The following is a 144179-nucleotide window of genomic DNA, read 5'->3' on the forward strand; positions in this document are numbered from 1 at the left end:
AAAAAAGATGAAAAAACAAAATGGTTAAAAATACTGTTTTATTGCTATTCAAACATGTATTGTAATATATGTTAAACACCACAAATGTGGTCAAAAAAATTCTTGTAGATACAAATTAACTGTACAAACTTGTACATTCCGTTTTCTTCTAAATTGAAGATTATTACAGGCTAAATTGATAAACTAGCAGCATTGTAACCTGTCTTGCAGGATAATTACAAAACAATTTGCAGTAGATTTGTATAACATGTATGAAAACAAATTCCAGTACACAGTGACAGCTGGTTTTTGAGGTCATTACTGACAAAAAAAATGTAGTTTTACCTTGAAAGCACAAAAAGTTAAATACAGAAAAGCTAATGATTCCTTTGCAAGTACATGAATGGCGACATTCCGAATATTTTGTCTAGCAAACACATTTTTGCACTTTAGTACTAAAGTAATGTTTGTTACAGATAAAATAAACAGTTTTCAAAGCAAACTGAACCTTTGGCAAACCAAGTTTTGCAATGCTCTCTAGTTATCCATTATAACTCTTTGGCTTAAGGTGTCCATACACTAGAAGGGAATTTCTGGCTGTTGTGCATGCCTTTATGGCGGCCTCACAATCATGGAAATGTGTTTTGATAGAAGTCAAATTCTGGCCTTTTTTTTTCTTTTTCAGTTTTGAATACCTTTGCATAGGATATTTTAAACTCCACCACAACAATGAAATAAAAGTCCAGTTGATGTCACAGCAATGGATGTGCCTGGTAGACATTTTACTATCATTCTTTATTTAATAGTCTCACTTCCACACATTTGCTGCATTATACACAGGCATCAAAACATATATTACATAATATTTTTAATATCATAGTATTTAACTGATTAATGTAATTAAATTAGGTATTTATTGCCATAATATAAATTTCTCCTTGTGTTCAGTTAGTTTATAAGTCAGGTCTATAAAATATTCCATGATTAAAGGATTCGTTTTATGGTTATTGTTGAGTTTATGGGTTAGTATGCGGTTACCGCTTCTGTGTAACCTAATCTGATGCTGCAGAGAATTCCTCACTTTTTGTTGTGTTTTAATGGACAGGAAGAGCAGAGAATTCTTCCCAAGGGGAAACAAGAACATAAAAGATGCATTTACCAACTCATGATCATTACTTGGGGGAGATCACCATTGGATCTTTTGCAAGTCACCATTCCTGGCCAGCTTTACAGCTCATATGACCCCAAGACGGAAAGCTAGGGGTCCATTTCATCCGGGGAGCGGGGACACAGGAGGGGTGTGTACCACGTAACGGAGTGGAAGTTTGAAGCACTACTGAACTTTATAAGTATTGAAGCACTTAAAGCTTAAAGAAGCCGAACGTGCAGAGCTGTGAGTCGGCTCTATACGGCCGTATAGAGCCGACTCACAGCTCTGCACGTTTGGCTTCTTTCGGAAACGAAAAAAACTTGTGCGCGCCTACGCAATACGGGGAGCGGGGCCTTATCTGTCGGGGGGAACGGACGTCAATCATCTGGGCGACCTCCCAGATGACATTCCCCCTCGGCAGAGAAACGCCTACTCCCGCGGGGAGAACTACCCGGAAGCCGGGTTGCAAAGATAGATTACAAGGTACGTACAGCCTAAAAAAAAAAACTGCGGACTGTACTTGTTACAAGTATAAGGAAGTTGGTCAGATATAAATGTTATTAGGGTGAACCTCTGCTTTAAGCACCTTTATTTGGGACGTTTTGCAATATTTCAACATGATTATTTGATTGATGGTTTAAATTTGCATTGTTACTATTGGAAGTTTTTTCAATGGAATGATCCATGCACTTTTGCGAGCGCTGTAATTATTTTATTATATAGTATGTGGTTATTGATTTTTGGATGTGATAAGTGTAAAATAATGAAAAAAAAGGACTATTGTGGCAAAATTTTGCACAGCAGTAGCAGCTGAGCCTGGACAAGGACACTTTATAAGTAAAAATAAAGAGAGTAAATGGTGAAAAAATGTATATTTAAAATGAAAAGGTAAGCTACGGCAAAAAATTTATAGGATAGCATGCATAGCATAAATATTCTTTGTAAGATGTCGTGATAACTCAAATAAAGTGAACCATAGATATAGATGTGCAACTAGTGATTATCATAAATAACAAAAAAAGTTAATACATTTCATAATCAAATAACATAAGAAGTGAAAAGTTCATATATCATATAGAATAAATAAATATAAAGTTTGTGCAAACCAAGGAGGTCAAACACCAAATGGGATAATTCGGGATTAATTCTGGGAAACAGCAACATATTTATTGATAGACATGCGCATTCGTTTTTGTCCGAATGCATTTCCGTCCGTATTTCAGGGATTTTCATGCTTGTTTTAACAAATGATAACGAATGTGCAGAATCTGAAATCCGAAAGATCCGATATAAAAAATTCTTTATTTACATTTTGTTGCGACAACAGTTCAATATAGATAGGTTAGGCATGAAGGTGACAATAGCAATCTGTGTCTATCGAACCTAGGGTTGAATGTGCCTAACCTAACGCAATTAGTCTAAGATTGTTCAACACAGAGAAAAGATTCGATATTAAAGAGACATGAAGATTTGACGAAGCAGCTAAAAACATACGATCACCGCGAGCGAGCTATAGAAGAATTCTAATATTGGTTGACTAGTAATAATAATTAATAAATATATTTATTACTAGTCATACAACATTAGAATACTACTATAGCTTGTCGGTGGAGCATTCGACCGGAAATGTACGATTGCGGCGTCATACAGTTTAGCTGCTTCCTCGAATCTTGGAACATTCAACAGACACCATAAGCCTTCAATTGACAGATTTGACCTTAATTAATTCGGATTTTGGACGAATGCATTTTTTAGCAAAATAAATAAAAACACATTTCTGGAGTAACTAAATAAATTTATTTTTCGGACAAAACCTAAATTCCAAAACTAAATATTTCAGTGTGCACATGTCTATTCATTGATGGATCCCAACTCTGCAATCCAAAGATAGGAAAAACACCACGTGTCCTTCAAATCCACATGCGAATATGCTTATGAAAGCCAATGTGACTCTGCAGAGAAGTCGGGAAATGCTTGTGTGAGTAAGCCCTCACTATTCTAGCCAGGATCCTCCGATCAGTCTCCACGGACAGATGTTCCTCCGTTTCAAAAGCTGGGTGCCATCAGCCACCCTGTGTGAAGTTGGAGGGCTCCTCTTCCCTGGCCGGTCAGAACTGTGTGTTTACAAGTATCTCCTTTAGCCTAGGTTCACATTGGAGCGATTTGTCATGCGATTTGAGAGATCAAATCGCATGACAAGTCACAGTCTATTGACGGCAATAGCACCGTTCCAATCGGTGCGACACCGATTTTGCAGCGCGGCACCGATTTGCAAAAGTAGTTCCTGCACTACTTTTGCCGATTTCAAGTGCGATTTCAATAGACATCTGTGTATGAAGCCACACAAATGTCTATCAAGTAGCACCTGAAATCACGCTGACCTTGCTACTTTGAAATCGCGCTACTTCAAGTAAAGTAGCACGATTTCAAAGTAGCTTCAATGTGAACCAGGGCTAATTCTGATGTGTCAGCACAGTTTCCTGTCTTCTCTGCACAGAGTCACATTGGCTTTGGTAAGCACATTCACATGTGGATTTGAAGGACACGTGGTGTTTTTCCTACCTTTTGGTAGTTTGGTGTTGAACTTCCTTGTTTGCAATTTCCAAAAACTTTAAATGTATTTATTCTATATGATATATGAACTTTTCACTTGTTATGTTATATGATTATAAATTATTTTCACTTTTTTGTTATTTATGATAATCACTAGTTGCACATCTATATCTAATGATACACTGGATCACTGTTTTTTCGCAATGAGATGGTTTAGGGTTGGTGATTTTAGGTTAAGGATTAGGATTAATGTTAGTTTTTATTTTTCCCCATGTTCAGTGATGGGTTAGGTGGGATTCAATTGCAAGGTTAAATGTTAGGGTTAAGTGTTTATAGTTCATTTTAAAGGTTGGTGTTTTATTACCGGTACATGGAAGCCAGGCAAAGCAGGAAGCAACAAAAATTTAACTATTTACCCCAGCCTGCTTAAAAGGAACAACTAGCTTAAAATTTTACAGTACCCTTTTGTAGAGTACATGAGAGGCAGCACTAGATATTGTTGGTGATGAGTAGGCTGTGGCAGCTTAAGGCCTCGTACACACGGCCGAGGAACTCGACGTGCCAAACACATCGAGTTCCTCGGCCAGTTCAGCACTGAAGCCGCCGAGGAGCTCGGCGGGACGAGAGCTCCCATAGAACAACGAGGAAATAGAGAACATGTTCTCTATTTCCTCGCCGAGCTCCTCGTCGGCTTCCTCGGCCGAAAGTGTACACACGGCCGGGTTTCTCGGCAGAATTCAGCCAGAAACTCGGTCGGAAGCTGAATTCTGCCGAGGAAACTGGTCGTGTGTACGGGGCCTAACTCATTGAGGATCCTCAAAGTGAGTTCCTTCAAGCATGTAAACATTGTAGAAGAAGGTTAGTAGCACCATGCATGAATAGAAAGTGTTGGAAACTTCAGATGGTTGAAGAACACTGATCAATTTATAAGTGTATGACAATATAGCCAATTCATTACCGGAAATTGGGTTTCCCCATCTTCAGGGTTTGGACGTGTTGTTGGATCTGTTGGTTGTGGGCACTGCAGTCTGTGTCCTGTGGTAATATGTGCTCCAGAGTATCTGCTGTGCCTGCACTCATCACCCACCTCCACAACAGTACCTTGGCAGGTAAAACGAGAAATCCACTGGATATTTCTATATTGCATGTTTTGAATGGGCTCCCAGAGTGGTTATTATCCAATAGGAGTTGGAAAGACTATTTGCTGTTTCTACGTTGGCATATTAGTTGGCCAATCTAACAAAAGCACTGCTTTTTATACCTACATTGTGATCCTATGGACAATGGCATCCAAGATGATTATAGTGGAAGATGCTTCTTGGTAAAACATGTTCTTAGAATTGGTCTTACTGTGTCTATGTGTTACTATTAAGGCAGAGATGAGAGATGTCGAGCTTTGTTGGGGACATGTACAGATACTGTATGAGGCATTTCAATTACTCTATATAGTGTGAGAATTTGTTAATATATGTGAATGTAATTTAATAAACATTATAGTGACACCCAGAGAAAATGAAGCCATTGGCTGGACATACAATCCTGTTGCTAAATACATTATTATTATTTATTTTTTTGGGGGGGGGGGGTTGATTATGCACGTGTGTGTTAAAGAGTAACTCCACTCTTGTTGAGAAAAAAACAATCCGCTCTATATACATTGCAAGAATTTGCAATTTGTTTGTCAATGTGCAGAGTGAATCTGAATTGGAGAGAGATTTTCGGAATTAGCTGAGGCATTTTCAGTGTTCTAAAAGGAACAGCTGCTTCCCTTTAGAACAGGGGTCTCAAACTGGTGGCCCTCCAGCTGTTGCGAAACTACAAGTCCCATTAAGGCATTGCAAGGCTGACAGTCATGATGGGACTTGTAGTTTTTTGCTTTGAAGTAACTAACTATTTGGGGGTATCTCACCAAAATGAAAATTAAAGTCTGACTGGTATCTTGGTATCTTGGGGCCAGATTCACAGAGGAAATACGCCGGAGTATCTGCTGATACTCCGGCGTATTTTCAAATTTGCCGCGTCGTATCTTTATTTGTAATTCACAAAAAAAATACGGCTTTTGGCTAAGATCTGACAGGCGTACGGCTTCGTACGCCTTCGGATCCTAGGTGTAATTTTCCAGCGGCCGCTGGGTGGAGTTCGCATCGTTTTCCAGCGTCGGGTATGCAAATTAGCTAATTACGGCGATCCACGAAGATACGCGCATTCGTCGCAATCTCTTACATCGTCGCTAGTCGGTTTTTCCCGTCGCAAACTTAGGCCTGCTTTCTAATGGCTTATATTTAGAACAGCCATGTTAAAGTATGGCCGTCGTTCCCGCGTCGAATCTCAATATTTTTTTTTTGCGTAAGACATCCGGGAATACGAAACGACGTAACGCACATCGCCATTCAAAAAATAAGTCAGGGCGCCGTAATTTTGCGCAAAGCACGTCGGGAAATTTTCACACGGAGTATGCGCAGAACGTTCGGCGCGGGAACGCTCCTAATTTAAATGGTACACGCCCAATTTGAATTAGGCGTGCTTGCGCCGGACGGCTTTACGTTACATCGCCGTAAGTAAATCGCTGCTTGGTAAATCAGGCACTTGCGCTGAAAACTTGCGGCGGTGTAACGTAAAGGGGATACGTTATGCCGCCGCAGATATCTGTGAATCTGGCCCTTGGTGCCTAGTGTTACTTCTGGGAAAATCAGTGAGCCAATCACACAAGCAGGAAATTATGGGGAAGTTTTGTAAACTTATTTACGCACTTTGGGTACAGAAGGCCTCTAGATGCCATATTGCATTAACTTTTATAGAAAAGTACAGAGCTGCAGATTGAAAAGGGAAGGTGATTTTTTATTAAAACTCAATTACAATATGGCTTGTGTAGCAATTGTAAATGGTATGTTATTATTTATATTTGCTTTTTTCCCCAGAAAAGTTAAATATATTGATACATATTACAGAACAACTCCTGGCACAGCATTGAGTGAGATTGTTTACAAGTCAACCGAATGCCAATGACTACTGTAATACCCAGTGTCGGCTATCATTGCAAATGAATGAAAGAACACCATTTTTCAGAAGCTACACTCTGTCTAAAGTTTTCTGCGTCTGTTCTGATTATGAGTACATATTTAATTTTGCCTTCTTATTGCAGAGGTTTAGTTTACAATGCAGGCACACCCAAAAATTTACCTTTAAAAAAAAAAACAATGCAGGCACACCTACTCCTAATCTATCCAACTGCTATATATGTGCTCCAGTTTGGGAGACTCTCAAAATTATAAAGCTAGGACTGCAGTAAACTGGGGAGCCTTGATGTGGTCACTGTGGCTTAAACATATTGCAAATGTGTGTGATTAAACCCCTTGTTTTCAATGGGAACCCTTAAGCCCTGAACACACAATCGAATATCTGATGGAATCTGATCCGATGGATTTTTTTGTCGGATATCCGATGAAGCTGGCTTTCATCAGTCTTACTTACACACCATCAGTCAAAAATCCGACCGTGCCAAAACGCGGTGACGTACAACACTACAAAAAGCCGAAAAAAATGAAGTTCAATGCTTCCGAGCATGCATCGACTTGATTCTGAGCATGCATGGATTTTTTTTCCGATTGGAGTTCCACACAGATGATCAAATTTTTCTATCGTTTTTTTATCCATAGGAAAAATTTAAAACATGTTCTATTTTTTAACACCGATGGGAAAAAAAACAATGGGGCCCACACACTATCGGTTTGTCCGATGAAAACAGTCCATCGGTCTGTTTTCATCGGACAAAGCGATCGTGTGTACGCAGCTTTAGGGTCAATTTGTTTTTTTTGCAGGCTAGATGGTAAGTGAGCTGGGAATTATAGTTTGTTTTCAATGTGCGTTGCCCTTCCATGTGCTCCTTGCCGTAGAGGCTAGTTACATGTTGAGGTGGTTGCCATTTGTTTGCACAGTTTTTGGATTGCTGCGTTTACGCACAGGATACCTTAAGCTGCCATTGTGCTCTTGCTGGGTGTCCCATGCGTCCCTATACCTTTTAAGGAGGGTTCAGTTCCCTCCAGACACACCTGCCCTTAAACTATCCAACTGCTCTATACGCGCTCCAATTTGGGAGATTCTCAAAATTTGAGTTAGAACCACAGTAAACTGGGGTGCTTTGACATGGTCACTGCAGCTTACACATATGTTTGCAAATGTGTGCTACTAAATCCCTTGTTTTTAACGTGAATAGTTAGACAATGTCAATTTGGTTTTGTTGCAGTCTGGCTGGTAAGTGAGCAGGGAATTTTTATTTGTTTTTGAATGTTAGTTTGCAATGCACTCCAGTCATTTATTCCATGGAGAAATTAGCATTTTGTATAAAACACAAGACCAGTTAATCGACTTTGCTATTAGACTATACTCTGCAATTCCTCAGAATTCTTTAATGTTAAGGGTGTGCCCACCCATTATAGTTGCAATTAATTCCTGCTTTCATTTCCTGGTGCCAGCTCTGTAAATTCCTGTGCTAGTGTCATTAAAACGGAAATGATTTTAAGTTTGCTGTTATCCAAATGGAGAAAAAAATAAATAATTTTTCAGCTCGCTGAAAAGGAATTGTGAAGTAGATAAAGTGTTAGGTTTTGGCTTGAAGTTATTCACTTCACTTGTATTCATTTCTATTTTCAGCCAATTCAATCAACTGTACATAACAACAATATGGAATTCCTGAATGAGAATGGTCCTATTAGTTCCTATAGCATTGGTTAAAAGACCAGCTCCTTTGGCACTTCCCATGGAAAATCTTCTCTGCCAAAATGACCATAACATGCAGTCTTTTGATATATAGGCTTTTTCAGGTCTAGATCCCTGAAAAAATAAGAACAAAAAACAAATATAGGAACTTAATAATATAATGTACATGCAATGTAAGCATACAGGTTTTTCTAAAAGGGGACATGTGTAAGGTCAAAGTCACAGGATGCTCGGAATTTTTAATTTATTATTTTTTTATTGATTATTCTGCAGCATCTTATTGTGTACTGTACTTAGATCCATTCATATCAGTTTTTTCCCGGAAGGCTTCGTACACACGACCAAGCAACTCGTCGTAAATTAAACATCGTTTTCCTAGACGAGTTCCTTGTTAGGCTTGTCGAGAATCTTGACAAGCTTTCTTTGCGTACACACTGTCAAGACAAAATCTTGTTGTTCTCAAACGCGGTGACGTACAACACATACAACGGCACTATAAAGTGGAAGTTTGATTCCACTGACACCACCCTTGGGGTTGCTTTTGCTAATCTCATGTTACTGCATGTTAAGTAAAAGTTTGGTAAGAGACGATTCGCGCTTTTCAGTCTGTTACAGCGTGACGAATGTGCTATCTCCATTACAAACCCTACTTTTACCAAAGGCACGCTCCCATCTCATACTTGATTCTGAGCATGCGCTTGTTTCTAAGCAGACACACGAACGTGTTTCTCGTCGTAAACCAGCCTGACGAGAAACACGACGAGGAAATTGAAACTCCCGACGAGGAAAAAGAGAACTTGTTCTCTTTTTTTCTCGTCGAGTTCCACAACAGTTTTCTCGACAAAAAACATACACACTACCATTTTCCTCGGCATTTTACCTTAGAAATGCATTAAGGTAAAAAAATATTTAAAATTTAGAACCACTTTGCAATTACCTACTGGTTTCTATTGATATCGTAGAGAAGTCTTGAAGTGACATTACTTCAAATAGTTTAAAATCACATAAAATGTTCTTGTGGGTTATAATTATTCATTATCAAATATTTCACTGCCTTGTGTCAACAGTCTTCTATAAACATGGCTATATGAAGTGAAACCTGCTTTAAAGCGGGAATATCTAAATGCAGGCAAAGTTATCTGGTATGCACAAAAGTTGTTTATAGCTTATACTTCTCAGATCACTTCACTTGCATTTAAAAAAGATAAATGCAGAGGGACCAATGTAAATGAGGCATAAAAGTTTTTGGAAGTGTACTGCACTTTTAGCTGATAACTGTGGAAGGAATTTGCACATTTTCATTGCTCTGCTTCTGACAGTACCCCTTCCAAACTTTAGGATTAAAACCCCTCTTGTTTTAACTCTGTTGTGGCCATGTGTCTTCAGAGTCCATTAAATAGTTTGTTCCTAATACTGTAGTCACCATTTAAAAAATGTATATACAGTATTTCAACCCTATCCACTCCAAAGTGCCTTTTCTTCAAGGAGAATAAATGTAATCTCTGTAATCTTTTCTAAAAAAAATAGGTCCTTCGCCTCTCTTACTAATTTTGTTGCAGGTCTCCGAACTCTCTATAGTTCAATGACATATTTCCTTAGGATCGATGACCAAAACTGAACTGCATATTCAAAATGAGACTGAACCAGTGTTTAATAAAGTAGTACAATTATAGCTTTATCTCTTAAGTAATTTTTTACTGCAGGATAGTAGTCTGCTGCCTTTGCTGGCTGCAGTCTGGAATTGCATGTTACTACTAAGTCTACAAGGACCCACAAATCTTTTTTCATCCCTGATTTCACCAGTGGAGCACCTCATAATGAGTAGCTTCCATGCATAAGTGCATAACTTTATATTTTTCAGTAATAAACCTCATCTGTCATGTAGCTGCCCGCCCATCAAGGTCTTCTTGCAACGCTGTATCCTGGCCTAGGCCAACAAGGCCCAGGCCTAGGGCAGCACTTTGCAGGGGGGGCAGCACGGAATGAGTCCCCGCTGGCTTGTGCTACACAGTTAGTGTAGTGCCAGTCTTATGGGGCGGACTGGGCTGAGAGGCAAATTAGTCTAGTCTAGTGGTTAGTCTAGTGGTTATATCTTCTTAGTCCTCTCCATAAAATTATCAGAAAATTTGTGCTTAAAGAACTATAGGCAACACTTTTTTTTTCATTTTGGATAGAGTAAGGGAGGGTTATAGCCCCTGTCAGTTTATTTTTTACCATCCCTGTCTCATTGCAGATATTTCCCTTCACCTCCTGCCCCATAGCCAAACAGGAAGTGAGATGCAAATTAAAGTAATTCATTGCCCCCAGGCCCTAGTGTCCCCAGTCAAAATTTTCAGAGCGGGCCTTAAACAGCAAGGGGTGGGTCATATTTAAATTAGGGGGTGCACAAGTTTAGTCAGGCCTAGGGCAGAAAAAAACCTTAATACACTACTGTCTTCTTGTAGAGATTCAATATTCCTGGTATGAAAGTATTGGATTATATACTGTAGTTTTGTATCATCTGCAAACTCTAAGGCCCTGTACACACGACTGAACATGTCTGCTGAAACTGGTCCGCGGACCAGTACAGACCTACCGTACATGTCTGAGCGGCCGCCATCCCTCGCATGCGTCAAATGACTTTGACGGATGCATGGAAGCATTGACCTTTCAGCGTCGCGCACGTCGCCGCGTCATCGTCGCGGCGACGGCGCGAACACGTCACCGCGCTGTCTGTCCGCGCGGATTGTCTCTCATTTCTGTATGATGGTGTGTACAGCCATCATACAGAAATCTCCAGGCGGGCATGTCCGCTGAAAACGGTACGGCGGACCGTTTTCAGCGGACATGTTTGCCCGTGTGTACAAGGCCTTAGACTGAGTTATGTATTCCAACCTCTGTATCATTTATAGATAAAGAACCAAACCCTGGAGCACTCTCCTCACAACCTTAGACCATCTGGAAAATAGGTAATTTATCATTATTGTGTTCCTGTAATCAGTTTTCTACCCAGGTGAATACAAATCCCTCAATGTCAATAGACTTAAACTGTTACTAAACCCATGCCTCTACATTCACTATATCTGGCCTCCCACAGTACACAGAACATGGAAATGCAATAGTTTTAGTAAATATAAACTGCTCAGTACCTTTTCTCATCAGCAGTTAGGGCAGTGTTGTGTCTTTTTAAAGCTTGTAGAATGAGTTTTCATTCTTCCTGATTCTCTGTCTGAACAGTGCTCATTGGCCCTGTGCTGATCACATACACTCTCCCAAGAAGAAAAAAAACCTTCTCTAGCAGTACACACCAAACTGAGCATGAGCAGCTTGCCCCCAAAAGCTCTGTTCTATAAGGAGATGGTTTGGGGACTGTGGAAGAAGGGGAGGAATTGCATATACAGTACATATTGATTTTACTGTTGTGGGTTTAGTAACACTTTACCTTGTAACTTTTGTGGGCCTTCCTCTACCGAAATGACTGCTCAATTCCTTATACAGGAATTCTACCTAAATTACTGCTCACTTCCTTATACAGGATGTAACGGGAGGGCCTGTGGAACCCAGAAGCTCTTGAAAAGTATGAGATATCCTTGTTTCAGCTTCCCCGATGCCTCTTATGTCTAAAATCATCCTATGTCCACTAGGGGCATAGGATGACTGAGAAATGATATCTTGGACTACCTGAGATGGGGCAGTAATGATTATCCACAATATATTCCAGGATATCTTTAAAGAACGAATTACTGTTTGTTGATTCTGAACTCAACAGGTTAATTGAAAGATGTTAATGTCATCACCTTCAGCTACCTGGCTGCCTGTGTAATGTAAATTTAATCCAGACTAACTTCTAAAGATCTTCTCCTTGTGGATTGGGCTAATTGACCCTGCAATTGTGTGAAGGTGTATTGATGATAATGTGTATTGTAAGTTAACAGACAACCAGACTGGGAAGCCTAAAGGTCAGGTGTCTGAGTCATCAGCTGTAGTTAATTAGCTCATGTAAATTAGGTCAGGTCCTGGAGACAGGGTGTCTGCTAAGAGATGTATTAAGGATTATGTGTATTGGGGGGCTTGTTAGGTAACCACTGTGTGATGTTGTGGGTGGATCCGGGCCATATCTCCTGTGGTTACTGCAGTATCCTAAATTATATATAAGAGCATGTATTTCTCAATAAAGTCATTCCTTGTTTGGAACCTCATACAGAGCGTTGTCTCGTATCTGTGGAAGAATTATTTGTATGGGTCTCGTTCGCCTGACTGTGGAGTGTCGTAGCTGCCTTGTGTTCGGAAAGGGAATATCCTAAACGGCGTTAACCCCTTTCCCATTTGGGGTGCCGTTACACAGGCAAAACCCTCTTTACGGATACTCACTTTACGTACACTCGCGAGTACGGACATATCTGCGAGTGTACGTAAAGTGACTCAGGCCCCGTACACACGTCCGAGAAACTTGACGGGCAAAACACATCGTTTTTCTCGTCGAGTTTCTCGTTCGGCTGTCAAAAACTCGTCGAGCCAAATTTCCCCATTGCCTAACGAGGAAATAGAGAACATTCTCTCTATTTGGCTCGACGAGTTTCCCGACGGGTTTCTCTGTGAAAAGTGTACACACGACCGGTTTTCTCGGCAGAATACGTCTCCCATCGAGTTTCTTGCTGGATTCTGTCGTGTGTACGGGGCCTTACAAGTACAAACATTCCTGCACTGTGCAGCCGCAGTAGAAGGAACTGAAGCTCTAAGCACTTAGCCTCCAGTGTTCCAGTAAATTTTGGTTTTACATTCATGCTCTGGTCCCATTGTGTACTTAAAAGTGGGGTATGCCTGTAGAATGTTAATAGTTTGGTCTGACAAGAGCAGTGCTTCATAAATCCATGGCAGCTGTTACTCATTCAACCATTTTAACAGGCAAATTATTGAGTATAAAAACAAACAAAAAGCTGCGCCAAGCTAATAAAAATGATAAAACCTCTCCTTAGAACGGAGATTAGCAGAAAGTCCAAAAAAAGTCCTTATGCACATAGGCAGAAGCTACTGATGTAATATTCAAAGACAATAATTCCATAGGAAGTGGCTATTGCTGAAATAATGGATCTTTCAATCACCCGGTGACATGTATACAAATCGTGAGATCCCTCCACCGAGAATAATAAGCCTCTTACCAGATGGCAAGTAACCAGAGCAGTTGGCTATAGCCCAGCCACGGCCTTTGGGTTCTCCAGGGATCACAGGACAACAACCAACAGCGTCACGACCATTATTGATTCAATCGCTCCAATGCAGGGATTATATAAAAGAAAGGACGCATATAGCGTAATGTAAAAAGTGAAGATAGCGCTAATATCAACTAGTGCTGATTTAGTACAATATAGTGAGTGATAATCATATTCAATTCAGTGAATGGTGTAAACATAAATTAGAAAACAACAACACTTATGAATGAATAATGATGAAAAAGCAGTGAGTTCATAATGGGTTAACCGACTAATCCCATATGCAGCACTCAGGCCACTCAGCTGATGTCTCCTTCAGACTGCTTTTCATTAGACAAACGACCCTATGCAGCAATTCAGTCAGAAACACTCCGATCGGAATATGAAAAAGAAAAAAGAGAGAGGACAAGCCTCATAGCACAATACTGTGATGACTAGAGGGATGTACAAGATATTACATCGACGGTGTACCAACTCACACATCCGCCGATACACACAGGCTCAGAGTTAGGAAAAAAGCTGCCGCTCAGTGCGATGGTCTCCTCACAAGGATGTATTCCCGTCACATAGGCTCCTCCCCCACGCGTTACGCCACTCGTCACGTGGCTTAGTCATGGGTCTCCATGTGACTGTGAGAACAGCTGAGCTTTTAACAGAGCCGCTGCGTGTCAATTTCACAGGAAGTGAAACCAAGAAGGGAGCTGACATCAACATCATTGCTGGCAAACAACTCAGGCACTGTGCAAAACACAACTTTAACATGCCCATTTCATATACAATCATATACAGAACCATCGTTTAATATAAAAAGATTAAAAAGGTATATGATACGGTTGCCCATATTAACTGTATGCCTAATTTGATTAGATCATATGGGCGAACATATACATCTAAAAACATGTTTAAAAACCATATTTTTACAAACATTTCATTTTAAAACCGAGAAAGAACCTATTAACAATATAGCCATTACTTTTTAATTTACATCGCCCTTTTCATGTAGCTCAAAGTACTGCATTAACATATAATGTATTGTTCAGATACATCTTGAAGGGGCAATAGCTATATGGTAACAATGGACCAATGTGGAATATAAAATATATATATAACCACACCGCTGAAAACTAAAATATGTAAATATAACAAATATAATAATGATAAAACCATTCATATGATTGTATATATACAAAATCTACATGCTCATATATGGGCATAGAAAAATATATATTAAATATATAACCCATTCAAGATGTGATAGAAAAAAAAACATAAATAAATAAAAGAAAGGGGACTGGATCCATCATTTCATCTTTAGAATTTGATTTAAAAATTAAAAATTAAAAATCTGAAATAAAACAATTCAAATCAAATTCTACATTAAGCCCGTTGGGCACTAAGGAACCCATTTCAAATATCCACCTGGATTCACTTTTACTAAGTTCACGAACTTTGTGGCTACCTCTCCAATGAGGATTATACTTCTCAATAGCCCAGAATTTTAAATCCTTAGGGTTTTGATTGTGACACAATGCAAAATGACGTGAAACATTGTGGTCAGGATACCCCTTTTGAATGTTTTGAACGTGTTCTCTTATGCGTTTCCACATTGGTCTTTTAGTGCGTCCTATATACTGCAGTGAACAAGAACACTGCAATACATAGACCACACCCTCTGTGCGACATGTAATGAGATCCTTGATCTCGTATTCTTTTTGAGTTACATTCGACACAAACTTGGAACACTTTTGGCCATTAAGGTTCGTATTCTTGCAAGCGTAGCAACGCTTGCATGGAAAAAATCCTTTTGCCTGATAAAAGGTTAATTGGTTTTGTTTTGTTGGGGGGTCCGGAACATTTTTTGCTATTATGTCCCTTAAAGTGGGAGCTCTCCTATATACTATCTTCGGGATGCTCGGCAGGATCCCTTGTAGTTGCCTATCGGCTTGTAGTATCGGCCAGTGCGTTCTAAATATCTTTTCCAACTTTTTGTGCTGGACACTATAATTTAAGATAATGGGTAGCTCCATTCCTACCCCTTTATTTTTGATCTTATCTTGTATCAAGGATTCCCTCGGTGTATCATATACTTTTGTGATTTGGGTTTGTATAAAGTCTTCATCATACCCCTTATTCACAAATCGCTTACCCAGCATGTTGGCTTGTTCTACAAAGACATTCACATCAGAGCAATTTCTCCGGATTCTTATCATTTGCCCTTTGGGGATATTAATCAACCAAGGGTCATGATGACAGCTGTCTGTAGGTATATAGCTGTTTCTTTCTACCGGTTTGAAGTATGTTTTAGTAGTTATTTTTTGAAGTTCCACATTAATTTCCAAATCCAGAAATTTGATCGATTTGTCGCTAATTTCATACGTGAGTTTGATATTCTTCTGGTTCACGTTCAATTTATCCAGGAATTGTGTAAGGGTGGACTCATCACCTTTCCAGATGATGATACAATCATCAATGTACCTTCTGTACAAAACTAGGTGATGCGGCATATTTGCATAGATAGCCGTCTCCTCCCATTCGGACATATATACATTTGCGACACTTGGTGCGTACTTGGCGCCCATCCCTATTCCATTTAATTGTCGGTAATAGTCTGACTTATACCAGAAATAATTATGCTGGAGGCCATAGGCCAAGCATCTCAAAACAAACCGTTTCTGTTTCGAAATTAAAGTACCATACTTATTTAGTGCCCATTTGGTTGCCCCAATTGCTTCTTCATGATTAATTATAGTGTAGAGTGATGCCACGTCAGCTGTGGCTAACAAATACTTCTCTTCTTCATTTATCACTATATTATCAAGAATTTGAATAAGGTGCTTCGTGTCTCTTAAATAAGCCCTTGTTTGAGGAACTAAAGGCTGGATGAACTTGTCCACATACTCTCCCAGTCGGGAATTTATAGACTGTATCCCATTTATAATGGGTCTACCCGGTGGTCTGGTGGGATCCTTGTGGATCTTTGGTATCGTGTATATGATCGGGACCCTACAAATTTCTGGAATGAGGTATTTTTCTTCTTTTTTATTTAGAATACCTCTTTCTCTTCCTCGATAAATAAGTTCCCAGTCCCAGTCCCAGTCTGAAGGAGACATCAGCTGAGTGGCCTGAGTGCTGCATATGGGATTAGTCGGTTAACCCATTATGAACTCACTGCTTTTTCATCATTATTCATTCATAAGTGTTGTTGTTTTCTAATTTATGTTTACACCATTCACTGAATTGAATATGATTATCACTCACTATATTGTACTAAATCAGCACTAGTTGATATTAGCGCTATCTTCACTTTTTACATATTCATTAATTGGTTTTGTTCACCTTTTTGATACGCAGCTTTTATTATTTAATTATTTTTGTTGATTATTTTTCCTTTATATTAGTTTATTTGGTAGCGCAGTAGTACCACCCTTTTGCATATAGCGTAATACCGCTGGGTAACAAGTTTTATTAAAAAGTAATGTACTTACAGCAAGTAGGGATAAAAACAGCGTGTGTTTAAAATGTAAATGCCGGCCGGCATGCAGGAGCCCTCCTCCCGAGCGTGGTGACGTCACTGGCGTGCAGGAGCCCTCCTCCCGAGCGTGGTGACGTCACCACGCTCGGGAGGAGGGCTCCTGCATGCCGGCCGGCATTTACATTTTAAACACACGCTGTTTTTATCCCTACTTGCTGTAAGTACATTACTTTTTAATAAAACTTGTTACCCAGCGGTATTACGCTATATGCGTCCTTTCTTTTATATAATCCCTGCATTGGAGCGATTGAATCAATAATGGTCGTGACGCTGTTGGTTGTTGTCCTGTGATCCCTGGGGAACCCAAAGGCCGTGGCTGGGCTATAGCCAACTGCTCTGGTTACTTGCCATCTGGTAAGAGGCTTATTATTCTCGGTGGAGGGATCTCACGATTTGTATACATGTCACCGGGTGATTGAAAGATCCATTATTTCAGCAATAGCCACTTCCTATGGAATTATTGTCTTTGAATATTACATCAGTAGCTTCTGCCTATGTGCATAAGGACTTTTTTTGGACTTTCTGCTAATCTCCGTTCTAAGTAGAGGTTTTATCATTTTTATTAGCTTGGCGCAGCTTTTTGTTTGTTTTTATGTTTATTGTGTACTTCGCACGATTGCTGCTGCCTTGAGAACATTGTGTTGCAGCGCAGTTTTCTTGTGTTTTTTAAATTATTGAGTATAATCTCTGGACTCTTACCATTCATTCCCATATCTTGCATACTATTGATGTAAGGCTGACTGGTCTGTAATTACCTGGTATACTTCTTGACCCTTTTTTGAATCTCGGTACCACATTTGCTTTTTGTCAATCAGTGGTTACCATTCCAGTTAGTAAGGTGGCTCTTCAAATTTGGAACAATGGCCTGACTTTGCTAGGCTCTTTGAGGACTTATGGATGTAAGCCATCTGTCTCCAAAGATCTGTTATGATTCTCTAGCTTTTTGCACCTGTATTTCTATCCAGCCACAGAGGCATTTTATCTAGTCATGGTTTATTCATTTTTACCTGACAATGACTCCAGGTCTCAGATCAAAGTTCTTATTGACAACGTCCAGTAGCTCCTTCTCATGTTTTTCAGAGGTCCCATAGGTGAACAGAGAAACGGATAATGGTTGGGCCACACCAATTGCATAAGACACCTTATAAATCAATACGAATAGTTATAAGATTTATTCTGCCACCATAAAGAAGGCACCATAATATTCATAATATCACTTACTCTGGTATATATAATGAGGAGCACCAGAAAGCCATACTGTATCATATATTTAATTATTCTAACTAGGATGAACTTTTGAATAGTTAACTATGGTTGCTTTTTATTACAGTACTTTTCACTTCATCACTACCTTGCACTGATCTCCTAAATAAGCCCAGGGGACAATAATAAAGTGGTGTTTCGCTCCAACAAAAACAAAACTATTTAAAGCCAGCAGCTACACATACTTCAGCTGCTGGCTTTTAATAATAGGACACTTACCTGCCCTGGAGTCCAGTGATGTCGGCACCCGCAGCTGATGTTTCCATCAGCTGTCGGGTGCTGCCGCTGCCATTGCGGGTAAGGGAACCTGGCAGTGTAGCCTTTCGGCTTCTTGCCGGGAACCCTACTGTGCATGGGCGAGGCCTGCTCCTCTCTCCTACAGGCCCGGCGGCCGGGGAAGGAGGAGGGAGCCCCGCGGTGATGTCACGACTCGCGGCCCATACTCCCGGAAGTGGGAAAGGATACTTGTCAAGGACAGGTATCCTGTCCCCCCTTCCCCTCAAAAGGTGACAATTGTGGCAACGGGGGGGATCAGATGAGCAGAAGTTCCACTTTTGTAACACATTAATGAGGCAACCTATGTCTAAAATGTGGTTTTCTGTAACACTAATAGGAAAAGTAATATCTGTTGAATATAATGTGATGATGGGGTTTTTACATAATAAATACCCTTATTATTAGTCAAGTTTATAAATCCCTCTAAGGGATTAATTTCTGCATAGTCAACATAAGCTGTGGAAGAGGACATTAGGGCTGCCGGGATTTGACATACAGCCTCCCATGTATCATGTTGCTGACAGTAACACACTCATGTATTTAATACAAGGTTAACCACTGCTGACTGTTAGTACTGTCCTACTTAGTTCTAATTGGTTCTGCCCCTGCATTTTTGTTGCAGGTATGAATTAATAGGCATTTAAAGCTAATCTGCTCTGGCTGTACACCTAGAGCAAAATTGCTAATAGGTCAGTCTACCCTAGACTTTTAGTCACCTGCTGTTGTGTCCTGAAAACAAGCTAATGTTTTTTAAACTGCTCTTACCCCAACCTACAAATACTCCAAAGGTATGATACTTAGAATCACCAGGTTAAGAGGTGGGTTTGCATTAGACCAGGGGCAGGTGACCTTGGCCTTCCAGCTGTGGTGAAATGACTGCCTCCAGGAGTTATGCCTTTGATTTCAGGGTCTTGCAATGTATGATGGGACTTGTAGTTTCAAAACTGCTGGAGGCCAAGGTTGCCTACCCCTGCATTAGACAGTAGGCAAAAAGCAGGAAGCGTAAATACGACTGTAAAAAGAGACATACATACCTGAACAAGGACACGATGACAGAGCTTAGCATGTACCAAGGATTTAGCCACCCAACGAGCAGCATAGGCAGCAGAACGATCCACTTTAGTATAGTCTTTCCCTGAAAATGCTCCACCACCATGTGCACCCCATCCTCCATATGTGTCAACTATAATCTTCCGACCAGTGACTCCAGCATCGCCCTGAAATGACACATATTGTACCAATGAGAACAATATCAGTTATAGCAAGTTTATTTACATTAATGGGTATTGACATTTCATGTTTAATTTTATTGCATTGCTAAAAAAGATAGTAAATACGTATAAATTTGGGCAAACTAATGGAAATTAATTGCTTCAACTTGCAGATTGGTAGGAGAGTCGTATTTTGGGCAAAAAAAAGCAATATGACTGGGTGACATCCATGTGTCATACCAAAGTGAAGGTTGACTTCATATAAAGTAGAATATCTATATTCCAGAATGAAAATTGAATATACACTATGGCCCGAATTCAGAAAGGACTTACGCCGACGTATCTTCTGATACGCCACATAAGTCTACGGATGCGCCGTCTTATCTATGTGCCTTATTCAGCAAACAAGATACGCCTGAATTTTGGCTTCATACGACCGACGTAAATGTCTCCTACGCCGTCGTATCTTGGGCGCATATTTACGCTGGCCACAAGGGGCGCTTCCATTGATTTACGTGTTGAATATGTAAATGACCTAGATACGCCGATTCACGAATGTACTTACGCCCGGAGTAGTCCACGCCGTTTAGGTAAGGCATACGTCCGGCGTAAAGTTATCCCACATAAAGCAGGGGTGAGTCATGTTAGGGTATGGACGTCGGAACAGCCGTCGTATTTTACGTCGTTTACGTAAGTCGTACGTGAATGGGACTGGGCTTAGGTTACGGTCACGTCGTACGCATTGAGCCGTCGTATCTTAGGGAGTATATGCGACGTGATTCTGAGAATGCGCGCGCATTCGCCGTTCGTTCGGCCCTTCATTTACATGGGGTCACAGTTAATTTAAAATGTATTACGCCCAACACCTTCCTACTTTGAAATATTAATTTACGTTACGCCGGCACAACGTTGAGGGCGAGTGCTTTGTGAATACTGGTCTTGCCTCTCTATGTTATGTCGGCGTAGTGCATATGAGATGTGCTACGCCCGCACAAAGATACGCCGCTCTACGTGAACCTGGGCCTAAATTACCAAATGTATTGGTACGCCTGCCTTCACACGCACATGAACTTTAATGGCATCCCAGTCTTGGTCTAGAGGGTTCAATATTGAGTTGGCCCACCCTTTGCAGCTATAACAGCTTCAAATCTTCTGGTAAGGCTATCCACAAGGTTTAGGAGTGTGTCTATGGGAATGTTTGACCATTCTTCCAGAAGGGCATTTGTGAGGTTAGGTAATGATGTTGGAGAGAAGGCCTGGCTCGCAGTCTCCGCTTTAATTCATCAGCTCATAATATTTTTTGCAGTATCAACAGTTTTTTTTAATTCACTTATCAAGCAGATATTACAAAAAAAGCTTATATTGGTATGTTTCACAGACCAAAAAGAAGTACAGTAAATGATACAGTAGAAGTTCAATGCAAGGATCTATGTACACTTTAAGGAATGCTGCAAAGGGAAAAGGAGGCATTTATCAGCTGAGTGGTTACTTGACCTTAGGATCTGGAACAAAAGAAGATAGGAGTTATCTAAAGGATGTATTACATCAGGTCAGGTAGTGAGGGGTGGCTTGGGGAGTTGGAGGGGAATGGGGTGTGGGGAGTAGGGATTAGGTAGAGAAGCTTGGTAACCCTTAGATTATATATAGGAGGTAGATTGGGAAAAGTAGTTGTACTTCGAAGAGGGATGGCTTCACATTTCTACAGGTCTCTAGCCTCCTTTTTGGAGGGAGGAAATATGATATATATGGTTGTAGAGATTTTCAGGGGGTACATTTTTATACAGTATGTTTGTATTTGTATTTTTTCATTGTGTTGTCTTTGAAACCCTTATGCTTTTCTATTGTTCTTCCTTTTGATTATTTTTTGAATGGTGTCTTGGTTTTAAATTGTGTTGTCTTGTCATTGTTACTCTTTAATTGATTGAATAAAAATAATTTAAACACAAAAGGTCATATCACCTGAGGGCCACCAATAACAAAACGTCCACTGGGCTGTAGGTGGTATATAGTCTTCTCATCAAGGTACTTGGCAGGGACCACCACCTTTATAACTTTCTCCTTTAAGGCCTCCCTCATTTCATTTAGAGAGATGGTTTCATCGTGTTGTACGGATACTACAATGGTGTGTACACGGATAGGGATAACAGCTCCATTCTTCTGGATATACTTTACTGTCACCTAGAACACAAACATAATTTTAGGAATGACTAGTGAATATATATATATATATATATATATATATACATATATACATATATATATATATATACACATATATATATATATATATATATATATATATATATATATATATATACACATATACATATATATATATATATATATATATATATATATATATATATATACACATACATATATATATATATATATATATATATATATATATATATATATATATATATATATATATATATATATAGTGTAATAAAATATAAGCAGCACTGTAAACAATGAAGATGAAATATCCGTTTTCACAGGTATTCCCTGCCCAGGGGCCCCAGCTGCATGGGGGGCCCCTGCACTTTCCTCAAAAGCAGCTGGTCCTTGAGCCCACACTGCCCTGAAATTGGGGGCCCCATGATGGCACGGAGAGTGATAGATGCAAAAGGGAGGCAGTCTGCCTCCTACCTACTTAATGTCTGTTTACCTGCACTGTCATCATTATAGGGGCCCCAGAGCATTACTTTGCCCAGGGGCCCATGATGCTATTAAGATGGCCCTGGTATCAAGGCCAATCAAGGAAGCAGAGATCCAGGAAGGAACAGCGGGGAGGTGGTGAGCGATCAGTTGACACCTTGGGTCTGATGTGACCAATATACTCGGTTTTTGGTTCATCTCTGAGCCTAGGTTCACACTGCTGCGAATTCAAAATCGCTGTAAAATGCGCGATTTTACAGCGATTTCGCGGCCGCGATTTTGCCGCGATTTGCCGCGATTTCGGCCGCAATTTAATGTAAATCGTGGCCCGAAATCGCAAAAAGTAGTACAGGAACTACTTTTTGAAATCGCAGATGCGGCGTCGCACTGATTAGGACAGTGCCATTGCCGACAATTGCCGCCGATTTGAGATGCGATTTGACATGTCAAATCGCATCTCAAATCGTTCCAAATCGTACCCAGTGTGAACCAGGGCTGAACGAGTGTTTGCTGTGAAGTGTATTGCTCTATTTTTTTAGATTCATGTGAGTGCTATATTTGAAGATTTAAGTGTGTTATTAAACTGATTTTACGGTATCACGCTATTTTGTGCACTTCTTTTATTAACATGCGGAGCTTTCTGGCAGTGAATTAGTTGGAACTGGGATTATCTGCTATACCTACCAGTGAGGTCTTTTTGTACACGTTTACACGCCAAACACAAGAGTGTAAGGCAATTTGAGTTGGTGAGTTTTGCATCTGACTGAGCATTTGCGCGAGTACTTGTACTCGCGCAAATGCTCCCGATGGTTCACCCGATACTTTTTTTTTCTACAGAGCGGGTGGAGAGGGGGCAGAGAGGGGCAGAGAGGGGGCGGAGAGTGGAGCAGAGCAGTCCTGAAAGAGAAAGCCAAGCCCTCCTCCCGTTGCCTAATTGATCAGCGCGGGGAACATTACAGCTTTCATTTGAATAGCTGTGTGTTCCCCGCCACGCCTCGTCATATATAGCCCCTCCCCCTTGTCTGGGCACTTTGATTGGATGGGTGATCTGTCTATCAAAGTGCCCGGACAAGGGGGGGGGGCTATATATGACGAGGTGCGGCGGGGAACACACAGCTATTCAAATGAAAGCTGTAATGTTCCCTGTGCTGATCAACTAGGCGACGGCGGCAGGGGAGGAGGGCTTGGCTTGGCTTTTTCTGTGGGGACACATGGCTGCATATGTGGGGACATGGCTGCATTTCTAGGGACACATGGCTGCATTTCTGGGGACACATGGCTGCATTTCTGGGGACACATGGCTGCATTTCTGGGGACATGGCTGCATTTCTGGGGAGACATGGCTGCATTTATGGGGACACATGGCTGCATTTCTGGGGAGACATGGCTGCATTTATGGGGACACATGGCTGCATTTGTGAGGAGACATGGCTGCATTTGTGGGGACATGGCTGCATTTGTGGGGACACATTTAAAAAAAGTATCCGTAATCGGTATCGGCGAGTACATGAAAAAAAGTATCGGTACTTGTACTCGGTCCTAAAAAAGTGGTATCGGGACAACTCTAATCACAACCATTGCAAAAATAAAGTAGATCATGCAAGAAATAAATAACCCAAATGTCTATACAGTCAATATTCATACAGTGCTTCAAAAATGTGGTACAGACTGAAAAGCAGCCAATATAGAGAACATAATCAAACCTATTAAAACTCTTATTTTATCACTAGCTTGTGAAATGGAGAGGTAGTGCCAAAATACATGTGGAGCTTACCCCAAACCCCTCCACAATTGAGTAACTCAAAAAAGAATGCATGATAACCAGGCAGCTAGCATTTTCAGACAGGGAAGTTAAAAAAAGTAGCCTTCATATTTTTCTCAATGCAGGTTTCCTTTGAACAGCCACTGAATTAAAGCATTCTCTTTGCTTTGCATGTTTTAAGATGGAAATGCAAAAGTACAATTTCCTTACAAAAGCATAAACAATCAGGATCAGGGCCGGCCCTACCATGGGACCCGATGGTACCATTGTACCAGGCAGCACTTTCAGGGGGGCAGCAAATTGCCGCCCGCACGCCATCCCATTCTGCCAGCTCCGCTCTCCACTCCACTGTGGGGCTAATTGCCACCCGACCGCTCCTCCCGTTTCGCTCTCTGCTCCACTGTGGGGTTAATTGCATGAATAGAGCCATAACAGGTCCTTTTTATACTCCTATATAAATGTATAGAGCCATGATAGGTCCAATTCAGTTATCATGATATAAAATAATGGATGTGGGGGCATTTTGGTGGGCATAATTTTTTTTTTGGGGGGGGCAGCATTTCATTCTTGGTACCAGACAGCACAATGTCTTGGGCCGGCACTGATCAGGATGTGCAAAGATCTGCAAACCCTGGCAAACAAATATCATTGTACTGAAATGAGTTTACAAAGCCATAAATAGGTTCATTGTTCTACACTTTGCACATTGTTCTGTGCTTCACTGGACAAGTTCTTTCATTTGGAAGGTATGATTTAAAGCATTGCAGATATTATTGAAGAACACGTTTCACTATCTTGAACACGTCATGCCAAGTTGGATGAGTTCCACAGTGCCATACTGCATTTAGTCATGCCTGAAGTTATGTGGAACAGCTGAATGGTGTATGCTTACTGTTCAAGAAAACAAACATATTCACTGCAGTAACAGATGTATGTAGTGTACAGACAGAGCACACACTGCTCGTGGCAGCTATAGCTGTCACATCTCATAGGGAATTTACACATAACCATTACTGCAGATAAACTGACACTCACAGATGGTGGTAGTAATGTGTGGGTTTTGGATAACCAAACAATATAAACCACTAAATCTATGAAAAGTTGAACAAGGATGCACACTAAAAACATGCATTATATACATTTATGGAATCTGCATCTAAAAGATGAAACAATACTGAGAACATTGATGTCAATTTTCTAAAGCATGTAGTATGTAAAATTGTTATCACTTTTTGTTACTTTTAATAACATATTCAATTCACAAAAACTGTAATTCCATGCATGAATTTACAATGGGTGTAAAATATCACACATTTCTGACATATTGGGGGTCATTTACTAAGAGTCCTGGGAAGTACTGGGCGCTCTATATGTAATAGCTCCTATTTCAGGCAATTAAGAGCTATTAGCGCTTACCATGCCTTAGGAATCAGCGCTAATCGGTGATTCCGTGGATCTGCAAGTGCCCATTGCTACCAAGTTATTATATAGCACTGCACTGCAACCATGATCCATAAATGTGAATAAAACATTTTTATGTGAGATGTGCTCTACCTCGTGTGCATATATTTATGTATATTCAAATTAGTATTCTTAGTTGGTTTTATTCTTTTGCTAACAAATGCTGTTATGAATGAGTATTGCAGAGTAATTTCTGCTATTCTGTAAAGTTGTATTAAACATTTAAGTTACATATCTGTTGTATGTTTTTTTATTTTATTTAGGTGACTATAAAGCAGTAATTATTTATGTTCATTCTTTAATAATATTACACTATTATGCAGGTCTCAGAGTATTTAGCACAATGGCTTAGTGGTCTGCTCAGACGTCTCCAAATCACTCAAGTTATGAGTTAAAATCTCAGCCAATCTACCACCTATCTAAGAGAGCTGTGTTTATTTCTTTTAGTGCACAAGCGAATTATAAAATAAATTATAATTATATAATTATAAATTATAATTAGAATAAACTGCCTGTTAACTTGTGTGTGATGTTTGGAACTCCACACCATAATATTAAATCCTTACATACCATTGCATGCATTTGAAGAGTTAATAGAATCAACCAAAACTAAAGTGCATCAGCTAATTGGCCTTTGTCTATTTTCAGCACACCGTATTTGCGCAGCGGTCTTATAAGCGCACTGTTTTTGTAAAAAAAATACTTTTTTGAATTAAAAAATAAGACAACAGTAACGTTAGCCCAATTGTGTTTTATATTGTGAAAGATAATGTTACGCCGAGTAAATTGATACCCAACATGTCACGCTTCAAAATTGCATCCGCTCGTGAAATGGCGTCAAACTTTTACCCTTAAAAATCTCCATAGACGACATTTAAAAAATTCTACAGGTTACATATTTTGAGTTACAGAGAAGGTCTAGGGCATGGCACAATGGTATTGTTTGTGGTTTGTAAAGACACCTGTGTGAGTGATGGACAGCAACAAGTGAGAGAGGCAGAAAAACATATATTTTACCAAAACATGAAAACATTCCACATTCTAGCATTCTAAAAAACAAAATAGATGAAGAAGAAGCAACGCTGTTGCAAGGACAATTTATTTGGGGAGGTTACAATTGTACCATTATAATTAATGGCTGAAACTTGCATCGGGCTACATAACTAATTTTCACTCTCAAAAACGCTTTTTAACCCAGTGCTAATTTTGGAATTTACTATAACTCTTGGTAAAAAAGCCAAAAATTTGAGTAGTTTGCATGTTTGAGCATGCTCAGTTGGGGGAATGTATCTCTTCTCAGACTTTAAAAGATATTTCAGTGTATATATCACTGTTTAAAGCAGATTCTCTTTAAACAATATACCACATATTTCCATACCATTTAGGCAATCATATCATGCTCTAAACATTATTTCCATGTGCATTACTTCAGGTTCTAGCAGAGTACCGTATATACTTGAGTATAAGCCGACCTGAATATAAGCTGAGGCACCTAATTTTACCACAAAAAAATGTGAAAACGTATTGACTCGCATATAAGCCTAAGGTGACCATCTGCATGCTTCACTGTGCCTCACTTTGCCTCCCTGTGTCCATGTGCCAGCCTCACTGTGCCCATGCCTCGCTGTGCCTATGCCTCACTGTGCTCCCCGGCCATAGGTCCCCCAGACAGCAAACTTGGGTCCCCAAAGTTACTGGAGAAATTACCATTTAACATGGGAGTCTATGGAAGGGGTGCCCAAATTTGAAAAATCGGTGCTCCCCGGCCGTAGGTCTCCCGGACAAAAAACGTTGCACACATATAGTCGGGCTATATGTGTGCAAGTTTGGGGTCCAGGGGACCTATAGCCAGCCTTTCCTGGGTCCCCAAATCCGGGAGATCAGGCGCAAAAAGGTGACTCAAGCATTTTCAGCACAAAAAAATGTGCTTGCCTTATACTCGAGTATATACGGTAAGTGTTTGGGCACTATCTGTTGTCTAGGAGCTATATTAAATTCAATTTTGGGAGTATTCTTTCACCAGCGCTATAGCAAATTCTGTTTGGGCACTAATTAGTGCAATAGCGCTAGTTTGGGAGTATTTAGCTGCACTATTGCATATTAGCGCTATAGTAAATGACCCCCATTGTATCTATAAAAGTAAATCCACAAAAAATGTCATACATGTTTTGTATTAAATAAAAAATTCTTAGATCTATACTGGGGTTCTAACCTTGTCAGACATGGCAATCTAAGTTGGCTTCAGGAAATGAGGAATCACACTAATTTGGATTTTATATTATTTTTCTGCCTTCTCTCATTTCTGATTGGTAGTCATAATAACTATTCATTATCCAAAATGTGCAGTCCAGTGCCAATCTAAATAATCTAAGCTGTACCAAAGAATATTAAAATTGTTGTGATGAGGCAGGACGGAAGGCAATGTCATGGAGAATTGTAGATTTCCCACCAATTTCATTCTGCATGACAGTTGCCTCCAGGACACAGAGGGAGAAAACTTCCCGAACAGGGGCATAGACAACAAGGAAAAACCAGTATAGTTGTTGCAAATATATTGTATATTTTTCCTGACAATTTGTGGAAAATTGTATCCCCCCCCCCCCCCCCCCCGTTTTCTACTCTGAGGTATATCAAAACACAGCTATTATTGGTAATAATTCCACCCACTCAGCTATGCAGGAAGGCAAAAACATATGCCGAAGTGCAATATATTCCACTCCAATTGGCCCAGCACAAAAATGGTGAGCAGGGTTTTATGGTTTTGGGGTTCTTCCTTCCAGGCTATATCGAGGAGGAGGCAATAATGAAGCCTGGACACATGTCATTTTAAACATTAGTTTAACTCTTCTAGTATTAAAAGGTCAATCCAGCAAACATGGATATTTTATAGTCATTGATTGATAATGTAGAACTAATCCACCTAGCAGTTTACTATGTACAGTATCTCAAGGACTTAGGCAACAAGTTCATCGTACTTGTGTTATCAGGTATGCACACTTGACACATGGCATAGTCAGGTTGAAAAAACTACAAGTTCACCAAGTCCATCCAATAGAAAAAAACTATCGTGTGACTCCTAATGAATGGATCCCAATCTTCCTATTGAGTCCTCAAGTTTATCTTATGGAGAATGGTAACTACAACAAGACGATCTTGTTAATCTAAATTAGAATACAGCAGGTGATTTGATGCACCATATTTAATACAATATTCGTTTTGGATGGACTAACACTTTCTTTTTAAGTTATGACATACAGTGGACCTCTTATGTAAAATTGGATAAAAAATGGATTGTCATATTAAATGTATTCAATAGGAACAGTGGGGATCAAAAGTTTGGGCACCCCAGGTAAAAATTTGTATTAATGTGCATAACGAAGCCAAAGAAAGATGGAAAAATCTCCAAAAGGCATCAAATTACAGATTAGACATTCTTATAATATGTCAAAAAAAGTTAGATTTTATTTCCATCATTTACACAAAATTACAGAAAACAAAAAAACAAAAAAATGTCGTCTGCAAAAGTTTGGGCACCCTGCAGAGTTAATATCTTGTACTGCCCCCTTTGGCAAGTATCACAGCTTGTAAACGCTTTTTGTAGCCAGCCAAGAGTCTTTCAATTCTTGTTTGAGGTATCTTTGCCCATTCCTCCTTACAAAAGTCTTCCAGTTCTTTGAGATTTCTGGGCTGTCTGTCACGCACTGCTCTTTTAAGGTCTAGCCATAGATTTTCAATTATGTTGAGGTCAGGAGATTGTGAAGGCCATGGAAAAACCTTCAGTTTACGCCTCTTGATGTAATCGCCCGTGGATTTTGAGGTGTGTTTAGGATCATTATCCATTTGTAGAAGCCATCCTCTCTTTAACTTCCGCTTTTTCACAGATGACATCAAGTTACCATCCAAAATTTGCTGAAATTTTATTGAAGCCATTTTCCTTCTACTCGTGAAATGTTCCCTGTGCCACTGGCTGCAATACAACCCCAAAGCATGATTGATCCACCCCCATGCTTAACAGTGGGACAGAGGTTATTTTCATTAAGTTCTGTGCCCTTTCTTCTCCAAGCGTACCTTTGCTCATTCCGGCCAAAAAGTTATATTTTAACCTCATCGGTCCACAGAACTTGTTTCCAAAATGCATCAGGCTTGTCTATATGTTCATTTGCAAAGTTCAAACGCTGATTTTTGTGGTGAGGATGTAGAAGAGGTTTTCTTCTGATGACTCTTCCATGAAGACCATATTTGTACAAGTATCTCTTTATAGTGGAATAGTGTACCACAACTCCAGTGTCTGCCAGATCTTTCTGGAGGGATCGTGCAGTCAAACGTGGGTTTTGAATTGCTTTTCTCACAATCCTGCGAGCTGTTCTGTCTGATATTTTTCTTGGTCTTACAGATCTTGCTTTAACTTCCACTGTTCTTGATAACTGCCATTTCTTAATTACATTCCGAACAGAGGATATTGACATCTGAAAATGCTTTCTTCTTATAGCCTTCTCCAGCTTTGTGAGCGTCAACTATTTTCAGTTTCAGTTTTCTAGACAACTGCTTAGTAGAACCCATGGTGCTGATTGTTGGGGCAAGGTCAGATGAGTCTGGGCATTTAAAACCTTTGAGATTGACATCACCTGGTCTTCCCAGACGATGATTGAAAACAATCCATGACACTGGCAGATCTCAGCTTTGCAAAGGGGGCAGTGCATGCTATAAATTCTGCAGGGTGCCCAAACTTTTGCAAATGCCATTTGTTTGTTTTCTGTAATCTTGAAAGTGTAAATGATGGAAATAAAATCTAACTTTTGTTGACATATTATAAGAATGTCTAATCTGTAATTTGATGCCTTTTGGAGATTTTTCCATCTTTCCTTGGCTTCGTTATGCACATTAATACAAATTTTTACCTGGGTTGCCCAAACTTTCGATCCCTACTGTATTCGTTTTTAGATTCTTTTGAATGATTGGTATGTGTAATGCCTCAGTTCTTCCCTATTTTTTTTTAAATAAATGAATATAAAATGGAGGGGTACAGTTACTGAAAACAGAAACATCTGGGTTTCACCATTAAAAATGTTCCAAATGTATTTATGTTACATAATAATTTCAGTTACCTGCGTTTTTGAATCTGGTCTAAGCCATGGCAGGTCCCCATTGCGCCTTGATTCTGCCAGCTTTGCATTTAGCTTGTGGGCGAGGACAATAGTCAGTGGCATACACTCTTCTGTTTCATCTGTTGCATAGCCGAACATCAAACCCTACAAAACATAGTGAAAGACAAAATGAAAAATTCAAAGATTACTGATAATGAAGGTGGTGCGGCGAATTCTTACTTGCATCTCAATACAGAAGTGCTCTAGAATTTTTGCATACACATGCTAAAACAGAAATGAAAGTCTGCTTGCTAGCAAAGTTTCTTATCTCTCACAAGCCTGTTCTCAGGGTTTTGATCCTCTCATCCATCATTATTTTGTTTTTCACAAACATCCAGTTATACTGAATGAGCTAGTACCTTATAACTAAAACACTTAAAGTGTGTGGGCTCCCTATTATGCATATTTTTTTATGTATGTCCTTCAACAGACAAGTAATAGACTCAACTAAAATGATCTCCTAAATTCTGATCCCCAATTTAATGTATACAGTCCCAGCAAGGTAAAATTACATAGTTACATAGTTAGTCAGGTTGAAAAAAGACACAAGTCCATCCAGTTCAACCACAAAAAATAAACAAACAAAATAAAAAACACAGTACAATCCCATACACCCAACTCCATACCCACAGTTGATCCAGAGGAAGGCAAAAAACCCCAGCAGAGCATGATCCAATTTGCTACAGCAGGGGAAAAAATTCCTTCCTGATCCCCACATATTTCCCAACAAAAAGGTTTTCAGCTCATCGGCATCTTATGGATGTTTTGTTAAGACTGGCCATTACCAGTCCTCTTGTTTTGGGGATACCAATCATACTTGTGTCCATAACAGAATTTTTAATAGGACATCAATAAAACATGTGGAAACATGCAGACACAGGGGCAGATCCAAACGCAAACGATGTAAAATTTTAAAAATTATACGCGGGAACGACGGCCATACTTAACATTGAGTACGCCACCATATAGCAGCTTTAACTATACGCCGGAAAAAGCCCAACAGAAACGACGTAAAAAAATACAACGGCCGGTCGTACGTTCGTGGATCGTCGGAAATAGCCAATTTGCATACTCGACGCGGATTATGACGGGAACGCCACCTAGCGGACGCCGAAAAATTGTATCTAAGATCCGACTGCGTACGAAGACGTACGCCTGTCGGATCTAGACGAGATGCTGTCGTATCTTGTTTTGAGGATTCAAAACAAAGATACGACGCGGGAATTTTGAAATTACGCGTAATTTCTTTGTGGATCTACCCCACAATCTTTTAAGCCACACTTTCTAAACACACAGTGGTATGTAATGCTGACAGCCTACCAGGTATACTAAGTACAACAACTTACTTGGTGATCAACTGCATTTCACTACTGCAGGAAAGCTGTTTCCTGAGCCAGGCAATTGCTAGAGATGATTGGGTGACTCTTCAATGACTCCGCAAACAAATGCATGGCACCAAAATGGCGCCACCCCCCGGAGGTGCAGATTATGTTTAAAAAAACATCATTCACATTAAAAACAGCCACTTCTAATATCCATTGGGAATACTTATATTTTCTCAATCCATGCAAGGTGTTCTTTGTTTGGACTAGGTGGAGATTGTGACTTCATCACTCTGCCTCTTCACTTTTTACAATTAGAGGGAGCTTTATATTCATTGAGAAAATGCACAATTTTTCTTTGAATGTGTACTGTGCACAAGACCAGAAATCTAATAGCAATTACTGTATCAGTGGTGCCTATTACAGTGATTTCCGGTTTCCACAGTGATCCCACAAGTATGGTGCATACATCCTTACACGGATGGACCAATGTAACTATACACAAATTGCAATACCTGGAATTCGTCTTTAAAGAAGATTCCTTTTTTGATTTAGAGGAAAGCAAGACAAAGTGTAAATAAGACAAAGCAATATTGAAAATATTGAAATGTAGTGTCAAATAAAGTACAAAGTATGCAAAGAATGATATAGTTAACCATGTCTTGTATATTTAGCTTAGAACTGATTGCAGAAATGAGTACAATATAGTACCTGATCACCAGCTCCAATATCTTCTTCACTACGATCTAAATGTACACCTTGAGCAATATCTGGAGACTGTTGTTCTAGAGCTACAAGCACGTTGCATGTCTTATAATCAAAACCTACATAAATGAAACAAAATATAATTGAATGCTTTCATCATATATATACATAAAGAAAAAAAAGTGTCTGTATTAATGAAGATTAAATATTTTTGGGCCAGGGGATATATTGCTTTCTAACCTTTTTCAGAGTCATCGTATCCAATGTATTTGATGGTATCCCGAACTACCTTCTGGTAATCTACATTAGCTCGGGATGTGATTTCACCGCAGAGTAATACCATTCCAGTTTTGCATACTGTCTCTGAAATATAACGAGTCACATTTAATGAATTTAAGTTGGCTATTTGTGTTATATAAAATGATATGAAATGATATGGATTTCTGCACAAATTGGTCATAAAATGTGATCTGATCTTCATCTAATGGCGCGTACACACCATCACTTTATGTGATGAAAAAAAACGACGTTTTTAAAAACGTCACTTTAAATGACCGTGTGTGGGGGAAAACGTCGTTTTATGTCTTGTGAAAAACGACAAAAAAAAATTTAAGCATGCTTCAATTTTATGTGTCGTTTTTCAAAACGTCGTTTTTTACTTCACAGAAATTGACCGTGTGTAGCAAAAAACGACGTTTAAAACAACGTTTTTACACCCGCGCATGCCCAGAAGCTAGTTATGAAGCAAGCTTCAATAGAAAAACGTGGTGAACGTAACCTCGCTTTGCTAGAGCATTGTGAAAAAACGATGGTGTGTAGGCAACTTCGTCTTTGAAAATTGAAGTTTCAAAAATGTTGTTTTTTACTTCACAGAAATGTGTTTTTTTTTCATCACATAAAGTGATGGTGTGTATGCGGCATTAGTCACAACAATAGACAATCACAGTCTGCTTAAACTAATAACACACAAAGAATTAAATGTTCCCATGTTTTTATTGAACACACTATGTAAACATTCACAGTGCAGGTGGAAAAGGTATGTGAACCCTTGGATTTAACCACTTGACCACTGGGCACTTAAACACCCTTAATAACCAGACCAAATTTCAGCTTTCGGTGCTGTCACATCTGGAATGACAATAACTCAATCATACAACACTGTAACCAAATTAAATTTGTGTCCTTTTTTTCCCACAAAAAGAGCTTTCTTTTGGTGGTATTTAATCACCTCTGCGGTTTTTTTTTTCCGCTATAAATGAAAAAAGAACGAACATTTTGTAAAAAAAATTATTTGTTTTTCATTTCTATTATAACATTTTGCAAAAAAGTATTTTTTCTTCATTAATTTGACCTAAAATGTATACTGCTGCATGTCTTTGGTAAAAAAAAAAAAAAAAAATGTGGATATTTTGTCTGGGTGAAAGTTATAGGGTCCACAAGCTATGGTGCCAATATCTGAAAATTGATCACACCTGAAGTACTGACAGCCTATCTCATTTCTTGAGACCCTAACATGCCAGAAAAGTACAAATACCCCCCAAATGACCCCTTTTTGGAAAGAAGACATTCCAAGGTATTTAGAAAGAGGCATTGTGAGTTTTTTGAAGTTGTCATTTTTTCCCACAATTATTTGCAAACTCAAGATTATTATTTTTTTTTTCACAAAATTATTAGCAGGTTATACCACATGTGTGAGACTTTTACACAGTGTGGCCACATACAGAGGCCCAACATGCAGGGAGCACCTTCAGGCGTTCTGGAACACCCTGACCAATTCTGACATTTCTCTCCTACATGTAAAAATAATCATTTATTTGCTAGAAAATTACATAGAACCCCAAAACATTATATATATGCTTTTTTAGCAAAGACCCTAGAGAATACAATGGCGGTCGTTGCAACTTTTTATCGCGCATGGTATTTGCACAGCAATTTTTCAAGCGCGTTTTTTTGGGAAATAAAATAGTTTTGTGCTTTAAAAAAAAAGTTAGCCCAATGTTTTTGCAAAATATGAAAGATGAAGTTACGCTGAGTAAATAGATACCCAACATGTCACCCTTCAAAATTGCACACGCTTGTGGAATGGCGCCAAACTTCGCTACTTAAAAATCCCTTTGACGCTTTAAATATTTTTACTGGTTACATCTTTTTAGTTGGAGAAGAGGTCTAGGGCAAAAGGGATCCTCTTATGTATTTTTAACAACTTCAATACCAGACACTTTCACCCCCTATTCCAAGTTTCAGCTTTCAGCACTGTCACACTTTGAATGACAATTACTCAGTCATGCAACATACATTTTTGAAAATAAGTAGTTTTTCTTCATAAATGTAAACCAAAATATAAATTGTTACATTTCTTTGGTAAAAATTACTTAAATCAGAGTATATTATTTAGTCTATGTGAAGTTGTAACTTTCCCAAAATGTTTGGAAAATTAAGAAATGTAATAAAATGTTTTGTTTACATACTGTCACCAGGGCAGTTCCGCATTGTCATATGACTGGTGTGGTGGTGACGAGGAATGATAATAATTGGTGACAGCATGATAAAAAAATAAATATTTTTTTTTTTATTTTTAGTTTTTATATATTTTTTTTTTACATACTGTGACCAGAGCAGTGTAGTGTTACCATAGTGACACTGTACTTCTCTGGGGAGGTAATACTATAAATGCTTATAACAGTGAGTATCACTATTATAAGCAATCCTTTTTGTGTGGCAATGTTTGGATAAATGGACTTTTTATTAATTCATTATTTTCACGTACTGGAATTTATGTTATCTAATTACTTATTGTCAACAATTATTTACAATCACTTAATTAGCGCCCTCTTTTTTACACAACTATTCTCATTAAGTACTACTTGATTTGCTGAGAAGCAGCTTAAATGATTTATTATAATAATTTGTTATCTCTATCTATATATTTACCACATGCACACTAGCTGTGAGTAAGTTGGCGTGGAATTTTTCACTATTCATTTTTTGAGCATCAGGGATTTTGTAATTTTTGAACTACACCTATTCACCCAGCCATGGATGTGTTTGACTTCATGAAAGAAAGACACATCAATTTAGAAGAAATATTTCAAGAAAACCCCAGTCCCAATATTGATCTAGAAAGGGGATTCAAACAACTTCAAGCAGACATGGAAAAACAAATTAGGCTATGGTGGGACATTGCCTCATTTGAATTATATATAGGGAAAAACTTCACACCTAGGAGACTTAGATGAGATATTGGCCCGAATGATGGGGTCGAGGATCTTCAACTTGCGGATGAATGGTTCCAGTTTTTCAACGCCTGTGAGCAGAAACTCATGCAGTTGATGATCAGAAGGCGAAAGGCAAAAAATGTGATCTTGGAATCCAAGATCTCAGACCTTAAAGAAAGAATGGAGCCATTCAAGAGCACTAAAGAATATTTAGACAAATCCAAGCTTTTACAAACTCACCTATCTAAATATGACGGAGAAATTGAAAATAAAAAATAAAAAAATATCTAAGAGACACCAAGGATTATGAGGACAGTAAAGTATATAAATGGCAAGATAATCGTAATCTAGCCCCCTCTCCTGAATCCATTTGAATAAGGGATATGGGGATGCACTCTACAGTGCCCTCAGCCAAAACCCCTAAAAAAACTAGTACCCCCAAAAAGACTACCAAAGCACATAACAAACCCCCACCATCTTATTCTAAACCAATGTGTCACCCTCCATCAAATCCTTATCCTTATCCACCACCTCAATCGGTTGATATGTATAATAGATATGGCCCTCTTGATAACTGACCAGCAGAATATCAATATTATGAACCGTATCGCCAACCTTATCCACCCAGACTTCCAAGAGGAGGTTTTAATGGGGGGTGTATTTTTTCCATTATCCGTGCCCCTTTCTGATGATCATGAGCTGGACGGAGCAGAGGGAATATTTCTTCAGTTTGCGACGCATGCCCATTCAGCTCCGCTCGCATGTTCTTCTTGCCTTAGCTCAAGTCCTAGCCAGCTGCCTACCTGCTTATCTCCTTGCCTTCCCCGGCGGAGTGATCTTCCTCCTCTCTCCACCCACTAGTAGTCGGGGATCCGGAGGGTAATACTTGACAGGCTGTGAGGCGGACGGTGATGGGCAGAGAGTCGCTGATTGCCGCCATTTCTAGTAAAAAAAAAAATATGTCCCCGGATTTCATTTTAAAATTCTGGTCACCTTAACCTATAGTCTTGTGTTGCTGTGAATTACTGCACCGCAGAGGAGAACTGTAATTCACAAAAACACAATGCCGACCACAACACACACCTGCTAGTACTCCCATCTCTCTGAGGCCCCGTACACACGGCCGAGGAACTCGACGTGCTTGGCACGTCGAGTTCCTCGTCGAGTTCTGGCCTTCTCCCATAGAACAACGAGAAAATAGAGAACATGTTCTCTATTTTCTCGTCGAGCTCCTCGGCGGCTCCATCGAGCCAAAACTGTACAGACGACAGAGTTTCTCGGCAGAATCCGGGTTTTGACCGAGTTTCTCGGTGAATTCTGCCGAGAAACTCTGTCGTGTGTACGGGGCCTCAGACAACTGAGCCCAGACCCACCTACCTGGGGAGAGAGACTGGAGTAAGTAGCAGATTTATGTTGTTCAATGCTGCGCAGTGGTTGTTGAGGATCATGATCGCTGCTTTCTGAGCACTCTGTTCAACAGCCTGTGCATAGATTTGAATGGGACTAAGTGCTGTGTATAGCGGGTCCCCTGAGTTTTTTTTTTACTTCTGACATTACTTCTTCTTTAGATTTACAATTGACTGTTTACAATCATTTAGCATTTTTTTAAAATATATATACTGTATAACAGTGTATCGATTTTGCAATTTTGAAACTACCGATGCTATGAACACTACTTACCACAAGCAACCTTAGCATCAGGATCTTGCCGTAGATGAGCATCTAGAACGGCATCACTTATCTGATCACAGATCTTGTCTGCAGAAAAAAAAACGATATGGAGTTTACAAAAGCAATTAGTCAAAATGACCAGTTAACAATTCAGAAGCAATGTTGTTTTTACATGTTACAATATATGTGCAACAAGTTATCTTGTCAAGATTTATACAAAAGAACATTAAATGACAATTAATTATCAGGGGAGTATGTCTACACAGTGCACATGTTTTATATGAAAATTAACAATTTTTGGTGCCATTTGCTATAATCAAATGTTTAATCAGAAAGTAGTAATATTACTAGTAATAGTACAAATAATATTATAACATGTTTGTGTATTAGCGCTGTCAAAACACACAAAAAAAAAAGTAAAAAAAAAAAAAGATCACAATAATAATAAAGAAAAAATAGCTAGATCAGAGTTTGATCTAGATCAGTAGTTTTTAACCTCGGTCCTCAAGTACCATGTTTTTGAAATTTCATTTAGATAAAATAGCTGTCCAAAATACCAAGCCATTGACTCTGATTTACAGCACATATGCACGATAAAGGAAAACCTGAAAACATGGTCTGTTGGGGGTACTTGAGGACTGAGGTTAAGAACAACTGATCTAGGTCACTGTCAGGGTTATAATTATTGGCAAAGTAAGGGTCAAAGTTCAGAGTCATAGGTAAGGGTTAAAGGTTGGGGCTGTCTGATCACTTTTACAGCGCAGCAGTGCCACCCCATCCCTCCTCTTAGTGCTGTCCACTGCCAATCCCAGGCTCCCAGGCTGTCCCATTCCACCAATAAGCCCTTAGCTTACCCAACAATTGTAAATACTCGGGTCAGCTGCCCACAAATGAGATGGAGGAACATCCAATCCTCAATCTCCTTCATGATGAACGAAGCCGAAAGCAATGAGGTTTTCATAATTTCTGGTTTCAGAGCTGTCTTTCCCTGGTCACATGTAGTGTTGCTCACGAATATTCGCATTGCGAATATTCGACTCGAATATAGCATATTCGAGAAATCGCGCTATATTTCGAAATTCGCGGTGAATATTCGCAATTCCGAATATTCGATTTTTTACAATTTTTTTTTTTAATCAGATCACATCCTAGATATCTCCATCGACGTCTAAAAGCATTGCTGGTATCATTAGAGACCCTGGGCCGAGTAGCTGAAGCGTTCATTGAATTTTCCAGAAAGATCGCAATGCGATTATTCGGCAAACGCAATATCGCGCGATTATTTTCCTCGCCCCGATCTTCCGCATCAGAGCGATTTTTACAGTTTCATTTTTAAAACAGATCACATCCTAGTGATCTCCATAGACGTCTGAAAGCATTGCTGGTATGATTAGAGCCATTGGGCCGAGTAGCTGAAGCGATCATTTTATATTGCCGAATATTCGCAATGCGAATATTCGGCAATAGGAATATTGCGCGATTATTTGCTCCGCCCTTTTGCATCAGAGCCAATCAGAGTTCTCCTTCCACACTCGTCACAGGTTAGCAACCAATAGGAACCTGCCTGCATGGACATTATATAAGCTCACTCCCAGCACCATTTCATTGCAGATTCAGAAGCTGGCTATAGAGTGTGGAGGCTGTTTCTGTGTTCCTGGTTTCCTGTGTCTTTGTTCTTGATTGATTTAGATCATCACCAGCATTGCTATTTAGTGATTCCAGTGGATCTTTTCCAGTATATCAACTGCTTTTTTCAAAGCAATAGACCCAAGAGCTTTTTTCAAAGCTACGTTTTGTGCTGTTTTGTGCTGTTTTTTTCATTTGTGTTACTGTTTGATCCTGCAATCCTCCCTGTTCAGTTATATTTGCAAGAGATTTCAGAACACATTTTGCTGAGCTTTATAAAAGAGCTTTTCTAAAAGCTAAGTTTTGTTCATCTTGTGTTACTGTTAGATCTTGCAGGTTCGCTGTTCAGTGATATTTGATAGGCATCTCAGTTCAAATTTTGTTTAGTTTTCCCTAAAGAGCTTTTATAAAAGCTAAGTTTTGTGTTCAGTTTAGTTAAATTTTGTGTAGTAAGTGTACACACTGTTAGTGTACATTTATTTCATCTAGCTTAGCTTAGTGTGTGTTTAGTGTCTGTGTTTTGTGTTTAAAAAAAAAAAAAAAAAAAAAGTTAGTGTTTGTTTAGTGCTTTTTTTTTTTTCTTTAATTTTTTAGTCCTTGTCTGGTGTACTACTTTTCTTATAGTTTAGTAGCTGTCTGTGTACGTCTTTGTCTGCGTGCCTGTCTTGTAAAAAAAACACAAAAACACATTTTGTTCACATTTTCCCCCCCCAATAAAGTTTACCCCCCCCACACACATATCAGCAATAATGAGCGGCATCCGTGGCCGTGGCAGCAGGGGTAGGGGAGTTACTCCCAGTGCTGGATCGCTGCCAGCACGGGGTACCTCTCGTGCCCCTACTAGTGGTAGAGGATCGGGTGCAAGGGGAGTACGCCTGATCCGGGAGTTCTTCCCATCGGGCAGCCGCCCGATATTGCCATCTCAGGCTCAAGTAGTGGTGGACTACATGGGGCACAGCAGTGCCACTGAGTCGTCGGTCCCGACTCACAGTAGTACCACCATTACACCGTTGCCTGTACTACCCCCCCCCAGCCCCCAAGAGTCCAGCATCTTACTGTTCGACAGCGACAGTGATAGGGATCTCTTGGGGGAGGCCATGCATCAGGCAGACCTCCAGCTCTGTCCTGATGGTCAGGACCTTTTTGAAGGGATGGATGAGGAGGATGGGATACCTGCTGGCAGTATCCCAGAGACATCCCTTCAAACTGGTGCTGCTGTTTTGGTGCAGGAAACAGCAGCACCTAGTCAGACCCAGGCGTGGGTGAGGGGACAGCGGAGCCAGGCTAGAGGCTCCATGTCACGTGGTTCCCTCAGACCAACACATCTCAGCCCTTGGTCTGACATCTCTGGGGGCGAAGAGGGTGACCCATCATGGTTGCCATCTGACGCGTCGGCTCACTACGTCAGTGACGACGGGGAAGGTAGGCACCCTGGTGAAACGGTGCGCCAGGTCACCACCAGGGAGACCATCGTCAGGGTCTCCACTGGTGATGGCAGCAGGAGGTGTCAGGAGGAGGAGCAGCAGCAGCAGCAGCAGCAGCAGGCAGCTCCACCTGTGCGCACCGAATCCCAGCAGGTGCAAGTAAGCGTCACCCCATCTGACAGGAGGGCGGTGCTGAAGTCACCTGTCTGGAATTTCTTTACCCTGGTGGCAGACAACCCTACCGTGGCCATCTGCCGGATTTGTAAAGTGAGGGTGAAGAGAGGGAAGTGTTTGGCTCGGGTGGGTACCACAGCCCTGAACCAGCACCTGAGGATAAACCACTGGGCGTTGTATGACGAGATGAAGCGTGGTGGTGGTAGCAGCGCCACCACCACAAGTGAGCAGGGTACAGCAGCCCCTGCCACATCTTCATCTGTTTCCAGCAGGTCATGCCCCCCCGCTCCCTCTAGTAGAGGTACTGGTACCGGCAGCCAGACCTCTACTTCCACAGCACCCTCCACGTCTGTGTCCCGCACTGCTGTCCGGCGCCAGGCGTCGATTTCAGACGCCTTTGACCGCACCACTCCCTTCCCCCCTGGAGACCGACGTGTGCGTTCCCTCAATGGGCTCCTGGCAAGGGTTATTGCCCAACATCTGCTGCCCTTCAACATAGTTGACAGCAACCCCTTCAGGCAGATGTTGGAGCAGGCCCAACCCCAATGGCGTGTCCCCAGCCGCCATTTCTTTGCCAGGACTGGTGTCCCTGCCCTACACCAGCACATTGTGCAGAATGTAACCCTGTCGCTGGATCACGCTGTCAGCGACAGGGTTCATCTGACAATGGATGGCTGGACCAGCAGGCATGGGCAGGGACGCTACATCAGCTTCACGGCCCATTGGGTTTCCCTCCGAGGCGTCGGTGAGGGATCGTCGGCAACCGATCTTGTGGTGCCGCCCCGGGGTGTCCAGGGGAGAACTGCTGGTCTCCCTCAAGCCACTGTCTCCGCAGCTGCTGAGCCTCCCAGCAAGCGCCCCCGTAGCTACTCAAGTGTGGGGCACGTGCGCTGTCAGGCCGTGCTCCAGCTTGTTAGTTTAGGGGACCGGAGACACACTGGAGAAGAAGTGCTGAAAGCACTTCAAGCTCAGGTCCAGAAGTGGCTGACACCCCGAAGGCTCCAGCCAGGTATGGTTGTCTGCGATAACGGCAGCAACCTACTCGCCGCCCTCCATGCTGGCAGTCTGACGCACGTGCCCTGTCTGGCACATGTCCTCAACCTGGTGGTGCAGAAGTTCCTGCGCACTTATCCAGGGTTGAGTGACATTGTGGCAAAGGCGCGTAGGATTGCCAGCCACTTCAGGCGCTCCCCAACCGCTACCGCGTCCCTGTCCAAATTGCAGCGGAAGTACAATCTGCCCCTTCACAGGCTGATTGTGGACAGTGTGACGCGGTGGAACTCCACCCTCCACATGCTGAAGAGGTTGTGGGAGCAGCAAAGGGCGGTGAGGGAGTACCTGATGGAACTAGGCACTGAGAGGGCTTCACCACAACTCCCTTTCATCGCCTGTGCGCAGTGGGGGCAGATAAACCAGGTCTGCCAAGTGTTGTCCTCCTTCGAGCAGGCGACCAAGATGGTCAGCAGTGAGCAAATTGGCCTCAATAGCGTGCTGCCAATACTGTTCATGCTGGAGAGGACACTAGATCGCCTGCTCGAGACTGGGGAGAGTGCCTTGGTGGAGCAGGAGGAGTCAGCAATGCTCCACCGAGACCAGGGCCAGGACGAGGAGGAGGAGGAGGAGGAGGATGATGATGAAGAGGAGGAGGAGGTGGTTGCTGGTGTCGTCCCGGAGTCAGGGCCTGGTCAGGAGGGAGAGCCGGTGTTGGGGGCACCGATAGTCCGGGGGTTGGGCATGTCTGAGTTTGACCAGCAGCGCCTCAGGGATGAAGAGTCGCACCTCATTCACCTGGCCAGCATTGAGGAGTCACAGCGGGCTGTGCTCTTCCCCATGGCTGCCCACATGCTGAGATGCCTCAGGAGGGACCCCCGGGTTAAGACCATCAAGACGAGGGATGATTTCTGGATGGCCACCCTTTTGGATCCCAGGTGCAAGGGGAAACTGGAGCAGTTCATCCCAGCCAGCCGGAGGCAGCACCGGATGGAGGAACTGCAGGCAGCCATTGTCAGACGGTTGGAGCAGGCAACTCCCCGGCCTCCAGTTGTCCCCCCTCATCTCACCCAGCAGGTGGCTGCACCCAGCTGCAGCCGAGCAGGGGACCTAATGGAAGAGATGAGGATGTTCTTCCAAACCGAGCGACCCAGTACCACCACCAGCAGCAGCAGCAGCAGTCACCACCAGCGGCTGGCCCACATGGTGGCAGACTACATGGCGTCCGTCGGTGCTTCTGACAGTATGAGCACCGACGACCCCATGGAGTACTGGGTTGCCAGATTGGACACCTGCCGCGAGCTCGCTCAGTATGCGCTGGAGTTATTGTCTTGCCCCCCCTCCAGCGTACTATCTGAGCGGACATTCAGCGCGGCAGGTGGGGTGGTCACGGACAAGAGGACCCGTCTGTCCACAGACTCCGTGGACAGACTCACATTCATAAAGATGAATGAGTCCTGGATCGGCGGTGACTTTCTGGCACCCGTCGTCGGTTCAGGGCGCTGAAGGGTCCCTTGCCATGCATTCCCTGATGAAGCCCCGGACCTGATGTATTTACAGTGCTGAATATAACTATTTCAACATCAGAGAAAATCAATGTTAATATTTGGTACAGTAGGCTTTCTTTGCAATTACAGCGGTCAAACATTTCTTGTAGTTTTACACCAGCTTTGCACACACTGGAGGAGGGATTTTGGCCCACTCCTCCACACAGATCTTCTCTACATCAGTCATGTTTCTGGGCTATCGCTGAGAAACACGGAGTTTGAGCTCCCTCCAAAGATTCTCTATTGGGTTTAGGTCTGGAGACTGGCTAGGCCACGCCAGAACCTTGATATGCTCCTTACAGAGCCAATCCTTGGTTATCCTGGCTGTGTGCTTTGGGTCATTCTCATGTTGGAAGACCCAGCCTCGACCCATCTTCAAAGCTCTAACTCAGGGAAGGAGGTTGTTGCCCAAAATCTTGCAATACATGGCCCCGGTCATCCTCTCCTTAATACAGTGCAGTCACCCTGTCCCATGTGCAGAAAAACACCACCAAAGCATGATGCTACCACCCCCATGCTTCACATTAGGGATGGCGTTCTTGGCATGGTACTCATCATTATTCTTCCTCCGAACACGGTTAGTGAAATTATGATCAAAAAATTATATTATAGTCTCATCTGACCACATGATTTTCTCCCATGACTCCTTTGGATCAGTCAAGACAATTATGTCAGAAGTTATTTCACACCCTATATACTCTTATTAAGACTGCTGTACATCATGGCAACTCCTGCCCATGTGATATGACTCTGTATCAACTACTACTGTTAATACTACTACTGCTGCTTCAGCTGCTGCTGCCGCCCAGTCAATACACCTATGTCAGCAGTTGTTTAACACTCTATATACTCTTATTCCTACTGCTGTTCATCATGGCACCTCCTGCCCATGTGATATGACTCTGTATCAACTACTACTGTTAATACTACTACTACTGCTGCTTCTGCTGCTGCTGCTGCCGCCCAGTCAATACACCTATGTCAGCAGTTATTTCACACTCTATATACTCTTATTAAGACTGCTGTACATCATGGCAACTCCTGCCCATGTGATATGACTCTGTATCAACTACTACTGTTAATACTACTACTGCTGCTTCAGCTGCTGCTGCCGCCCAGTCAATACACCTATGTCAGCAGTTGTTTAACACTCTATATACTCTTATTAAGACTGCTGTACTTCATGGCAACTCCTGCCCATGTGATATGACTCTGTATCAACTACTACTGTTAATACTACTACTGCTGCTTCTGCTGCTGCTGCCGCCCAGTCAATACACCTATGTCAGCAGTTATTTCACACTCTATATACTCTTATTAAGACTGCTGTACATCATGGCAACTCCTGCCCATGTGATATGACTCTGTATCAACTACTACTGTTAATACTACTACTGCTGCTTCAGCTGCTGCTGCCGCCCAGTCAATACACCTATGTCAGCAGTTGTTTAACACTCTATATACTCTTATTAAGACTGCTGTACTTCATGGCAACTCCTGCCCATGTGATATGACTCTGTATCAACTACTACTGTTAATACTACTACTGCTGCTTCTGCTGCTGCTGCCGCCCAGTCAATACACCTATGTCAGCAGTTATTTCACACTCTATATACTCTTATTAAGACTGCTGTACATCATGGCAACTCCTGCCCATGTGATATGACTCTGTATCAACTACTACTGTTAATACTACTACTGCTGCTTCAGCTGCTGCTGCCGCCCAGTCAATACACCTATGTCAGCAGTTGTTTAACACTCTATATACTCTTATTAAGACTGCTGTACTTCATGGCAACTCCTGCCCATGTGATATGACTCTGTATCAACTACTACTGTTAATACTACTACTGCTGCTTCAGCTGCTGCTGCCGCCCAGTCAATACACCTATGTCAGCAGTTGTTTAACACTCTATATACTCTTATTCCTACTGCTGTTCATCATGGCACCTCCTGCCCATGTGATATGACTCTGTATCAACTACTACTGTTAATACTACTGCTGCTTCTGCTGCTGCTGCCCAGTCAAGACACCTATGTCAGCAGTTATTTGACACTCTATATACTCCTATTCCTACTGCTGTTCATGATGGCACCTCCTGCCCATGTGATATGACTCTGTATCAACTACTACTGTTAATACTACTACTGCTGCTTCTGCTGCTGCTGCCGCCCAGTCAATACACCTATGTCAGCAGTTATTTCACACTCTATATACTCTTATTAAGACTGCTGTTCATCATGGCACCTCCTGCCCATGTGATATGACTCTGTATCAACTACTACTGTTAATACTACTGCTGCTTCTGCTGCTGCTGCCCAGTCAAGACACCTATGTCAGCAGTTATTTGACACTCTATATACTCCTATTCCTACTGCTGTTCATGATGGCACCTCCTGCCCATGTGATATGACTCTGTATCAACTACTACTGTTAATACTACTACTGCTGCTTCTGCTGCTGCTGCCGCCCAGTCAATACACCTATGTCAGCAGTTATTTCACACTCTATATACTCTTATTAAGACTGCTGTACATCATGGCAACTCCTGCCCATGTGATATGACTCTGTATCAACTACTACTGTTAATACTACTACTGCTGCTTCAGCTGCTGCTGCCGCCCAGTCAATACACCTATGTCAGCAGTTGTTTAACACTCTATATACTCTTATTAAGACTGCTGTACTTCATGGCAACTCCTGCCCATGTGATATGACTCTGTATCAACTACTACTGTTAATACTACTACTGCTGCTTCAGCTGCTGCTGCCGCCCAGTCAATACACCTATGTCAGCAGTTGTTTAACACTCTATATACTCTTATTCCTACTGCTGTTCATCATGGCACCTCCTGCCCATGTGATATGACTCTGTATCAACTACTACTGTTAATACTACTGCTGCTTCTGCTGCTGCTGCTGCTGCCCAGTCAAGACACCTATGTCAGCAGTTATTTGACACTCTATATACTCCTATTCCTACTGCTGTTCATGATGGCACCTCCTGCCCATGTGATATGACTCTGTATCAACTACTACTGTTAATACTACTACTGCTGCTTCAGCTGCTGCTGCCGCCCAGTCAATACACCTATGTCAGCAGTTGTTTAACACTCTATATACTCTTATTCCTACTGCTGTTCATCATGGCACCTCCTGCCCATGTGATATGACTCTGTATCAACTACTACTGTTAATACTACTGCTGCTGCTTCTGCTGCTGCTGCTGCCCAGTCAAGACACCTATGTCAGCAGTTATTTGACACTCTATATACTCCTATTCCTACTGCTGTTCATCATGGCACCTCCTGCCCATGTGATATGACTCTGTATCAACTACTACTGTTAATACTACTGCTGCTTCTGCTGCTGCTGCCCAGTCAAGACACCTATGTCAGCAGTTATTTGACACTCTATATACTCCTATTCCTACTGCTGTTCATCATGGCACCTCCTGCCCATGTGATATGACTCTGTATCAACTACTACTGTTAATACTACTACTGCTGCTTCTGCTGCCCAGTCAAGACACCTATGTCAGCAGTTATTTCACACCCTATATACTCTTATTAAGACTGCTGTTCATCATGGCACCTCTTGCCCGAGTGATTTGACACTGTATTGTCAATGTCTACTACTACTATTACAGCTCAGTCAAGACACCTGTGTCCCAATTTTTTGGTACACTATTGACTACTATGACCACTACTGATGCTGTAAAGTATTCCCCAAGTGTTTTTATGCTATGTATTACTATTACCACTACTGCTTGTAAATCATGCCTGTGTGATACTTAGTGGGAATGCTTTAATAAGCATTCCTAGTATGGATACCCGTAAATGTATTAATCTTAATTAGTGTGAATGCTTTAATAAACATTTCCAGTATTGATATCCGTAAATTTAGTAATCTTATTATTCCTTACGTTTTTTGGTTCTGCATAACTTCGGCATACTTTCAGCTATTGAGACCATTCAACTGTAAAAATGTTCGTCTCTTTCAGCAAATGATGGGACTTGTTCAAGTTTTTTCCTACTTTTTACACTTTTATAAATTTTTAGCTTTTAAGACCGTTTTTTTAACAATGAAGTCAATGAGAACATCCTTTTCCCCTTTGAATTCACATGCCCTGCCAAAAGTTTCAGCTACTTCATACTTTCACTTACAGACACTGAAAAAACTGTAAAGCGGTCACAAAATATTTAGCTATCCGGCTATGACTTTTCAGATCGTTATCGTTTACAATTTTTTGTTGAAAACGCAATTTACGTTTTGCGAATTTTTCACAAAAATGCGATAGGTTATAATGTAATCCTATGGAGGGGATTTAGAGTCTGTCATGTGACCTTAACATTCTAGATCTTTGTAATTAAAAATATCTTTACAAAAAGGGGAAACAAATTGGTCTCACGCCCACAAGATCTACTTTTCATACACAATTTTTATATCAAAACGTAGCTATGCTTGTCTGGTTTATGGCAATGTGATCAAGTCTGCGATACGTATTTTAGTTTTAGTTATTGGAGCAACAGCCAGAAATTATGTCTCATAGACTCTCATGTTAAATTATCTAAAAAATGTTGCTGCAGAACTCACAAAGACGCTCTTTTCTAAATCGCAGACATGGCCACATTTTTAAGTTTATCTACATAAATTTCATATCGATGCGTTTACAAGGGCCGTGTATTTCAAACGGTGTAGTCGTTGTATCAATTGCATGTACGTTTGAGGATTTATTAAGCTTTGTTTGGAGGCTTAAATCATGTATTAGATCTGTGAATTAAAAGTGTTTGTAATGTTATTTCTTTCTATAAATCACTTTCCTGACCTCAGTGCAATATTCCTCCTCACTGACCTGGGGGGGAGGGGAAACCTATTGAGGGGGGAGGGGCGACCAGGAAGTCAGCATACGCTATACTTTGCAGATAGAGAAAGAAGCTGTGTGTCCTAAAGATAGTGTAGTGGTTATGGTGAATGTCTTTGGCAAGGGGCTCACCAATTAAGCTATTCAGCATTCCCACTCGCATTTTCCTCAGGAAATGCATTGTCTAGTTATATTATATTTTAATACTCCTGCTGCTGCCTCCATGCTGAGTAAAGCTTCATGACCTCTCTGGCACAGCGGATCCACCAACAGCCTCCGCTACAAGCTACCAGACCGGATCTAAACAGCAAGTGTAACTATAACAATGAACCTTATGTTAAACACTGTTTTGCGGCATTTATACTGCAACCATTGGGCTGTCTGCAAGAGCTCATCTGCATTCTCTCTCTTTCTTGCTCTCCCTCTCTCTCTCTTTGTATATATATATATATTGTTGCTTTTGTTATGTTCATTTTTCAACTGTTTATTTTGTGTTCGTCGTGTCTGTGTCGTGTGCTTTAGTTTGTCCTAGGTTACTGTTAAATAAAATAATAGTATAAAATGTTTTTGCTTATTATGAAGTTAAATGTGTTGATGTTGATTTGTTTGATGTTAAGTTAGATGTGTTGAAAAACCTACAAATCTATCTCAAAAAGAAATGAAACATTTCCAAAAAATAATATTTATTAATAAAAACATAATTTCAGATATAACTCTGATTGAGCTTCTGAAGGCGCTCCAGCTTCTCTATATTTTTTAATTGCTGCTGCTCCAGCAGCACATTTTGCTGAATAAGGTAGCGGATCTGGCGCTGATTTGCCTGGATCCTCTGGTGGGTTGTCTTTATGAGCGCGGTCTGCCTCCTCATCTTTCCTGATACTGTTAGGATATAATAAAAAAAAATTTGGATTTAAAATAACGTTACCAAATAAATAAAATTTTTTTTTTGCTTATTAATCAATCATTATCATGTGTATACACTTGTTATGTGTCTAACACATCCCGGGAGTGCAGAATTATTAGGCAAATGAGTATTTGGACCACATCATCCTCTTTATGCATGTTGTCTTACTCCAAGTTGTATAGGCTCGAAAGCCTACTACAGATTAGGCATATTAGGTAATGTACAACTCTGTAATGAGAAGGTGTGTGGTCTAATGACATCAACACTCTATATCAGGTGTGCATAATTATTAGTCAATTTCCTTTTCTTTGTCAAAATGGGCCAAAAGAAGGATTTGACAGACTCTGAAAAGTCCAAAATAGAGAGATATCTAGCAGAGGGATGCAGCACTCTTAAAGTTGCAAAGCTTCTGAAGCGTGATCATCAAACAAAAGAAGCGTGTGGAAAAACAAAGGTGCAAAATAACTGCCCATGAACTGAGAAAAGTTAAGCGTGCAGCTGCCAAGATGCCACTTGCCACAAGATTGGCCATATTTCAGAGCTGCAACATCACTGGGGTGCCCAAAAGCACAAGGTGTGCAATACCCAGAGACATGGCCAAGGTAAGAAAGGCTGAAAGACGATGACCACTGAACAAGACACACAAGCTGCAACGTCAAGACTGTGCCAATAAATATCTCAAGAAAGATTTTTCTAAGGTTTTATGGACTGCTGAAATGAGAGTGAGTCTTGATGGGCCAGATGGAAGAGCCCGTGGCTGGATTGGTAAAGTGCAGGGAGCTCCAGTCCGACTCAGACGCCAGCAAGGTGGTGGTGGAGTACTGGTTTGGGCTGGTATCATCAAAGATGAGCTTGTGGGGCCTTTTCGGATTGAGGATGGAGTCAAGCTCAATTCCCAGTCCTACTGCCAGATTATGGAAGAGACCTTCTTCAAGCAGTGGTACAGGAAAAAGTCACCATCCTTCAAGAAAAACATGATTTTCATGCAGGACAATGCTCCATCACACGTGTCAAAGTACTCCACAGCGTGGCTGGCAAGAAAGGGTATTAAATAAAAAAAAGTAATGACATGGCCTCCTTGTTCACCTGATCTGAACCCCATTGAGAACCTGTGGTCCATCATCAAATGTGGGATTTACAAGGAGGGAAAACAGTACACCTCTCTGAACAGTGTCTGGGAGGCTGTGGTTGCTGCTGCACGCAATGTTGATGGTGAACAGATCAAAACACTGACAGAATCCATGGATGTCAGGCTTTCGAGTGTCCTTGCAAAGAAAGGTGGCTATATTGGTCACTGATTTGTTTTAGTTTTGTTTTTAAATGTCAGAAATGTGTATTTGTGAATGTTGAGATGTTATATTGGTTTCACTTTTAAAAATAAATCATTGAAATGGGTATATATTTATTTTTTGGTTAAGTTGCCTAAAAATTCTGCACAGTAATAGTAGTCACCTGCACACACAGATATCCCCCGAAAATAACTAACACTAAAAACAAACTAAAAAATACTTCCAAAAAAATTCAGCTTTGATATTAATGAGTTTTTGGGGTTCATTGAGAACATGGTTGTTGTTCAATAATAAAATGAATCCTCAAAAATACAACTTGCCTAATAATTATGCACTACCTGTATACTTCTAGCATCAATACCATATTATGGTTCTACAATCTGACAGGTGCGCTTTATATGTTGTCCATTTTTATATCTACATTTTATTGTTGAAATGTTATTAATCATTGTGCACATATTTACCTTCCTGAACGAGGCTCACAGGACCGCTCTCTTCCTCCTGCTCTTCTGCTTGAGAAGTTGGGGTGGTGGGGGGGGGAAGCTCCTCAGCTTGCTCCTCAGCAGGAGCTGGGGTTGGGGAGTGGGAGGGCCCTGGCTGCTCCTCTTCATCCATCTCCTCCTCTGCCGCATCCTCCTCTGCCGCATCCTCCTCCTCCTCCTCATCGGCCTGGCGCCTTCTGCGCTTGGCGCGGATAACTGGCATTGGAGCTCCTATAATAACACAATGTTCATATATTATAAAAATGTTTTCTAATGACGTATGCAAATTCTGTGTACTCTGCTGTATTGTATATGAATACAAATTGATTTATATAGACAGTTAACCAATGGGACAATGTTATATTAAAGGGTCTTGTGGGCACTACAGGGGACTGAGCGTGAGCTGGGATGCAACCATGTTAAAATGAGCTGTTTTTGTCTCCTTTGTTTTGTTCAGACCATCTCATGTTAAAAAAAGGGCCTGATGGAGCACACGGGATTACTATAACAACCCCACTCCTAACACAGGAATTTAGTGGTAATCAATATATATAAAACTCAACGTGTGTGTGTGCATAAATGTATGTATGTATGTATGTATGTATGTATGTTCCAGCATCACGTACAAACGGCTAAAGATATTTATATGAAACTTGGCACACAGGTTACTTATATGTCAGCCACAAACATAGGATAGGTGGTTTAAACCTTACCCACCCCCACTTGCCATGGTCGGGGTTTTTCTTTAAAGTCCCATGCAAAGCAATGGGAAAATTATGTTCCCACATAACTTCTGTGTTCCTGTCTGCTGTCCCATGTCTTTTTTCAACAGTACTATGAATACCTTGGCTGGTGGTGATATATGTTAGCACAACATGGCATCTTGGTTAACAACATCTGACCTTACATGAATTACATATGACCTTACATAACTGTCACCAAAGGAGCTGCGGTGGCTCCACACGATTGCCACTGCACTGACAAGTGATTCACCTCTGCAGCTAGGGGTTCGGATCCCGCTCTCGGCTACCTGTGAATTGAGTTTGGTGGTCTCAGCCCCGCCCCTGGTGGGTGTGCTATGCGAGGTTGGGTTGGGAGGACCCCCTCACACCCGCCATTGCCAACCGGGGCATGGAGAAAGGTGGCAGATTGCCTCTGGGGGAGGCCTCCCAACTCCTGCAGGCCGGCTCCTCTCTCTTTCGAGTTCACGCACAAAATACACTTTTTAAAAAAAAAACATAACTGTCAACAATAACTTACCTGGATGATATTTAGCCCGAAGACGTCTGACCTGATCCATTTGGCGCCTCTTCAGGTCAGACCACTTCTTAACAATTGCCTTGTGGTCATGTTGGCCGCCAAAGTCAGCGATTAGGGCGCTGACCACAGCCCTTTTCTCTGGCTGCCTCCGCAGCTTATCGTATCCTGTTTCCAGGAACTTCTGCAAGATGAAGAACAAAGTATATTGTAATACTTCTGTTGACAGCCTTATGGATATATGACGTAAATGTATGCTATTCAACAATTGGAAGCATTCTCGCCTTATTAATCAATGACAGGGGTAACATGAAAGATTTTATATCCTGCCATTTCGGTCGCCACCTTTTTTGCATAAATATAGCAGCCATTATCATTTGCATAATTATGAATATATTATTAACAACACAGGATACACGTATAGGGGAGATATGCGTTGCTAACTCTTTTCCCTGTCAGGAGCCTAACGCCCCGGGGGGTCAGAGACGGGACCTTTTTCGGAGGACCACTGACGTATGTACCCGTCGCAGTTTTTTGTGATGTCACTCTTTAGGTGTGTGCACATTTTTCACTGCATCCGGGTGGAGTTTTTGGGTTGTGTTTTGCACGCCACAGGCTTTTCAACAGGAAAAAAACAGCTGGAGGCAGAATGGTTGCAAAACACTACGTGTTTGTTACTTAACTCTGGGTTTCAAGACCAGTCCACCTCCAGCTGTTGCAAAACTACTACTCCCATCAGCCACGGTCTGTCAGTGCATGCTAAGAATTTTACTTTTGCTGCATCTAGGGTGCCACAGTTTAGAGACCCGTGCATAAAGGCCTGAAAAATGGGGGCCTGCAGAACTTACAATACTAGAAGTGCCAGCATTCCCAGGCATGCTGGAAGTTGTAGTTCTGCAACATCTAAAGGGCAATATGTATTCGAACGTCCTTGGGCCTTGAGGACACTGAAGTCAGGACGTTCGCATACGTCCTATGTCCAAAAATTTTTTAAATTCATTATGCTAAATAACAAGGAAAAGTGCCTAAATACACATTTGCCAACCAGGGTGTCTGCAGCTGTCCAGGCATGCTGGGACTTGTAGTTTTGTAAAAGCAGGAGACACATTTTTTGTGAAATACTAATATATGATCATATATACTAACTTTTAAACTAGACTAAAATGCTGGGCTGGGCTGGGACTTGTAGTTTTGTAAAAGCAGGAGACACATTTTTGGTTAAATACTAATATCTGATCATATATACTAACTTTTAAACTAGACTTAAATGCAGTTGAAGATGATGAAATAACAGTGGTCAAAATACTTACACAAATCAGCAACTTTTCCTCAGACTTAGTGAAATTGCTTCCAACCATGTTGCTGTGTGATTGCGCTGCGATCATAAGTTGGAAACTGGCAAGGCTCCAGGAAATGGTCGCGTGTTGTTCGCGTGTTGATTGCGCTGCTTGGACCGAGATGGGTCCATATGGCTTCGGCTGTATGGACCACAGTAACTCTTTTCCCTGTCAGGAGCCTAGGAGCCTAACGCCCCGGGGGGTCAGAGACGGGACCTTTTCGGAGGACCACTGACGTATGCAACCGTCGCAGTTTTTTGTGATGTCACTCTTTAGGTGTGTGCAAATTTTTCCTTGCACCGGGTGGAGTTTTTGGGTTGTGTTTTGCACGCCACAGGCTTTTCAACAGAAAATAACCAGCTGGAGGCAGAATGGTTGCAAAACACTACGGGTTTGTTACCTAACTCTGGGTTTCAAGACCAGTCCACCTCCAGCTGTTGCAAAACTACTACTCCCATCAGCCACGGTCTGTCAGTGCATGCTAAGAATTTTACTTTTGCTGCATCTAGGGTGCCACAGTTTAGAGACCCGTGCATAAAGGCCTGAAAAATGGGGGCCTGCAGAACTTACAATACTAGAAGTGCCAGCATTCCCAGGCATGCTGGAAGTTGTAGTTCTGCAACATCTAAAGGGCAATATGTATTCGAACGTCCTTGGGCCTTGAGGACACTGAAGTCAGGACGTTCGCATACGTCCTATGTCCAAAAATTTTTTAAATTCATTATGCTAAATAACAAGGAAAAGTGCCTAAATACACATTTGCCAACCAGGGTGTCTGCAGCTGTCCAGGCATGCTGGGACTTGTAGTTTTGTAAAAGCAGGAGACACATTTTTTGTGAAATACTAATATATGATCATATATACTAACTTTTAAACTAGACTAAAATGCTGGGCTGGGCTGGGACTTGTAGTTTTGTAAAAGCAGGAGACACATTTTTGGTTAAATACTAATATCTGATCATATATACTAACTTTTAAACTAGACTTAAATGCAGTTGAAGATGATGAAATAACAGTGGTCAAAATACTTACACAAATCAGCAACTTTTCCTCAGACTTAGTGAAATTGCTTCCAACCATGTTGCTGTAATATTGCGCTGCGATCATAAGTTGGAAACTGGCAAGGCTCCAGGAAATGGTCGCGTGTTGTTCGCGCAATTGCGCATGCGCGATCGAAAAATCGCAATCGCAATATGTATTTCGGTTAAAATATCATACATATTCGATTTCAGAGTGCTGCTACAGCAGTTTTCGAAATATCTGCAATCAATTTCGCATTCGCATGTTGCGATATTTCGATAAAATATCAGGAATATTCTGAGCCAATCAGAGCGCTCCTCCAGCATATCTCGAAATTGCGCAATAAATATCGCATTCGCATGTTGCGATATTTCGATAAAATATCACGAATATTCTGAGCCAATCAGAGAACTCCTCAAGCATATCTCGAAATTCCGCAATAAATATCGCATTCGCATGTTGCGATATTTCGATAAAATATCACGAATATTCTGAGCCAATCAGAGCGCTCCTCCAGCATATCTCGAAATTCCGCAATAAATATCGCATTCGCATGTTGCGATATTTCGATAAAATATCACGAATATTCTGAGCCAATCAGAGCGCTCCTCCAGCATATCTCGAAATTCCACAATTAATATCGCATTCGCATGTTGCGATATTTCGATAAAATATCACGAATATTCTAAGCCAATCAGAGCGCTCCTACCGCAGTTATTAAAAAAATCGCAATTATTTTCGCATTCGCAATAGCGAAAAATCGCAATCAATTAATTTCGATAAAATATCACGAATATTCGAATTTAGCGAATATATCTCGAATATTCGAATATATATTCGAGATATATCGCGAAATCGAATATGGCATATTCTGCTCAACACTAGTCACATGCACAAAGAACCCTGTGTAGCTACACTAGCTTCGCTGGACCCTGCGATCCACCCCACACATCCATCCCGCTTATTTTCTACGTCATACAGGTGCTCAAGATAGATATGAGAAGGATTAGCAGGAAATCCGAGCAACATAACAGGAAGGTAAGGTGCTACAAGGGCCACTCATTAGGAAAGGGTAAAACAGTAATCTTGCAGCTAGGCACAGGGAGCATGTCAGGGTCTACACTGGGTCATACATATTAGCAGTCACTGTCTGAACTATGTGCTATGTACTTCTGACCTGTGAACTCTGCACTATGTACTTCTAACCTGTGAACTCTGCACTATGTACTTCTGACCTGTGAACTCTGCACTATGTACTTCTGACCTGTGAACTCTGCACTATGTACTTCTGACCTGTAAAATCTGTGCTATGTACTTCTGACCTGTGTACTCTGCACTATGTACTTCTGACCTGTGTACTCTGCACTATGTACTTCTGACCTGTGAACTCTGCACTATGTACTTCTGACCTGTGTACTCTGCACTATGTACTTCTGACCTGTGAACTCTGCACTGTGTACTTCTGACCTGTAAATCTGTACTATGTTCTTCTGACCTGTGTACTCTGCACTATGTACTTCTGACCTGTGTACCCTGCACTTTGTACTTCTGACCTGTGAACTCTACGCTATGTACTTCTGACCTGTGAACTCTACGCTATGTACTTCTGACCTGTGAACTCTAAGCTATGTACTTCTGACCTGTGAACTCTACACTATGTACTTCTGACCTGTGAACTCTACACTATGTACTTCTGACCTGTGAACTCTACACTATGTACTTCTGACCTGTGAACTCTGCACTGTGTACTTCTGACCTGTGAACTCTACACTATGTACTTCTGACCTGTGAACTCTACATTATGTACTTCTGACCTGTCAACTCTGCACTATGTACTTCTGACCTGTAAAATCTGTGCTATGTACTTCTGACCTGTGTACTATGCACTATGTACTTCTGACCTGTGAACTCTGCACTATGTACTTCTGACCTGTAAAATCTGTGCTATGTACTTCTGACCTGTGTACTCTGCACTATGTACTTCTGACCTGTGAACTCTGCACTATGTACTTCTGACCTGTGAACTCTGCACTATGTACTTCTGACCTGTAAAATCTGTACTATGTACTTCTGACCTGTGAACTCTGCACTTTCTACTTCTGACCTGTGAACTCTACGCTATGTACTTCTGACCTGTGAACTCTAAGCTATGTACTTCTGACCTGTGAACTCTACACTATGTACTTCTGACCTGTGAACTCTGTGCTATGTACTTCTGACCTGTGAACTCTACACTATGTACTTCTGACCTGTGAACTCTGCACTGTGTACTTCTGACCTGTGAACTCTGCACTGTGTACTTCTGACCTGTGAACTCTACACTATGTACTTCTGACCTGTGAACTCTACATTATGTACTTCTGACCTGTCAACTCTGCACTATGTACTTCTGACCTGTGAACTCTGCACTGTGTACTTCTGACCTGTGAACTCTGCACTGTGTACTTCTGACCTGTGAACTCTACACTATGTACTTCTGACCTGTCAACTCTGTGTCAGTTACTCCTGACCTGTAACTATGGAATATCCATCTTTACAAAAAACTTAGTTGATCAAGCTTTACCTATTTCCCCTTGTGTAAACAAGCAGAGCATTTTATTCATGATGAAAAGCCATGCATAGGTGTGATTTCCCTTTAAGAGCATTGGTCAGAAAGTGAAGTATATTTTCATAACATTTCAATGGTAAGCTTAATTTTAATCAAAGTAAATCACGTATAATTTCACTATTTGAAGGTTATCATAACAGGGCATGATAACCTTGTTTTCATAACAAGTGCCTATTGTAACTCAGTAGCAGCGATGAAGTCTGATGCAATGTATAGCTTGTGTAATTACAGTATGTTCCTTTCTCTGTAGATGATGGTTATACTTTGTTTAACGACATTTAAAGACATCCAAAATAGCAGGAATTACAATGTTAAGTATACTAAGCTGACAGCGAGAATATCCATAGTATAATATATTATTTGTTTCATGAATTCTAACCATGTTGATAACTATTTGTGAATATCTTCAATTTACCTATCTATATATTGATAAATGGAAGGTCAATGGAGTATGATCGTATAAGCCTAATAACTTTAGAACCCTCAATTCAGAGCTATTTGATGAAATGGCAGTGAACATCTGTCTTGCAATTATGACATTTTAAACTTTTATCGTGGTAAGTGCTGGCAATGGCCTACTTCATTTCTATTTCACATATTCTATTCTGCTCGCTCCCTGGACACTGAGGCTCGGATTCAGATACATTATCGTATCTATCGGCGGGCGTAGCGTATTTCAGATACACTACACCGCCGTAACTTAGGGCGCAACTTCCGTATTCAGAAAGAACTTGCGCCCTAAGTTACGGCGGCGTAGTGTAAATGTGTCAGCGTAAGCCCGCCTAATTCAAATGTGGATGATGTGGGCGTGTTTTATTCAAATTACTTGTGACCCCACGTAATTGACGTTTCTTACGAACGGCGCATGCGCTGTCCGTGAACGTTTCCAAGTGCGCATGCTCCAATTTACGCCGCAAACTGTCAATGCTTTTGACGTGAATGTAACTTACGTACAGCCCTATTCGCGAACGACTTACGCAAACGACATAAAATACGACGCTGTTCGGATGTTTCTGACGTCCATACCTAACATGACTTACCCCTGCTTTATAAAAGCCTTACGTAAACGACGTAAAAAAAATGTGTCGGGCGGACGTACGTTTCTGAATTGGCGTATCTACCTAATTTGCATATTCCTTGCGTAAATCTACGGAAGCGCCACCTAGCGTCCAGCGTAAATATGCAACTAAGATACGACGGCGTAAGAGACTTACGCCGGTCGGATCTTAGGGAAATCAATGCGTAACTGATTCTAAGAATCAGGCGCATAGATACGACCCTGCACACTCAGAGTTACGACGGCGTATCCGGAGATACGCCGTCGTAACTCGTATCTGAATCCGGGCCTGAATGTCCCTTGAAAAGCGTGAAGAATAAGGATGATAAGAAAATGAGAGAAATCATTTTTTGTTAATTGGGCCCCTATCAGATTTTGTTTTTGTTTACTCAGTTTGCTCTTTTCAATGGAGAACTTTCAGAGGAGATGAACAATTCATGTGGATCTGGAAACAATATAATATATTTTTTATGTGTGGGGCAGAAGAGAACAGCAGCAATGGGAGTAGACATTAAAGAGCACAGCAGCAGCTATGATGGACTCAAAATATTTGTTAAATATCAATGTACATACTGTATATACTTTTTGGCATAAAGCAAAAGTACATACAGTGATGAAAATAAGTATTTGAACACCCTGCTATTTTGCAAGTTCTCCCACTTGGAAATCATGGAGGGGTCTGAAATTGTTATCGTAGGTGCATGTCCACTGTGAGAGACATAATCAAAAAAAATAAATCCAGAAATCACAATGTATGATTTTTTTAACTATTTATTTGTATGATACAGCTGCAAATAAGTATTTTAACACCTGAGAAAATCAATGTTAATATTTGGTATAGTAGCCTTTGTTTGCAATTACAGAGGTCAAACGTTTCTTGTAGTTTTTCACCAGGTTTGCACACACTGGAGGAGGGATTTTGGCCCACTCCTCCACACAGATCTTCTCTAGATCAGTCAGGTTTCTGGGCTGTCGCTGAGAAACACAGAGTTTGAGCTCCCTCCAAAGATTCTCTATTGGGTTTAGGTCTGGAGACTGGCTAGGCCACGCCAGAACCTTGATATGCTTCTTACAGAGCCACTCCTTGGTTATCCTGGCTGTGTGCTTCGGGTCATTGTCATGTTGGAAGACCCAGCCTCGACCCATCTTCAAAGCTCTAACTGAGGGAAGGAGGTTGTTGCCCAAAATCTCGCAATACATGGCCCCGGTCATCCTCTCCTTAATACAGTGCAGTCCCCCTGTCCCATGTGCAGAAAAACACCCCCAAAGCATGATGCTACAACCCCCATGCTTCACAGTAGGGATGGTGTTCTTGGGATGGTGCTCATCATTCTTCTTCCTCCAAACACGGTTAGTGGAATTATGACCAAAAAGTTATATTTTGGTCTCATCTGACCACATGACTTTCTCCCATGACTCCTCTGGATCATCCAAATGGTCATTGGCAAACTTAAGACGGGCCTTGACATGTGCTGGTTTAAGCAGGGGAACCTTCCGTGCCATGCATTATTTCAATCCTTGACGTCTTAGTGTATTACCAACAGTAACCTTGGAAACGGTGGTCCCAGCTCTTTTCAGGTCATTGACCAGCTCCTCCCGTGTAGTCCTGGGCTGATTTCTCACCTTTCTTAGAATCATTGAGACCCCACGAGGTGAGATTTTGCATGGAGCCCCAGTCCGAGGGAGATTGACAGTCATGTTTAGCTTCTTCCATTTTCTAATGATTGCTCCAACAGTGGACCTTTTTTCACCAAGCTGCTTGGCAATTTCCCCGTAGCCCTTTCCAGCCTTGTGGAGGTGTACAATTTTGTCTCTAGTGTCTTTGGACAGCTCTTTGGTCTTGGCCATGTTAGTAGTTGGATTCTTACTGATTGTATGGGGTGGACAGGTGTCTTTATGCAGCTAATGACCTCAAACAGGTGCATCTAATTTAGGATAATAAATGGAGTGGAGGTGGACATTTTAAAGGCAGACTAACAGGTCTTTGAGGGTCAGAATTCTAGCTGATAGACAGGTGTTCAAATACTTATTTGCAGCTGTATCATACAAATAAATAGTTAAAAAATCATAAATTGTGATTTCTGGAATTTTTTTTTTTGATTATGTCTCTCACAGTGGACATGCACCTACGATGACAATTTCAGACCCCTCCATGATTTCCAAGTGGGAGAACTTGCAAAATAGCAGGGTGTTCAAATACTTATTTTCCTCACTGTAGGTGTGCGCAGCCTTTGGCATTAGGGTGTGCACCCCAAAGCTCAAACACAGACTACTGATCACACATGATGTTAATTCAGAAAGGGAAGGGGCCAGTAAATGGCATATTTACGGGCCCCTTCCCCCACTCATCCTAAAACATCCACAGCAACAACCGGTGGGAGAGGAGGGAAGCTGGCAGTGCTGTGGGGGGTAGAAGGGGGAGCCAGGTCAGTAGGGGGGATCTGTTCTGCACAGGATGATTAGGGTGTGCCTGGGCACACCTGGCACACCCTGTGCGCACGCCTATGCAAAAGTAGTAACCAGAAACTCTATCATCCATATAAATATCTTTATCTCTTGCACAGGAGTAGATAAAATGCTTACATGTTTCGGCGAGTAGGCCTTTTTCACAGCAAAATACACACTAACAACATAGACTATATATACTACAAGAAACTCCACCCACTCATGGGCTGGATTACAATGATCACAATTAATTAAAATCAAGAGTAGGTGTGTGTCACTAGAAAGAAAAGGTGTAGATGTGGAATTTCATTGTTGACAAAAAGAAAACTGTATACACAAAAAGACAAACTGATACAGATTGGTATTGCAAAGCATATGTAGAAACACACACACTATAACTGTAGCACTATACCCCCGTAGGAGCTGCTGGTTTAGATTTTGGGTTTGCATGTTACCTCTAAGTTTGTTGTTGTCTAGGGAAGAAAGTTTACAGAAATTGGAATGTCCACACAAGATGTAAAACCTTCAACTGTAGTCTTTATTTTCGCTGCATAAACTTTGAAGGAAGTAGAGAGCAAAGAGAGAAGGGGAAGGTTCAGGTACGCAGTACAGAATGCACAACGATATTCACAGTTTCAATATTCGCCACTCAATCCTGAGTGGGTATTGCTCACCCGGATAGACCCCTCTCACATGGCTTAGCAGCCAGAGTGATGCACGGACAGTATGAGAACAGTCTCTGCCACAGACCATCTGAAAACACAGAATGGATATTCAGGAATCCTCTGCCACAGGATTTAAAGTCCCGAACTTCCTGCCTTACAGCCAAAGAGCGTTTAAGCCAATCCGGCAGACTGTAAGGTGTTGTAGGTTACGGTGTATCCTTCAATAAATTATCAGGCCTCTCCCAAAGTACCTGCCTTCCACTCAGTCCTTTCCGGGACAGGTCCTCCCCTGGCTTCCTTCATTAAGTGGCTTCTTCCCGCAGGACAGACAGCACAGGATCACCTCCAACGCATAGGCCCCAGCCAGGATAACTGGGCCTACTTGAAAGGAACACGGCCTCAGGCCAACGTGGTCCCGAGACTAAAATCACACACCCACCTCGCGCCAGGAGGGCCACCAGGCGAAGGACCCCAAAAGACGGCGTCTGCCCCTTAAGTATCCCCTCCCAGCATGCACAGTGGGGTTACCACTCCCACTGTACCACTGCAGAGGAGGGACACCCAATATACTATGGTACACCTGCGGTCCAACATGGGTCTGAAGTGGTAACGCCACCCACAGGCAACAAGGGAAAATACTACCAGGCAGTACCACAGCCAGAACAGAGGCAAATTTGCATATAATTCAACAAGTCTGGGCCTAACTATTGGCCCAAATATCCCCTAAATTTAAAATAGTGCCCCTATCTTTGGGAGCAGGGTGCTACATAACTTTAGTCAAGTTAATAGCCTTAGGAGGGGGGTATATAAGTGTAGTCCAACCAAAAGATTCACAAATGTTTCCTTATTTAAGAAAGAGATCCACATCCCACCTGGAGTTGAGTCCAGCAGGTGTTCTAGTCCCCACAAAAAAGATCCACCACACCTCTCATTCGAGAAGTCTGTGGTGTATATCAGGCTCCACCCTTTGAGATATCTTAACCCTCTCTAGACCACTAAAAGTAAACACATTCATATTACTAGCATGTACATATTTGAAGTGTCTAGATACATTAGATATTTTTTTATCTAAGAGAGAGAGAAGGATTTTGGGTGTGGACATAAATAGCCTGATCCGGGGAGAGGAGTCTTTCTCTTGGGACCATGGCCTTCAGCTGAGAGCAGAAACCCGGCTGCTCTAGGAATTGTGAGCAGGCACCATGGCATAGGTGGCATGAAGAGTCTCTGGTGAGTGAACGAGCAGATCCACCATTCCAGCTCCCTGTTGGCTAAGTGACTGTTGGGGTTCACTCTCATCATTGTCGGTACAGCTACAGTAAAATGTGAGCATCGCTGGGTGCACGGCCACGCACCCTTCAGTGGTTGCAGATTCTGTTTTAGGACATCCTATCCACTTGAGCTTTGGTATCAACAGGATTTGTAAGTGGGCAGAAGGCCACCCTGTGTTACATAGTTACATAGTTAGTCAGGTTGAAAAAAGACACAAGTCCATCCAGTTCAACCACAAAAAACAAAATAAAAAAACACAGTAAAATCCTATACACCCAACTCCATACCCACAGTTGATCCAGAGGAAGGCAAAAAACCCCAGCGGAGCATGATCCAATTTGCTACAGCAGGGGAAAAAATTCCTTCCTGATCCCCCGAGAGGCAATCGGATTTACCCTGGATCAACTATACCTACAAATCTTAGTACTCAGTTATATTCTGTACATTTAGGAAAGAATCCAGACCTTTCTTAAAGCAATCTACTGAGCTTGCCAGAACCACCTCTGGAGGGAGTCTGTTCCACATTTTCACAGCTCTTACTGTGAAAAAACCTTTCCGTATTTGGAGGTGAAATCTCTTTTCCTCTAGACGTAAAGAGTGCCCCCTTGTCCTCAGTGATGACCGTAAAGTGAATAACTCAACACCAAGTTCACTGTATGGACCTCTTATATATTTGTACATGTTGATCATATCCCCCCTTATTCTCCTCTTCTCAAGAGTGAATAAATTTAGTTCCTCCGCAAAGACACTGCATGCAGACACTTTTATCCCATCTCTTTATTAACCGCTTGCCGACCAGCCGCGGCGGCAGGTTGGTTGGGCAAAATCACGTAATATTACGTGGTTTTGCATTTCAGCCATCGGCGGGAGGGATCACCGCCAGGCACCTGCAATCGCTCATTACAGAGCGTGAACCGGGGGCTGTGCGTGTAAACACACAGCTCCCGGTCCTGTCAGGGGGAGAAATGACTGTTCATCTGTTCATACAATGTATGAACAGCGTTCTGTCATTGACCCTAGTCAGTCCTATCCCCCTTTCAATTATAACACACCTAGGGAACATAATTAACCCCTTCCTCACCCCCTAGTGTTAACCCCTTCCCTGCCAGTGACATTTTTACAGTAACCAAAGCATTTATATAGCACTGATTGCTATAAAAATGCCAATGGTCCCAAAAATGTGTCAAAAGTGTCCGAAGTGTCCGCCATAAGGTCGCAGTACCGATAAAAATCGCTGATCGCCACCATTACTAGTAGAATTTTTTTTTTATAAAAATGCCAAAAAACTATCCCCTATTTTGTAGACGCTATAACTTTTGCGCAAACCAATCAATAAACGCTTATTGCGATTTTTTTTTTACGTAAAAAATGTAGAAGAATACGTATCAGTCTAAACTGAGGGGGAAAAAAAAACGTTTTTTTATATATTTTTGGGGGATATTTATTATAGCAAAAAGTAAAAAATATAAAAAAAATTCAAAATTGTCGCTCTACTTTTGTTTATAGCGCAAAAAAGAAAAACCTCAGAGGTGATCAAACACCACCAAAAGAAAGCTCTATTTGTGGGGAAAAAAGGACGCCAGGAAGGTGTATAACTTTTGTTTGGATGTTTCCATATAACTACAGGGTCGCTTAAAGAAAATGTAAAAACAACCACTGGTGGCAGTCAACTTAGATGGATAGACCTATAATGGATCACAGAAGGCTAAATCTGTATTATCAATAGTTGTGACAGAAAGGTGTGGAACCCTCCTCTGTTGTCTTAGCATCATTGTCAATATGATGTGGTTTGTCCAACCTGAAAGCCAATTTATCTAGAGATTTATCATCAACCTTACAAATCCCAGACTGTAGAGATGCCTCATAAGATAAAGAAGTTACTGTAGCACTTGGCATCCCATGCCCATGTAAATAAGATTTTTCAGGTTTGTTGACTTCCTGCTAAAACTGAAAGGTATCTGGAAATTTGAAATAACAATAACCTCTGGGCAGGCCCGTCGCTACAGGACAGGCAAAACAAACAATTGCTTGGGGCCCTGAGCTGGCCTGGGGCCCCCAACTTCCCCTTCCCAGGCTGTAGCGTGGCCGAGCTCCTCTTTCTTTCCTCCTGGAGTCCTGTCAGTCCGGCAGGGTACCGCGCATGGTACAGGAGATTCAGTTTCCTGTTCCCCGGCCAGACTGACAGGAAGTGCACACTGAATCTCCTGTACCGCGCGGTACCCGGCCCGGGCACTATCTGTTAGGGGCCTCGATACCCATAATGATAGAACACCGGACTGACGGGAGGAAGAGGAGCTCGGCCACGCTACAGCGGCAGCCTACAGGGAAGAAGGGGAGGTGAGAATAGAAAAACACAGGGACTAGGGAGGAGGGGAGGAGTAAGAACATGGGTGTAAAAAAGTAGTGTAGCGCTAACGTAGGCTTTGCGTGCGGGGGGGGGGGGTGATTGGGGGCCCCCATTTTGCTTGGGGCCAGCAAATTCCTTCAAACGGCCCTGCCTCTAGGAAGAACACTGAATCAAGCAGGCCACAATCTGATTAAATTAATCAAAACATTGGACCTACTAGTACTAAATTCCAATGTGTTATTTATTTATTTTTTGGGTTAATTTTGATTAATATGTCAATTTTTAAACCGAACACAGCTTAATGATTTTTTTAGCTGTGTACTAGCAGTCTCTTTTTTTCATCCACCCTTTTCTATCCCCACATCAAATAGTAGCCTTCAACTATATGCTGAGGTGTTTATATATTTGGGGGGGGGGGGGGGCTGTCTATTCACTTTACCTCAGAAAATAAGTTTTGTAAATCAGAGAATGCAAGAACTGACAATATATATAGGTAAATGCATATAGGACATCGAAAAAAGGAGCAGATCACTGCATTGTGTATCACTCTCCAGTTTCCACCTCAAGCAAAGTGGCCAATTCACCATTAGCTCTGATTCATATGAATCTGTTTGACCCTTCGATACTTGGTTGTCTCATTTGGAATGCACTCAGAGAAAAGTTAAAATATTTTATGCTTAATGTTATCTTTTTTAGAAGAGTGACTTAATTGTGTGTTTTCTTACTTGTAAACACAGATGCCATAATCTCACGATAGCATGAATGATTTATCAAGAGAAAGTGGACTCAGGTGACTTTTTTCCCTAGATCTCCATGAACTATTGCCAGCTTTTATTGCATGGAAAGTTTCTGTGAAAGTGATGGAGAACCTGCTCTATTTATAAACCCATCTCTTTTTACAAAGCCTCCACGGTCAACCTCTGCCTTACATACGGTGGTCACTACATACTAACGCAGTAACCTCTCTTTTCAACTTCTACTAAACTTAAGGCACATCACATTTCTATAAAATATGATTTATTTCTATTTTTTTAGAGGGAGTTAGGCTTTTCGTCTACAGATATATTGTTGGTTAGGCCCTTGCACTAAGATAGTAATCTGAAAATGTTGCTGATCTTTCACATCAAAGCTAAACAAAATCTGCCAAAAGTTAGAGGGGTTTTTAAACTAGATGATGGGGGGGGAGGGTCCAGAGCAGTGGCGGCCCATCCATAGGGACGCATGGGCGCCGCCCCCCCTCCCGCAGTCACACAAAAAAAAACGCATCATGGGGCACAGTGGTGACAAAGGGCACAGAGGTGACAATTGGCACAGTGGCATCATGGGGCACAGTGGTGACAATGGGCACAGTGGCATCATGGGGCAACAGTGGCATAATGGGGCACGGTGGTGACAATGGGCACAGTGGCATCATGGGGCACAGTGGTGACAATTAAAGGGCACAGTGGTGACAATTGGCACAGTGGCAACAATTGAGGGGCACAGTGGCTGCGTTTGATGGCATGGCACAGTGGTGACAATTGATGGAACAGTGGCTGCGTTTGATGGCATGGCACAGTGACTGCGTTTGATGGCATGGCACAGTGGTGACAATTGATGGCACAGTAGCTGTGTTTGATGGCACAGTAGCTGTGTTTGATGGCATGGCACAGTGGTGACAATTGATGGCACAGTTGCTGTGTTTTATGGCACAGTGGTGACAATTGATGGCACAGTTGCTGTGTTTGATGGCATGGCACAGTGGTGACAATTGATGGTACAGTGGCTGCATTTGATGGCATGGCACAGTGCTGACAATTGATGGCACAGTTGCTGTGTTGCATGGCACAATAGTGACAATTGATGGCACAGTGATTGCATTTGATGGCAAGGCACAGTGGTGACAATTGATGGCACAGTTGCTGTGTTGCATGGCACAGTTGTGACAATTGATAGCACAGTGACTGCATTTGATGGCATGGCACAGAGGTGACAATTGATGGCACAGTTGCTGTGTTGCATGGCACAGTGGTGACAATTGATAGCACAGTGACTGCATTTGATGGCATGGCACAGAGGTGACAATTGATGGCACAGTGACTGCATTTGATGGCATGGCACAGTGGTGACAATTGATGGCACAGTTGCTGTGTTGCATGGCACAGTGGTGACAATTGATGGCACAGTGGCTGCATTTGGTGGCATGGCACAGTGGCTGCATGTGATGGGCACAGTGAGGCTGCAATTTTTTTTTTCCGTTTGCGCCCCCCCCAAAAATTTTGAGCACCAGCCGCCACTGGTCCAGAGATAGAGATAGTCAGCGTGGAACATATTTCAGAGGGTGGTATAAGGGGCATTAGTGGTAGGGTAACCAAAGCATATAAACCCAAGGTAAGTAAAGTAGCAAGTCCAAGTTGCAATCTCGGCACACCCAAGAGGATAGTATGTGACCGGTCAAAATATATTAATGGTAAGTAGAGTTGCCACCTTTCCAGGATTCACTCGGACAGTTTGCGTTTGGAATCATGCGTCCGGGTTTCAGACCGCCTGAAACCCAGACACGTTATTCAGACCAGGCTATGGCTTCCCAGCAGAGTTGTTGGCTGCAGTTGTGTACGCGGAGAGTGTCTGTTATACTCTCTTTCACACTGCCCAAAGCCAGCACATGTCATTTCCCCTCCCCCACACAGACAGGAGAGGGGAGAGGGCTTGATCTGCTCCTCTTCTTCCCACCTCTACTCCTCTGTGTCTGCCCATACTCCAATCCCTGGTGCCGTGCCTCAGAAAAGGAAAGTGGGGACTGGAAATTTGAAGTCTAGCAGCCTCAACTACATATGGATTAGAGGTGCTGACTGCCAAGGGGTGAGTGAGCTCTCTATCCGTCCCTGTTTATGACTGAAGCCCCCCCCCCTTCTCTCTCCTGCTACTGAGTGAGTACACTAAAGTAAATTAGGGTTCTCAGAGCACCCCTTGAGAGTTCCCTTTTACACCAGAGGCCACAGTGTACCCTCTTACATTAGCGTCCTCTCCGTACATCAGAATTCTCAGTGTTCCCTCTTAGATCAGGGTTCCCAGAGCATCCCTGTTAGATTCCCCAGAGTCTCCCTCACTTTACAGTGTAAAGGAACTCTGATGTAAAAGGGGAACTCTGTGGACACTGATGTAACTCTCTTGTGCTTAACTTTATTTGATTAGAAATGCTATATAATTGCAAAATATATGTACTGTATAGCTTAAATAAAAAAATAAAAATTCTGTGCGCCACTCGGGTTCGGGTTTGACTTGAAGAAAAGATGGCAACCCAAATGGTAAGCTGTAATACACAACATTTCACCAACTCTTTATATTATTTATTTTTTAGTTCTGAATAGCATGCTTCAGGGTCTTCATATCTCTTCCGGGCCATAGTTGGAAGATCTTACTGTAGCTCATTTTCTGCATAGATGCGATAGGTTGAACTCATTCAGCCAAAACCCTCAGTCACTTGCTGTACTGCATTCTCTGTATATGGAAATCTACAAGATTGCAGGTAACACATCAAACTCACATTGGAATTCCAACGGAATTCCATCAGAGGAAAAGAGAACGTGTTCTCTATGTAATCTCCGATGTAATTCATTGGAATTTCTGATGGAATTTCTCCGATGGGGCATACACACGGTCAGAATTTCCGATGGAAAAGGTTCTTCTGACTTTTCCCATTGGAAATTCCAATCGTGTGTACGAGGCCTTAGCTGAGTCAGGAATGGAGAAATATCTCCAGATGGGGAGATTTAAGATTTAGTTATGAGTTAGGTTTGTTTAAAATGTAAATAGGGAATATTGATCTAAACATCACCTAAGTAAAACGGTTAATTTTTTCCATTCTTTAGCTCGCTGAATTATATATTTTTTACTTTGCTAAAGTTGATGTGTCAGGGCATTTTAAATGTATTCCGAAACGTGTTTACCACTTCAACACTGCAGCATTTTTTTTTCTTTTTTTTTTTCACACATATAAAAATCTGCATTTTGGCTATAAAATTACTTAAAGTGATTGTAAAGTCTTGTTTTTTTTATTCATTAAAGATAACAAACATGTTATGTGGTTTTGCACAGAGCAGCCCAGATCCTACTCTTCTCTGGGTCCCTTTCTGGGCGCTCCTGACCCCTCCCTCCTGTCAAATGCCCCCGCAGCAAGCAGCTTGCTATGGGGGCACCCAAGCTGAGCCACAGCTCCATGTATCCATTCAGACACGGAGCCGTGGCCCCGCCCCCTTTCTCTCCTCATTGGTTGACTGACTTTGTTTGACAGCAGCAGGAGCCAATAGCGCCATGCTGCTGTCTCAGTCAATGAGGATGGGAGTCCCCGGGCAGCCGAGACACTTCTGCAACACTACTGGATCTAGAGGGACCTCGGGAAAGGGCTGCTGCACACAGAAGGCTTTTTATCCTAATGCATAGAATGCATTAAAGTGGTTGTAAACCCACTTTTTTTACTTTTACCTACAGGTAAGCCTATAACAAGGCTTACCTGTAGGTAAGGAGAATATCTCCTAAACCTGCACGGTTTAGGAGATATTCCCCTCGCAATGTGCCGCTGATTGCAGCTGCGCAGGGGGGATCTACGGCAAAAGGACCAGCAGCCGCCGGACCTTGCTGAATTTAAATCTCCCGCGCGCATGCGCGGGAGTGACGTCATCGCCGCTCCAGCCAATCACAGCGCTGGAGCGGAGATACCCGGAAGACACGCCGAGTCAAGATGATATCTCGCTCGGCGTGGACCAGGTAAGTTCTACACACCTCGTTCCGAAGTAAGTATTTCATAATGAGCTAATATGCGGTGCATATTAGCTCATTATGACTTTTGCCTTGCAGGAGAAAAAAATAAAAATTTGTTGATGCGGGTTTACAACCGCTTTAAGATAAAAAACTTTCTGCCTTTACAACCACTTTAACTACTCGACCTCCGGAAGATTTACCCTCTTCATGACCAGGCCATTATTTGCTTTCTGCCATTTCGTTACTTTAACTGACAATTGTGCGGTCATGCAACACTGTTCCCAAAATACATTTATATCATGTTTTCACACAAATAGAGCTTTCTTTTTTATCACCACTGGGTTTTTTATTTTTTGCGCCAAAACAAATTTCTTCCTACATTTTGGTATTCTGTATCCCCAACCCTCTCTCTACAAGTTACTCAAGCAAAGATACCTTTAGGCTGGGTTCACACTAATGCATGTCAGGTGATTGGGACCGGCTCTCTTTACTGAGGTAGTTTGCAGAAAACAGCAACAGCTCTCAAAAGACGTGAAAATATAAATGATAGGATATGGGGTGGGACTTTAAATGTGCCTAAATGGAGTATGAAGAAATAAATACATTTCACAAAAAAATGTATTTAAAAAGCATAGAAAACATTTTATTCACCATCCATAGATGGAATTATTTAAAACAGTGGATTAAACACGGTTAGTTGCAAATTACAGTTCATTACTGTTTCTTTGGTCCAGAGTGTGTAGATCCTGGAAGTTTATCATAAATGAGGCCTACGTGTTTCACGGGTAACCCCGCTTCATCAGAAAACAGCAACAGCTCTCAAAAGACATTTTCCATACATCCCTTCCCCTCCGTTCTCTAAGGGCCCCACAAAGTCCACAAGAGCAATCCTTTTTAATGCAAGAGTCCATTTAGGTAATAAATCCACAAGCGGCAACACAAGCCCCAGAATAATATATACAACTAATTCACCGAAAGGGACTTTGGGCTCCAGACCCCATTGGGAACCCAGACTGTGCTCCCCCTTCACCAAGGAGGTGATCTCTCTAACAGAGTAGCAGTCTACATGTTGGCAACATTTCTAGGAGCTCCCTAGGGCTTTTCAGTGAGCCCTTTTTAAATGGTTTGACCTGTAGGGGGTTGGTAACCTTACAAAAAATGTCAGGAAAATGTTAACCCTTCCTACCCTCCAACTCACTGGTCAACCTAAGGACACGGTGCAACATTAAGAAATTGTAGTAGTTTGCACCTGACTGACTTAATTATCATGAGGGCACAAGCATAGGCAGGAGATCAGGACCACAGAAGGAAAAACACATTAACCCTCTTGTAGGCACCTGCCTACATACCAGTTGATTATACCAGAAAACTGGAGCTGTTCTATTTCCCGTATCCTGTGCATTCTGCAATCATCTCTAAGCATTATTGGCCCTGCACAGGATACCCCTATAGATTACAGGACACTTATGTTTTTTAGTTCTAACATACTTTTTGTCCTAGAGTGACAATGCCACTTCTACATAGATACATCAGTGAGTATCAGTGAGGCAAGATTACCAAATTAAAGATGCTTAAAAAAGTCTGACAAAAGGAAACAATTGCAGCTGCCACATCAAAAGACTGGTGAGCAGTTATGTATACCATATATATACTCGAGTATAAGCCGAGGCACCTAATTTTACCATAAAAAAATGGGAAAACTTATTGACTCGAGTATAAGCCTAGGGTGTCCATCTGCATGCCTCACTGTGCCTCACTTTGCCTCACTGTGTCCATGTGCATGCCCCACTGTGTCCATGCCTCACTGTGCCCATGCCTCACTATGCCCATGCCTCACTGTGTCCATGACTAGACTGACATTTAACATGGGAGTCTATGGAAGGGGTGCCCGGCTTTGAAAAATCGATGCTCCCCAGCCGTAGGTCCCCCAGACAACAAACTTTGCACACTTGTAGAGGAGAAATGGGGGTACATGTGTGACAAGTTCTGGCTAGTACCGGGTCCCCAAAGTCACCAAGGAATTACCATTTAACATGGGAGTCTAAGGAAGGGATGCCCGGCTTTGAAAAATCGGTGCTCCCCGGGCCGTAGGTCCCCCAGACAACATACTTTGCACACTTGTAGAGGAAGAGTGGGGCTACATGTGTGCCAGGGGACCTACGGCCGGCCGGTAACGGGTCCCCAAAGTCCAGGAGAACAGGCACAAAAAGGTAACTTGAGTATAAGCCGAGGGGGGCACTTTCAGCACAAAAAAATGTGCTGAAAAACTTGGCTTATACTCGAGTATATACAGTATTTTTTTTTAGACCTACTTTTTTTAGTATATGCAAACACTGGCCATAGATGGGTCAGAAATTGGCCAGTTCAATAAGGACTGGCTACATTTTGATTCATCTATGTCTGTTTAAACTCAAAGGGAAGTCGATCGAATTATTGATTGGCATCTCCCAATCAGGAATGTTGGAATTTTCTCATTCTATCAGCACATGCACTGATCAGTGGCTTCTGACAGTAGATTAGTCCATGCTGTCAAAATACAATAGCACAGAGGCACCTTGCTTGTGTGGATGGGGGAATCCATACATCCATCTATGGCCAGATTTAAATACATGTTAAACAGTATCCTGCTGTTTCATTAGTTTGGAATTGTTCTTTAACCACTTGCGGACCACCCACCATATATTTACTGTGACAGGGTGGCCGCTCTGTGCCAGATCACATACCTAGTACATGTCCAGGCCTGGGGTGTGCGCATGCCGCCGGTGACCCGGCAGACATCAAGTCGCGAGTCGCACCCGCCTATTACACAGAATATAGGTAAAACGACAATCTGCCTATGTAAACAAGGCAGAGTACCGTTCTGTCAGAAGGGAAGGTATTGATCCTGTGTTTCTGTCAGTTAGGTGTCCAATTTGTCTGCCACAATATCATAGTCCCGCTATAAGTCGCTGATCGCTGCCATTACCAGTAAAAAATAAAAAAATCCCACAGTTTGTAGATGCTATAATTTTTGCACAAACCAATCAATATACGCCTATTGGGATTTTTATTACCAAAAATATGTAACAGAATACATATTGGCCTAAATTGATGAAGACATTTTTTTTTTTTTTATTGGGTATGTTTTATATCAGAAAGTAATAAATATATTTAAATATTTTATTTCAAAATTGTTGGTCTTTTTTGGTTTATAGCGCAAAAAATAAAAACCACAGAGGTGATCAAATACCACCAAAAGAAATCTCTATTTTTGGGGGGAAAAAAGGATAACAATTTTATATAGGTAGTGTGTTGCACGACCACGCAATTGTTGGTTAAAGTACTGCAGTGTTGTATCACACAAAATGGTCTGGTCAGGAAGGGGGTAAAACCCCCTTTTTTTAAAAGTTGTTTTAGATTACTGTTTTTTTCCAAAGAATAAAATAATAAAGATATGTATCTACCAACAATTAAGTATATCTTTGTTTTAAGAATACATTTACAAAGTACTCATGTTAGATATTTGTTTCTATGGGGCAGGAAAAACTGCTTATTTATGTATATTTTAGTGTGGCCTTCACTTCAAAGGTGGACTTCTACATTTTGTTTGCTTTTTGATTTAAAATCAGGATTGTTTACTTTCTTTGATAAGTCACGTACTCCCAAGACCTTTGTGTTCAGTAATGTACATTCTTCACACTAGTAGCACATTAAACTGCTGAAGCACACACTATACTAGGCAGAAGAGTTCACAAAGGTAAAAGAATATTGATGCAAAGTGAGACAGGCACATAGAAGTAACATACAGTATACTGTATTCAGTTTACCATGTGAGTGGTATCATGTAAACCAAAGCCTAGTTAGACCCCTGGTCTGCTCAGAGACAAGGGACTTAGCATTTTTAAAAATGTATTTGTATCATTTATTGCTAGCAGTATTTAGGAATGATTCTAGCAAAATTGATTCTCCACAAAATTACCAATTTCACTGGAAGTGGTTTAGGCTTTATTTTATTTTTTTTTCTACATTTATTTAGTGGGTCTGTGTGTATAGGCAGGTTGCCTACAGTATTTGTAATAGATAGGTAGTATGCTGCCCAGGCTGAGGAAAGGCCTGACTTGGGCCGGCCTTCCACCTGATGAGATACATAAATAGGGGGGAAGGCCAGGTTTTGGTGCCAGCTTCCGCATTATGCCGTAACCAATATGGGACACTAAAAGGGAATGCTGCGCCCAGTGGTCAGTTGGAAGACCCCAGAGGACCAGAGACCTAACAAGCTTTGGAAAATGCCAGTAATGGACTAGCACCTGGTTAAGGTACTTCTGGGCAGAAAATTTCAGTTAGATAGAGTTGTGATGCACTGGAATGTACTTGTTGGACTCTTCAGTAACGTTGTATTAACTGTATTGAGCCTGGTTTAAAGTCATTTAAAGGGGTGCATGATGGTCTCTGGCATATGAAAGAACAGGGTCAGTAAAGTACATGTGGGGTATGAAGCAAAGCCACTACAAAAGATCTACTTGGAAAGACAAGCAGGAGGAGGAGTGCAGTTGCTATGGGTAACCAGTAACTACTGCAAGGTATATTGCAGCCAGGCATAAGCATGGTACCAGGTGTAGGTGACAGGTAAAAATGCATATAAAAGCAAAGGAGAATGCCTTCAAAAAATACAAGGCTAAGGGATCATTATCAGCATTCAGACTTTACAAAGAATGCAACAGGATATGTCAGGGTGCAATTACTGCAGCTAAGATAGAACACGAAAGACACATAGCGAAGGAGAGCAAAAAAAAGAATCCCAAGAAATTGAAAGAATGAGGAAGGACATCTGGGTACAAAGGATGGGGAGATGGCAAAGGTATTGAATTTATTCTTCTCCTCATTCTTCACAAGGGAATCGGGGGGCTTCAGTAACCAAAACTGCAGTGTTTGTCCTCATGACACATCACAGGAAGAACCCTCATGGCTAACAGAGGACAGAATTAGAAATAGACCAAATGGCTTGCACCCGAGGGTACTTGAGGAACTCAGCAATTGTCAGGCCATTGTTCATATTTTTTACTGACAGTCTACTAACTGGAATGGTACCAGCTGATTGGAGAAAAGCCAATGTAGCACCAATATTTAAAAAGGGCCCAAAATACAGCCCTGTGAATTACAGACCAGTTAGCCTGACATCAATAGTATACAAGCTCTTGGAGGGGATGATAAGGGACTATATACAAGATTTTGGTAATGAAAATAGTATCATTAGCAGTAATCAGCATGGATTCATGAAGAATCGTTCTTGCCAAACCAATCTATTAACCTTCTATGAGGAGGTGAGCTGCTATCTAGATAAAAGAAGGCCCGTAGACGTGGTGTCTCTGTATTTTGCAAATCCTATAATGTGGAGTCTAGAGATCTAGGTGGATATTCATCTGAACAATCACATTTTTTGGGATATTTCTTCAATTAACTTTTTTATTTTATTTGTTTTCATCTGTCACTATGCACTTTAGTGTTCAAGCACTATATGGACAATTTTTTTAATGATTTACTTTGAACTTCATTTATTTATCACTGCAATTTTCCTTATGTATGTCTTTGTACAGTTGGTTCTGTTGTGATACTGCAAGCAGTTTTTTTTTTTCACTTAGGCCCCATACACACCATAGAATCCATCCGCAGATAAATCCCAGCAAATGGGTTTCAGCGGATAGATCCTATGGTGTGTACACGCCAGCGGATCTTTTTCCGCGGATAAATCTCCCCTGGGATGGATTTCCAGCAGATGGATATTTGCTGACATGCACAACATATCCATCTGCTGAAGTCCATCCCAACGGATGGATCCGCTGGTCTGTACAGACTCACCGAATCCATCCGTCCGAAGGGATCCCCCGCATGCGTCGCAATGATTCAACGCATGCGTGGAATTCCTTATATGACAGCGTCGCGCCCGTCGCCGCGTCATAATCGCCAGAGGATTTCGGCGCGGATTTCAATGCGATGGTGAGTACACTCCATCGCATAGAAATCCGCCGAAATCCCCGAGAGGATTTATCTGCGGAAACGGTCCGCTGGACCGTATCCGCGGATAAATCCTCCCGTGTGTATGGGGCCTTAGGTTATAATCAGCTGCACAGTAATATTAAATAGTTTTTTGCAAAATTTAAATTATGCAATACAATTTAACTAAACTCATTAGATTTTAGTTGACTAAATACAACTAAAACTAAAACGATTGCAGAGGACTAAATTGGGACTAAAACTAAAATGGCATTATAGTCAAAAGACTAATGCTGCGTACACATGACCGTTTTTCATGACGAGAAAAATTGAATTTTTAGAACCTGCTCTATTTTTTCTCGTAGTTTTTCACGTTGTGAAAAACGGTCGTGTGTACGCTTTAACAAAGGGGAAAAACCTACATGCTCAGAAGCAAGTTATGAAACGGGGAAATTAGCAAAAGCAGCCCAAAGTGCCGTCTTACACGTTGTTGTACGTGTTGTACGTCACTGCGCTTTGCTCGAGCATTTTTTTTCACGAACGTGTGTATGCAAGGCAGGCTTGCGAGCAATCATGACAAATCACATCGAAAAAAAAACATTGTTTTTTTGCATGACGTGAATAACGGTCGTGTGTACGCGGCATTAGACTAAAACTGAATTGAAATTTGTTGCCAAAAGTAACACTGTGTACTATTCTGGGGAAGTGATCAGATTTTTTTTTTTTTTTTTTTACACTGATTGTTTGCTACAGTTATGATCACTGTAACAGCAAATGTTTGAACTGTCATTAATGGCTTTCAATTATGACCCATTGTTTACTATTGTGATGCTGTGAATGGCCACAGCAGGTACATGATACAGGGTACCATGTGATTCCTGTGACTAATCACAGATCACACATAGTAGTAAACATTAATATCATGAATGGATTTCATTCATGACTGTTGTTTACAAGGTGGCATGTGATTGCTGTGATTGGTTTACAGCGATCACTTGGTATCTGGGCAAATCACAGTGGCCCAGTGGTACTATGATCTACGCTGTCCAGCATTGGTTGCAGATCACAGCCCTGCCTAGCCCAGGGGGCATGCGTGAGGTGCTTGAATGGGACAATGTACCATTATGTTGTTCGAGAGTAACAGTGACTCCCGACAGCAGTAAAATTTCTACTGCTGGTTGGCGAGTGGTAATGCATGCTAATAGTCTGCTAGCCTTCCTTACTGGATTTTTGCATTGCATGCTACCTATTAGGGCAGAATCAAAAATGACATATTTGATGCAGACTGTTAATAGCATTAAAGAATAAGTTCACCGTTGGGAACATGTTCCACTCATTTTTAGGCAGCCTCTCCCCGACCCGTTGCATCTAGTAAGAGCGAGCAGGGAATCTTCTCACCAAACTCGCTGTCACAATTTGTTTTTTAAATGCTGTTGAGCGGCCGGTCACATCATTCATTCACAGAGGGTAGAACTACAAGCACAGACCGCCTTTGCAGCAGTCAGCTTGTGGTTCTCAATGAACTACCAGGGCACTGTTGAGCACTCTAGGGTAGTTAATTGTTTCTTCCTGTCATTGTGTAACTGTCTACTTATACGAGGTAGGGGCAGACAGCTTACACTGACAATCTGCAGGAGTCATCCATTGTACCTGTGATATGCTGACCGCGGGTGCAATGCTTTGCAAGCTCCTAGTAAAAGAAAACATATCCTTTAACATGAATGTCCTTATCCCAATAACATTGTGTTATTACTTGCTAATCCTGCTGGTAAATCTGTTATTTTTCATCTTGCTTTAGAGTAGAAATTCATGTAATTAAAAATTTCACCTAAATACACTACATTCTTTAAATTGCCCCTGTCAGTTTATTTTTTACCATCCCTGTCCCATTGCAGAGATTTCCCTTCATTTCCTGCCCCATAGTCAAGAATTTCAGGATGGGTCTTAAACAGAAAGGGGGGTGGCCTTGACAGGAAGAGGTGGCTCATATTTAAATTAGGGGGTGCACAAGTTTAGTCAGGCCTAGGGCAGCACGAAACCTAAATACACCACTGGTTGGGAGAGAAATTGTGGGAAACCTCAGCAAGGGAAACCCAATGATTTTTCTGCTTTGCAGGGAGAACAAACAGCCAGATCACTGCTCTGTGTATAGACTCTAATCAGCAGGTCTCAGCCATAAATTGTTGGCTGACACCTGCTGACAAAATTGCACTGTGTCCAACCTCAGATTGGGTCAGCATGCGTTCCTCAAATCTGAAATCAAGCCGACAATGTTTATTTATGTTGCTGAGCCTGAAGCGGCTTTACAATCACAGTAAATCTACTGTGATCATGCAGCAAGTGGTTATTTGAATTCACAATTGGTTGCAAACACAAAACCTAGTACTGAACCCCAAGTCCATAAAATTCTTGTTATTTTTTTCTTTATGGATTTTTTGCCAACTTTTGGTACAAAAAGGCATAGGTAGCTGCACACTGCCATAGATGATAAGTACTAATGCATAAATAAAATGTATACAAATACCATTTAGCGGTGAGAGAGTCTTTCAATGCAACTTAAAAGGCAACATTAAAAATACACAAATCCTTTAAATAACAATTTGGTTTTTACAGCAACTGCTAGCTGGCTCCTCACTGTTAAAACTGCAGTTGGTCGTGGAACACAGCACACATAGATAGGGGGAGTTACTTCCCAGCTGTGTGTGATGTAAGCCCATCCACCCACCCACTGTCCTGCCACCTCTCCTGCTGCCTGTTCTTGAGTTAGGCATATTTTTGTTAATATTAATGAAAAAAAACATTACAACTGACACTTCCAAGTACTACAGAGAAAGCTAGCCAGGACCCCATCAACATTTTTCTATAGGGCCTTACCCGCCACTAAATGACAGATTTCAGCTAGCTTCAATTTGCAAGCAAACGGTCATCACCCAGGGATACTATGTACCCCATATTAATTCACCTAGGGAAAAGACAGAGGCTAGTGCTAGCATGGAAGTAGTGCTGTCGCCACTAAATGACAGATCCCTGACTGGCCAGGGATCTGTCAGCTCTATAATAAAAAAAATTACAGATCCCCCGCTGTTTGTACAAACCAGATGGGGTTCATGGATGACATCTACGACCAAATATTGTCATGACCATATTTGGTCAGTAACGTCACTTAGAATCTCTGGTTGTGTTGTCTACAAACAGCACTTAAAATATCATCAGAAGGCGGATCATCATTGACAAGAATGTACATTGCTACACAACATGATTGAAGTTGGATTTACATCCAACATATTTGGGCAATTACATCACCCAAAATCCCTGGCTGATCTGTTAAACTCCAACAGGCCAGGGGTCTCTCATTTTGCAGTGCCAGCGCTAACCACCACATAATGAGAGACTTTGGGTTGATATTTGAGTACAAACATCAGCCATAGATTTGGACAGGCAAACATCATCCCTTGTTAAAACACTTCTAATGTTTTTATTTTTGAATGGTCAAAGCCATTTAAAGATGAACTCCACTAAACACAAATTATATAATAAATTATTGTGTAACAAAATTGTGAATTTTTCAACTGTAAAACAGTCCTACATATAGTATAGAGCTGCAGATTTAAATTGAAAGGTAACTATTAACAAATATTAAATTGAAAATGTATGAAAGTGAAGTAATACAAAAACCAGAGATGACCATGGAACCAAAAGAAAGTGAGTAAAAGGTTGTGAAGGGGTTGACACGGTGTAATTTACAAGGGTGGGAGTGTCAATTTAGGTAGTTTTAACAAAGGTACGACTGTTCCATACTGTATGTTTTAAACTACATATACATATTGTACAATATTGGTTTCACAAATAGATACATGGTACATACTGTAATACATGACAAAGCATTCCCAGAGCCCTATGGGTTACCTAAAAAGTCAACAGTAGCTTGCTACTACACACATTAAATAATTTATCAAATTATCTGCAATTGTTTAAAATATGTTCTTTAGCTTTTCGTAGTCCTGCAACAAATGTGGGGGTAAATTAACTCACAAAATGAGGTGTTTGCAGTTGTGGCAGAAGAGATAACAAAGACAATTGCTGTTTGTCTGCACATTTACACAGAACTAAATGTATTGCATTGATCCCATAATGGATCCAAAAATTACTTTAATTTTTTTCATGCAAATTGCACATTAATTGATACATTTTGTAACTGCTTTAATAAATGTTCCCTACTGAGTTCTGTAAAGTTGTATGATTCAGCACAGCCATGAATGATACAACGCTACCAATGCAGACTAGAGCTCCACCTACTGATTGGATAAAAGACTACATAATATTAAATATCTAATACCTAATATAAATGCCCTAAATGTCTTTACAAATTGTATTTTTTTAGTCGACTATTCTTTTTCTGTAAGTGGCGGTAGCCTATTTGCTTCCTTATGAACAACAGTACTTGTATAACACACAGCACGTTGGTAGCTTTTAATTTGCCACTGTCAGCTCAGTTGTCAATTAGCTGGTGGTGCTCTCCCTCAATCAAGTAGTCTCAGAGTGGTGTGGTGGCCATTTGAAAGTTTTAAGGTTTAGGAAATGGAGTGGGTGTGTACAGATACCTATGCTGAAAATTGGAGGATAGCTGTGGGCATATTGGAAATGCTGAAATCAATTTTATTGTTTTATTTAAAATGTTTAACAGAGACAAACCCAGTTGTGTGTACCGCCAAACAGGTCACACATAGGTAAGGTCAAATATGTCATTTTCTATGTTTGTGATGATTTAGAAGAACTATTCTTTAGTAAATCTCCATTAATATGTAACCAAACATTTATTGTCATACATCTGGATAACTGAACCTTTAATAGTGCCATGTCTTTGTGGCATTAGAATACACTGGTGACATGGATGAATTACTCCTAGGAATTCCACATGCCATTCACAGTAGTTTGAAGAAGACATTATTGGGCAGCCAGCCCAGGGTTGAAGTGTCATAGTTAATTACAGCTCCAAAACTGCATAGGTTATGGATACAACAGATGTACACACATGTGCTTCATCTGTACCCCTCTCTTAAATACAAATTAAATGTATTGTAATACATATGCCAATCAGCTCAATGCTACATCAGTGAAGCAGTAGATGTGACATTATTACACTAAGGTGAATTTGTTCAGTGATCATGGTACCACATTGTGTTAAATCTAATAAAATAATATGCTTTTGATATGTGGTTAGATATAAAAAATGATTGATTTTCTGATTTATTTTACATTTAATGTTTCTTTTGCTTTTCTCATCTTAAAAGTAAACGTATTATTTTAATTTAGAACTTAATTTCAGTGCATAATATTTTGCAACTAGTCATTTGATTATTGTATGCGTCTTGTCTTGTATTCTTATCTATTAACTCTTTGAAAACCATCAACTTACCAGGATGTCCTTCGCCCACAGATTCTGACGTGAACATGAAAACTCCAACATCTTCCACTGAGTGGTCATTGCAACCATCTGCTGGTCCATTCATGTTGTAGTGTTAAATAAAACAGTTTAAAGCTGGAATGGGAAATCTGTTCCTTTGTGTAATGTGCAGAGCTGAATGCTAAGAGCTGTCTTTTTTTTTTTTTACCCAGCAAGTCTGCAAGACCTTGTTGCTGCCGGAGGCTCACTTAGTTGACTGTGTGTATTTAAGATTGTACACGCCTCTGTGTGTGTCACAGCTGACCCTGAGCTGTCAGTCAGACAAGCTCTCCTATATATGGGAAGTGAAAGTTTTTCATTGACCATGTGGGAAGAATAGAATAAACATTTGCTCGGCAGGCAATCACAGTGTGTTTTTGCATGTTTGCATTTCCACACAACAAAATGCGTAGCAAAGATCACAGTAATATTCTAGCATTCCAATTCAATAGAAGCCTGTACTTCAGATATATGAATGCTGCTTTTGCTTTTGTACCTGAGAAATCACTGACTGGCTGTCAAACTTGCCCGATGGCTTCAATACTTTTTGATGCGGTGACCTCTAACAAGTATGCAGATCATGAGCTCTGACTTTTTTTCAAAGGGAAGTCAGAATTGGTAGTCCACATATTTCATCCCATTCCTGACCAGGTCATATTTAATATTTCAGCTCTGTCACACTCTGAATGACAATTACATTTTTTTGGGACAGACAAAGCTTTCTTTTGGTAATATTTAATCACCACTGGGTTTATACAATATATATATATATATATATATATATATATATATATATATATATATATATATATATATATATATATAAAGAAAGACCATGAGTTGAACTGAATTGACTTTCCTTTCAACCAGATGGAAATTTTGAAAAGAAAATCACAGTTTCTGTTATAAAACTTTGCAAATAAATCACATTTCTTCATAAGTTTGGGCCAAAAAGTATTCTTCTACATTTCGTTGGTGTATATTTTTTAGTCTGTATGAAAGTTATAGGGTCTGCAAACCATGGTATTTACTGTATATTTGAAAATTATATATCAGACAGGAGGCTCATATCTTATGCATTATCTTCCTTTAATAATGCCCACAGCAGAAATACAACTTTCAGTGAATTTCAATAATAAAATAACTTTTTAGAACAAACTACAAGTCCCAGCAGCCCTCTGGGTCTGCCTGCCAATCACGCCGCAGATCAGATAGTATATAAGGGGCTGCCTCTTTAAACGCCTCCTCTTTCTTTCTGCTCACAGCAAGAAATTCAGATGAGTATATCATTCTCAAATAATTTTACTGTTTGGATTTTTATTTTGCTGGGATTTTGTTGGCTGGGACTTGTCTCCCGCTACATTTCCCACTTAAAATCATATGTGTCCCACCACGCGGACGTCCTTGGAGGGGACGCGGAGGGAGAGGCTATCCCCGCTCAAGACCTTCTACCGGTGAGTGCCATACACCCGAATTCTTTTCACACTCTCTTGGGGGGAAGATTGAGACATTTTATCCACGCCTGGTCTGCAATTACGGCAGACGCCTGGATACTCAACACAGTGACGGGATATCAGATAGAACTGTATTCCGTGCCAGAAATGAATGTGGTACCTCAGCCCATCCGGTTCTCAAACCAAAACTCGGTACTCATAGACCAGGAGCTTCAAGCTCTTCTCACCAAACAGGCCGTGGTAGAGGTGTACCCTCTCTCTCCAGGGTTTCTCAGCAACCTCTTTCTGGTCAGGAAAAAGGATGGCGGATTCCGCCCCGTTATGAATCTAAGAACCCTCAATCAGCACGTTGTCTACCGACACTTCAAGATGGAGGGGATCCATTATCTGAGAGATCTCTTGCGCCCCGGAGACTGGTTGGTAAAGGTAGACTTGAAGGACGCCTACCTTACAGTCCCCATTCATCCTTCCTCCCAACACCTTCTACGCTTCCTCTGGAGAGACAAGATGTGGCAATTCACTTGTCTCCCCTTCGGGCTCTCCTCCGCCCCATGGTGTTTCACCAAGTTGCTGAAGCCAGTGGTGGCGGCCTTACGGAGCAGAGGCATATGATTAATTATCTACCTGGACGACCTGCTCATTATGGCCCGTTCCAACCACCAGGCGAAAGTACATGCCTCCTGGACCGTCAACTTGCTCCAGGAGCTAGGGTTCATCATAAACCACGAGAAGTCCATCCTGGTTCCATCTCAAGAGATGGAATTTTTGGGGTTCTTAGTGGACACCAATCGCTCTGTCCTTCGCTTACCCAAGGCCAAACTGGCTACTATCCGCAAGGAGATTCGATCCGTATTGTACAAACGACGAGTGTCCTTATGCGGTTTGGCACGGTTGGTAGGACTTTTATCGGCCTCAATACAGGCCATCTTTCCGGCACCTCTCCATTATCGGGCCCTTCAGAGGCTCAAGACGCTCCATCTACGCCAGGGTCTTCGCTACGCAGACGAGGTACCACTGGATGCGGAAGCCGTAGTGGAGTTGCGCTGGTGGTTAAGTCATGCCATCGATTGGAATGGGAAAACCATCTTCAGCTCCAAGCCGGATTACATTATAGAATCGGATGCGAGCCGACACGGCTGGGGTGCTCGCTGCAGACCCTCCACCACAGGAGGGACCTGGTCCGCAGAGGAGTCTCTGCTACACATCAATGCGTTGGAACTCATGGCGGCCTTTTTCGCCCTCAGGAGTCTTCTTCCGAACGTATCCAATTGCTGTGTATTGCTACGCATGGACAACGTGACCGCAGTCCAATATGTCAACTGCTTAGGGGGCTCCAGATCCAGAGCCCTGGCGAACCTAGCAAAGGAGTTTTGACACTTCTGTCTGGAACGCAACATCGTTCCCTTGGTGGAATACATTCCAGGCACCTCAAACTTGATTGCGGATTGGAATTCTCGGTACCTCACCGATTCCAGCGATTGGCGGCTGGACCGTTTGGTATTCCTCTCCCTGGTTCGGTTGTGGGGTCCCTTTTCCATGGACCTGTTCGCCTCCCGCCTCAATCGTCAACTCCCACGCTTTTAAAGCTGGAGGCCGGATCCCGAAGCCCAGGCGATAGACGCCCTTCGCCAGACCTGGCCACAAGGGACGCACTATGCGTTTCCACCCTTCTCAATGATCCTCAGGGTTCTCTTACACGTTGCAAACCTAGGGGCCTCAGTCGTGCTGATCACTCCTTGGTGGCCAACACAACCGTGGTTTCCCCTTCTCCTGGGAATGACTGTCGATCTCCCCAGGCTGCTTCCTCGTGTTCCCCACCTCCTATCCAATCCAACAGGGGAACCCCATCCTCTGGTGGTGGATCACAACCTTCACCTCCTCGCATGGTTGGTCTTGGGGTGCCGGACGCGAACAGCGACCTTTCACGAGCAGCTAGGGACCTCCTCGCCCTGGCCTGGGCCCCCGGGACTAGATCGGCATACCGATCGGCCTGGGGAACCTGGGTGCGTTGGTGTGATCAACGGCAAATTGATCCCGTTCATGCACCTGTAGCAGTGGTAGCTAACTACCTAGCGGACTCTTTTGAATCTGGGAGATCATATAGCTCCATTAACGTGTATCGCTCAGCGATTTCGGCGTATCATTCTCCAGTAGATTCCCTTCCAGTTGGTAGACATCCTTTGGTGTGCCGCCTTTTGCGAGGTGTTAGGTTCCAACGCCCGCCACGTCCCAGATATCAGAGCACTTGGGACGTGGCTTCGGTATTGAACATGTTTTCACTATGGGATGACAATGACGCTCTCCCGCTAAAACTATTGTCCTTTAAACTTACGGTTCTCTTATGCCTAATCTCCATCAAACGCGTGTCCGATGTCAAAGCCTTAGACATATCTAGACGTCAATTCTCACCTCAGGGAGTTCAGTTCTCGGTTGTACGTAGAACAAAAACGAGAATACAATCGGTCTTCTATCCATTTTTTCCATCACACCCACGCTTATGTGTGGTTCGCTGTTTGCAGGCTTATGAGTTACAAACAGCTTCGCTGCGGTCTCCGTCTTTTTCCCAACTCCTCATTTCCTACGTCCGCCCACACCTTCCGGTTTCCTCTGCCACGCTGGCCTGGTGGGTGAGGTTCACCATGGACATGGCTGGGATTGACGTTTCCCTGTCCGGTGCCCACTCTTCCAGGGGTGCTATGGCTACCAAGGTAATCACCTCTGGAGGTTCGCTCTCGGATCTTCTCATGGCGGCAGACTGGTCTTCCGAGACCACCTTCCGCCAATTTTACTTTAGACCGGAGGAACACGTATCTATGTCAGTTCTGTGATTCTGTTATTAGTTGGATTTGTCATTGTTATCACTGTATTTATATCCATGTATGACTTTGAACTAGGGTTGCCACCTCATCCCTTTAAAACAGAACACATATTAATTACACAGGTTCTGTGGCTAATTAAGGTGGTAATTAGACTCATTTGGTGCCTTACCTGCATTAAATTAACCTCAGAACCTGTGTAATTCATATGTGTTCCTTTTTAAAGGGATGAGGCGGCAACTCTACTTTGAACTTGCATAAGATATGAGCCTCCTGTCTGATATATAAATTGAGATTTTCCTAGCTTGTGATGGAAAATATTAGTTATATGAAGACAGGAGGCGAGTATCTTCCCTCCCGACCCAACCCTATCACGGTTTTATCTCATGTTGTTCCAGGTTATTGATGAACGCAACACGCGAGCCACGGGCTGAGAAGTTTCCGGAGTGATCTCCTTGGTTGTCCCCTGTTGGGACGTTTACCTGCTCGACTCACCGGGTCCGATTCGTTGATGGTCGGAAGAATAGTTGCATCTGAAGTTCCGGTTTCAAGTCCTTAACTGTTTCGCTCCAAGAAAGAGGAGGTGTTTAAAGAGGCAGCCCCTTATATACTATCTGACCTGCCACGTGATTGGCAGGCATACCCAGAGGGCTGCTGGGACTTGTAGTTTGTTCTAAAAAGTTATTTTATTATTGAAATTCACTGAAAGTTGTATTTCTGCTGTGGGCATTATTAAAGGAAGATAATGCATAAGATACTCGCCTCCTGTCTTCATTTAACTAATATTTTCCGTCACAAGCTAGGAAAATCTCAATTTAATCAATCCGTTTATACTGATGGCCTATCTAATTTCCTGAGTCTCTAAAATGCCAGAACCATACAAAAATTCCTCAAATACCCCTGTAACAGAATGACCCATGACACCCAGAGACTTGTGAAGGATGAGGGGTACTCCTGTGCCAGCGTCACTAATAACTCTTGGGTCTAGGTTCACCCTGTGCCCCTTTTGGGCATTATAAATTACATGAGATGTGACTGATAACTGATAATTCATATTGCAGGATAACTTGAGATATTCAAGTGGTTATTGTGACCCACACCAGGTCAGTGGAGTGTTTTCATTCAATGGGGGGACACATGCTTTTGAGGTGTTAATTGGGGGCTACTCCTGAAAGACATTCCATTGTCCATTGTTAGATGCTAACTAAGTCGTAAAGGTCAGATGTCTAGCTTTTAGGTGTTAATTCAGCCTGGCTCCTAAAGACCTGTCATTATGTATGCTAATACTGTTTTGTGTGTGGAATGTGACTTGTCAAGCTGTAGTAATTACCTCTCTAATGCGGAGACAGGCTGTTTGGATAATGTTTGGTAATTAGCCCATCTGAAGGTGTATTGAAGCCCCATTGTGTGATGCTGGGGGTGGAGAGTTTTTTGTTCCTTTGATTACTGTAACATGTTGTACTGTATATAAGAGAGCTAACCATTAAAAGCATAGTTCATACATTTTGATTTAGAGAATGGAGCTTGTCTCCTTTATTCTGGGGAAATCCATATTGATTGTGTCTGTTGGATGGTTGGAGTGTCAGATAAGCTGTCGTGGCTGATGGAATGGGAATATCGTAAACGGTGGTGACCGAGGAAGAAAGTTTTGATCGGGCTGTTAAACGAGGACTGGCACAGTATAGTCCTAATCCTCCACCGGAGATCATAGACCTGGTTATAGCGGCTGTGGATGCCACTTGGCTACATCAAAGAGGTGCTGCAGCAGCAGAAGTCACATCAGCACCAACTAAAGAGAGAGGAGAGGTACAGATACCAGTCTCCATGGAAGAGGAATTCAAAAGGAGGCTACAAGAGATGCAGGTACAGCACAAAGGACCAGTATCAGAGGAGGCCCTGATGGGATGGTCAGATGTGATTCGTTGCTAACTCTGGAAGGAAGCGCTAGCTCTTGAGCAGCAACACCAGGAGAAGTTTCTCCCCTCCATCCATGTAAGGTACTGGCCGCAGTATGACGCACAAATTCCGTTATTGGGGGAACAACCGAAGCAGGAGTGGACAGCTGAGTTAAGCAGGCTGATCTGAGCAGAGATGCGGTTGGATGGGAGCTACAGAGCCCTTTGGTGGTATGTAGCCCAAGAGTGCCCGTGGTCAGCGGATGACAGCCCCACGAAAGGTTATGACTATGATGGCCTGGGACTATTGTATTGGAGGATGTCCAGTGATCCTGACTTTGGGGATAACCGAGAGTGGCGCTTGGAGGACATAATGGAGCACAAAGAGGAAAAATTGAATGTCTCGGAAGGGCACTGGTTACAGGAAGATTTGGAGTTTCTGGCCATTCAGGAATGGGAGCTGGAGATCGCCTATAGACAGCTGCTAGACTCTGCTCAGCAGCAGGATGGCGCTCCTGTTGCCTGGGACTATGAGGAAATTTCAGATGACAGCTCTGAAATCTTGGCTGATGAATCGGCAGTGGAAAATATGAAGATTGCCATCCCTAAAGCCGAAGCGGATGGTGTGGAGTTCCAGGGAGCCGGGCAGTTGGCCCCTCTCTCCAGCAACAAGCTGAGGTGGTAAAGCTTTTACTCCCAGCTGAATCACTGGCAGCAGGGCAGGATGCTACTGGCCGCTGCACACAACTGCAGCTTGAGCTGACATCGGTGGATGGGACTGTGGTCTCCCCTCACAGCAACCCAGCAGAAAAGCTGGCAACAGAGCAGAGTGCCACAAGCCTCTGCTCTCAACTAGCAGGAGGGGGAGTTCCTGTAGTAGTGGATGGGACTTCAGTCTTCACTGACACAACCCCAGAAAATGATGCGGCACTGAGACAGGAGGATTTCGGCTTTGCTTTGCAAGCACCGGGGGATTTTCACCTACCACCAGTGGATGGGACTTCAGTCTCCACTGGTATACCCCAGGGATGGGGGCCAGTTGGCCCAGAACCCCAACAGCATGATGGACTGAGCCCAGTCACCCTGTCTTCTCTCCAGTGGCTGAAAGGACTTCAGGGAGAAGGGCCAGTCCAGGCCTCTCCCCAGCAGCAGGCATGTTCTCTGAGAGAGGCAGAGGTTGGCTGGGTGAGTAATGCTCTGTTTGGAGCAATTTATTTGGGGTACAGTATGGATACCAGCATTGGAGGACTGGAACCACTGACTAACTTCGGAGTCAACCCGTTTGGGGAGAGATGTAACAGAATGACCCATGATACCCAGAGACTTGTGAAGGATGAGGGGTACTCCTGTGCCAGCGTCACTAATAACTCTTGAGTCTAGGTTCACCCTGTGCCCCTTTTGGGCATAGGGTGACTGAGAAATATTAATTATAAATTTCATGAGATGTGACTGATCACTGATAATTCATATTGCAGGATATCTTGAGATATTCAAGTGGTTATTCTGACCCACACCAGGTCAGTGGAGTGTTTTCATTTAATGGGGGGGACACATGCTTTTGAGGTGTTAATTGGGGGCTACTCCTGAAAGACATTCCATTGTCCATTGTGAGATGCTAACTAAGTCGTAAAGGTCAGATGTCTAGCTTTTAGGTGTTAATTCAGCCTGGCTCCTAAAGACCTTTCATTATGTATGCTATGTATGTATTGTGTGTGGAATGTGACTTGTCAAGCTGTAGTAATTACCTCCTCTAGTGCGGAGACAGGCTGTCTGGATAATGTTTGGTAATTAGCCCATCTGAAGGTGTATAGAAGCCCCATTGTGTGATGCTGGGGGTGGAGAGTTCTTTGTTCCTTTGATTACTGTAACATGCTGTACTGTATATAAGAGAGCTAACCATTAAAGCATACAGTAGTTCATACATTTTGACTCAGAGAACGGAGCTTGTCTCGTTTATTCTGGAGAAATCAATATGGATCGTGTCTGTTGGATGGCTGGAGTGTCAGATAAGCTGTCGTGGTTGATGGATAGGGAATATCGTAAACGGTGGTGACCGTTACAACCCCTTTTTGGAAAGTAGACAGACCAAGGTACTTAGTAAGAAGCATGGGAAGTTTTTTTGAAGCTGTGATTTTTTTGTCACAATTGAAAATGAAGAAATTAAATAAAATATGTTAATTTTCACATGGGTATACTTACAACTACATCCCAAAACACATTCTGCTACTCCACCCAAATATGTGGAAGCTACACGTGTGAGACTTTTTCACAGCCTAGATGCATAGAGGAGACGAAGGCTTTCAAGAAGCATAAATTACACATATAATTTTCTGACTACCAATCATATTTCTTAAAGAGGAAGTAAACTCCCGCAGATTTTTTCTATTTTTGTATTTATACTTTTTTATGCCGTTTTTATTCGCAGCATTTACGGGTACTGAAAGCGCCATTGCGACTGCTGTTTGATCATTCATTTTCCCTCGTCACTTCTGCCCTTACTGGTTCCCTGTTGTAAATCTTGCGCATGCGCCGTAGCACCTAAACTTCTTCACTATGGGTCTGCGGCTGTTGTAATTTTCTCCCCCGTGTGACGCCTTTTTCTGTCACAAGAGGGAGTATCATGAAGAAAAATCTTAATGAAACAGCGCAAGACTTCTCCTCTGTGCCATACAGAGGGGAAGCTTGCTCAAAGGGATTTCCTGTGCAAGAAGAACAAAATAAACTGCACTCTTTTAGTGCTGTGAATGAGGCACTGTTGTGCGCAGCCGCGGGTGACGTCAGCATTAAGAAAAAAAGAAGGGTGAGTACACTGTCACAGGCAGCGATCAGCTGCCTGTGTTATGCCCTACAGGATGACACTATCATGTCACAGAGGGTTTACAATCACTTTAAGTCTCTGAAGTGCCAGGACAGGAGAAACACCACCAAAATGAACACATTTTGGAAAGAAGACAACCCAAGGTATAGTGTGAAAGGCATAGTGAGTCCTCTGAAATGTAATCTTTTGACACGTTTGTGGAAAATGCAGTTTGTTTGTTTTTTTACACAAAGTTGTCAATTAATAAGATATTTCTAATACACAGCATAGCATACTTACAATTACACACCAAAACATATTCTGCTACTCCTCAGAGCTCACAATCGCGGGTGCGCATGCGCATGGGCGCGGCTCACACGAGCAAGCGTGCGTGCACACGTACGAGCCTAATTAAAGGGAGTCTGGGCTCTTGTGCTTTGCTGACTGATCTTCAGCTTTGTTCCTGAATCCTGTTCTGAACCTGTGTCCTCCCAGTATTTAGACCTGGCTTGCTCTTGACCTTGGCTCTGTGTTCTGTTCCTGTACTGTTGCCCATCTCTGACCCAGCTCCGTTCCTGACCCTGGCTCTGTCTATGATTTGGTACCTCAATGCCCGCCAGCTGACGAACCTGGCTATCCCTGAGACCTTGTTCCTGTCTATGTTCCTGGTTGCTGTTAACTCTCGGTTACCTGCCTGGCTATTTCCTGTTTCTGCTCAGCTCATCACAGTCTACTCCAGGCCGCTGAACCCTGCCAAGCTGTTCTCCCGGGACCTCCTGCTCCAGGCACTCCTGTCCCTCTTGTCCTTCGGCTTCCTCTGTCTCACCTTCAGCGGAGCCAGGACAGGAGATATAAGAGAGGCCGACCTCATCAAATCAGTCTCCCATCCGATCCCTGACAGTGTACTGGGATTCAATCCCATGACCTCTGCTGCATCTAGCATTAGCTCTTCTTGCTGAGCCACCTGAGATGCTGGACAGCATCCTTTCTGATTCCTTGAATAATCTTGCCTTGTGCCTTGTTTCTGGTGAACCTTGAACTCTTTGCTCCTCCAATAAACACGTCACAGGTCCTAGGCGATCTCCTGGCCAATTACACGGCGCAGCGCCGGGCCGCGCCGCTCGCGCATGCGCAGTGGGTGCCCGGCCATGAAGCCGAAAGCTGTCACGGCCGGGTGCCCACACTGGGAATGAAGACGCCGGCCGGGGAGGGGGGGGAGAGGAGCGGAGCCCCAGCCGGTGGAGCGCTGGAGCAGGTAAGTGTCTGTTTATTAAAAGCCAGCAGCTACACTTTTTGTTGCTGCTGACTTTTAATAAACATACAAATGGCTGGAACTCCCCTTTAATAAACACTTTCTATTTTGTGACTATTATACTGCTGTATAGTAGCATAGGATGCATTAAGGTGAAAAAACAGAAACCTTTACAACCACTTTAAATGAGACTTCTTTCAAACCAAATACAGCTTTTCACACTGATACTGTCTATAATTTTAATCTTTCTCTTCTCCCTAACTCAGCTAATGTGACGCCAGTACTGACAGAGAGAGGTAGGGTAGGGAAAAACAAGGATGCTGTGCAAGTGCCCAATGTCCTTCATTGGCGGCCGGAAGGTTTTAATGGTGCACAATGAAACCTGAGGCTTTGTGTAACTAGAAGGCAGGCTTTATGAACTCACTGCTTGTATACAATTTTGGGCAATTTTTGGGCATTTTGCCAAAGCACCCCTGAAGAAACCTGAAGGCACCCTGGTGGAAAAAGGCTGGTCTGGATGCAAGAAGGAAATGCTATGTGACTGGCTGTGCAGAAGTGGTGAACCCTGACATCTGCAACTCCTACGGGGTAGTGCTAAATTATTATCATTACTAATGTATGAATAATTCGTTATTGACATATATTGAACCCACTTGAGGCGCTTATTAATTTTTGCAGAGTTGCACAACTAATGTTTTGTATTATTATTGCTGGTTTTGCACAATATTCAAAGTGATATTTCGCACACATTTGAGCAGCTTATTTTGCAATTTTGCACATATTGCTGGTTTTGCACAATACTCATTGGCCCAGATTCAGGTACGACTTGCGCGGGCGCAATCGCGATTTGCGCCGCGCAAGTACGGATTTGCGCCCAGGCAAATTTGCGGGTGACCCAGAAAGCAAGCTAAGCCTGAAATGTGCCATTTTTCCACGGAGGCAGTTTCTCTGCCCCGGCACAATTAAGGGGCAATTTTGCTCAGGGGGCAACTTGCGCTCTCATGGTTTTCCCTCAGCAAATATGCAAATGAGGAACTACCACTGATTCAGAAACTTGCGCGTGTGAGGTGCATTTTGCGCACAAAGCGCGCAAGCTGTTCGGGCCGCGCAAATATGCACTTTATAAAAGCAGGGGCAAGTTAGCAACAGATGGCCACAGGTCAGCTGGAGAGCAACTACAGCAGCACCAATACGGACGAGCTGAACAAGCAGAGCACCCACACTTTCGGGATCTCACATCTGTGTGCCAACATGCCAGGGGCAGCTATGGTTCTAGCAATACTAGAGAGTGAACTGACTCGTAGGAGGGCACGGGAGAGGGTATACCGAGTGCGCAGGAACATCTTTGACCTGAGTGATATTGAGGTGTATCGCATGTTTAGATTCAGCCCTGAAGTCATCCTGGATTTAGCCACAATCCTGCATGATGATATAACCAGCCAGACACATCGTGGACATGCAGTGCAGCCACTGGTCAAGGTAGTGGCAACCCTGCATTTCCTGGCCAGTGGATCTTTTCAGCGTACAGGTGGAATGGTGGCTGGGATGTCCCAATCAAGCATGAGCAGGTGTGTGCACCAAGTTATTCCTGCAATCCTGAGACGCATGTCCCACCAGTTCATCAAACCAACCCAGGATGACCTGCGGCAGAAGGCAATCTCAGATTTCTACCAAATTGCCAGATTTCCATGCACTGTGGGTGCCATTGATTGTACCCATGTGGCACTACGGCCCCCCGTGAACTAAAGAATATCTACTGTAATCGGAAGCACTGGCATTCCATAAATGTCCAGGTGATCGTGGATGCCCATGGCCTCATATGGCATGTCCGTGCCAAACACCCAGGGTCCTGCCATGACAGCTTCATATACCGTCAGAGCAGCATCCCCACCGAATTTGAACAGAACGTGTATGGGGACAACTGGCTGATTGGTGAGTGACATGGGTGTCAGGTATGACTGCCCCCCCCATGATGCAGACATCACGAGGGGCACATGCATGACTAACATCCTCCTGTCTTTTCCCTTCCAGGTGACGCGGCATATGCACTGGGACCCCATATGATGACCCCATTCCGGAACCCCCAAACCCCAGAAGAGGAAAGATTTAATGAAGCTCACGCACGTACCCGTGCAGTGGTGGAATGCACATTTGGCCTCCTGAAGTCCCGTTTCAGATGCCTGGATAAATCCGAACCACACAATCCCCCCCCCCAAGAAACTCTACCGGGTCTACTGAGGGAAGAGCAATCAGGAGTGGTCTCGTGGAACGTCTCTTTTCACATTAAACACACACAATAATCATGTCACAAGTAGAATGAGCGCGTGCACACCACTGTGGTCCCTAGCAAACACACCCCACATGCACCCAAAATTGGATTAGACCCAAGGATACCCCATGGTATTAGGGAGCAGCAACGCCGCGTCAAGGCTCCAATTATGTTGCTGTCCATTCATACACCTTTCACATGGCAGAGGGTGACACCCCTTTTCCAGCAGGAGTGACACCCCCCCCCCCATTCACACACCAGTCACACTGTAGTATACACTCCTCACCGTGTGTAGGGACTACAAAATAAAAAAAACTCAAACTTTGAGTATTATGAAACAAAAAAATAAGCTCAAAATCTGAGCATAAACAAAAAACAAGCTCATAATCTGAGACACCAAAAAAAAAGGTACATTTTTTTTTTTGGACATCCTTGGCACAAGGGTGCCCCGGCTCTGGCTCCTCAGACGCCGTGATTGAGCCTGTGGTGGGGATGGAGCATGGGGTGGGGATGGAGGGGGGGAGCATCAACCCCTACTTCCTCTCTCCTGGCAGGTGGTGCCTGCATGCCCTCCATGGTGTTGGCCAGGCGGTTGAGGACGTTGTTGGTCTGTCCCAACATCCTCATCTGCCATGTGGTGGTGATCCTGAGCTGCCGTCGGGTTAATCTCCCCTCCTCCCGCACAGCAGCAGTGTTGGCCTCCACCGCACCTGCCAACCTGCTCACCTCCGATGTTAATAATGCGGTGGCATCCTGCTGTTCAACCAGACAGGTCACAATGGCTGTGCAGTTACCACTAACATCCTCCAGGGTCTCAGTCTGTCGGTCCCCCCGGTCAGCATGGAGGGTGAGGGCCTGCTGTACAGAGGAGGAGGAGGATGACAGGCTGTCCGCCACCCGCCTCAGGTCTCCCACCATCTCCCCTATATGGTGGGTCTGCCGGGCCTGCTCCTCCTGCAGACCCTCACGGAGGCTGGAGGGTACACCCCTAGTTTTAAAAAGAGCCTTCCTTGGAGGAGAGGCTGGGGCATGAACTGAGGGAGCAGAAGGGGAGGGAGGGACACTGGAGGGGGGGACACTGGATGGAGGGACACTGGAGGGGCTTGCCCTGGAGGGGCTTGCCCTGGAGGGGGATGATGTTATGGTCGGGGGGGTGGTGGGTCGGTCAGGGATGGTGGGATCCTCCTGGAGGGACACAGATTCCTCCAGGTTGAGTATAACGGACTCCTCCACCACTTCCTCCTCCCTAGATGGACTCTGGCCGAAATCCTCCTCCACCAACATGCCCAAGATCTGCAGAGGGCCTGACTGGACCCCATGATGTTCGAGGGATGGCGTGGGTCGCCCTACAGCCGACGACGGCCCAGCCTCATCATCAACATCTGTGGATGACACAAAACAAAAATGTTGCTGGAGCAACACACTTATCATATGTTCACTTCTACCCCCTCCCGTGATACACAGCGAATATGAGGGAAAAAAAACTTACCAGTCCACAACTCCCCAACAGTTGAGTCATAGCCTGGCAGTCCCTCCACCTGCTCCAGCGCGAAACTCTGAGCGATCACCTCCTCCTCCGGATTGAGTCGCAAAGAGCAGGCTGGTCCTCCTCCCGTGCCCCTGCTATGTTTTTTGATGAGGACAATTTTGTCCCTGACGCGACGCTGTATATCCGTGAATTTCTTCTGTATGTCCTCCCAAGTCCGCTCCTCAATGCCCAGGGCATTGATGTCCAAGGTTATAGCCTCAAATATTGCCCTCCTTTGGGCTACGGTGGTATTTTGGCGTTCAGAGCCATAAAGAACACCAGTATGGCGCGTCAGTGCCTCCAGCAGAATCTCCATCTCAGCTGCCACAAAGTTAGCCTTCCTTTTTTTTTTTTGGCCAGGAGATGCCATCTTACAACAAAGGGCAAAATTACCTTACTCAGGGGGGGGTGGAACAAGCAGGATGTAATTTTGCACATGACCTGCGCAGGTCTGCCCCTATTTATTTGCTCAGTGCAAGCAGGTGGGCAGAATTTGCCCTGAAAATAGGACAGGCGCAGTTTCAGATGAGAGCGCCCGAACTGCGCATGCGTGCGCCCGGCGCAAACCACGGCTGAGTGGAAAAAAATCATTTGCATAGGGGCACACCCACTTTCACTTGCGCTGGCTTGCGCCCTGATTTTTGCCTGACAAAGGAGCAAATTACCAGACAAAAGGAAACCTGAATCAGGTGGCAATCTTTCCAATTTGCCCCAGCGCAGAGCAAATCAACTGCTCTTCACATGTGCAACTAATGGGCAAATCTACCTGAATCTGGGCCATTGATTTTTTGCACACATTTGAGAAGCTCTATTTGCATATTTGCACATGCTCAAACAGTGCAGCACCACTTATTATATATTGAATACTGTGATTTACCGTGGTGCTGGCTCTTCTCCTTTACTAAATGTTTTGGCAGCTCTTAGCAATCAGAGCGTGAGCACCAGTAATTTCAGCCACTGTGAGCATCAGAGGTGGAAGTAGCGCTACACCCTTGCTAGTCAACAGTTTCATTCATTCAGAAAAATCAGGTCGCTCCACTTGTGGGACATACAGGGCCGGACTGGGAATAAAAACCAGCCTTGGAAAAAAATGTCATACCAGCACCATAGCATTATTATACCAGCCCAACAGCATAACGTCACTATTTTCTTGTTCATAAAAGGGAAAACCATGCATTTTAAAACTCATTTGAATAGCGTATTATATATAGATAAGACAGATATAAGAGCACATAGGGCTGGATATATACTGTATATAAAACAGCAAATTCCAGTTAAAAGTGGTAAAACTGGAGCAATTGTCAAGGGGGACATCTGGGACTCTGGGAATGTGGGGGGACTTTAATGACCAAAAACTACCTTCCACAGAAAGAATACACTAAGGTAAAGGGGTGGGTTACTGATATAGGGGGGAACCTTTATATCAGTGCCCCCTTACATTATTGTATTCACTCCCCCCTTACATCAGTGACCCCCCTCAGAATGTCCTGGTGGTGCTGTCACTGACCCCCCTCTCAGGTGCACCTTGCAGGGATCAATCAGTGGGCTCTAGCTTGGTGGCTCTGTTTTTTCTATAGTATCTTCTCCACAGTTCACACAAGTCTGACTTTTCCCATGACCCCCATCCCGACGGCGCTCCCATTCTTGACTCCTCTCCAGACTCCCTCAGAGACTGCAGACATGATATGAGACAAGATGGTCAGAGGTTGCGGACATGATACAAGAGATGGTTATAGGCTGCGGACATAGTACAGGAGATGGTCAAAGGTTGCAGACATGATACAGGAGATGTCAGAGGCTGTGGGCATGGTACAGAAGATGTCAAGATTGCAGAGGCTGCACCCACCCACAGCCACAGCTTACCTCAAAGCGGCCCCAGAGAAGGCAGCCTATCGGGAAATCTCCCAGTGTCCCGGTAGGCCAGTCTGGCCTTGGGAACATATCAAATGTGTGGAAGTTGATTTAAATTAGGCACTGACAGTTGAGTAGATGCAGGAACTGAAAGACAAAACTGCTAAGAGATTAGCGCATCTAAAAGATCAGATCCAGAAACATAAGTGGACTGTGACCTGGACAACTATTATCAAAATCAGGTCTATTCATGGATAGGAACTGATACAAAAACCCTGAGAGGCACAACCAAATCTCTAGTGAGTGTCTCATCTGCCAGATCTGAATCCTCCATTTAATCCTCTAAAGGTGGCACTTTTCTAGGCAGCCTACAAAGCCGCCATTCTTAAGCAGTCTGAAGACACACAACAACAACTGAGATACAGATATCAGGGAGATAGGAAACAGTGATGGAAACGCAAGTGGGTATTCTTACTGGTACCACTGAGCTAAGGATGCAATGTACATTCTCCCGACAGCACAAAGTCGTCTCCTCTCACCCTGCACCCGGAAGTGCCGGGTGGGTTCAGGAGGGTTCTGGAGCCTGAAGGACTGCCCATAGACTGTGTGGTCAAAGCAGAAGGACTGGATGGATCTGCTTAGAAACTGATTGCAGGACCTTACCATAAGGAATCTGGTCTGGAGAAGGACTGTCCCAGTCACTGGACCTTGTCCGGAGGAAGCTGGAAGGTGGCAGCTGTCCTGGGAACATATAAGTAAAGACCTTAAATTAATCTCTGTGACGGTGCAGTGTTCTGGAAAGTGCATTAGATCCCAGTAGTTGCATAGGTGCAAGGTTTCCAGATGCCAAAGAAACTTGCCTCATGGTCTTCAGCTGTGAGGCCCTAGACCAAGTGTGTCAAACTCAATTTCATTGTGGGCTGCATCAGCATTACGATTACCCTCAAAAGGGCCAGTTGTATCTGTAAGATTAGATGTCCAGTGCATCTCTCCCCTTACATTAGATGTCAAGAGCCACCCCACCATCAGAAGTTGAGTCCCCCACCCTCCCTTACATCACAGTGCACCCCCCTTTCCTTATGCTGTTGCTGCGAAGAAGCTGGATGCATTGCTTGAAAGCAGAAAGTAGGGGTCTGGAGGAGGACTAGAGGAGGGCTGGAGCTCTCCTACAGCTGCAGAAGAAGTGCGAGGGCAACATGAAATGGCCTAGAGGGCCGGATTCAGCCCGCGGGCCTTGTGTTTGACACCTGTGCTCTAGACTGTCCAATACTTACAATTACTTAAAGAGAAGATTGTCCTCTAATTACTATGTGATAATCATTTTGGAGTATCCCATCTCCTAACCCTGGTTAGGTAAATAAATAAAGCGGTGCCGGTGTGAATGCACTGGTGTTTGCAGGGATGGGCAGCCCCTGTACTATTAGGGAAGATCCAGCTATTACCAGTGGACCATTCAGGGGTAGTAATACATGTGTATAGTCATGGTACAGCTAGTAGTAGTAGTTAGTAACATTCAATTGAGTAGGCAGATGATTGTTAAAATGTCTTCAATACAATAGGAGAAGTCCAGTCAAATGTATCTAAATACTTCTGGTTATATTATAGGGAATATTAACTTTCGATTGACCCTAGGAACATTAATTTCATATCAATTCACACTAAATGCAAGACAGTTGTCAAAAGTTAAAGAGATATTAAAGTCAATTAGTACATGTTATACTTGCTGTGCAATGATTTTGCACAGAGACGCCTCAATCCTCCTCTTCTTGTGTTTCCCGCAGGCACTAATGTTCCCTCCCCCCGCTGAGTGCCCCCATAGCTTGCTCATTCCACATGAAGCAGAAGACCCACATGTTATAAGGCTTCTAACCTTTTATTCTGTGAGTTGCTATTTACATAGCTTGCTTTTCGTTCACCTATTGCTACATATAGTCTGTGGTCTCTCCTTTGCATTACAGTGACAGGTGCTGCAATCCCTTCCAAAGAAGCTCATTGTGTTGTGCAAAGGTCCATCCCCAGAAGCTGACCCTGAATGACGTTTCTACATGTATTTGTCTGATATCACTACATTGTCTTGTAAGTTGCCAATAGTCATGTGAATAAATTAGTTTAATACTGCTGAACTCGGATGCACCCTCTGCTGTGCTTATCATAATCAGAATTTGACAGCAGCAAAACACTGGATTGAGATTCACTTAGTAGGGGAGGATCTAAATACCGTCCCAGTGGCCAGCATCAGGTGGAAACTGATTACTGAGGTCTGCTAGCAGCTGGGAGTCACCAGCTGATGGACACTTGAATTACAAGCCTCCTCACAGGGAACCACAGTGCCACCAGCAGGTGAGCCCGGTTTTGATACTTGCAGTGGGTCTGCACCCATACTGCAAGGGTTAAGTGCTTGTTTCGGTATAGGGGAGATTAAAAGCACTTTTACTTACCCAGTCCTCCTGTTCCCCAGAAGACAGTGCCCCCCCCCCCATGCGACAGCTGTGGACTGTACTTTACCATCCTCACATGCAATACAGGGCTATGGATCCTGAATTGGTCTTGATGACATCAGGAACTTACACCTCTGGAGCACGGGGAGACACTGCAAGGACCAGTCTAGCAGCATTTATTTATTTATTTATTAAAATTCTTAAAAGTACAATAAAGTACAAAACGCAGTCAGTTACCCTTAGGCCTCGATGCGCCGAGAACAACAATACAGCGACAACCAAAAAAACACACACAGGCAGCGGAACAGATCAAATTTAAAATAGTTAGCAGATCAAAGAACTATAAAAAACCTATATAATTCCATAGGCTAGACTGAAAAGCTCAGTTTTTAAAAGCTTCCTGAACTTAAAAAGATCATTCTCAAGCCTTAATTTTAGAGGCAGGGAGTTCCAAAACTGTGCTCCCTGGACCGCACTCGTCCTCCCTCCGCATTTTTTCTTACGAAATTTAGGAATCGCCAAAGTTTCCAAATTAGCCGACCTTAAGGTACGGTTGGGCACATACTTGGTGAATTTTTCCTGCAGGTACACTGGCCCCTTGCCATGGGTAGCCCTGTGCACCATGCATCCAGTCTTAAACAGAACCCTTCACGGGTAGTCAATGCAGGGCTCTCAGCGATGGCGTGATGTGGTCACGACGACCAACACCCGTGAGTAGCCTCGCAGCGGCATTCTGAATAAGCTGTAATTTGTACATGATGTTATTAGGTAAACCCAGGTACAAAGCATTACAATAATCTAATCGACTTCCGATAATGGCATTGACCATGGAGATCTTATGCGATTCTTCAATGAAGCGAAAAGTCGACCTCAGGAGTTTCAAGTGGAAGTGACAAGAACTCACCACCTGGTTTACCTGTGGTCGTAGCGTCAATCTCTCGTCCAAGATGATTCCCAAATCCCTGACCTGGGTGACTGGCACTGGGACCGATGAAAACAAGTCCGGCATGGAGAAGCAGAGGATAAGGTAAGTAAAAAATAATAATTCTATAGCGCCTAGACCTGATTTCCTAGTTAACCCTTGCAATGTGGGTGCAGTCTTACTGCAAAGGAGAATTTTCCAATTTTCTGAAGTTGAGCATTAATGTTCAGAAATGAAGTCACAAAAACAGAACACACAATAAAATACAATAGCTGCAAGACTCTTTGTAACTGAAACTTCTTTAATTTCATATAAAAAAGACAACCCTATTAAACTTGCTCTAAATATCCAAAAATGAATTTAAATATCCAGCTGCTGTAGTAAATCACCTAATGGTGTCTATAAATAATACACTCATAAATATGCAGCATTCTATACAAAACACAATGGTAATAAAAACATAAAAGTGCACACCGCAAAACACAAGTTTATAATGTAGCGGGGTGCCACTTTGATATGAATGGAAGACTGCTATCATTGTAGATAAAGAAGGATCTCGGCTCCCTCCAGTGGCTAAGTTGTGTTATAGCCACCTGTAATTTACTTTTGCATTGAGTACAGGGAGAAACAGACTACATTACCCAGAGAGCAACTGTACAATCCCAGAATGCTTTGCACAGCCTTCTGGGGAAGGTAATTTAAGGAAGAGGACGTCCTTGACTCTCTTAACCGCCTCTCCAAGCAACAAGGAGGCCTGTGTGAGGCTTGTCTCCAGGAGCGTAGGCCAAAGCCTGAGGCCTACCCATACCCGAGTGGATCACCATCCAGCGACAGAGGGAGCATCCCTGACGGAGTAATCGGACGGTGTCCCAGCACAACAGTGACTTGTGAGCGAACCGGAGAGTGTCACCCTGAAGGACTGTGAATCGGAGTTCGCAGACGGAGTGTTCCGGAAGGACAAGGCCTGATCTGGTTGGGTGAGACAAGCACCTGCCCAAACCTACTGACTGTGTTACAGAGGGGTGGATCGTTTACATTCACCACTGTGGTTTAACTGTTCGGGCATTTTCCACACGTTGACTTATTCCCTTTTTGGATTACAAATTACTCTGCGCGTCAACGCATGCCTACGCGGGATTGCATTGACTGCTGAGATAATTTGTATTGAGGTTTGGTCTGGCCCACCAAACCAAGTTAGTGAAATATACTATCTAGAGACTGTCTATTGAATATAGCGAACTGTTGATATCTATTCACATACTCTTTAGTTAGGTAAGAGTGGGCGTTCCTATTCAGAGACTAAGTGATTGACGTATGACAAAAGCTTCACCCCCGGCGCAAAAGGCGTGTCACCAGTTTCCGAAAAAAGCCGAACGTTGGTGCGCAGGCGCGGTATAGCGCCATATAGAGCCGACTCGCAGTTTGGCGTCTTTCGGAAACTGGTGACGTGCATTATGCGCCGGGGGTGAAGCTTTTGTCATGGATTGAATGGTATATACTTGTTTTTAGGGTGAACCTCCACTTTAACTTACACCTATTTGTTATTACTGTTCTGACTCTTGCAGGGCTCTGCAAGCAGTTTACCATTGTTTTACCCTTGTCTCTTTGCTTTACTCTATAGTGTCACTTTGGTTAAGTTGAAATCTATGTGCGGTCTATCTGACCCCATGGAGCGAATCTAGGGCAACTTGACAAATATATCAAATAGAGTCAAAATATCTGGTGTACAGAGGAACGGCGGAGGTGTGGTGGAAAACCCTTGGGGTGAATAAAGCACAATTTGACCCACGTTATATAGGGTCAAAATATCTGGTAAGTTTTATGCGAGGTTGGAGGTGGATTCACAGAGTGGTGATTGGATGGCACAATGTGAAGAGGATCATGGAAGGTTGTGATAAAGATTATAAGAGCGACACTTGCAATGGACTGTTTTCTCTGTAGCACTGAGAACTGCAAATAGGATTGGGATTCTAACACTTGTAGCGTATTTATTATTTTGTGAAACACTAGTCACTTGTATTTTTCACTGTGCGCTTTCATGTTTTATTCCCCATTATGTTATGTATAGCGCTGTATATTATTTTGTTTATAATTTCATGTAGAACCCCAGGAGAGTTTCATCTTACTTCTCCAACATTTCAAACAGCATGGTCTGGTTATGGGAAATGTCATTTGTTACATCCTAATAAACAAAAAACAAAACAAAATAAAAATTTCGTACGTCATGATTCAAAGGCCATTATTTGACCAAACGTGGTCTCATTTAGCAATTCTGTCCTAAAGTATTGTGTAATGATACACGTTGTCCTAATATTTGCAAAACATATAACAACAAGCTAGTTTTGGGTTATGTGTATGGGTTATGTTGCATAAATACAGTGCCTTGAAAAAGTATTCATACCCCTCGACATTTTCCACATTTTATCATGTTACAACCAAAAACTGAAATTTATTTTATTGGGATTTTATTTGTTAGACCAACACATAATGGCACATAATTGTGAAGTGGAAGGAAAATGATAAATGGTTTTTATACATTTTTTACAAGAAAAGTGTGGTGTGCATTTGTAGTCAGCCCCCCCGGAGTCAATACTTTGTAGAAACACCTTTCGCTGCAATTAAAGCTGCAAGTCTTTTTGGGGATGTCTCTACCAGCTTTGCACATCTAGAGAGTGAAATGTTTGCCCATTCTTCTTTGAAAAATAGCTCAAGCTCTGTCAGGTTGGATGGAGAGAGTCTGTGCACAGATATGTTTAGGACTTACCACAGATTCTCAATTGGATTTAGGTCTGGACTTTCACCTGGCAATTCTAAAGCCTCATACACACGCTTAGATTTTCAGACAACTGAACGTCCATTTTTTGTGGCATGCTAGTCTCATGTCGAATGTGAAGAGGATACTCACAATACAAAAAATTGCGTATGACTGAATACAACGTCAGAAGTGATGTAATGTTTTGAATAGTTTTGTATGTATTCTTTTGTTTCTGAGCATGCATAGTCTTGCTCTTTTACGATTTTTTTGAAAGGAAAATCAAACCAAACGTTGAGTTCACTTCTAATAAAAATAGTCTGCACATCCAGCTTGCACTGCATAATTGAAGGTATTCAAAAGAAAATCTAACTACGAAACTTGTATAGTGTGTATCATGCTTACGACTACAAATAGCAGCGTGGCACTCACTAGACATATAGTGCAAACATGTAATAAATAAATAATAGTGCAGCGCTCAAAATTGCGTATGAGTGTGAAGGAATGATAATAAGTATTAAAATGAATTAAGGTGACAATTAAATCATTAAGCCGATATAATACATATAAAATTCCAAAATGTAAAGTCTATCAACAGAAATTGAAGTGATGAAAAACAGTGCTATAAATAATAACACCCAAAGTTCATGAATGCATAAACGTTCAATAAAAAAGTTAAATATAGTAAAAAAAAAATAGTCCACCATGAAATTGAAATCCTTGAAGTGAAAGTGAAGCGACCCATGAGAGGGCACAGTAAAATAAAACACTTCTCCCGTATGCCCCGTACACACGATCGGAAATTGTGGCTCAAACTTGTGTTGCATACACATGGTCACAAAAAAATTCCGACCGTCAAGAACACGGTGACATACAACACTACGATGAGCCAAGAAAAATGAAGTTCAATGATTCCGAGCATGCGTCGACTTGATTCCGAGCATGCATGTTTTTTTGTGCGTCGGAATTGCATACAGACGATCGGAATTTCCAACAAGAACTTTTCCCATGGGAAAATTTGAGAACCAGCTCTCCAGTTTTTGCTGTCGGAAATTCCGACAGAAAAAGTCAGATGGGGCCTACACACGGTCGGAATTTCCCGACCAAAAGCTCACATCAAACTTTTCTTGTCGGAAATTCCAATCGTGTGTACGCAGCATAAGTGTGGGATCCACCACCATAGAGTAAAATGGGCACGCTTACCAGAGAATGTGAATATATTGTTGTGTATTGAGTCAAACAAGCATATGTGAGGTAATACATTAGCCATGAACAGCTGTATCGGATGGATGGTGGGTGATCACCCTGTCACCGATTAGATGGAGAAGTTCCACTTTAACCTCCCTGGCGGTATGATTATTTCAGAAAAAAAGTGCTGAAAGCGGTACCATTATTTGCAAGGAAATTTGGCGTTTTATACTGTAGGCCTGTAATTTTTAGGAATAACTCACTTAAATCTGACCAAACAAGAGTCTAGTAGGCATCCCGGGTATGACATTTTTTAGAAAACAAAATTATAATATAATAAATAATTATAAATAATTATAACAAATAATAATATAATTATAATAAAAATTATTCAATAATGTAATCAACTCAAAATCACTGAAATTTGCTCAGTTGCAGAATTGTCGCTGTCATTACTTTTATTTTTTTATGACGAATTTCCCCACAAATCGGTATCGCACAATTCTGCAAGTGATTATAATTTATTATCGCTGTTTTTTAGCTGCTCTAAAACCATTTTTGACATAAAGGGACACTTTTGGTTGCTATGGACAATCTACAGTTTGCAGGCAGAAAGAACAGTTTTTATTATATAAAAGTACATGCAGAACACTGGGCAGACCACTAGGGACAAGGGGGTGTGTATTTTTTACATACAGTACTGTAATCTATAAGATTACAGTATACTGTATGTATTGTGTTTGTTTACCTTTTTGAATTTGGCGCCGTTCTCCGCTCCCGTGCGTCGTAACGTCGCAGGGAACGGAGATCGGCAGCACACAGAGGCACTGTGTGAATCGAGCGAGCACCCGCTCGCTCACACAGCGCGGTGGCATCGCTGGATCCAGGGACAAGGTAAGTAAACCAAGCCTGTGTATTCAGCGAGGCAAGCCCGAGTCTGACTCAGGGTTACCGATCATAGCCAAAAAATCTCACCCCGAGTCAGACTCGGGAATACCGCCAGGGGGGTTAAAAGAACAGACTCCCAATGCACAGCAGAGATCAATAGAAAAGGCCGCTCCCGGACATATATGTAGGTAATAAACGGCCACACATTCTTGACAATGATCTAATTTTATCCGCTTGCTGACCACTGCATGACTATTTACGTTGCCAGAATAGCACAGCTGCGCATATTGACATACCTGTACATCCCCTTTAAGACGCGGCATTGCGCGCGCACGTGCGCCAAAAGCTCTTTGAGTGTGACTGCGGGTCCCGCGGATTTGATGTCCGCCGGGTGCCCGAGATCGTGTCACGGAGCGGCAGAACAGGGGGATGCCTGTGTAAACAAGACATTTCCCTGTTCTACCTTGTGACAGGACACTGATCTACTGCTCCCTGTCATCGGGAGCAGTGATCAGTGTTATGTCACTGGTAGCCCAGCCCCCAAACAGTTAGAATCACTGCCTAGGACACACTTAACCCCTTCCTCTCCCCCTAGTGGTTAACCCCTTTACTGCCAGTGTCATTTACACAGTAATCAGTGCATTTTTGTAGCACTGATCGCCGTATAAATGACAATGGTACCAAAATAGCGTCAAAAGTGTCCGATGTGTCCGCCATAATGTTGCAGTCATGATAAAAATTGCAGATCGCCGCCATTACTAGTAAAAAGTATGCCATAACTCTATCCCCTATTTTGTAGATGCTATAACTTTTGCGCAAACCAATCAATATACGCTAATTGCGATTTTTTTAACCAAAACTATGTAGAAGAATACATATCGGCCTAAACTGAGGAAAAAAAAAATGTTATTATATATTTTTGGGGGATATTTATTATAGCAAAAAGTAAAAAATATAGCTTTTTTTTCAAAATTTACGCTCTTTTTTTGTTTATAGCGCAAAAAATAAAAACTGCAGAGGTGATCAAATACCACCAAAAGAAAACTCTATTAGTGGGAAAAAATGGACGTCAATTTTGTTTGGGTGCCACGTTGCACAACCGGGCAATTGTCAGTAAAAGCGACACAGTGCCGAAACGCAAAAAATGGCCTGGTCAATGGGCAGCCAAATCTCCGGGGCTGAAGTGGTTAAACAAATTTAAATTCATGTGGCACATGGATTTTAATTTGTTTTAAATTAGATCATTGTCAAGAAGGGTTTTACACTATGTGTGGCCCTATACTCTCTACATACCTGTATATGTCCCGGAGCGGCCTTTCTTATAGATGTCTGCTGTGCATTAGGAGTCTGTTTAAAGTGAAACTTCTCCATCTAATCGGTGACTGGGTGATCACATATCATCCATCCAATACAGCTTGTCATGGTTGAGGTATTACCTCAGGCCTCGTACACATGGCCGAGGAACTCGATGTGCCAAACACATCGAGTTCCTCGGCGAGTTCAGCCCTGAAGCCGCCGAGGAGCTCGGCGGGCCGAGTTCTCCCATAGAACAACGAGAAAATAGAGAACATGTTCTCTATTTTCTTGACGAGTTCCTCGGCGGCTCCATCGGGCCGAAAGTGTACACACGACAGAGTTTCTCGGCAGAATCCGGCTCTGACCAAGTTTCTCGCTGAATTCTGCCGAGAAACTCTGTCGTGTGTACGAGGCCTGACATGTGCTCGTTTAACTCAATACACACCAATATATGAGTCCACATTCTCTGGTAAACGTGCCCATTTTACTCTATGGTGGTGGATCGCACACTAAGGGAGAAGTGTTTTATTTTACTGTGCCCTCACATGGGTGTCTTCACTTTCACTTCAAGGGTTTCAATTTCATAGTGGACCATTTTTTACTTTTTTATTGAACGTTTATGCATTCATGAACTTTGGGTGTGATTGTTTATAGCACTGTTTTTCATCACTTCAATTTCTGTTGATGGACTTTACATTTTGGCATTTTATATGTATTATATCGGCTTAATGATTTAATTGTCATCTTAGTTGATTGCATTTATCATTGCTTCACACTCATACACAATATTGAGCGCTGCACTATTATTTACTCTAACACATGAATATGCTTTGATCTAAATCATTTTGGTGTACCTCTGTCTGTATATTTAGGGTCGTTGTTCTGCTGGAAGATGAACTTCCCCCCAGTCTCAAGTCTTTTGCAGACCTGAACAGGTTTTCTTCTAAGATTGCCCTGTATTTGGCTCCATCCATCTTCCCTTCAACTCTGAACAGCTTTCCTGTCCCTGCTAAAGAAACGCATCACCACAACATGATGCTTTCACCACCATGTTTCACAGTGGGGATGGTGTGTTCAGGGTTATTTTTCTGCAACACATAGCTTTTTGCTTTTAGACCAAAAAGTTCAATATGACAGAGCACCTTCTTTCACATGTTTGCTGTGTCCCCCACATGCCTTCTTGCAAACTGCAAATGGGACTTTATATGGCTTTCTTTCATCAATGGCTTTCTTCCTGCCATTCTTTCATAAAAGCCAGATTTGTGGAGTGCACAACTAATAGTTGTCCTGTGGACAGATTCTCCTACCTGAGCTGTGGATCTCTGCAGCTTCTGCAGAGTTACCATTGGCCTCTTGGCTTCTTCTCTGATTAATGCTCTCCTTGCTCGGCCTGTCAGTTTAGGTGGACAGCCACGTCTTGGTAGGTTTGCAGTTGTGCCATAGTCTTTCCATTTTGGATGATGGATTGAACAGTGCTCTGTGAAATGTTTAAAGCTTGGGATATTTTTTATAACCTAACGCTTTAAACTGATCCCTGACCTGTCTGGTGTGTTTCTTGATGTTTTTTGTTTACTAAGGTTCTCTAACAAACCTCGGAGGTCTTCACAGGACAGCTTTATTTATAGTGAGATTTAATTACACACAGGTGGACTCTATTTACTAACTAGGTAAGTTCTGAAGGCAATTGGTTTCACTAGATTTTAGTTAGGGGTATCAGAGTAAAGGGGCTAAATACAAATGCACACCACACTTTTCACATATTGATTTGTAAAAAATGTTGAAAAACATTTATCATTTTCCTTCCATTCTCCAATTATGTGCCAGTTTGTGTTGGTCTATCACATAAAATCCACTTACGTTTTTGGTTGTAACATGACAAAATGTGGAAAATTTCAAGGGGTATGAATATTTTTCAAGCCACTATATATTATGCTTCAAAGCAGGGGTGTCCAACCTGTGGCTCAGGGGCCACATGCAGCCCAAGATGGCTATGAATGCGGCCAAATACAAAATCATAAACCTAAAAATTATGATTTTTTGGGGGGAATTTTTTATAAAAATATGTTTAGAGAACACATGCAACCAAATAAAAACTTGAGAGTCTGTTTCCTTAGGTTTTATAAGTTTTATCTTCCCAAAGAAAAATATTCTACTTTTCACAATCACGCCTTATAATGTCATCAGTTTTTGGCAGTCCGGAGGGGCTGCTGGTTTGTTTTGGGTGGCATGTTACCTCGTGGCTCCTCCGCCGTCTTAGGGGTGTATGGTGCATATAGCAGTAATGGAATGTCCACGACAGGTGTCTTTTCTGTGCTCTTTATTACCCAGCCAGGTAAAAACAGTAAACTTGTGGGGAAAGGTAGAGTTGAAAGGAGAAGGAGAACAGCAGATTCAGGTGTAGCAATAGGGAAACAGTCCTCCTACGTGTAACACTTCTTGCGCCACTTCTGCTTGAGTGGACTTAGCGTGCCTGGACAGGCCTCTCTCACTGACCTGGCAGCCAGAGAATCACTCGAACCCGTTGAGGAAAAGTCTCTGCCACAGTCTCTCCTGGAATGAACTCAGGGAAAAGCCTCTGCCACAGGCCCTCTCTGTGATGTAATTACGGAGACGATCCTCCCCGATAGAATTGTGCCTGGATCTCCTTCAGATAATTCTCAGGTACGACTGACAGGTTACCAGCCTCTCAGTGTCCGGCTACCTTGATCCCCGATGGTTTGTCGAGACCCTATTGGATCGCCAGCCTTTCATTGGCTCTCCTCAGATGGACTCCCCACCGAACAGCTATCTCGCTTGGGATCTTCAAGATCAGGTACCCAGTCGACCACTGGGCTCCCTGCCACTGCTTAAATGTTCCGGACCAATATGGTCCTGGAACCAGGAACACTGCGTTGCACGCCTAGCCTGGTAGGCCGTGGCGCTGGGGCGCCGTGATACGGTCACCCTGAAGGTGGGTGCCGCACTCGAAGAAGAAGACCCAGACCAAATGGCGTCTGCCCCATAAATACCCTCCCCCAGCATGCACAGCGAGGAAACTGATTGGCTGCTAGGAAAGAGCACCCAAACCTCGACTCCACTGCTGCCACCTATTGCCCTGGGGTAGGAACAGCACCCCAGTAACAACAGAATAGCCCGCAGCACAGCCAAGCTAAGACAGAGACCAGTTTTAACACAATAATTGGATCAGAGTCAATTAACACTCTGATCCCCCTCTAAATTTAAATAGCACCAGTACTTTGAAGTAACCAGGCGCTACACCTATATCTGTGAGCAACTATTATAAGGATGAAGCACACAAAGGGCAAAATTAAAACAAAAATATCTGATGAACACCTTGAGAATTGCTACTACATCCATCAAACTAGATATTGATGCGTTAGTGTATCAAAAACAGTTACAAATATTGCTCTTGTTTTATGTTGCTCTCTTTTATATTTATCATTTAAAAAAAATTAAGTTTTGTTAGATAGGGACAAAGAAAGTAGGGATTCAGAAAGTAACGCTGGCGTATCTATTGATACGCCGCGTAACTTCTAGGATGCGCCGGCGTATCTTTTTTCTGTATTCAGAAAACAAGATACGCTGAAATTTTGCTAAGATCCGACTGGCGTAAGCCTCTTACGTCGTATCTTAGTTGCATATTTACGCTGGCCGCTAGGTGGCGGTTCCGTAGATTTACGAGAGGAATATGCAAATTAGGTAGATACGCCGATTCACAAACGTACGTACGCCCGACGCATTTTTTTACGTCATTTACGTAAGGCTTTTTCCTGGCGTAAAGTTACCCCTCATAAAGCAGGGGTAAGTCATGTTAGGTATAAACATCGGAAACGTACGAACAGCGTCGTATTTTACGTTGTTTGCGTAAGTCGTCCGTGAATGGGGCTGTATGTAAGTTACGTTCACGTCGAAAGCATTGACTATTTGCGGCGTAATTGGGAGCATGCGCACTGGGATACGTCCACGGACGGCGCATGCGCCGTTCGAAAACAGCATCAATTACGTGTGGTCATGATAGTTTAACATAAAACATGCCCACTACCAGCCAAATTTTAATTAGGCAGGCTTACGCCAACACATTTACACTACGCCGCCGTAACTTAGGGTGCAAGTTCTTTCTGAATACGGAACTTGCGCCCTAAGTTAAGGCGGCGTAGCGTATCTGAGATACGCTACGCCCGCCGATAGATACAATAATGTATCTGAATCTGGCCCATTGTCTATATCAGTGATCATAACTTGTGATCTGCCCAACTTTTTCTGCTCATGTGCTATCCTTATTGTTCGTGTATAATATGTGCAGCCCAAACAATTCCTTTTCTTTCAATGTGACCCAGGAAGGTCAAAAGGTTGAACACCCCCAGATCTAAAGAATGTGGGCAGAACACCAAAACAGTACAAAAATAAAAATAACATTTATTTTTTGCACACAGGCTACAGCTTAGTTTTTGCATAGTGAGCATAGCAATTGCTCAGAGTAAAGTAAATCAATTCACTGATGTGCTTGCTTAGCAAATTATGCACCAATTTGATGCATTGCTATCAATAAATGATAAAAATGTATTGCATATGTCCCTCTGGTGAAATGCACTGGTTACTTTCTTCTTTGTTTCTTAACTTTATTTGAAGTGTCACAAAAACTGTCAAACCGTGTATCCTGCCCTCCAAACCTTTCCAGCAGACTGATAGCTAATACCAGACCTTTTACCCCAAGCAATGCATCGTACACAGACAAGATGTTGAGGTAGAACCAAAGGAATGACTGTTTATTGAACAGAAATATCAGTTTTTATACACTTTAAAGGTAGATCAGTCACCACATCAACAATAAAACCAAATATTTACCCAAAACATCACAAAACGGTTGAATAATGCGCTATGGTTGTGTAACTGGCGCTCTCAGCGGTGTATTGCGTTCCACGCTGGAACGCATACGGCGACCACGCGGTGACGTCATCGCCCGACACCGCGTGTGTTCCACTGTGGAATGCGGAAGTGCGCGGCAAATTAGCGCCTTATGCACTACAGCTGTCCTGCTCCTATAAACAGAACAGTGTGCAGACTGCACACTGTTCTATTATTGTCGGTTGTAGCCGGCTTGGCTACCAAAGAACTACAGCTACCATCCATCCCTGAGCTGGAGACCATCCCACTCCTGGAGCTGCGCTGCTAACCTTGCTAGAGTTGCTGCGGACACCCCAAGCAATCCCCCACCAGGAGACCCTCCATAGAAGAATCCCATTGCTGCTGCAATACTTTGAAAAATACTCTTCCCTGCAAAACTGATAAGTACTATTTCTGCTCTAGAATTAACTGCTTCACATATAGCCTTTACAAGTACTGTATTTAAAATTGGCTTATTTAATGCTATCCTGCTGCTTGGGATTATATTGGTGTGTCTTCAGCTGACCGCTGTGCAATATCTTAAATGGACATACACTCTCAACTCAGTTACGCTAAAGTTGTCTCGCTTAAGTAATTTGCTATTTCATACAGTATTCTCATATGCTATGTGCTTGACATACGTTGTTACTTGTATACGGGCTTCCGCCCTAAGTTACTGAACATGTTCGCTTAAACTTTTCTATGCTAAGGGTTGAATGTATTTCATACCTATTCCCTTAGTGGCCTAATGCATTTCTTTATGTTGAAGTGATATGTAGAGAACCCCCAAACTCCTGTTCTCTGATTGGAGTGACGCTTGGGGTCCCGTACTGATAATCACTTACATCAGAGAAGTGCATTGGAACCTTTAATGCAGTTGTGCTCGTTGATCTTTATTGTAATCTTCTATGCTAGCAGTTGGACACATGTTGTAATACCTCCGCCCTTAGTAGCTCAACGCATTCCTTTATGTGAGAGAGATGATGTAGTGACCCCCCAAACTCCTGTTCTCTGATTGGAGTGACTCCTGGGGCCCAGTACTGAAATCTCACATAACAAAGGGAGGTGCAATGAATTCCCTTCCTTAAACCGCAGTTGTGGTTTACTCCCATTCACTGTAGTTTGTGACAGGTTGACACAAAGCTAATCCCATCATAAAAACCTCCAAAAGTTAGCCAAATTAGCCAACTGACAAAAACAATAGGTGACTCAAATAACTTAATACAAATGGTAGTTCACACCTAGAAGGTACACAATGGGGGAGACCTACTGAACAATAGACACATAGCAAACAGTGATCCCACCCCACCTCAGACTATCCGGCAACAGTCTACAACAGCCTAGGAGACAAACTCATAAACTGTTCCAGTAGCCTGAAATGGTGGAATTCATTTATCTTCATAGAGCTCTTGAGGGATTGTTGCTATTTCTGTCCCAAATGAAGAAGCCTCTTCCACAAAGTCTGCAGGGGGGACACCATATTTCCTCTCACCATTAACCTATACAAGATTAATATTACATAATTCTATCCACTCCAGAAGGGATGCTTTATTGTCCTTAATCAGATAATTAATCCAAGCCTCACTCTCAGCATTCATCATGTGGTTGTCCATCATTAGAGACTGTTTTTCTCTCTCCATGGGCCATAATCAGTGGGTAGGAGGCTTGCCCCTAGTCCTCTCCAAAAGTAGGGCACCTGCTGAACTAGTATTCCCAATTTGTGAGTCTTAAGCCTGCACACAGTGGACAGAAGGGCTAGTCATAGCAGAGGGTGGTGACAGGGTAACTGTGAACTGTGAACAAGAGTTGTAGAGGTCATCATGTGCTGATGTGGATAATTCAGTGCTACCTGAAACTCAACACTAAAGAAACTGGACACCCTGCAGAGTAGGCAGAGGTGATCAACCATTCCCCTCAAAGTGGAAATAAACCTTTTTTTTGATCGTGTACCTATAGGTAAACCTATAATAAGTCTTACCTGTAGGTACAGTGAATATCGCCAAAACCTTCACAGTTTAAGAGATATTCACACTGCATGCAGCCGGTGACGTTACCAGCATATACGCTCTAAAGGGACAGTATACCCATGCCGTCCCTTCAGAGCTCCATGCCGCAGTCCGTGACTCCCACGCACGGCCAATAAGATCCCGGAGGAGACAAACCCAGAAGAGAGACCGAGTGAAGATGGAAGCGCCTTCAGTGGAAAAGGCTTCATTCTAAGGTGAGTATTTCATAATGTGCTAGTATGCGATGCATACTAGCACATTATGCCATTGTCTTACAGGATTTAAAAAATGTGGTTTACTACCGCTTTAAGAAAAAATGCTGGGCTTCCTCTGCCTGAAGAGTAATTTGGTATGCAGATGAGGGAAGCATCAGAGGAACAAAATAAGGGCACCTTGTCCTAGAGATTTTTTGCATTTGGGTGAAATTTAAATTTTGACTGGAGACGAGCAACAGGGTTAGGTTAGGATTAGAAGTCATAGTATTTGTTACTCCAACATGTCATATTCCTGACATGTGCCTACTGTACTATGTACTTATATGAGAAAGTATCCTATTCTCTTTGTATTGCTTAATTTGTGTGAAATGCCTGGTGTCCCCTTGCTTATCGATTAAAAACTGACCCCATTAAGCAGGAGAGCACTGTGTAGTCAGTTCTTTACCTATGTTGGGAACTCAGGCTGCTCTCCTCCAATGATCAGGCAAGTCCTGACACACACCCCACTGCACAGCCTGTCACGGGGAAGCTCAGTGTGCTGCTGCTTCCCCCCCCCCAGCTCTTATTCAGCTAAAAAAACTGCGAGAATATGATCACTCATAAAAAAGGTATTTATAATGTTTTATAAATATCTATACAAAAATGTTTTGCCTTTTATTTATTTTTTTAAACTAAATGGTTTGTTTTCAAAGGTGATTGTTTACAAAAACTTTAAGGTTTACCTACTTGCCGACCGAGCCATAGTCGAATGATGACTACAGTGAGGCTGGCTAATTCTGGAAGGGCGTACAATGACGTACTCCCAGAATCACGCTTCCCGCGTGCCCCCTGGGGCGCGCACCTGGGAATGTCTGTGACCGCCAGGTTCTCAGGACCCAGCGCATCACGGATTGGGGTAAGGGGGCAATCCCAGCGGCCTTTTACCACTTGATCACTCCATCCAATGACAGAGCGATCACTGTTAACAAACCGCCGGCGTCATGTCCGGTTCTCTCCGCTGCTCACACGATCGTGCGAGGAAAGGAAAGGAGGGAAAAGCTGCAGCGTGAGGCTGCTTGTGGTTTGTTTTCATTATTCCAAGTGCCCAGCAGTGCCACATCTGTGCCCCAGCAGTGCCCAGGAATGTCTCATCTGTAACCCATCATTGCCCAGGAGTGCCACATTTGTGCCCCATCAGTGCCCAGGAGTGCCACATCAGTGCCCAGGAGTGCCACATCAGTGCCCAGGAGTGCCACATCTGTGCCCCAGCAGTGCCACATATGTGCCCCAGGAGTGCCGAATATGTGCCTCATCAGTGCACATATGTGCCCCATATGTGCCTCATCAGTGGACATATGTGCCACATCAGTACCCAGCAGTGCCACATCTGTGCCCCATCAGTGCTCAGGGTGCCACATCAGTGCCACATCGGTGCCCCAGCAGTGCCCAGGAGTGTCACATATGTGCCCCATCAGTTCCCAGGATTGCCACATCTGTGCCCCCTCAGTGCCCAGGAGTGTCACATCTGTGCCCAGGAGTGCCACATCTTTGCCCTAGCAGCGCCACATCTGTGCCCAGGAGAGTCAAATGTGTGCACCAGCAGTGCCCAGGAGTGCCACATCTGTGCCCCAGCAGTGCCCAAGCGTGCCACATCAGTGCCCAGGAGTGTCACATCTGTGCCCCATCAGTGCTCAGAAGTGCCACATATGTGCCCCAATTTATTTTGTATTAGTTCAAATTCATTATTTTTTTCTTCAGACACACGGATACAAAATTTGGCCGAATTTTGATTTGTTACGAAACTAATTACACGCTTCTAATTATTTCATTTTTCAAGGTGTGTGTGTGTGGGGGTATTTATTGTTAAGTATAACAAAAAAAGGAGATATCAAGCATAGATGGGGAAGATTGGGATGACATGTGGGAACGTCCCTTTAAATACCTATAGCCGGATTCAGGTAGACTTATGACGGCGTATCAGTAGATACGCCGTCGTAAGTCCGAATGAGCGCTGTCGTATATTTAAGCGTATTCTGGAAACCAGATACGCTTAAATTTGGCCAAGATACGACCGACGTAAGTCTCCTACGCCGTCGTATCTTATGTGCCTATTTACGCTGGCCGCTAGGGGCGTGTACGTGGATTTACGCGTCGAATATGTAAATGAGCAAGATACGCCGATTCACGAACGTACGTACGCCCATCGCAGTAAGATACGCCGTTTATGTAAGACATACGCCGGCGTAAAGATAAACCACCAAAAAGATGGCGCAGCCCATGCAAGGTATTTTACGTCGCTTGCGTTAGCGTACGTGAATGGGGCTGGGCATAGGTTACGTTCACGTCGAAAGCATTGAGTATTTGTGACATGATTCTGAGCATGCGCGTGCATGCGCCGTATGAACGGCCTTCATTTACATGGGGTCACGGTTAATTTAAATGTAGCCCGCCCACTTAATTCCCTACTTTGAATTAGGCGGGGTTACGCCGGCCCATTTGCGCTATGCCGACGTAACTTACGGAGCAAGTGCTTCGTGAATACTGTACTTGCCTCTCTATTTTACGTTGGCGTAGTGCAAATGAGCTGCGCTACGCCGGCTTAAACATACGCCAAACTACGTGAATCTGGCTACTAGTCTCAGCTAGAGATAGGCTGATTAATTTTTAATTTCTACATTGTAGTTACTTTACCCCAGGCCGTTTGGCAGGGATATACCCTTCACGTGCAGCAGTATGTTGGCGAAGTACACATTTCCCTGCCAATTTTGATCATATCATTTGGAATTGCCAAGCTATTGGGGATTTCAGGAAGGGGGTACTACATTGCATAGCTGAAATCCCTACCATTCCGATTCCTCAATCCATCTTGGTGTGTCTTCTTGGCTTAGTTGATAATGTTGTCCCGTCTAATGCACACAGGACTGTTTTTAACATTTTACAATTTTACAGTGCAAAGCTACATTGGAAAAAAACAGCTCCTCCAACGGTGTTCTTCTGTAATGGAATGGTTAATTCCATGATCACTCTCTATAGAGGCACAAATTTCTCCAGGGGTTGTGAGAAGAATTTTACAAAGGTCTGGCAGGCGTGGATAGACTCACCCTCCACTGTGGGGTGAGGGACACATGAGTATTGAAACTCCCAGAGGATTTACTCTTGTTGGGACACAGGCTCAGATAACAATAATCGATAGATGGCTTATTGATTGATTGATTGATTTTTAATTTTCTTTACAGCGCCACATACACCCATCAATGTCCTCTACTTATAAGGTATTAGTGATCACTCTCGTACTTTTTGACTCAAATGTATGTGACATTTGCGGAGCTAGGTGGGCTGAGGGCCACCCATCCCTTATACACTTGCTATGGGATACAGATTTATCAATTCAGCCCATCGGGGCTTCATTTTTGGAAGAGAGACAGTTGTGGGTTTGATAGGTTGATGGATGTATTTTTGTTACACAGCCATGCGTGGCCAACTTAAGGCGATCTCTATTGTATTCGCCAAGTGTTGAAAACTCAATACAAAATTATAATAAAAAAAAAGTATAACAAAAACAGATTTTCAAATGACCACACAACCACTGATCTGACCTATTTACAGTTCATAGCCAGTTTGGCCATCAGCAATTACCAGTCATCAAATAAAAAAAAAGAATGTTGTTCTCTTTATTCCCTCTTGAATTTTATTTATTATTATTTTTTTTTATACCAGCTGTCTTCTACCTTGAGTAAAAAAAAAAAGATAATATCACACTGGCAATTCAAATAAATCATGTTCTTATTTAAATTAGCAGAAGGTTTTGTAATGTCAGTAAGATTAAGAGGTACTGGTAAATATTTAGTTAGCTTGTTGGCTGTGTGAACTCTCATGGTACCTAAACATCTTGGCGTGTGTATTTATCACACACAAACAAGTCTCTAGAGGAGTGTTCCTGAGCACCAATGAGATATTACAAGATAGCTGACACATGGGTGGAGAGGTGAAAGCTGTCACCCATTGGCCAGATAGGCACATGCCCTTCAGGATTGCTGGATAACCCATTTCCTGCAGTGCCAGCTGACTGTTTTGATGTGCTATAACACTGAGCAAGATATAAAAACAGACCATTTCTACAATTGCTGCAAAGTTTTAAAACAAAACAAACAATATCCAATTCTGCAATATCACTGGAAAACATCTTCTGTTAATTAAATTATTCTTATTTAATGGGCAGATGTACAATACTACAATGATGAACTACTACTTGTACTAATAATAATAATAACATAAAAAAAAAAATAACTGAGCCCCAAATGAAAATAAATCGAAAACTGAAAAGATTAGATGATTTTTAGCTTTTAGTTTCAATGGAGTACAGCTCTCTGTGAAAAAAAAATGCAAAAAAGGAATAATGTACTTTAACTGTATCAGTCTATATCACCTACACATAACGCAAGTTATTTTACTATACAGAACAACTAGTAGAGGTTTCTGTAACGGTCACCACCGTTTACGATATTCTCATTCCATCAGCCACGACAGCTTATCTGACACTCCACAATCTAGCAGACACGATCCATCCCATTTCCCAGAATGAACGAGACACGCACAGCTCTGTTCTCTGGTTTTAAAATGTATGAATGAACCTTTAATGGTATCTTATCTTTCTTATATACAGTACAAGCATGTTACAGTTAATCACAGGGACAAAGACACACTCCACCCACACATCACACAATGGGGCTTCAATCACATTCTTTTAGATAATGACATTCAGAGGAGTTAATTATCCCCCAGACGTTCCGTCTCCAACAATAAGTGATTCACCTGCATAATACACATTCCTTTACTAAACATAATTGACATGCTAATTCCCTACCCCCTGAAAGGAGACATCTGACCTTTAGACTGCTAACTCACAACACCTCTATCATCAATAGACTTTTCACACAAAACAGTATTAGCATTGAAGGAGACACTCTTATTGACCGGTTGGGGGTCAGAATGAAATCACCTGTAATATGTCCAGATCTCCTGCAATACATGAATTATAAGTAATGTCCCATCTCATGTAATTTATAATTAATATTTCTCAGTCACCCTATGCCCAAAAGGGGCACAGGGTGACCCTAGACCCAAGAGTCATTAGTGACGCTGGCATAGGAGTACCCCCCATCCTTCAAAAGTCTCTGGGTGTCACGGGTCATTCTGTTACATCTCTTCCCTTTCGGTGGGAGACTGACACAGGAGGGAACCCCAAACGGGTTGACTCCGAAGTTAGTCAGTAGTTCCAGTCCTCCAATGCTGGTATCCATACCGTACCCCAAATAAATTGCTCCAAACAGAGAATTACTTACCCAGCCAACCTCTGCCTCTTTCAGAGAACAGGCCTGCCGCTGGGGAGAGGCCTGGACTGGCCCTTCTCCCTGGAGTCCTTTCAGCCGCTGGAGAGAAGACAGGGTGACTGGGCTCAGTCCATCATGCTGTTGGGGATCTGGGACAACTGCCCCCCATCCCTGGGGTATACCAGTGGAGACTGAAGTCCCATCCACTGGTGGTAGGTGAACATCCCCCAGTGTTTGCAAAGCAAAGCTGACATCCTCCTGTCTCAGTGCTGCACCATTTTCTGGGGTTGTGTCAGTGAAGACTGAAGTCCCATCCACTACCCCAGGAACTCCCTCTTCCGTTAGTTGAGAGCAGAGGCCTGTGGCACTCTGCTCTGTTGCCAGCTTTTCTGCTGGGTTGCTGTGAGTGGAGACCACAGTCCCATCCACTACCACAGGAACTCCCTCTTTCGTTAGTTGAGAGCAGAGGCTTGTGTCACTCTGCTCTGTTGCCAGCTCTTCTGCTGGGTTGCTGTGAGTGGAGACCACAGTCCCATCCACTACCACAGGAACTCCCTCTTCCGTTAGTTGAGAGCACAGGCTTGTGGCACTCTGCTCTGTTGCCAGCTCTTCTGCTGGGGATGCATAAACCGTAACATCCTCTGAATAGTCCATTAAGTCCATACGTTCTGTAATCTGTGGCTGGGGAGATGAGCCAACTGCCCTAGCCCCCTGAAACTCCACCTCATCCACTTCAGCTTTGGGAATGGCAATCTTCATATTTTCCACTGCTGATTCATCAGCCAGGATTTCAGAACTGTCATCTGAAATTTCCTCATAGTCCCAGGCAACGGGAGCCCCACCCTGCTGCTGAGCAGAGTCTAGCAGCTGTCTGTAGGAGATCTCCAGCTCCCATTCCTGAATGGCCAGAAACTCCAAATCTTCCTGTAACCAGTGGCCTTCTGAGACATTCAATTTTTCCTCTCTGTGCTCCATTATGTCCTCCAAGCGCCACTCTCGGTCATCCCCAAAGTCAGGATCACTGGACATCCTCCAATACAATAGTCCCAGGCCATCATAGTCATAGCCTTCCGTGGGGCTGTCATCCGCTGACCACGGGCACTCTTGGGCTACACACCACCGGGGGGCTCTGTAGCTCTCGTCCAACCGCATCTCTGCCCGGATCAGCCTGCTATACTCTGCTGTCCAATGCCTACTTCGGTTGTTCCCCCAATAACGGCATTCGTACGTCATACTGCGGCCAGTACCTTACATGGATGGAGGGGAGGACCTTCCCCTGGTGTTGCTGCTCAAGAGCTAGCACTTCCTTCCAGTGTTGGCAACTGTTATGTCCCCTTGCCGCTCTGTGTCTCTCAGGTGTTGCTGGCAATGCTGCCAGTATCTGCTCAGCAAGTTACACACACAGGCCGATGTACTACTTAACCAGAGCAAGGTTTATTACATTATGGCATTCTTACATGGAGGAGTCTTATTCCAAACAGCTTCTGTCCTTATCAGATGTAATCCCTTCTCAGCCTCATGTGTCTGCTTCCAGTTCTCCTCACACACTGTCTGACTTCCTGGTACAGCTCCTCCTCCCCCATCATGCATCAGGAGAAAGAGGGTAAAGGTCACAGTGATCTATCACAAACATCACAGCAACAAATCCAATCCAACCATCCCAGCAGGGCCTCCTCTGATACTGGTCCTCTGTGCAGTATCCGCATCTCTTGTAACCTCCTTTGGAATTCCGCTTCCATGGAGACTGGTATCTGTACCTCTCCTCTCTCTTCAGTTGGTGCTGATGTGACTTCTGCTGCTGCAGCACCTCTTTGATGTAGCCAAGTGGCATCCACAGCCGCTATAACCAGGTCTATGATCTCCGGTGAAGGATTAGGACCATACTGTGCCAGTCCTCGTTTAACAGCCCGATCAAAACTTTCTTCCTCGGGTGTCCTGTCTGTTACGCCAGGCCTTTCAGCTCTATCCATTTTGACAAGTTCTGCAATAATGTCCCTTTTCTTACGGTTGCTGGCCGTTCTGCCCCGGCTCTCCAGTAAGTCCATGAGGGAAGAGAGCTTCAGCCGTTCAACGATACTTAACCACTTGCTGACGGCCGTACGACTTTGTACGGCCTCAGCGCGGCTCCCAATCTCTAACAGGCCGTCTTTTTACGGCCTCCCCTTTTCGCGTTCCCCGCGCGCGCTCCCGAGCGCGCAGCGGGGAACTGCTGTGCTGGCCGTGTCCCTTGGACACAGCCAGTCACAGATCGCCGTGAACGGCCAATCGGAGCGGCCGTTTCCTAGGCGATCTGTGCGGCCAATGAGAGATTATCTCATATGTTTACATATGAGATCATCTCTCATTCCCGGCTCTCGCAGACAGCGGTGCTGTCAGGGGAGAGAGGAGACGGATCTGTGTCTCTTGTACATAGAGACACAGATCGGTCACCCCCCCCAGTCACCCCCCCTCCCCCACAGTTAGAACACTAATTAGGGTACACATTTAACCCCTTCCTCACCCCCTAGTGTTAACCCCTTCCCTGCCAGTCACATTTATACAGTAATTAGTGCATATTTATAGCACTGATTGCAGTATAAATGTGAATGGCGCCAAAAATGTGTCAAAAGTGTCCGATGTGTCCGCCATAACGTCGCAGTCCCAATAAAAATCGCAGATCGCCGCCATTTCTAGTAAAAAAAAAAATTTATACAGTAATTAGTGCATATTTATAGCACTGATTGCAGTATTAATGTGAATGGCGCCAAAAATGTGTCAAAAGTGTCCGATGTGTCCGCCATAACGTCGCAGTCCCAATAAAAATCGCAGATCGCCGCCATTTCTAGTAAAAAAAAAAAAAATAAATAAATAATAATTCTGTCCCTTATTTTGTAGGCGCTATAACTTTTGCGCAAACCAGTCGCTTATTGCGATTTTTTTTTTTTTTTTTACTAAAAATATGTAGAATACGTATCGGCCTAGACTGAGGATAAAAAAAAAACGTAAAAAAAAAATTTGAGCTATTTATTATAGCAACAAAGTAAACATATTTTATTTTTTTTCAAAATTGTCGCTCTATTTTTGTTTATAGCGCAAAAAATAAAAACCGCAGAGGTGATCAAATACCACCAAAAGAAAGCTCTATTTGTGGGGAAAAAAGGACGTTAATTTTGTTTGGGAGCCACGTCGCACGACCGCGCAATTGTCAGTTAAAGCGACGCAGTGCCGAATCGCAAAAAGTCCTCTGGTCAGGAAGGGGTTTAAGTGCCCAGTAAGGAAGTGGTTAATAAATGCTATTGTGTTAACACTTTCACTTCTGGACAAAATAACTCTCATTTAACCCACATCATATCTTTGAGATATTAAATCTTAAATATAGGCCCAGATTCACAAAGCACTTACGCCAACGTATAACAAGATACGCTGATGTAAGTGCAAATGTGTTCCGTCGTATCTGTGCGACGAACCCACAAACTAAGATGCGCCTAAAAACAGGCTTCATTCCGCCAACGTAACTTTCCTACGCCGACGTAGGGTAGGCGCACATTTAGGCTGGACGCATGGTGGCGCTCTCATTGATTAGCCATTCAAATATGCAAATGAGTGAAATATGGCGATTCACAAACATACATGCTCCCGACGCAGTGCGTGTAAGTTGTACGTCCGGCGTAAAGTTATTCCCCATAAAGGAGGTGTAACCCAGCAGCAGACATACAAAGGTCTGCACCAGGGAACACAAGCAGCGTATTTTACGTTGGACGTGTCTGGGTGGGTGTAGGTTACGTTCACGCCGTACGCAGTGATCCGGAGTAGTTTAGGCAGTTGTTCCGATGTGGTTGTGAGCATGCGCAGGGGGATGCGTCGACGTCTCGGCGCATGCGCAGTTTGTGATACGTATCTGTCTGGCGCTCGGCCCATCATTTGCAAGGGGTCACGCCTCATTTTCATGGCTCACGCCTACTTCCACCTACGCCGGCGTACGCCTTCGAAACCCAGCGCAGCGTTGGGAGCACTAGCTTGGTGAATTCCATGCTTGCCTCTCTGCGCTGCATTGGCGTAGCGTACATTGTTTGCGCTACGGCGGTGTAATGTGCGTCCGCTCTCTGTGAATCTGGGCCATAGATTTTAAAGGTTAACAGCCCGGTAGGATAGAGGGTGCAGTGTTAGGGAATGAAAAACTGCTATTTTAAAAATACAAATACCCAACAAGTGGCTGAGGATTTGGATTTTAAAAACAAAATTTAGGAAAAATGTACATACTTAGGCGGATGTGGCATCACTCTGATCCTGCATCTGTCCCCCAATTTCTCCATACTGAAAACTGAGTGATCAAACACCACTGATCACTCAGTTCTCCCATCTGCTCTGAGCAGAGAACTGTGACTGTTCTGCTCCTCCAATACTCACTGGGGCACCAAGCTGTGGAGGGGCGGGAGCTCAGGTTCTTGGCGGAACGCTGAGAGGCTGAGCCAGCTGCTGGTCAGGCATCTTGGTGGATCCCGACTTTAATCTTCCTAGTGTCTGTACCTAGCTCTGTGATATCAGCCGACAGTGGACTTCAGCCCGCTGTTGGCTGAATCTGGGTCATAGGAGTGCAGAACAAACTCCTATCTTCCATAGAAGTACAACCAAATGAGCTTTGACCATACTTCTCCTTTAACCCTGGTTTACACTTGAGTGGGCAGGGTAGACCATTTGAATGGGCTGCCGTGCCTGCATTTTCCACAAAAAAAACAGTGCCTTTTTAAAAACGCAGTGGCAGTGAAAAAGCATGGTCTTTTTGACTATGTGATTTTCCTGTGGTTTCCGCAAACACAGTATGGGCCGAGATGGTGAGGGGGACGGGTGCCATTCAGAATGGTACATCTCAAAAGAGCAGCATAATTTAGCTGCAGGTGGTTGCGGGAACAGATGTAATTCCTCCAGAGTTTGGAGATTGTGAAGACTCTGCAGGGGGGAGAATTATTCGGAAGGGGTTTTGATAGAAGAGTGATCAAACCTGCTCCCTTCAGAAGATGTGTCTCTGCTTTGTGACTCGGAGGCAGTGCTGCTCCACCATCCTGGATCTTCCAGTCGCTCTGCTCCCCCTCCTCTCTTCAGGATTTTGTTATGACAGTGAGACAGCAGTGTTAAGGATCAGTGGGTACAGCTGGTCTCTCTATATGTGATGCTCTGTAGGGGGAGGTCAATAGTTGGATGCTGGACAGAGATGTTGATCTCTACTATGGACATCCAAGACCCCCCCCCCCGGGTTTCCAATTTCCCCCCTCATTCCGGGGCACCCTAAGGCAGCTGCCTGAGTAGTGAGAGTGAGTGGAGCTGTCAAGTGCAACCTCTGATGTCGGGGATGAACAGGGCCATCATGTGGAGCTCTGCCCCCTCTGTCAGACAAGCCGTGCATTGACAAACAGCCAGCATTTATACATTGGTGGGCGGGGAAGAAACTACTGCATGTGCACCCACAGCGGTGTATAATAAACCAGAATTATAATAAACCTGAATTATAAAACCGCTATGGGTGCACATGCAGTAGTTATAATTGGTCCTGCCACCTTCATCCCTGCCCACCAATGTATAAACGCCAGCTATTTGTCTATGCACGAGTTGTCTGACAGAGGGGGCAGAGCTCCGCATATCGGCCTTGCCCATCCCCGACATCAGAGCTTGGTTTTGACAGCTCCACTCACTCACAGTGTCACTGCAGCCATAACCCCCAGCTTGCCCACCAATCCCTAGCTGTGCTGGATGGATATTAACATTGCTGCATGTCCTGCTAGATCTAGGCTGTCAGCAATGGATATGGGGGCCGCCCCTGAATCTGGGGACCGATTCAGGGACAGACGTGATCCAGGGACAGTGGCCCGGATTCAGAGAGCAATTGCGCCTGCGTAACCATAGTTACGCAGCGCAATTGCTGACTTGCTTCGGCGTTACGAATGCTCCTGATTCAGGAACATCGTAACGCCGACTGCAGCCTAAAATCTGCGTGGCATAAGGCTCTTATGCCAAGCAGATTTTAGGCTACATTCTTGCGATGTCCGCTAGGGGGCGCTCCCATTGTGCTCAGTGTATAGTATGCAAATTGCATACTAACACCGATTCACAATGTTGCGCGGGCCCTGCGTACGCAAGTTACGGAGTTTCCGTACGGCGTCTTTAGCGTAAGGCTGCCCCTTCTAATAGTAGGGGCAGCCAATGCTAAAGTATACCCGCCGTTCCCGCGTCGTGAAATTTGAATTTCACGTGGTTTGCGTAAGTGATTTGTGAATGGCGCTGGACGCCATTTACGTTCACTTTGAAGCAAATGACGTCCTTGCGACGTCATTTGCCGCAATGCACGTCGGGAAAGTTTCCCGACGGAGCATGCGCTCTGCGCGGGAGCGCGCCTAATTTAAATGATTCCCGCCCCCTACGGGATCATTTACATTAGGCACCCTTACGCAGGGCAAGTTTACACAGCGCCCCCGCAATTTACGGAGCTACTGCTCCGTGAATCGCGGGTAGCGCAGTAAATTTGCAGGGGGCGCAGGGCAAAAACGCTGCGCTGTGCCTCCGTAAGAAAGGGGCAAATTCTACCTGAATCTGGGCCAGTGTCCTTAATCCAGGGACTGTTTCCGGAAACCGAGGACATCTGGTCACGTTATCTTAAAAAAAAAACATTCTCTATAGCAGGGATATGGATTTTTTTTTACTGAGGTCCAGTCAATAAAAATTTCTTCCAGCAGGGGTTCAAGTCTCATATTTGTGCTTTGACACAGATCTTTAATATCACAGCTCACCCCGTACATTGCAGTTTCCCTTTACACCAGTGTCATCAGTTCTTCATTTTACTTTACAGCCCCCCCTTTATGTCACAGCCCTTTTCACATCAGAGTCCCCCCTTTAAACCACAGTGCCCCTATTCCTTTACAGTACCCCCGTCTTTACATCACAGTGCCCCTCTTTACGTCACAGCACTCCCCCTTTAAAATACAGCCCCATTTTACATTACAGACCCTCTTTGCATTACAGAGCACCCCTTTACAACACAGTTATTATACTGCCATCTTGTGGTTGTTTTGGTTATTGCAGTTTTTCTGTCTCTCCCTTCTACATTCTCTCTGCTCCCCACATTTTGTAATGTACTCCCTGTTCCTGCTTCATTATGCTTATGGCATAAGAGATGGCCACTTGTCCAGGCCTTTCATTCAACCTGTAAAATACTGTCTTTCAATCATATGCGGCATCTTGTTTTCTACTGTAACTGCTGTAGTCAATAAAGGCCACACTAATGGAAAGTTTGGTAAATTCAGCTATCTAATAAAGGCTGTCCGCAGTGATTATATCTGCTTACACAGGCCAAGCATAAATGTCCCCTCAAGGCATATGTCACTATCACAACAGTTGGAGTCAGAATAACAGAACTCCTCTTTCTTTACAATTCAGCCCCCCCTTTACATCACAGCCCCCCTTTCTAATACCGCCACCACTTTACATTACAGTGCTTCCCTTTACGATACAGCCCCACTTTATATTACAGTGCCCCCTTTCTATCACAGTGCCCCCCTTTGCACCAAAGTCCCCCATTTCCATTACAACCACTCCCCCTTTACAAAACAGCCCCCTTCAGTGTCTGCAGTCCCCATTAACATCAAAGCCTCCCCATCCTTACATCACAGACTTCCCCCTTTACATCAGTGTCTTCTGTCACCCCTTTCCATCACAGCCCCCCTCTTTACCTCCCAGATCCCTTTACAGCCACCTCTTTCCTTGTATACCAGTCCCCTTAACAACCCCCCTTTCTTGTATCACAGTCCCCTTCACAGCCACCCTTTCCTTGTATCACAGTCCCTTTCACAGCCCCCCCCCCCCCCTTTCCATGCATCCAAAACCCCTCACAGCTCCTATTCCTTGCATACCAGATTATTTGCAGCCCCCATTCTTGTATCCCAGTCCTCGTCACAGCCCCCCTTTTGTTGCAGCCCAGTCCCCTTCACATCCCACCTTTCATGTATCCCAGTCCTCTTCACAGCTCCCTCCTTCTTTGTGTCCAAGTCCCCTTCATAGCCTTCCCTCCTTACATTCCCCAGTCCCCTTTACATGAAAGCCCCCTCCCTTGCATCACATTTCCCCCTTCCAGTCACAGCCCTTCTACAGCTTTTCCAATCCTACCTTACAAAGCAGTAGGTAGACAGAAAGCAAGGCATATCTGAAAAGAGGGCGAGACTACGCAGGCAGGTGATTTGTTGCTTGGACCATCCAACATTCTAGCAACAAATTACCAGCTTGTAAACTTGAACAGCCCTGGCCTTTGTCTTGACATGCCAGTCCTTCTGCCTACAAACTGCTGTAAGGATAAAAGTTGAGGTGGAGGCGGGGGAAGGAAGTTATCACCCAGGCTCCTAAGTGGTGGAGCCATGGTCCGGATAGGACTATTATTTGGTCCGGGTCCAGACCATGGTCTGCCATTTCGTCACGCCTGCTCTATAGCTAGCTTACCTATAATTAAGGATGTCCCTTCACATGCAGGCAGCTAAATCCTATAGAAATCCTATTTGCACTGCAGGGATGCCCAGTCCCCTTCCGGGTTCTGAACTTCCGATGTTGTGTTAATTAATAGCTCTGAGTCTTCTGTGAAGCTGGTGTGAAATAGGTTGTCGATGAGGACCCACCCCTTCCACTCTCCTCCATAGAGAAACATTCTTTCATTTTTTTACTACCTTTAAAGGGGTTGTAAAGGTTCAGGCTGTGAGAGAGAAAGGGGTGGGTCCTTGTCAATTTTTCACAGCAGCTTCACAGAAGACCCAAAACTGTTATGCCACGTACACACGACCGTTTTTCATGTCATGGAAAAAACAAAGTTTTTCTCGATGTGACTCTTGTCAAGCCTGCCTTGCATACACACGATCGTGAAAAAAAATGCTTGCGCACAACATGTACGACTGCACAATAAAGGGAAAGTTCCATTCAAATGGCGCCACTCTTAGGGCTGATTATGCAAATTTCCCTTCTCATAACTTGCTTCTTCAGCATGCTTGAAAAACAACGAGAATAAATAGAGCATGTTCTAAATTTTTAATGCCCATTTTTCACGTCAAGAAAAATGCTATGGAGCCTACACACGATCGTTTTTATGACCAAGTAAAAAAATTGCATTTTTCTCGTCAGGAAAAACAGTTGTGTGTACGCGGCATTAACCACTGCAGTGCTAGAAGTTCAACAGGGAGAGGATGTCCTTAAAGTGAAGATTTATCCAAGACCAAACTGCTTGCATGACATGGGACATCCTTTATTACAGGTACGTTAGATCTAGATCACTAAAGCTATAGAGGTTTTGGCTAAACTTCAGCTTTAAATGGAAATAAACTGGCCTCATGGAAGATCAGGCACAAGAACCTCTCTGGTGACCATACAGATAGAAAACCCAAGTAGACCCCATGATTTCTAACAGCTGCCCTGTGACTAGAGTTCAACTTTAAAATAGATTACGTTTACAAAATAGCACCAACTTCTTTTACATCTTTACTATTAAAATGTGTCAAAAATGAAATGCACCCAGTTCTTAAAAATATCAAAACACACAAGAATAAGATTCCATATCTACCTGTATGAATGTAATTTCTGTAAAATAAAATCTTAGGAGAGCCCAGTTCTCTCTTCAATTATTTAAACACAAAAGGACTCATCCTTCAGAAGTGGTCTACCAAAGTCAAGAAACAAAGATATTCCACTCCTTCGATGAATGTGCTTATAAAGCATTATGTGAGTGAAGCCCCGTGATAACACATCAGTGTCAGAAATGCCAACAAGAACACCAAAGAGAGCTCCAGGCCCTCACCCTTCCTGTTTCCTTTGAGATGCGACTGACCAGAAGAAAATTAGACCTAAGAGCTCTGCAGCCAGAAACATGAACAGCTAAGCAAAAAATAATGTAGCCGGGGGCATGACAAAGAATTCCTGTTCCCAACAGCAAAAAGGAGTACTTTAATGCAGGGATATAATCAAAAGTCTTTGGATTAAATAATCAAAGTGCACATTAAGTTTCTGGATAGAACTCAACACACTCTGCATTCTGCTTTCTAAGTGCAAGAATGCCGGAAAAATACCTTTTTGGACTCTTTTCATAACCTCAAATACATATAGGATTATTAAGTAATGCAAATGGTGTAAATTGCTGTGAACAATGAAAACCAATGAGCATTCTGCTTTCAATATTCTGTAATTATCTGCAATTAATTGGCAAATGTACCTAAAGTGCTCCCCCTAAGGAGCCGCGAGTAAATGGATTCCCCCACCCTGCACATCCAGGCACACCCAATTTCCACAGTCAGAGAACGGTCCGTGACTGTTTTGTTTGTTTTATTGAGGGATATAACTTGGATAGGGATGGGAGGTTATGGGATGCCCACTTGACTTCAAACAGACTTCAGGGACAACTTCTCTTAGATACAGTCTCTATATACAGCTCCTCTTCTTCCTTCAGCACATACTTGCTTGCAGAACACAACTATGTAACCCTGTAGTAATTGTGTAGCAAAGGCCCATTACAGACAGGTACTCGCAGCCCCTATACTTGAAGAACAGATTGGGTGACGCAGCTTACACTTTTCCAGTACTTCCTCTCTGTGGTCACCGATCTCAGAACCACCTCTTCAGGCCTCCGCCAGCCCACCTGGCTGAAGCTGCCCCTTTCCTAGCCCTCCTGGCTAATCCTTCACAGTCCTCCAGACAGACACTTACCAGTCAACCCCGGCCAACTCTCAGGAGATCTCCCAGATGTGCTGACCTGATCCCGCTGTCCTCTCTCCTTGCTCCTGTGCCTCCAGGAAGGGTTTCCTCCATGTGTTTTAGGGGGAATCTTCCAGCACCCATGCCCCAGGCTTGAGGTCACCCCCCCATATTTGGGGGCACCCTCAAGGGCAATCCACAGCCTCCTCAGCACTCCATCTCCATCTTCCACCCGACTGCCCCTGCTGGCATGACTCATGCCTATTTATAAGGTGGTCTGCCCCCTGCCAGCCCATTACTGAACATTGGCTGAGGTCCTTATAAATATTCCTAACAGCCCCTCCTAGCTTCCACCCACTATAAAGTAAATGGATATGGCAGTACCTGCGCTTAGGAAAAGATTGTCTAGACTGCAGCCCCCCTAATAGATACCCCCCTTAGGGGATACTAAGTAATGAAAAATAAAGGGGTGTGGGGGTGGTGGCGCTGTCTGTACTTCCACCTATGAGGAGGAAAGAGGGGGGGAAGAGGGAGATGACCCCTCACAATATTGTATGTGTGTATGATGAAAATCAATAAATAAACTTGTGTGGTATTACTCAAATATTGTGTGTGTGATGCACACTTATATATTAAACTAATGGAGGCGCTTTTCCGAAAAAGGTGCCTGATCTGTGGACCACTGATAGCATGCTATCTGTGAACACCATAAGTGTCTTATGTGCTCTATAAATATATATGCATCAGAGTACCATGTAGCCCGGAACCAGCATAAAGTGTATTATAACAAACACATAAATCTTAGATTATCCAGTGATAAGAGCCCAAGACATAAATATCTACACACGTGTGTGCATAAATATGCGCTTAATACCAAAAAAAAGGAGGAAAAAAATGTTTAAATTGGTGATGATACAAAAATGAACAATAAACCATTCATTAGAGAATTTCAATAGAACAATTAATTATTAGAAAAAAGTTCATGTAAAATAAAGATCCGTGACAGAATATAATGTCCCATCCGAAGTGAGATCTTGATATTAGTGTCTGGTCTATTCCATTATTTTTACATGATATGTACATGTGACAATTTCACATTGTCAATCTGCAGTAATCATCTCACTATAAGTTAGGGTGACCAGACATCCCCAGTTTCAGGGGACAGTCCCCTGATTGAGGACACTGTCCCCGGACCAAGTCTGTCCCTGGTTTTGTCCCCGGATTGGATTTAAATAGGGAGCAGGGGCAATTTCAAAGACAATCAGTGCAGAATTAAAATAAAAAAAATTGAATTACACACCCCCACTCCGCCGTGCCTACTAGCATAGGGGGGTTGTATTTTTCCCATTATCTGTGCCCCTTTCTGATAATAATGTGCTGGTCGGAGCGGAGGGAATATTTCTTCAGTTTTGGGCGCATGCCCATTCTGCTTCGCTCGCATGTTCTTCTGCCTTGGCTCAAATCCTGGCCAGCCACCTGCCTATCTCCTTGCCTTCCCTGGCGGAGTGATCTTCCTCCGCTCCCCACCCAGTAGTAGCCAGGGCCCGAAGAGTGAGACTTGAGAGGCTGTGAGGCGGGCGGCGACGGGCAGAGAGTCGCTGATTGCCGCCATTACTAGTAAAGAAAAAATATGTCCCCGGATTTCATTTTAAAAATCTGGTCACCTTACTAAAAGTGGAGCAGCAGCTTTCGGGAGATCAGTATTTGCATCTAAATTCTTTAATGCTGCATACACACGGTCAGAATTTCCGACAAGAAAAGTTTGATGTGAGCTTTTGGTCGGAAATTCCGACCGTGTGTAGGCTCAATCGGACTTTTTCAACAGCAAAAATGTGAAAGCTGGTTCTCAATTTTTCCGACTGGAAAAGTTCTTGTCGGAAATTCCAATCGTCTGTAAGCAATTCCGACGCGCAAAAAAAAACACGCATGCTCAGAATCATTGAACTTAATTTTTCTCGGCTCGTTGCAGTGTTGTATGTCACTGCGTTCTTGAGGTTGGAATTTTGTGTGACCGTGTGTATGAAAACACAAGTTAGAGTCAACATTCCGTCCGAAAAAAATCCACGGTTTTCGTGTCAACGCGGCATAAGGGTTTATCTGAGTTACTATGCATCAAGTTCGGTATTTGGTCCAGTTTTGCATTTATACATGGTGATCATATCCTCCCTTAATCTTCCCTTCTCAAGAGAGAATACATTCAGTTCAGCCAATCTTCACTAACGGCCTAGGTCCTACATATCTGTGTATTATAGATGTGGTCTTACTAATGTTTTGTACAAGGGCATAATTGTGTCTCTTTGTCTCTGGAGTGTAAGCCATCTGATCCAGGTGCTTTATTCACCTTTAGTTTCTCTAAATGTTTCTGGACCATATAAATTTTGATCCATTGTAGTTACTTTGGGACTATGTCAATACTATTCTCATTATGGACTTGAATTTCCCCATTTTAACTGCTTTAGCTTGGGAAGGTTTACCCTTCTTCATGACCAGGCAATTTTTTGCGATACGCACTGCGTTACTTCAACTGACAATTACGCGGTCATGCGACGCCGTACTCAAATAAAATGTATGTCCTTTTTTTCTCACAAATAAATATTTATTTAGGTGGTATTTGAACACCTCTGTGTTTTTTGTTTTTTTGCGCTATAAACAAAAAAACAGACAATTTATATATATATATTTACTTTCTGCCATAAAACATATCCAATAAAAAAAAATTCTAATCTAATTTCTTCATGAATTTAGGCCAATATGTATTCTGCTACATATTTTTGGTAAGAAAAATCCCAATAAGTGTCTATATATGTTCTTTTTTATGAACATAAGGCCGCGTACACACGGTCGGTCCAAACCGATTAAAACAGCCTGAAGTCCAGTTTCATCGGTTCAAACTCACCGTGTGTACGGCCCATCGGTCCGTTGTCCTTCAGTCAAAAATTTTAGAACTTGCTTTAAAATCGAACCGATGGACCGCTGCCCGATAGGTCCAAACCAATGGTTAGTACAGAAAAGCATCGGTTCAAAACCCGCGCATGCTCAGAATCAAGTCGACGCATTCTTGGAAGGATTGAACTTTGTTTTTTTCAGCACGTCGTGTGTTTTACGTCACCACGTTCTGACCCGATCGGTTTTTGAACTGATGGTGTGTACACACATCAGACCATCAGGCAACTTCAGCGATGAACCGATGAAAACGGTCCGTCAGACCATTCTCATCGGTTTGGATCGACCGTGTGTACGCGGCCTAAGAAATAAGCTCTGCTAGTTTTGATTACCAAGTCTATCAGAGCATCATTTCAAGTTGGGGCTTCCATAAGCTGTACTATAACATTGTCTTGTAATAGGTTTAAACATTTCATGCTCTTTTACTGTTCCAGCAGTGCCATTACTCCAGTCAATCTCAGAGTTAGGGATGAGCTTCGAGTTCGAGTCAAACTCATGTTCGACTTAAACATTGCCTGTTCGCGAACAACGAACAATTTGGGGTGTTCGCAGCAAATTCGAAAAGCCACAGAACACCCTGTTAAAGTTTATGGAAGAAATCTAAAGTGCTCATTTTAAAGGCCAATATGCAAGTTATTGTCCTAAAAAGTGTTTGGGGACCTGGGTCCTGCACCAGGGGACATGTATCAATGCAAAAAAAAAGTTTTAAAAATGGAAGTTTTTTCGGGAGCAGTGAATTTAATAATGCTTAAAGTGAAACAATAAAAGTGAAATATTCCTTTAAATTTCGTACCTAGGGGGGGTTTAAAGTAAGCATGTGAAATAGCGCATGTTTGCCGTATTTAGGAACTGTCTCTGCACAAAGTGTCATTTCTGAAGGAAAAAAAGTCATTTAAAACCGGACTTGCGGCTATAATGAATTTTTTACTATAATTTTTTATTATTGTTTTATACAAATATTTTTTAGGAGCCCCACTGGGGTGCTTTGGTGAAATATCAGGGGTCTAAAGAGACCCTTGATGTCTCACTTTGGACAGAGGACAGAGATTCCCCAGTCCCTGTCTCTGCAGCTAAACAGGAGGAATCTGTCCAGCTCAGGGTGATTAGGCACACCCTGTGCGCACGCCTATGGGCACCACACTGATTACCAAAAGTCATTTCTGTACTACTTTTGGCGACTTTGGGTGCGATTTACATAGACATCTGTGTAGGAACCTGCACAGATGTCTCTGAATTTTTCAAGTGGTCTTAAACTTTTGATCAGGACTGTATATATATATATATATATATATATATATATATACACGTGCGTGTGTATTTGAGCTTTGGGGTGCACACCCTAATGCTATAGGCTGTACACACCTATGACACAGACAGACAACCAAATTAGGAGAGAGTAGATCGCACACACAGATTATAGGATGAGGCCTACTACAAACATACATCCAACATTAGAAAAATGATGACTAGCATCCAGTAGGGTAGCTTAGTGTAGTTTAGTGTAGGTCCTGCCCTAGAAGAGTCTAATAGCAACTAAAGGCAGTTGGTGTCACTGCGTGCGTGCTGTTAAATCGCATTTGACCGCAGTCGCTATTACTGCGTGTGTGCTGCTTAATAGCAACTAAAGGCAGTTACTGCGTGCGTGCTGTTTAATAGCAACTAAAGGCAGTTGGTGTCACTGCGTGCGTGCTGTTAAATCGCATTTGACCGCAGTCGCTATTACTGCGTGCGTGCTGTTTAATAGCAACTAAAGGCAGTTGGTGTCACTGCGTGCGTGCTGTTAAATCGCATTTGACCGCAGTCGCTATTACTGCGTGTGTGCTGCTTAATAGCAACTAAAGGCAGTTGGTGTGACTGCGACTATTTTGTTACTTTACACTTGAGCCAAGTCGCTCTTACTGTGTGGTTGCTGTTTAATACCATCTGAAAGCAGTTGGTGTGACAGCGACTATTTTGTTACATAACACTTGAGCCAAGTCGCTCTTACTGTGTGGTTGCTGTTTAATACCATCTGAAAGCAGTTGGTGTGACAGCGACTATTTTGTTACATAACACTTGAGCCAAGTCGCTCTTACTGTGTGGTTGCTGTTTAATACCATCTGAAAGCAGTTGGTGTGACTGCGACTATTTTGTTACTTTACACTTGAGCCAAGTCGCTCTTACTGTGTGGTTGCTGTTTAATACCATCTGAAAGCAGTTGGTGTGACAGCGACTATTTTGTTACATAACACTTGAGCCAAGTCGCTCTTACTGTGTGGTTGCTGTTTAATACCATCTGAACGCAGTTGGTGTGACTGCGACTATTTTGTTACTTTACACTTGAGCCAAGTCGCTCTTACTGTGTGGTTGCTGTTTAATACCATCTGAACGCAGTTGGTGTGACTGCGACTATTTTGTTACTTTACACTTGAGCCAAGTCGCTCTTACTGTGTGGTTGCTGTTTAATACCATCTGAACGCAGTTGGTGTGACTGCGACTATTTTGTTACTTTACACTTGAGCCAAGTCGCTCTTACTGTGTGGTTGCTGTTTAATACCATCTGAACGCAGTTGGTGTGACTGCGACTATTTTGTTACTTTACACTTGAGCCAAGTCGCTCTTACTGTGTGGTTGCTGTTTAATACCATCTGAACGCAGTTGGTGTGACAGCGACTATTTTGTTACATAACACCTGAACGCATAACTATGGCTGGAAGGACAAAGAGAGGCAGAGAGTCACAAGGGCAAGCAGGCTCTGCATCTAGAGGTAACGCTGGTGATGGATGTGGTGCATCCTCTTCAGCACGTGGCCGTGGCCGCTCATCCTTCTTTTCGGGAGCTGGCCGTGTTGAGCCTCAACATGCTGAGAAATTAGTTGAGTGAATGACCAAGCCGTCCTCATCCTCCTCATCCTCTCTCACACAGACTGATTATAGTTTGTCTGGCAAAGCAGCTGCCAAGGCGTCCTCTACCCTCTGCACAATGGGATCACACAATCCTTCCCTAGTCCCACCGTGCCCTCCTGAGGAGTCCCCCGAACTGTTTCAACACAGTGTTGGGTACATGCTAGCTGAAGATGTGCAGCGTTTTGAAGACTCCGATGACGGAACACTGATAGAGGAAGGCATTGATGTGAGCCCAGGGAGAGGGGGTGGCCGAGAGGGACAACAATCTGGGAGTGATGTTCCCCCAGCTGGAGCATACTGCCAGGTTGTCGCCAGTGATGATGAGGAGGGAGGGGATGATGAGGTCATTGACTCTACCTGGGTGCCTGGTAGGAGAGAGGAGGAGGAGGAGGAAGAGGACGAGGCACAGGCACATCTTCAAAGAGGCAGGAAGCCCTCCAGGGGTCAGCTTAAGGGCAGTACACCAACTGCATTACGTGGCGCTGCTGTGTCTCAACGGTACAGCAAAAGTTCTTTGGTGTGGGCCTTTTTTGAAACCTGTCCATCAGATCCTACCTTTGCTGTTTGCAACATATGTCTCAAGCGTATCTCGCGTGGCCAAAACATCACCCGCTTGGGCACCACATGCTTGTCCAGACATATGTCGACCTGCCATGCAGCTCGTTGGCAGGCATACCAGAAAGACCCACACCAAAGACCAAAGCGGTCCTCCCCTTGCCCTTCTGTGACCTCAAACCCCACTAGACCCCCAGTCCTCTCTGCAGCCTGCACCGAAGGTGTAGAAATAGGTGTGTCACAACATAGTAGTGGTAGTACATCCGGCCAATCTACTGATATTACCAGACAAATTTCCCTGCCCCAGCTGCTGCAGCGCCGAAAGAAGTACGCTCCCAGCCATCCACATGCCCAGCGGTTGAATGCTAGCTTAGCAAAATTGCTAGCACTTCAACTGCTACCTTTTCAGTTGGTAGATTCTGCCCCCTTCCGTGAGTTTGTGGAATGTGCAGTACCTCAGTGGCAAGTACCCAAACTCCACTTTTTTTCACGGAAGGCGATTCCGGCTCTCTACCGGCATGTGGAAGGCAATGTCCATACCTCGCTGGACAGGGCGGTCAGTGGTAAGGTGCATCTTACCGCTGACTCATGGTCCAGCAGGCATGGACAGGGACGTTACCTGTCTTTTACGGCCCATTGGGTGACTCTGCTGGCAGCTGGGAAGGACGCAGGTCAAGGTACAGTAGTTTTGGAGGTTGTTCCACCACCACGCCTCCAAAACACTACAACTGCTTGTGACACACCTCTCTCCTCCACCCCCTCCTCTTCTTCTTCCTCTGTGGCCTCTTCCTGTGGTGATGTTGGCTCAGAACCAGCCGTGCTCCGTAGGCGTACGACGGGCTACGCAGGAATGCAGGCCAAGAGATGCCATGCGGTCCTAGAGCTGGTGTGCTTGGGAGACAGGAGCCACACTGGGGAAGAGGTTCTTTCAGCTCTGCAGGGGCAGGCTCAGAGGTGGTTGACGCCACGCCAGCTGAAGCCTGGAATGGTGGTCAGCGATAATGGCACCAACCTCCTCTCTGCCCTGCGACGTGGAAAACTCACCCATGTGCCCTGTTTTGCGCATGTTCTCAATTTGGTGGTGCAGCGGTTCTTGGGCAGGTACCCTGGCTTACAGGATGTCCTGAGGCAGGCCAGGAAAGTCTGTGTGCATTTCCGGAGGTCATATAATGCCACTGCTCGGCTGACAGACCTCCAGAGGGAATACAACCTGCCCAAGAACCGCCTAATCTGTGACATGCCCACCAGATGGAACTCTACGTTGGCCATGCTGCAGCGGCTGCACACGCAGCAGAGGGCCATCAATGAGTACCTGTGCCAATATGGCAGCAGAACTGGCTCAGGGGAGCTTGGGTTTTTTTCACCACGCCAGTGGGCCTTGATCAGGGATGCATGCACTGTCCTGTCACCATTTGAGGAGGCCACAAGGATGGTGAGCAGTGACAGTGCATGCATCAGTGAGACTGTCCCGCTTATTCACATGTTGGAGCACACCCTACGTGGAATAATGGACAGGGCCCTTGAGGCAGAACAGAGGGAGGAAGAGGAGGACTTCCTTACCTCTCAAGGCCCCCTTTATCCAGACACTGTTCCTGCTTGCCCACCTGGAACACAGGAAGAGGAGGAGGAGGATGAGGAAGAGGAGGAGGAGGAGGATTGTATCAGCAGCATGGAGGTGGAGCCTAGCACTCAGCATCAACAGCAGCAGTCTTCAAGGGATCATTTACAGTCCCAAGGAACACGTGGACTTTTACGTGGCTGGGATGAGGTGGCTGAGGATCCTGTCGTCCTCAGTGACCCAGAGGACTGTGCCCCGAATGCCTCTGCAAACCTACGCTGCATGGCCTCCCTGATCCTGCAAAGCCTGCGTAAGGATCCTCGTGTACGTGCTATCAAGGAGAGGGATCATTACTGGCTGGCAACTCTCCTTGATCCACGTTACAAGTAAGGTAACGGATCTTATGTTGCCATCGCAGAGGGAGCAGAAGATGAAACTACTGCGGGAGGCCTTGCAGAAGGGTCTGTGCAATGCGTTCCCAGAACCGGGGGGATTATCAAAACCTGGCCCTGGACAACGTCTTGCTGAGGCTTCGGTGAGTCAGAGAAGGAGCGGTGGAGAAGGTGGCCGTCTGACCGATGCGTTCAGACAATTTTTTAGTCTGCAGCCCCAAGGTCTGACCGGTTCCAGCAACCATCGCCAGCGTCTGGTTTACATGGTCCGGGAATACCTAGCGGTAAGATCCAACTTGGACACCTTCCCCACGAAAAATCCTCTGGCTTACTGGGTCTTGAGGATGGATCACTGGCCAGAGCTTGCACAGTACGCAATTGAGCTACTGGCTTGCCCTGCATCCAGTGTTCTTTCAGAACGCACATTCAGTGCTGCTGGAGGCTTTGTGACCGATCACAGGGTACGCCTCTCCACCGACTCTGTTGATCGACTGACCTTCATCAAAATGAATCAGGCTTGGATCAACACCGGCTACCAAGCACCTGATGCTGATGTTACTGAATAAGAATTTTGTGTTGAAATATCAGATCCCTTTGAGACTGCTGATGCTGAGTGACTGTCCTGTTGTGCTGCTGATGGAATATCCTTCTCCTCCTCACTTTTCATGCTGTTAGCTAGTAAGAAATTTTGTTTTTCTGTGCTCCGCCACCAGTGCCTAAGGCCTAATTTTTCTGACCCTGTTTAACAGGGGCGCCTAATAAAAAATTTTGATGCAATACTTTGCATGTGGCCTAAGGCACAATTTTTGTGCCCCTGTGTAACAGGGGCGTCTAATAACAATTTTGGATGCAATACTTTGCACGTGGCCTAAGGCACAATTGTTGTGCCCCTGTGTAACAGGGGCGTCTAATAACAATTTTTGATGCAATACTTTGCACGTGGCTCCTTGTTGCGCTCCAATTACAGATATTGGGAGGGGTTGCAGTGTTATGTTGCGCCTACGGACACATTTTTATGCCCCTGTGTAACAAGGGCGCCTAATAACAATTTTTGATGCAATACTTTGCACGTGGCTCCTTGTTGCGCTCCAATTACAGATATTGGGAGGGGTTGCAGTGTTATGTTGCGCCTACGGACACATTTTTATGCCCCTGTGTAACAAGGGCGCCTAATAACAATTTTTGATGCAATACTTTGCACGTGGCTCCTTGTTGCGCTCCAATTACAGATATTGGGAGGGGTTGCAGTGTTATGTTGCGCCTACGGACACATTTTTATGCCCCTGTGTAACAGGGGCGCCTAATAACAATTTTTGATGCAATACTTTGCACGTGGCTCCTTGTTGCTCTCCAATTACAGATATTGGGAGGGGTTGCAGTGTTATGTTGCGCCTACGGACACATTTTTATGCCCCTGTGTAACAAGGGCGCCTAATAACAATTTTTGATGCAATACTTTGCACGTGGCTCCTTGTTGCGCTCCAATTACAGATATTGGGAGGGGTTGCAGTGTTATGTTGCGCCTACGGACACATTTTTATGCCCCTGTGTAACAAGGGCGCCTAATAACAATTTTTGATGCAATACTTTGCACGTGGCTCCTTGTTGCGCTTCAATTACAGATATTGGGAGGGGTTGCAGTGTTATGTTGCGCCTACGGACACATTTTTATGCCCCTGTGTAACAGGGGCGCCTAATAACAATTTTTGATGCAATACTTTGCACGTGGCTCCTTGTTGCGCTCCAATTTCAGATATTGGGAGGGGTTGCAGTGTTATGTTGCGCCTACGGACACATTTTTATGCCCCTGTATAACAGGGGCGCCTAATAACAATTTTTGATGCAATACTTTGCACGTGGCTCTTTGTTGCGCTACAATTACAGTATGTTTGAGGGGTGCCCTTTTTTCTACAATTTTGCTTTCCCAAAAAGATAATGCCACCCCCCCTAAAATAATCGAGATATTGTTCCCACACAGCACGTGCGCAAGCAGTATTAAATTACTTTGTTCTTATAATAATTTAATGTTGTGCAGGGACATTTCTAAACACGTGCCACTACTAGAGACACACAGCAGGTGTGATATTTGAAGGAATTTTTCATTTTTTTTTTCACTTTAAACATCATTAAAATCGCTGCTCCGCAAAAACGTCAGTTTTTAAAATATTTTTTTTCAATTGATACATGTTCCCTGGGGCAAGACCCGGGTTCTGAAAGACGTTTACCAACATTAGATTGAATATTGGTCTTTAAAATGATCGTTTTTGAATTCGAACGTTCGGTCCCATAGACTTCAATGGAGTTCTAAATGTTCGCGCGAACCAGCGGTCTGTTCGAACGTTCTGATGCGAACCAAACCCGGGTATGTTCGGCTCATCCCTAGTGGGCAGGCTTGGAATCTCTTGGTCAAAAGTGTGTCAGCGAATGGGCGAGAGGATCACTAGATCTTCACTTCTGGCCAATTGATTTCACCAAAGGACTCTTGGTTTATTCAGAGTATATAGTTGGAAAAGGAAAAATGTGTATAGATCCATAATTATACTTTTATAAACACACAATACAAATTTGGTATTTTTAAATTTGAATTGCTTCCTTTTTTATTTTTATATTTTTTTAACAGGGGACTTCCTTTTTCATTTAATCCTTTCATGACCGAGGCTCATTACCTCTTGAATGCACAGACCACATTTGCAAGGCTGGAAGAGGCTCTATGGCTACTGCAGGGGCGGATCCGGGGGGGGGGGGGGCAATTGCCACCCCTGAGAAATTTGTTTTAGTTGCAGAACTTGCGGGTGCCTGAGAGTCTGAGCGGGCGGAAGTTGCGAAAGACAGAGCGGACGGCTCCATGGGCGGGTGACAGCGTGGGCTGCCGGGGGCCTCGGTGTGTGGGCGGGCGGCGAGTGAGAGTCAGAGAGTGGTCGGCCACCAATCAACAAGCTGGCGGCCGGGGGAGCAGAGAGATGACATCATCTCTCACCGCCCGCGCCCTGCATCCCTGCAGTAACTTCCACCCTCACTGTGCAGGCAGCAGAGAGATTACGTCATCTCTCTGCTGCCTGACTCTGACAAGCAAAACACAACCTTAGCAATTGACAATCCGCAAGGTGTGGCAGGTGAGGTGGCAAGTGACAATCTGCATCTGGTGGCAGGCAAGTGACAATCCGCAACATGTGGCAAGTGACAATCTGCAACATGTGGCTAGTGACAATCCGCAACATGTGGCAGGTGACGCGGCAAGTGACAATCTGCATCTGGTGGCAGGCAAGTGACAATCCGCAACATGTGGCAAGTGACAATCCGCAACATGTGGCTAGTGACAATCCGCAACATGTGGCAGGTGACGCGGCAAGTGACAATCTGCATCTGGTGGCAGGCAAGTGACATTCCGCAACATGTGGCAAGTGACAATCCGCAACATGTGGCAAGTGACAATCTGCATCTGGTGGCAGGCAAGTGACATTCCGCAACATGTGGCAAGTGACAATCTGCAACGTGTGGCAAGTGACAATCCGCAACGCGTGGCAAGTGACAATGCAACGTGTGGTAGGCGACGTGGCAAGTGACAATCTGCATCCGGTGGCAGGTGATGTGGCAAGTGACAATTCGCAACATGTGCCAGGCGAAGTGGCAAGTGACAATCCACAACATGTGGCAGGTGATGTGGCAAAAGACATTCCGCAACATGTGGCAGGTGATGTGGCAAAAGACATTCCGCATTTCATGTAGCAGGTGACGTGACAAGTGACATTCCGCAACATGTGGCAGGTGACGTGGCAAGTGACAGTCCGCTACATGTGGCAAGTGACAATGCAACATGTGGCAGGCGACGTGACAAGCTGCATCTGGTGGCAGGTGACGTGGCAAGTGACACACTCGGGGCTCCCACTGATTCTGCATTATGGTGAGTTGAACCATTTCATTTTATATTACAATGTAATAATATAAATAATGCGCTTCAATCATCCTGGCACCATAACAACCATGGTGCCGTGATCATTGAAGTGCCAACACCAGTAATTTCCCTGATAAATTGCCCCCCCCCAAAAAATAATAATAATTCTGGTAGTGCCCCTCCCAAGACTAGACTCTGGATCTGCCCCTGGTGTAGGGATGTGTAATAGGTGTTTATGTATCAACATGTGTCCTAACCATGTACTGACAGTAGTGACAACAATGTCCTCTCAATGAAGACATCAGGGGTCTTCTAGCTTCACCCCAAGAACAGGATATACGATTAAATCCTGTAATGAAACATTCCCCTTAACTAGGAAAAGATATCAAGTTCTCAGTGAATATACATTTTTTTAAAATGTTATATTCCTACACATTCCCCTCACAAAATATATAGGGAATTATTTCCTGTTATCCAGGAATAGAGAATCTGCTCTATTCAGAAGTGTTTTTCTGCCCTCACAATCTATACTTTAGTATTAAACCTTTCTCTAGTCTCCAATATAATTGTAAAATTCTCAATTTTAAAATCTCTTGCTTTTTAAAGTGACTGTAAAGCTTTACATTTTTTTTTCCATATTCTTTATTATTATTTTTATATCCAAAGCAACAAAGAGGAATTATCATGACAGAAACTAAAACGAGGTACATAGTCACATTCATGCAAAAATACAAAGGAAACTTGGACAGCCGCACTCAAATCGATCACAAAATAAACATGCCACAGCAAAAAAATTGGAACAAAAGCTAACGTTTCGCACTGTAGCTTCAGTGCTTAGTCATAGCTGGTACACACATCAAATGATTGCTGAAAATATATATGCTTCACCTCACTGGTCACATGATCAGCGAGATGATGATTGGAGGCCTAGTGGACGAGCAATAAACTGGTATCTCCTGTGAACTCAGGTGAATCAAGACATGTGATTGAAAAACCTTTTCCTATCCATACACCCACACACTATCTACACATCTATATGTATTGTTTGTTTGGATGTTGTGATAAAACAAAGTGAAAAATGTGACAATAAATGTGAATTATATCTTGATGTGTTGTGTGGAGTGACTAAATAAATAAAAAGCTAAATGAGTAAATAAAGTCAAAAAATGTATATGTAACGAGTATATTAATGTGTAATGAAAAAAATAAATAAAAATAATGAAGATCACAAAGAATAGTGATATGGTGATAAATGCTATGCGTAATGTGTGATGCGGTGCGGTGTGGATATATGCGTCGTGGACCGTGGTGTCCATGAACCACTGTTTATATGTGTTGTTTGTGAATAGGGTGATAAATATCCAAACGGACCAAAACAAAACAAAACAAACAAAAAAATAGTAATGAGAACCAAGGTGTGAACATCATGCATAGGGTGACCAGAAAACGAGTGTTATCATGTATATAAAGATTTTTGTTAAACAAAATCCCTAATCTCCGGATTGTGTATATTGTAGTGCTAAAAGATATGTTAAATATAGTGTGAATAATAATAAAAAATGCTAATAATAAATGAAAGTGAAGAATAAAATTAATTTACATTTCAATCTTGGTTTCTTGTCTTTTGTTATTGTTTGTTATTATTTTTCACTTTTTGTTTTTTTATTATTAAAGGGGTGGTTCCCCTAAAAATAAACTTTTGACATTGCATTTGCTACATTAATTACAATTAGAATCGGCTGGTTTTATTTAAAAAATACCTCCGTACGTAGCGTTTGCTATATTCGTTCCCACCGCCACTTCCGGGTACGATGCTGGCGGTGGGCGTTCCTAATTGATGGACAGGCATCCGACCGACGCATCCATCGCGTCACGAGATGCCGAAAGAAGCCGAACGTCGGTACGCATGCGCCGTATAGCGCCGCACCGACTTTCGGCATCTCGTGACGCGATGGATGCGTCGGTCGGATGCCTGTCCATCAATTAGGAACGCCCACCGCCAGCATCGTACCCGGAAGTGGCGGTGGGAACGAATATAGCAAACGCTACGTACGGAGGTATTTTTTAAATAAAACCAGCCGATTGTAATTAATGTAGCAAATGCAATGTCAAAAGTTTATTTTTAGGGGAACCACCCCTTTAATTATTGTTATTTGTTTTTAGTTCTAGTTCTTCTGGCTTATTGTGTTCTGAGCTTCAGATTACAAATATTACGCCTGAACTACGAACTTCTTGATTA

The 144179-nt window shown here is 43.2% G+C and overlaps 1 protein-coding gene across 1 annotated transcript; it reads right to left on the bottom strand.

Annotated features, from left to right (window-relative positions):
- Positions 1-7934: 7934 nt before the first annotated feature.
- Positions 7935-81541, bottom strand: MAT1A (methionine adenosyltransferase 1A). The gene is made up of 9 exons (XM_040320711.1): positions 81243-81541; positions 37820-37897; positions 33165-33287; positions 32931-33043; positions 30859-31002; positions 21829-22047; positions 19693-19875; positions 18127-18260; positions 7935-8512 (listed from the first exon to the last, which is right to left on the bottom strand). Exons 1-9 carry the CDS (start codon positions 81334-81336, stop codon positions 8410-8412), a joined length of 1191 nt encoding a protein of 396 aa, XP_040176645.1. The 5' UTR covers positions 81337-81541; the 3' UTR covers positions 7935-8409.
- Positions 81542-144179: the final 62638 nt, after the last annotated feature.

Source organism: Rana temporaria, chromosome 8 (assembly GCF_905171775.1).
Source record: "Rana temporaria chromosome 8, aRanTem1.1, whole genome shotgun sequence".
Lineage (NCBI taxonomy): Eukaryota > Metazoa > Chordata > Amphibia > Anura > Ranidae > Rana > Rana temporaria.

Bases quoted from the DNA above. Each gene is read 5' to 3' on its own strand.
- MAT1A (XM_040320711.1), bottom strand. From the start codon at position 81,336: ATGAATGGACCAGCAGATGGTTGCAATGACCACTCAGTGGAAGATGTT. The intron at 33,288-37,819 runs GTAAGTAGTGTT...GTTATATTTCAG, and splicing joins TGATGCTAAGGTTGCTTGTG to AGACAGTATGCAAAACTGGA. The intron at 19,876-21,828 runs GTGATATGACCT...GTGTCATTTCAG, and splicing joins TTGTTATTGGTGGCCCTCAG to GGCGATGCTGGAGTCACTGG.